At 36.3% G+C, this 143,788-nt stretch overlaps 1 long non-coding RNA gene and 1 pseudogene across 1 annotated transcript; one reads left to right on the forward strand and one right to left on the reverse strand.

Moving 5' to 3' along the window:
* Positions 1 to 22,924: 22,924 nt before the first annotated feature.
* Positions 22,925 to 23,906, reverse strand: LOC112304547 (BRISC and BRCA1-A complex member 1 pseudogene; annotated as a pseudogene).
* Positions 23,907 to 32,600: 8,694 nt separating this feature from the next.
* LOC128780213 (uncharacterized) lies at positions 32,601 to 90,863 on the forward strand. The gene is made up of 3 exons (XR_008426136.1): positions 32,601 to 32,677; positions 89,378 to 89,439; positions 90,728 to 90,863. It is a non-coding gene; the product is annotated as an uncharacterized lncRNA (long non-coding RNA).
* The last annotated feature ends 52,925 nt before the right edge of the window (positions 90,864 to 143,788 follow it).

A 143,788-nucleotide genomic window follows, 5' to 3' on the forward strand; every position in this document is an offset into this window, starting at 1 on the left:
CCCCAGTCTACTCCCCTCTCCCACAGTCAATCCCCATACTATTGTCCATTCCATGGGTCATGCATGTATGTTCTTTGACTAATCCCTTCACCTTCTTTCAAATAGTCCCTTCCTCCCTTCTCCCCTTTGATTCTGTTTTGCTCGTTAGTTTATTTTGTTCATTAGATTCCACTTATAAATGAGATCATACAGCATTTGTCTTTCACCAACAGGTTTATTTACTTAGCGTGATAGTCTCCAGTTCCATCATACTGTCACAAAAGGTAAGAATTTCTTATTTTTTATTGCTATTTAGCATTCCATTGTATGAACATACCACAGTTTTTACCCACTCATGTACTGATGGGCACTTAGCCTGTCTCCAAATCTTGGCTACTGTAAATAATGCTGCTACAAACATAGGATGCATATATTCTTTTGAATTGGTGTTTCGGGATTCTTAAGGTATATTCCCAGAAGTGGAATCATGGGGTCAAAAGGCAGATCCACTTTTAAAATTCTGAGGAAAGTCCTTGTTGTTTTCCACAGTGGCTGCACCAGTTTGCATTCCTACTAATAGTACACTAGGGTTCCCTGTTCTCCACATCCTCACCTGCACTTGTTGTTTGTTGATTCATTAATGATAGTTATTCTGGCTGATGTGAGATGATATCTCATTGTGGTTTTAATTTGCATCTGTCTAATGGCTTGTGATGTTGAGCATTTTTTCATATGTCTATGGACCATCTTTATGTCCTCCTTGGAGAAGTGTGCCTATTTTTAAATTGGATTGTTTATCTTCCTGGTCTGGAGTCATATAAGTTTTTTATATGTTTTGGAGGTTAAACCCTTGTCCAATGTATCTTTGGTAGAGTAGTTGTTTTATAAGGACGTTAGGAAGAATTGGCATTCTCCTGATTTAAATAACACTCTTGTCTCATATTTAAAGATTTCTATGTTTTTAAAATTCTATGGAATTAAAATGGCAAACAACTGCTTTGACATTTAACAATTGTTCCTCCATTATATGCATTTTTGTAATAGTGTCCAGATCATGAGGATTAATGTAAACATTCTTCAAATAAGTTCCTTTTAATTCCTGAGGGTTAACAGAAAAAGCTAAGAAATACTTCATCTATATTATTAAATGTAAGGTAACAGACATTTTATAATTCCAGCAATATTATAAGATGTAATAGTGATTCTTTGACTACAAATAAGTTGTTTCATCAAATTTTTGCTATCAACTAACAAGAATTAATGTTTAAATGGAAAAGGTAAGAGAATCCCAGGTAAAAAATAGTTCTTTCCTTAAAACTTTGTCTATGTGTTTTAATATAAGTTCTCTCATTTTTATGTTAAATTTTTCTTACCATTCATTTCATACTGAGAAGAGAAAACTATTTCTTCGAAATTGGTTTGAAAATAGATGCTCAGGATGAAGACAGTCAGTTGTGTTCAGCATGACCCCAATCCATCAGCAGCCTCCAGTTACCAAAGCAGATACAAAGCGCAAGCAACTAAAACAGTGCAAACTAGTTCTTGCAGTGACTCATTTGGTTAGTTTGATTATTTGATGTTACCAAATAAAATCTTGTGGTTATATTTTTGCCCCTTTATTTATTTGCTTATTAAAAACCTGAGTGGATTATGTTACCTTCTAACAAATAAATAGCATTTTATAATAAAGTTCTCAATACCAAATTTACCTGATAAGTAGACAGTTTATAGTCAACAGTTTTATTAAAACTTTGATAGCTATAGTTCAACAATGGAAAGCTTTAGTGATGTATCTATTGGATCACAATTCTCAAGTCACTGTGTATCATTTGTTTTTATTTTCAAAGCTGAACTTACATTATATGTTAAGAAGTGTGTGTGTGTGTGTAAAGTTAAATAATTGGAAACTGGAAATAAATTATACTGAGAATTCTCTCTAAAATGTTATGAGAAAATTCCTTAGTGAGGTATTGTAATATGCAGTTTTCCAGGAGGTATTTTTGCTGAAAATATGATCTCCGTCTTAGGCTTAAATACATTATTAATGAATACAATGAAGAACTTTCGTGCAACAGTCAAGTTTATTTCCAAATGTTCTTCTAAATTATTTGAAGGTAAACTTTTAAATAATTTATTACCTTATTATTTATCACTGTTATATTCATCTTATATGGGTCAAATTTATTATATTAGTGTTATGATTTATACTCTGTATATGTTTATAGTACTTTGGAGATTTTTCAGTAATCAATATGGCTAGTACATTTTATGTGGCATCAAACAATGTTTAAATTGCAAATGTTTAGAGCTTTAGAGATTTATAAAATATATTCTTGCTGTATGAAATAATGTTTAATACGAATCAATAATGCAATCTATCTCTAAAAGCCATCGTTATTTAGAAATAAAAGAAGGAAAATGAAAAGCATTTAACTCATGAATTTAGAGAATTAATACTTAGGAGGAAGTGGCTAATAAAGATGACACTAGAGTCAGGTAACATCAAGGAGTGTAATTTTAAATCTAAGTAAACCGTTAACAGTAAGCAAGTAAGTTCAAGAGCCATTTCTAAAGAAAAGTAAGTTAAATATACAGCTGCAATCAGGTATAAAAGAACAAAAGCAATTTATCACCTCTCCCTCACCCCCAACATTTGAAAGTGGGAGGGCAGTTGTGAAAACTGAAGAGGAGCCCTGGATGGTGTGGCTCAATGGATAGAGCTCAGGCCTGTGAACTAAAGGGTTGCTGGTTCAATTCCAGGTCAGGGCAAAAGCCTGGGTTGTGGGCCAGGTCCCCAGTAGTGGGTATGTGAGAGGCAACCACACACTTATGTTTCACTCACTTTCTCCCTCCCTTCCCCTCTCTCTAAAAATAAATGAATAAAATCTTTTAAAAATTTTAAAAAACTGAAGAGGAGATTAAAATATGTATTTGATAATTTCCTTGAATTGGATAGGTTTGGATAAATATGTATTATTAAGATGAAGCTAAGAAGGAATAGATAACAAAACATAACAGTAACGTTGGAAGAAGTTAAAAATCTGTCAAAAATTTACCAGTGTAAAAGTTTCTGGGCCCAGTATTGGAGAAAATTATATTTAAATTTTCACTGCAGTGCCCTCAATTCTTTTGCATACACACATACATTAGAGAGGCTTCCAAATGACTATTACAAGTCTATTATTAAAACCTGCCAAATAATGCCCCAAATAAGAAAATTTAATAATCACACTAATAGAAAATAGAATAATCCTAAATACTCTGACCTTAACATAAATTTCATTCCTTCTGAAAGCATTTCCTGAGATAACTGGTTGTACCTAGTTGTAAAAATCTTCTTTAAAAGCATTATCCCAGATATATAAAAATAAAGAAATATTTATAAAAATAATATATATTCATGTCAAAATTTAAAAAAGCATGCAGAACATGTAAAATATGTAATGTATGCATTTATACACATAAAAATGAAAATAGTAGTGTTGATTTATGTGTACAGTGGGATTACAGGTGATTTAGTTTTTCACTCATATTTAAACTTCTTTGAAATTCTTATTTATTTCTGTTATAAAAATATGTAAGTGAATAACTCATATCCTAAATATGATGTTTGTTTTATGGAAAAATGTAATCCAAATGTTATATGATTTCTAGGATCTTGCAGACATAAACATTTTGGTCTATGAGTTAGATTTCTCTCCATGATTTGCCTCCCTGAGGAAGACTCACTGCTAACTGGGCCTTCCAGAAACTCTTTGTGCTACTTCAGCGCCTCAGGGTTCCTGCGAGGGAGAGGAGAAGCCTTCCAGGGATAATGAAATTACCAGGCACCCCAGGGGTGGATCCCAGCACAGCAGGTCCTGGTCCTGTCGCCCTCTGGCTGTTCATTGACAGCTACAACCAACAACTGTGCCTCCACTGTCTGTCTGGGGAAGGGTTCACTGACAGCTCTTGTGATTTCACCCTCCTGTGCTATTTCCATTTATTATGGTTTTTTTTTTCCAGTTTTCAGATATTTCTATTCTTTATTTAACTTGCTAACACATGCATGTGGTAAAAGCCGAAAATAATCAAAGTTATCCAGTGACACAGTATGTAAAAGAAAGTTGCCATGTCCCTGTGTCTAAGTGCAGCGTACATCTCAGATGGCAAGGCTGCTTTCTGGTTTCCTGTCTGATTACTGCACACACAAGCATAGATGTGTACGTATTTCTGAGAAAGTTACTGTGAGCGTGTTGTACACATTATTTGACATCTTTTCAAATTTACTGTTACTTTTATCCTTACCCAAGGACACTTTTTAATTTCTTTCTAGATAGAAAAGAAGGGAGAGAGGAAGAGAAATAGAGAACCATCAACGTGAGAGAGAAGCATCGACTGGTTGCCTCCTATATGTGCCCGGACCAGAGATCAAACCCGCAACCTTTCAGGTAAGGATAATGCTCCAATCAACTGAGCCATACCAAGCAGGAAGACATCTTATTGTTAAAAAATAATTGAGTTTATATTGGAGGATTTTCCATATTTGGTCATGTTGAATTGCATGACTTCTAGTAATGTTCGTCTATGACTTTATTGAATATATTTACTTAGTCCTTTAAATGGACATTTAGAAAAATAGGCAAAATATGAGTTTTGAAATAAAAGAAAATAGTTCAAACACCCATGAAGAGAAAAAACTGCGTTAATGTGGACATGGAAATGTGAGGTGGGTTAACAAGTACCCTCACGTATCATTTGTAGAAATATAAATAGCTGGAATTTTCATAGATGTTTTGACTATGATTAAAATAATCTTAACTTTTGACTCAACACTTCCATTTGTAACATGTAGCTTAGAGAGAAACTTACAGAAGGAAGTTTATAAATGGTTATTCAGTGTAGCATGACTCGGTAAGACATAGATTGAAACCATTTTCAATGGTTTTTAAATTAGATTTTTAGATCAAATGTTAGAACAAGGGAAAGAAAACCTAAAGAACACGATATTTTGGACACTATTGCTGGTCCAAAGCATTTTTAATAAGAAGATGTGGCAAAACGGAAAGTCAATAATGCAAAGGAAACAATTTGGATTAAATTACAGAGGAAAGTCATCTATGCTTTTCTATTTCGTTAAAGTCTATCAGCTGTCCAACGAACACCAACCTAGCTAGTCTGGGGGTATGTGCACCTGACTTTATTCCCATCCAGAGAGATGGAAAGTCTCTCCATTAGGTAACTTGTCATACTGACACTGTTTAGGGGGAAATTGAAGGTCATTAAAAGAGAACAGAAAGAGAAGCTACTCTTGAAAATGAACTCACTTTTGTCAGTGGGTTGGTCTTGGCATACCGCCTAACTCCACATGACTCCCACCGAGAGGTCTTATTCCAAACCTGGTGACTCCTATTTTAGGTAGGAAAAAACCACTCTCTTGGGATTTCCGAGGAAACTTACTCCTGCCTTGCCTCTCAGGACTTGTATGACATAAGGTAACCCTCTAAACTTCTTAGGGACACAATCGTCTCATCCTTAAAATGAGGTCAAGAGGAACATTAACCTTTCTGCCAGGGATGACATTCCTTGATTCTAGCTCCTCATTTACTTTCAGGAAGATACTTGTTCTACGGGTATACTGACAGTAGTCAGCATTCTAAAAGCAGGATCTGATAACTATATCTAATACACAAGCCGAGGCTCGCTGCACTGAACCAGAGACTCTAGTGGTATTTAAAGCTATATGCCTCAAGGGGCTACTTTTCAAAATTTGAGATTGCTTTTTGCCATGTCCATGGAGTCTAGATAGGAGAGAAATCCCAAAATATAACCTCAACACACATTTTAACTTCTGTTTAAAGTCATTTACTAAATATTTCCTACTTCCATTTATAAATCAACCAATGTCCAAAATAAATGACACTTGTTCAGGTATCATAGTTTGATCTAAAAAGCTGTTTTGAGGGAAAGCTGTAGAATTTGGGCAAATTGCAAAGTGAATACCCACCTATGTGGGGACCCACAACCAGGTCCGGAGTTGTTTTGGATAGTGCAGTCTGATACTAGTTTATGTACATCCCTGTATTTCATTCCCTTGTTGTTTGTTTGCTGGCCAAACTTCAAATAGATATCTAGGTTCAAACCAGGTCTCATTTAATTTTGCTATGTCCCCAGGCAGTCTAATTGCACTTTTGCACATTCAGGCATTGGGTACTGAAATTTTTGACAATTATTTATATCTTAATAGACTGCTATTATGAAACCTTCTATGTTATAGGAAGGACACCATGTACAGAACACTCTATTAGAAAGATGTTTTCCTCACTGCTCATAGATCACAAAAGAGTTCAAAATGGGAATTAAATTGGCAGCAGATATCTAGAAAGAAGATAAGAAAGGACAAACAATTTTTTCTTTTTCTTTTTCCATTGTCTCGAAATGAGTTCAACTTGAAGAATAAGTGAAAAATAACAGATGCTCTGTAAATTAACCAAAAGACTTAGAGTTTTTGGTAACATAACATCTATTTCACATAAACATCTTATGCATTAACAACACTGGTATTTATTTTGTTCTAATCTGGAGAATTTACAGTTTTAATTCTGAGAGGGAGGTTGGCTGGATCTTTATATTAAATGTACCCTGGGATTTGAATAAATTTGGCTATAAAACCAGACACAGCATGTCATTCCAGCGTGTTCTGCCGCCTGTGTATGTGGCCCTTTGGGTGACTGTGATTCTCAAATGCAGACAGACAACTGAGAAGCAGCAGGCGAGGCGTGCGCTATGACTCACGCAGGCTGGAGTCACTTCTGGGCACTCCTCATGCACATGGCAGTGAGTGTACTCTAATGTGAAAAGTAATGATAGATCTAATCATTAATGATCACTCTTCATTAGTGCAAATCCTCTGCTTCAGCCAATCTATTCCTATTCTGGAATTATGGCCATTCCACCTGCTAATTTTTGTTTATATAATTATTTTCTTACCTCCAGAAACTCTGCTTCTTCTTTTTGGCTTCAAATTCTTTCTTGAATCTTACTCTTAAATCTTCTTGAATATTTTTCTTGGCTTCAAATTCTGTCTTGAATCTTACTCTTAAATCTACAGACCCAGGAATCTTGCTCTCTGAATAAGATATTACATGTCATTCATTTGTTATAAGTTGTCATGATGAAATGTTCCATTAATTTTTAAAATCTATTTTACTCACACATTGTTATGAAACTGAACACATATGCTTTTGTGTGCATGTATGTGTATAGGGGTCTCGGTGCCTAGAAAGGCTGTGAGCTTGCAGAGGGAAGCAACTACAATTTCTACCTGTGTGTGCAGTTTCCTAACATGGTACCTACTATCGAGGAGGAATAGGGCAGGGATTTGTAGCTGTACCCCTTTGGCCCCCAAAGATTCAATTATTCATGGCATGATTTTTAATTCAAGCCTCAAACTTTACAAAACCCCACGTATTACCACTTATTTGACAGATATTTACGTAGTCCTTACTCTGGACCTAGCACTGCCTTGGACACTAGGCATATTGCTGTGAACAAAATAGAAGCATGTATGGAACAAATATTTTGGTGTAATATTATTAATTATTTTCTTTGTCCTTATCTAAACATCCTTCTGATATTCCAAACAGCTACAATATTCCTAAACATTCTAATATTTCAAAAAAAATTAGGATTAAACATGTATAGTCAGGAAGAGAAATTCTTAACTAGGAAACCAAAAGCACTACAAGAAAAGGAGTGACGACACAGCTGTTTCCATTAAAATGTAAAATTTTGATAACAATTTATTGAGAAAAAATAATTAAAGAAACCATGAAATCAGAAGATATTTGTAAACAGATGACAAAGGATTCACATCAATAATAGCGATTTTCAACCCTTTCAGCTCATGGCACACATGAACTAATTACTAAAATTCGGCAGTACGCTAAAAATACATTTTCCTGATCTGACAAAAATGCAGGTATAATTTTGATTCATTCACACTGGATGGTTATTGATGTGTGGGCTGTTGTCATTTTTAAATTTGACACTCCAAGGGAAAAGAGGTAAGTGCCCCTGACTAAATAGTCAGGTATTGCAGGTTTTAAAAACTTTTGCAGCATGCCGGTGTGCCCCTTGTAGCATACTGGTTGAAAATCAGTGATGTATAATATCCAAATGACTTAAAAATTGACAAGAAAAACATAGTAATAAAATTCTGGTCAAAGCACATGAGTAGTTAATTCACTTAAAGCAAATGTAAATAGCAATTACATGAAAATTCATTATGACATAACTAACCAGTAGTCAAAGTTACATTAAACTGGTAAAAATGGAAAAGACACACAATACCCACTGCTGGAGAAGATGTATAGAAAAAGGTGGTCACTTACAATCCTGATAGAAATGTGAAATAATACAGCTACTTTGAAAACATTTTTTTTTGGAAATAAGTATTTAAACTTAAAATAGTACGTAATTTTACTCAACAATCATTCTCTTTCAAATCTATCTGCCAGAAACAAAAGCATCATTTTGAACATATGTTCAAGGCTGTTTATCTGAATAATGCTCATGGGGCAAATTGAAAATGAAATTAGTAACTATGACTAGGGAAATGACTGAACAAGGTATGGTATACTGAAATCAGGAAACATACTGAAGCTCCCATAAAGAGTAAAGTACAACTATGTCAAGGGTATTAAGGGATTTCCACACCATACTTTGGAATGAGAAAAACATTATGTAGTTTGCTTCAAGGCACAATTAAGTCTCAGGATCAAGAGGTCCAGATGCCTTTTTTAATCCTGCTTCCTTTTTTCATCCATATCCATAGCCTAATGGGGAGTTACCCATGACCAAGAGACTCGATTTTTCAGTCCTTGTTTACCAATTGTCTGAGTCCTTGAGCTTCTATAACAAAGTACCATAGGCTGGGTAAATAAAAACAACAAATATGTATTTATCATAGTTCTGGTGGCTAGAAAGTACAAGATGGAGTCACCGGGAGATCCAGTGTATGCCAAAGGCCAGCTCCCTGGTTCAGACAGGGCTGTCTTTTCACTGTGTTCTCACACGGTAGTAGGGCTGAGGGATCTCTGTGGGGCCTCTTTTTTAAAGGCACAATTCCAGTCTTCTGCCCTCATGACCTTCGAAAGACCCCACCTCCTTATAGCATTACCTTGAGAATTAGGATTTCAACATATGAATTTTGGGGGAACATAAATATTGGGTCTATAGCACCAATGGCTTTGCTTGATATGCTGGTACTACCTAAAGTTGTTTGACTAATCACTACAGCTGGCTCGGGGGGTGGCCTTGAGGAACAGTGGTGTTAGGAAACCTCCAAAGGCAGAACTCTAAGTAGAACAACTACTGTCATTTTAGCCTAGAAGGAGAAATGCTTATAGACTTAGAAGAAATACAAGTGGAAAACTGGTGAGAAGATGTTTAAGGAAAAGTAAAGGGAATAGAAACAAGTTATGAAGATATTTGTGTTCCTCATTCATACTCACTGAGGAGACTCATTGGATAAGATGACCCATTCTGTGGAGGTCACTCAGTCCCTTTCCCTACGTGGTTTCCCAGTGGCTGTGAAGAGAATAGACTTCACGCAAGGACACTGATTACGCGTGGGCTCAGCAGCATGGACTTTCACTTACCAAGATCAATACAGCAGCAGTCATTCTGAGCGTCTTGTCTTCCTGCAGCAGAGAACAAAACTTAGTCTCCAATATGGCATCAATCCCAGAAGGCCAGCTGGCCATCCGAGATTCAGTTGGTCACATAGATGCTTTCTATAAAGGAAGGTGCCGGCTTTGTTTACAGTGAAACCAATTTTCACTTTACAGCAAATAAAGTGTAACAAGAAGCTGATGCTCATAAAAGTAATTAACTTTACCATGTTACCTGATATAATACTGAAATGGACTTTTGGAGAATCAGTTATGGCACCAGCTGTGTGGCGACACCTAGTAAGGCTGGGGTAATATCTTCCAGGATGGATTATATGGTTTTCCTATGATACCTCCGGCTCCCCCACCAAAGGCAGGATTGATGGCTCCAGGACTGAATGGGTAGAAATGGGAGGAGTTATTATACCTAGTGACCCACCAGACATTCTGGTATGGTTCCAGGTTAGGGTGGGGCACATGAGAAATTTGCACGAGAGACAATCAACAGCCTTTTCTTTCTGGAAGTCAGTGTAGAGCACAAAGACACTGCTACAGCTTTGTCCTGTTGCTGAGACTCTGTCTGCTCATCTTGTTGATAAGTAGCAGCAGCCAGGCCAACAAGCCCTCCAGATCCTACTGGATCTTCCACTTCAGTATTTCCAAGCTCTGGAGCAAGTTCAGGAACAGCTCTGTGGCAGAGGGCACCGGCTTCTTCTGCCAGTCACTTACGCCACGTTAGAGGCTGTGAGAATGACATATGAATTCTGGTTTGTCTTCACAGGTCCCAGTTCATCTGAATGGGCTCCAGTTTAGCCCTACTCTACCACGCTCTATCCAGAGAAGCTTTCCTTGCCAGCTGTTGCTGTAGACAACCAGCACGGACTTTGGGTTGCCAGCTGACACAGTGGCAAGCCTTTCCATGGACTTCCTCACCAACTCCCATAATTGTGTGAAATCTAATGCTTATAATGTTTTATTACTTGTGGTTCTTCTCTGATCAGACCCTAAGTGATTTAGCTCCCAAAATCACTTTAAGCTGATCGTCAACTACTATTTTTAATATATTATTCCTTTGCAACATTAATGTAGTTCTCTATAATATGTGTAGATTTTTATCTTAAATAGTTACAACCATATTATCATCCTTATAACTTATAATGGAAGACTTTAACCATGTTCTGAAATAATTTCATATTTTTTCTATTGCTTCAAACATAAGAGGAATAAATAAATATTATTTCTTACAAGTAAACTAGGCCCTACTCAGTAATAACTAGCACAAAAATGAATTTATTACTGCTTACTGGAGACCTGGCTGCACTGACAAACTAGACAGGCTTTGAGTGTGTTAGTCTGTAGGGCGATAAGGGAGAGAAGACCAAGAAAGAGAAAAGAACACAAAACGAAGCAGCAAGGTAAGGAAGGAGAAAATAATGTTTTCCCCAATGTAGAATTGGCTGCCTTTTATTCTCTGGGCAAAATCTATATGGAATATATATACATTCATTTTCTTTATTAGTAGTTAACTTTAATAAGTGAATGTATATATATTTTTGATAAAATTTAGAGACCTATATGGTTGATCTTCAGTCACCACCAGTTCATCACCTCTCACCATCGCTTCATCATCCTGCTTTCTAGAATTTTCTGTGATTCCACTACAAGCCATTGTCTTCTTCCCATTATTTTCCTGGCAGCAGTCACCTTATGCCATCATCAGCATTCTTTATCCCTATCAGCCAGCGACCCTTTGTATTTTTCTCCAGCAACTTATCCTTCCTCAGTTACACACACATGCAATTACATTCAGGGAAATTTTAAACTTTAGAGAAAATAAAAAGCCATTAATAAGGTAGTAATTCTCCTTTCCCTCCACTTTTATATTTTTGCCCCTAGAGTGGTATTCCAGTTTATGGAGACTGGCTCTTCAAATGAAATTGCATAGTTTTCAAGCTTTGTATACTCCACTGACTCAGCCCCCAATAGTGCCAACTTATGCCAGTTAAGATAAAGAACTTTGCAAAAATTATTAAGTCACAACGATTTTGGTCATAGTAATTCTAGATTAAGTGGGTCAATAAAATGCACAAGCAGGGCAACTTTTTTCTCACACTGACATAGAATCAATATGTTAAGGAAAAACAACACCCACTCGAGTTTCAAAGAGAAGGAATAACAAGAAGGAGATGGATGAGGAGAGTTAGAGTTGAAGGAATAGGGAAAACACAGCCATGAGCAGTAAGACTACTAAATCATCTTCATTTATTCATATATGTAAAATGCTTCATTCATCCTAAGTACCATCATGGGTTGAGGCTACTAATCAAAATAAAATTCATGCAAATATATGTACATGATTTGCATACGAGCCATGGCCTCCAGGTTTCTGGAAGGTTGCCAGTATTGTCCTTAGTAAAGCAAAGTTTAGGCCCTTCCAAAGCTCCAAAATCATCTTTCTTTTGTTAAAGATGCAGAGCTCATGAAGAGTGGTGAAGGGAGAGAGTAGAATAGGAGTGATGGGTGTTAACCCAGACGCCATCTTTCTAACAAGTACGAACACAGGTCCTCCTTATAACTCCTGAGAGTTCCGAGCTCTCGATGAGTTAATATTTCCAGATATAAAAAACATCACATTCAGTGCAAAATTAATGTGAAAGACTATATTATTCTTGTATAAACAGATTTTTAATTTATAGCTCTTTAGAGAATGTGATTTTTAAAATTTCTAAGTATAAAATTTTATAATTTAAAATTTATGTCATCAAATTTTTCATGGGATGATGTTACTTAAAACTGGGCTACCTTTCTTTTGTTTAAATGAAGGCCAGATGCTGCACAGAAATAATAGGTTCCAATTTGGTTCCAATTCTGGATTATTTGGAGAACTTGGAGGTGAGTCTGCTGTCCTACAGAAACTGAGTAGTGCATTTGGAAGAGAAGGTGTAAGGTAAGTAAGTAGGAGAGGGAGGGAGTTAATAAAGTTTATAAAACCTCAGTAAAAAATTTACATATATTGTGTAGATTTTTCATTCAGCCATTTATTCATCCAACATTATTAAATACTAAACTGAATCAAGGTGCTAGGAACATATGGATAAATGAGACTCAGTTCCTACTTTTAATGTAATAAAATTCCAGTGATAAAGATACAGAAGTAATCAAATTGAAAGGGCAAGAAATGAAAGGCAGAATGGAGGAGGAGCCCAGGGTGCTCTGGCTCTTCAAAAAGAGAAACCTTTTTATGTAGATGATGTTTATTTAACTAATCTCCAAAGATGGCTGTATTGTTTTCTCTTTCCTTATTCACACTTGGTGTGCTATCCTTCAGTAGGTAGAATATATTTCTGCTCTTGCATTGTCAAAGTTCTTTAGAGAAGTAGATTTTGACCTCCAGGCAATTTGAAGAATGAGAAAGACCCAGTCTGACAAAGATTAGGGAAATGAGCAATGGAGAGAAAGGATTGGCACATGCAAAAGCCCTGAGGTAAAACTGGGTATGTTCAAGTCAGTGAGAGAATGTCAGTGTTGCTGGAGCAGAGTAATCAAAGAGAAGAGTAGTTTGATGTGGTGTGAAAGGAAAAAGAGTTCTCTTTATATAATGCCCTTTAGGATAGGGGACGGAGTTCAGCTTTACTTCTAATGGCTATTAGAAATATGGGAGTATAGTTATCTGTAGCTACGTTAACAAATGACCACATATACAAATCTTAAAACAATACACATTTATTTTCTTACAGTTTTTTTGATGTCAGAAGTCTGAAATGGATTAAAACCAAGATATCAGGACTGTGATCCTTTCTGGAGTCTCTTGGGGGGAATCTGTTCTCTTGCCTTTTCCAGCTTCTAGAGGCCACCAGCACTCCTTGGCTTATGGCTGCTAATTCCACCTTCAAAGTCAGCAGCATAGCAACTTCAAATACCTATCTGACTCGGCCTGTTATTCCTTCCACTTGTGATTACATTGAGCCCAGTGTACATTGTGGTTACATTGTGATCATTGTGATTTACGTAGTGATTACGTTGTGATAATTCGGGGGAATCTCCTCATCTCAGGGTCAATTGATTAGCAACCTTAACCTAGCTAAAACCTGAATTCCCTTTTGTCATGCATCCTAACATATTCACAGGTTCTGGGGCTTAGGCCATAGACACCTTTGGAGGCATTATCCTCCCTAGAACAAAGGGTAAAACTGGCAAAGTTAGATTCATCATGCAAGAAATGTTGGACTGTATTGGTTTTCATATAGTCAGAAATTATACCCCTACCTCTATTTATGTATATAAACACATACAACTACAATTGTACTAAAATAAATCATTTTTGCATACTGAAAATAAGAAATCCTCTTAGATAATTCTGATTGCTGAGTGAAGGCTTTTATAATGAGGTCATGAAGGGAGATCTCTAGTTTTCAACTGGGCTTACACAGTAATCAGAGAAGCTTTATCTATAGTTCAAATTCTTATTTGATTATCAAAAGTTCTGATTGGATGACTTTGGGTCAATTTTGTTTAAAAAAAACCCACAGAAGTTGTTGGTTTTTAGCATAACACTGCCCACTCTCTAGTTGGGAGTCTGTTTAAAAAAAAATGGATTTTAGAACAACTCTGTTACTCTTAGTTACCTCTGCAGTGGAGGCTGATGACAAAAAGTTCCTGCTTTTCAAGGCGTAAATCATAAGTCATAAACCATGTCTTGGAAATCATTGACATTTAAAAAGATTTCTTGTAGAATATCTTTTATGAATTCTGAGTGGTGAATTTGAACAACTTACCATGAGAAAAGTGTTTCATTCCAGTTTGTACAAATTTATTTCACTAAAGAAGGGTTATCTATGGATGAAAAAGGAAAACAAAAACATTTGTTACATAGGATTGCCAGAAGTTAGAACATTATAAGTAGTACTATTATTATTTCGATAAAAGATACCAGTTAGACTCCTTTGCCAGTTTTATTTAGTCGTGCATAATTAATTCTCATCCCAGCATAGCTTGAGTCAGCAGTTCGCTTGCAGGAAGTCATCAGCTCCTGGACCAAAGGTGTTTTGGAAATCCTGATGTACTTCTCTGGTACAGTGTGACAGGTATCTGCTTATGGTGGCATTGTCAACTTATGCTGGAACTGGAAACATCAATCCACCCATTCCCTTTAATACTAAGGATCAACAATGGCTAATATAGCTCTCTCCTGAAATGACCGTCCATTTGATGCTTTCTCCAAAAAACCTAATTTCTTTCTTCTCCCTTAAAGAGCATGGCTTTTTGCCAACGTGGGCAGAAGGGAAAGCAGTGACTGAATAGTCCAAACTAATTTTACTACAGTCACAAAAAATATGAGGACTGAAAAAATTTGAATTGCTTTCTTGAGAATAACTCAAAATTCCTTTTAGAGAATTGTTCATGATTACCTTGACAACGCAAACAAACTATGAACGCTGATGGCAGTAGAAAACCTTCACAGCCTCAGAGCCATCTAGTCAACTATGTGTAATATGTGCCACCAGCTGAGAAGGGTGTTGGAGGTGTAGAAACAGAATACTTTAAAGAATCTATTCCAGCAACCTCGTGCCAGTCTTTGCACATGAACATAAGAATGCTGCTATTTGTCTAGAGAGCATGCATGATTGTGGAAACATGTTCATATTAAGAACATTGTACTAGAACATAACTGACCCAGAGGAAGCTCAGCTTCTTTACTGATTCGACAGCCCTTCCTGTACTGTAGTTGTTAGTTTGACGAATAGAGTGGCTTTCTCTCACACAGGGTTGATCTAATTAACATATAGCGAGTAACAAACCTGCCTAATTATTTCTAGCCACCCCTCTTCCAGAAAGTAAATGGGAAAATGTTATTCCACAAGACAGCAAGAGTGTAAAAGATATCTGAACAGTTTTATAATTCTGAATTTGGTACCTGAACTTGGGAAAGGCAATATCAAAAAGATTGATGACAGGACATTTACCATTATATCAATATATAAGCATAATTGTAGGTAAATTACAATCTTGATTATTAGGAGAGTGAAAATATATTAAAATGACATTGCAGAAGGTAACATGATAATATAACTTTAGTTCTTTCAGAAGCAGGGAACTTTTATTGTTTATTACCAAATAATTCATAAGCATAATGAAAACAGTAGGATCTCAGGTGAAAGAACTCTGGTGGGTTAAGGAAACTGCTCCCTGGGCAGAATACAGAGAATAATTTGCTCTCTCATTTTAAGAAAAGATTAAATACTTCAAGACTACTTTTGAAACACCACTCCTTTTTTCATTATCATACCAAAGCTTTATTTATGTAATGATTTGGATACCAGTCTACATAAACTTACATAAACATATGGTTAATGACAAATTAAAGCTTTCAACTTTAGCTTTCAGATACTAACTCATCACCATATTATAAGATGATGCATATAATTTGTTGAGCTTTCCACTTTAATGAGAGGGATTACTCATTTATTAACTTAATTTAATACTAGCCCAAGGTCTTAAAGTCAATTAAAGGTCTTGGAAATCACATTTAAATTGGTCCTACAGAGCAACACAATCAAAATTGATATCGAATGTTTGTCTGGGAATTAACCTTTTACAATTTTATCAAGATAGGGTAGGCGGAGTAACTAAGCACACATGATTTGCAACACCACCTCCAGTTCACAAAAGGATATCTTTTAAAAGATATTAATAATTCAATTTAGTTTAACATGTATGTTTATAGTCCCATAACCTTAAAAATTTATGGAAATAATAATATTCAACCTTTCCCATAAAGCTGGCATAGGAAACTTAGCTAACTGTAAATGATTAGACTAGCCATAAGAAAATTATTTTTGCTGTGATAAATTGCAAAAATGACCAGAAATTTTTCTACCCTTTTACACATTTACCTTTTGTAATGTGACTTTGAAACTTTATCCATCAAGATGTGGAATCCATTTTTTGACTTCTTGAATCTGGGCTTGGTCATGAGATTTCTTTGGGTAAAAGGATATTTTCAAAGATGACATAAGATGAGCCAGGGAAAGGATTGCACATTGGAAATTTCTCTTGCTGCTCTTGGGAACCCTGTCACAACGGAATGAATCCATGTTCATATGCTGACTGATGAGAGACATGTGGCATGTAAACAAGCCCAGGTTGGCCTATTGGGTGATGATAGTCAATTCATCTCCATCACCCCCAGTGATATCGCGCCAACTGCCTGAGGCCATCCTAGACCATCTGAGACAGCCCAGATAAGAAAAACTGTTCAGCTAATCCATTACTTTAAGTGAAATAATAAAATTATTGTTGCTTGAAACCACTATTTTTTAAGAACTTATTATTTTTTAAATTTTATTTCAATTACAGTTTATATTCAATATTGTTTTGTGTTAGGTTCGGGTGTCCAGCATAGTGGTTAGACAACCGTATACTTACAAAGTGTTTTCCCATCCTAGATATTTCCAGTACCCGCCTGGCACCACACATAGTTATTACAATAGTATTGGCTTATTTCCTATGCTGTTCTTTATATCCCTGTGAGTACTTTGTAACTACCGATTTGTACTTCTGAATCCCTTCACCTTTTTCATCCAGCCTCTGACAGCTGTTAGTCTGGTCTCTGTATCTGTGAGTTTGTTGGTATTTTGTTTGTTTATTTATTTTGTTCTTTAGATTCCACATATAAGTGAAATCATGTGGTCTTTGTCTTTCTCTGACCAACTTATTTCACTTAGCATAATCCCCTCTATGTCTATTAATGTTCTAAATAGTAAGATTTTATTCTTTTTTATGGCCTTGTAATACCACCATTTTTTTATCCGCTCATCTATTGATGGGCACTTGGGCTGCTTCCATAGCTCGGCTATTGTAAATAATGCTGCAGTGAACATAGGGGTGGAAATATTCATTTGAATTAGTGTTTGTGGTGTCTTTGACTACATACCCAGGAGTGGAATTGCTGGATCATAAGGCAGTTTTATTTTAAATTGCTCGAAGAACCTCCATACCATTTCCCACAGTGGCTGCATCAATCTGCATTCCCACCAACAGTGCCCACAGGTACCCTTTCCCCACACTCTTTCCAAAACCCGTTGTTTGTTGATGATGGCCATTCTGGCAGGTGTGAGATGATATCTCATTGAGGTTTTAATTTGCATCTCTCCGATGATGAGTGATGTTGAGCCTCTTTTCATGTGTCTATTGGCCATCTGCATGTCTCTTTGGAGAAGTGTCTACTCAGGTCCTCTGCTGCTTTTTAAAAACTTTTATTTTATTTTATTATTTTATTTTATTTACTTTATTTTTTCCACTACCTTTTATCCACCCCCATACTCTCTTCTACCTCCACCCATCCTCTTCCCCCACACCCAATCATTTTTGTTCTTTTTTTTCTCTTTATTTATCAATTCCTCTCCAACCCCCAAGCTCTCTCTGAGTCTGTCTCTACCTCTGCCCATTTTTTAATTGGATTGTTTGTTTTCAGGGTTTTAAATTATATAAATTCTTGATAAATTTTGGATATTAACCCTTTATTAGATGTATCATTGAGAACATGTTCTCCTATTCAGTAGGTCATCCTTCATTTTGTAGATGTTTTCCTTTGCTGCACAAAAACTTTTTAGTTTGATGTAGTCCCATTTGTTTACTTCTTGTTTGTTTTCCTCTCTTGAGAAGGTACATCCAAAAAATTATCACTAAGAGAAGTGTCAGAAGTTTTACTGACTATGGTTTCTTCCAGGAATTTTGTGATTTTGAGTCTTAAATTTGAGTCTTTAAAACATTTTGAGCTTATTCTTGTATATGATATAAGAAGGTATTCTAGTTTCATTTTTTATTTTTCCTGTATCTGTTCAATTTTCTCAACATCATTTATTGAATTGGCTGTTTTTACCTTGCTGCATGTTTTTTGCCTCATTTGTCATCAATTAATTGACCCTACAGGCTTGGGTTTATTTCTGGGCTCTCTATCAGTTCCATTCATCTATGTGTCTGTTTCTATGTCAGTACCATGCTCTTTTGACTACGATGGCCTTGTAAGTGTAGTTTGATATTATGTAGCATGATTGCTCTAGCTTTGTTTTTATTTCTCAAGATTCCTGTGGCTATTCAGTGTCTTTTGTTGAAACTGTTAACTTTTGATGGGGTTTGTGATACATTAAAATCTATATACTGTATTTCTTATTGTAAAAAGTTGGAAGAGAAGATGTATAGTTGCTTGAAGCCAAAATTAACAAGCTGATCTAATTCATTGAGAGATTTACCTTAATTAAAAGAATTTTTACACAAATGAGGATATATCATTATAAATTTTCCATGTGGATATGTGAAATATTAAATATTTTAATGAAGCTTTCATTATTCCATTTAATGACTATTCTAGTGGTCATTTTAAAGTGTTATTTTATGTCTTAAAATCAATGTTTAGCATCATAGCTTGATTTTTTCTGAATACACAGAAAGTATTTTTGCTTTAAGTGATAACACATTTAAAATATAAAATTTAATATTTTTACATTAAATTTAAGAAATCATATAAAATAGTTTATTAACCCCTTTTTGAGGAAGGTAAAGGTATACTAATTTATTTTCTCAGTCAGGAAAATTTTAATAGTTCTACAACAAAAGATTAAAGTTTTTGTTAAGATAGGGATTTCTTGTGTTACCTCCTCCCTCCAGAATATGTAATTTTTCCTATCATGAAACATTGGATATTTAGACTGAATTAGAGTGAAATCTAGCGAAATAGGAGTATGGAGTCAATGGAAAAGAATATTTCTATCTACTTTTACACATAAAAGAGAGAAACTTGTCGACTTTTATAGATTTCTTTCATAGTAATTAATACATGATCATGAAGCTTCATACAGGCCAACAGAATGCTCATCCCACGTGCCTTCTTATCTCAATATACTCTTCAGTCTCCTTCAAATAAACGTCGACATCAAAGCAAGACCCTTTGCTCTCTAAGCCACACTAAACTTGCTTTCATTTCTTTAATTATTTGCAAATCTTTCCATTCTTTTGACAATAGAACTGCCTATTTTAATTAGATACCACTGTAGTGCATGAAGATGAGATTTTTGTGATCTCTAAACTTTTAAGAATATTTCTAAAAGCTTATGACATTCGGTGAAAGGAAGTACAATTACAAAATTGTACTATATGGATTATATGAAACCACATCACCTCTTTCTGACAGGGTAGCGGTTCTTAGTAACATGCAACAATGTACAAAAAAGAGATAGCACCAGAAAACTTAAGGTAGATTGATTATAGGAAGGGAGAGAAAGGTTGGAACTAAAAATGATTTCCATGTTCTTGACTTTACAACCTAGAAGAAATTTTTGCTTTTATTTATGGGAAGGAAAAATAAATAAGAAAAAAAATTTAAGGGAAGAAGAATATGGTCAATTTTGTATTTGTTACATTTTAAATGGTTATGATACATCCAAATAGAGACATCAAGTAAGGAGATGGATATATGAGTCTGGATTGAAGAACAAGTTTCAGGATTAGACCTATAAATTTGGAAGATTTAATAAAGCAAATGGAATGAATGAGATCACTCATGGAAAGAGTTTAGGGAGAAACCATAATGAGGCTTTAAGCTGAGCCCTAAGAAATAATTTAACATAAACTCACAGAAGACCAAGTATTTGTAGTTAAGAGGCTGACATACTTACAGGAGTTCTATAAGAGATGAGAAAGATGTACTAGGGTCAGCCAAGAATGTTCTGTTGTCACAACAGTAAAACACCAGGAACAATTGACCTGTCCAAGCTAGAAAACAATTGAGTGAATTATGACCATCTTTATAACATATTTTGATAGAGTGTAAAAATCTTATTTTAGTAAAATTTCTTGGCATGGGAAATTGTTGATAACAGTAATAAGAGGGATAAACAGACAATAAAATCTTTATGTATAATAAGAGATTATATAAAAATAAATAAAAAACAAAATAAAAGAGTAGAAATACATATCAAAGTAGAAAAAAATGGTTGTTCTTTGGAAGTTTGAATATAGATATTTCTGTGCTATTTTTTCCTAGCTCAAGCTAAAGATTTACTATGTTGAGAATAATCATGCTTGGAAAAATTATATAAAGATTTAAACAGAACATAATAATGATGATAACAATACATTAAACAATTACAACACAGAAGATATAAGAAGAAATTTCTGTGAAAACAGCAATTTAATTGTTGAATGCTTAATATTTTTCTAAGTACTATGCTATGCTAAGTGATTTATGTGGATTATCTTATGAAATTCTTGTAATAACTACATAAGATGGAACTGTTACTACTTTTTCTTTTGAATTTAAAAAGTTTTAAGATTTTATTTTTTTAGAGCAGTTTTAGGTTCATAGGAAAATTGAAGGAAAGGTAAAGATTTCTTACATACCTCCTGCCCCCACACCTGCAGCGCCTCCCCCATTATCAACATCCCCAAGCAGAGTGACACATTTGTTACAATGGAGGAGCCTGCTTTACATATTGTAACCACCCACAGTCTATAGTTTACATTATAATTCACTCTTCCTGTTGTATATTCCATGGGCTGGATAAATGTCTAATGATGCTTGTCCACCATTATGGTATCATACAGAATATCTTCACTGTCCTCCGAATCCTCTGCGCTTCACCTATTCAGCCCTTGTTGCTCCCAACCCCCAGCTACCTCTGGTCTCTTTACTGCCTCAATAGATTTGCCTTTTCCAGAGTGTCATATAGGTGGAATCATACACTATGTAACCTTTTCTCCCTTTCACTTATATGCACTTGTAGATCCTCTGTGTCTTTTTGTGGCTTCATAGCTTATTTATTTTTAGTACTGAGTACTATTCCATTGTTTGAATGTAGCAGATTATTTATCCATTCATCTACTGTAGGACATCTTGCTGCTTTCAAGTTTTGGCAATTGTGAATAAAACTGCTAAACAGTTGAGTGCAGATTTTTCTGTGGGCCTCAATTTTTAGCTACCAAGGAGTGTGGTTGCTACATCATACGGTAAAGGTACATTCAGGTTTGTGAGGTACTGATTGCAAAACTGTCTGCCAAAGTGGCTGCACCCTTTTACATTCCCACCAGCTATAATTAATCCTTCAACAGCTGAAAAACACCTGGCCTAAAGAGGTTGTGTTCCCTGACCAATATCACACAACTACTAAACAGGAGAACTGGAATTAGCGTGCAAGCATTTGTGATTCCGGTGAGAGCTCTCCTCGTATCCAGGACACAGGCATAGGGGAATGAGAGTCGTCCACTTCCAGGGGGCTTGAAGGACGCAGAGGTCAGCCATTTGTCCGCACTGCTCCAACAAAAAATCTGTACCCACGTTAGACTCCAAAGAAGCACCCACATAGTAATAATGAGTGGTACCGTATCGATATTTATTTATAAACTGCATTTTTAAACCTAATCATAATTATAATCTCATATACCAAAATATATTAGTAGGTGTGAATTAACATGATGATGAAAACAGCTTTTGAGGACACTGAGAGCATAGAAGGGACCTGAGAGAGAATCTGACCTAATACCTCCATTTCACATAGAAGGATGTTCGGACCCAAGCGAAAAATGTTGCTGACGACAGCACCGGAAAGAAAGGAGGTTTGCAACATCCCAGGCTGGGTTCTGTTCTTCAGATGGGTGTTCTCAAAGTATGATTCGGAGGTCCATGAGACCTTTGCAGGGATCCACAAGGTCAAAACTCTTTCTTGATATTTGCCTATTTCACTCTCGTTCTCTCACAAGTTTACAGTAGTTTTCCAGAGTTTACCTTGTATATAACTTCACAACAGATTGATGACGGCAAAAGCAGGTTTGCAAACACAGCTAGACAATTAGGCAAGTCATTAGGCTATTTATAAAAATGTAAAACAATGTTACTCTTCTCAATAATATATTTACTTAGAAAATAGCCCACTTTTCATAAAAATGTATTATTTATGTTAACATGTTATTTTTATTTAATTAATTAATAAACATTTCAAAATTTTCTCAGTTTTTTGGTTTTTTTAGAGATTTCTCAGATTTTTATCAATGACAAAAATCACACAGGGAAGAACGAATTACAACTGACAAACCAGGGAGCCAGATGCAGGCTGGGAAACATGGGGAATCAGTCCCCACAGTCCCTGGGCTGCTTCCTGGAATCCTGGGTTTCCTTCCAGGGCTCCCAGGTACCCTGCGTGCCTCCTCGAAGTCCTCCATGGGTCCCACGAAGTGGGGTTTAAGATCTAGCACCCTAGGCCAAGGGCTTCCTTGCACAAGGTTGAATACACAGGGATATTTCAGACAGTGGCTATACCCTCAGCGGCTCCATCCTCCTGCTGTGGTGGGCTCCAGGACGCTCAGCTCTGGCAGGGCCGCTGCAGTGGGTCAGTCCGCAGCTGGGCCATACAGTTGTGCAGCTCGAGGGCTGGCGGGGCCAGGGCCACCTCATACTTCTGGCTGGTGTTTCAGGTATCCAGGCTGCCCATGAAAACAAACATGTCTTTTCAGCTCATCTCCTTCTCCTTCTCGTTGTCGCTGTTGTGGACGTAAACATTGAAGAAGAAACACAGGCCTTGGAACATCTTCTTCGTGGGCTCGGTCAGGAGAACTGGGGCTGGCCTTGTGTGTGGCTGTAGACAAGGATGGTGAGGACCGCAGATGGGGGTGGGATCATCTGCACGTCCTTGGTGACTGGCAGCTCGGCCTGCTGTGGCATGAGGCTGAAGAGACCTTCCAAACAGAAGGTGGCACAGGTGAACATCTCCAGGTCGTAGAAGCGGCCGCAGAGCTCACGGGGTTAGGAGGTCAGGCCAGACAACCAGGCGGTGTCATCGTTCCCCACCACCAGAGCAAACTCGTGGTTTTTGTCACTCTTGTGTTTTGTTCACAGGAACCGACATCTGAGTCATCTTCTGGGAGATGCTGAGAGCGTTAGTTTTGGAGTCGATGAACGACTCCAATTTTGGCAGTGACATTTCCTCCCACAGGACCAGGCAGATGATCACCTTCTGTGGACAGCTGACCCTGGATATCCACACCTGGCCTTCAAGGGCTGGTGGGGACACCTGCCAAGGATTGGGGTCAGCCCCCGAGGGTTGAGGGTCCCATCGTCAGCACTGGCGCCTCACCCCAGCCCTCACTGCGTTTGCCTACACTGGCCTGGACCCCCAGTGCCTGGCGCTCAGCCCACTTAGGGTTGGAGCACGTGCGAGGCCTCATTTGCGCTGAGTGCTGCTTCTCCTCTTCTTCAGTGGGGCTGCTGGGTTCTGCCACCTCCATGGCTCCTGAGTGGCTGGATGAAACTGGGACGGAGGAAGCCAAAATCTTGCCCTTAGCCTAAGCCTCCCTCCAACGCTGCTGTGGACTCGCTACAAAGCTACCCTCTGGATGTGGGGCAGAGCGTAAGTTTTAATTTCTAATATAGTAATTATCGTTAGGTAGAATCCATATAATGTTACTTTGCAGTCTTTAATAATTTTTAATAATTTAAAGAGCTCTTAAGGTCAAAAGTGTGTATTAAGAATATTTACTTAACATATTTTTAAGCTCTGTGCCTATTAGGAAAACAGTATTAAATTAATAAATATTACTCCCAGTCTTTAAAATCTTTATATATTTTAAGATTTCTTTCCTTAATGTTTTTATACCTGTGACCAAGGAAAGATCCCATATTGTAGTGAAATTTATCTCATCTCCAAATCTCATTTTTCAATGTTTAATTATGCTTTCCAATAGTATAATTAAATTTTACATAAATGTATTCTTTTCTTATTTTCCACAGGATATTTCAGCACAGAAAGCAGTTTCAAAAGTTAGATTGTTTCTCATCTTTATTACTAATTTAAATCATATTTTTCAAAGTTAAAGAAGCATATTGTTTCAGGAAAATTAGACGCTTTCCCATTGGTATAATGGCACGCTTAAAATATATGCTAATATTGCAGTGACAATCATTATTGGGTTTCTCTGTATAGCGGTGAAAGGAAAAACAATTAAAACTGCTTTAGAGTATCAATAATTCATGAGGGAAAAGTCTACCCCTACTAAACTATGTCTTAAAAAAAAAATCCTAGTGAGACAAGAGGGAGCCTCCTGAATCTTTCCCAGGAGAGAAGCCCTTCCCTCCACTTAATGAGGGAGTTCATTTCAAGCTGCCCTTGGGCTTCTAAAATAGCTATCTATATATCTTTCTATTATTAATCTGTCTTCTCCAGCAACTTAAAAGTAGAAATGAAGCTTTCTCCAGAAGCCACTTGTAAAAGTAAGTAAGTAAATAAATAAATAAATGCCCAGGGAATACCTTCTGCGTCCTTTTGATTACCAGCACAGCACCTCTCGGGATGCCCTTCACGTCGAAATCGCCAGCAGACAGTGGTTCAGACATTCCATCCCCACCTACGTTGTAGATATTCCATCCCTCCAGCTCTGCTTCTTAAATCTCCCACTTGCTTGAAGCCTGGGGTCTCCTAAATGATTTCCAGGCCTGCTGCCATATCCGATTTTAATAGGAATCTCTAAAGTGAACTCTAATTCGAAACTACGTAATCAAGGACACTGTGGGATTCTCAGCTTTAGGCAATATGTTCTGTCGGGTAAAAGAAAGCTCTGGCAAACAGCAGACCTGGATCCTTTCACCAGCTGTGCGCCCGACGCGTTCCCTAATTCCCATCAAGTCCCTCTAGCAGCCATTGTCTGTCTGTTTCGCCAGTGGAGTCCACAGAAGTCCTAGCCTGCCTGACTCCCTAACAATGATCATGTGAGGATTAGGGAGATAAAGGCAGTAGAAATATTTTGTCCCCCTGGGAAAAGATACTCTGAAAATAAAGGTATTAGAGAAAATCTCTAGGTATGGCTTTTAAGAACTCCCCAAGCCTCATGCTGTATGCGTGTTTTCTGGGAATTAGATCATTATTGCTTTTCCTACAATGAAAGCAATACTAAAAAAAAAAAACCAAAAAAAACCCCAAAACCAAAACCAAAACAAAAGCTCCTTTGAAATAGAACAAAGAGAGCACACTTTTCTTTAATTTCTTTAATACGCAATGCATTTACTCAGTATAAGCATATTGTATTATAGCACAAGTTGGCAACTTTACCCTGAAATACACTCACATTTGTTGACTGGACCTCAGTTTTACATAACCAATTGTACGTTGTTTAATTGCCCGTCTCTGCCAGTAACATAAATATATTATATCTCTATATTATTAAGCTCCTGTATATGTCTGTAGATACATATAAACAGGTATCGACTCTGCTTTTATTGAGTTCTTGTGTGAAAATTGAAAAAAAACCCCAAAACACCCATGATCCTGTCTATGCATTTTAATAGAAATAAACCCTCTCAGGTTTCTGTTTAAAATCATGCCCACAGGCATAGACTGAGGGGCATGCCTGCTATGATTTCACCTTCACATACTTCAAAAGGATGTGTGCACGTTTCTGTTGGGGGAATGGATAATGTAGGGGAAGGAAGGTTAGAAGGAAAATCCTTTGTGAATGTAAAATATTCCCTGTGTATGCTTCAGCATCTAAATGTCAGAATCCAATGCTCTCATATGGTTCTTCCATTTAAATTGCTGGGCTTCGACTGTGCTTTATCATGGACTGATTTGATATCATCCAAACACCAAAGCCCAGGAACACTTTCTCTCATGCACAAATCTCTCAAAAAATGCATAAATTGATCTTAACTCCACATTAAGGCTAATGAAAGCTTTTGGAAAAGTTGCAAAGTACTGAAAAATGGGATTTAGCATGAAAATGACTTCCAAATAAACCACAGAAATGCCTTCTGTGATGGTCTGCGATGGAAGATGTTGCTGGTTGTGTCGTACTGATGTGCGGAATTTCAAGAGCCTTTTGGAATTGAGGAGATAATTGCTTCAATAGAGTTCATAAACTTGCAAGCTCAATCCATCCAGTAAAAAAATCCTAAATGAACATCACTGGAAAATAAAACCTCTATACATGGATGTCTGTTGCTTTGTAACATGGAGAACTTCTAGTCTGAAAGCTGTCAGTTTTGAAATCTAAAGTAATATGTTACCCTGCAGGCCCATCTATGCCAACTAAAACAGATGTAGCATATTTGTTTCTGGAGTGTGTTCTGCTGGGGAAAAAATACCTCTCTTTTTGCCCCTTTCTCATTTGAAAATGGAAAGTTAAGACAAATAAAACTTGCTTTTGGATTGAGGTATATGTTACATTTGAATAGTGAATAAATGTGCCTGGAACAAACTAGAGTATTAATACAGGAACATTGTCACGATTCATACCATACTATTAGCACGTTCTACTCTTACAAAGTGGCATTATTTTAACGTGAGAGGATGTTATGAAAATGTAATAGGAAAGAATTAACTATATGGGGCAAACATTCAATTTAGCGCTAATGTCTCACTCAGAAAGCAAACCTTAATCATTACAGTAACTATGAAATGCAATGCATTGCTAATATTGTAAAGCTTTGTTTTAAATACACTTCAAAACTGAGTACTTGTAACATCCTTTATGTAAATTCATATCCCCTCCCCAAAAGAAAAACCTATACAAGTCTAGGAATACATCAATTAAATAAACTATCTATCCCACAAACAAATCAGGACTAACTCATGTGTATTTTGATAGAATTTAAATTCTCTAGAAATTTCCTATTTCATTAATAGGAAATATTTGATCTAAAATATGATATAAGTTTGAAACTAATTTCCTTGTTAGAGATACTTTCTTTCAATAAGTCATTTTACATGTAAAACTTAACTTTTGTGATCTATCCTTTCTTGCCACAATGATGGAAATAAAAATCAGCACCGAGAGGGAGGCGTTCTGGTGGAAACAATGTAAGAGTATCCAAAAATAATGTGATTTAACTCAAAGGAAATGAAAACCAGGGAAATTCTATTCTAGAAACTTAAAAGGAAAATGATTCATATTCTCCCAGGGTTTACACGGGGCCACGGCGGTTAGACAGGCAACCTTGGAAGCGAGTAGCCACTGTAACACCACATAATCTCTTACTAGATAATGTGTTACAGTGAAATGAATGGTAATCTTAGAATCAAAAAGACTTTTTTTTCTTCCAAAGATGGATATCTATTTCTCCACTTTTGTTACTTTAAAAGAAAAACTTGAAGTTGTTTCTGGGTTTCCCATTTTCTTCTGAAAGGTACTTTCTTAGCATAATATATACATCTGCTGAAACTGACTATTGCTACGGAAAAAGAAAAGTGTTTCAGAATTTAAATATAATTGCACTTCAGGAAGAAAAGAGGGAAGCACTCAACAGTTAAGTTACTTAAGGCTCTTTACACCTTATTTTTGTTTAATGTATATATGTATATACACCAGCACAATAGGACAACAGCACATCCTAAAACCATCCCCCAGATTGCCTTGTGATCAGCAGGAGGCGTAGGGCTCCTGACCCTCAGAAAATAGAGGGGAAGGTGAACTTTGTAATCATAAGTAAGCAAAGATCAAGCAGAGAATTTTCAAAGGTTCCTAGCATTTGTCCATTAAAACATGAAGTGACATAACAGAGTTGTGTATAGTAGTATCCCATTATAGAGAGACCGATTTATGGAAAGCTAGTTCTTAAGTTCAAGTGCTTTAAATATTCAGTGCATCAAAACATAATGTACTGTTGGGACTCTTCTGAATCTCCAGGAATTTCTTCTACTGGTTGTTGCAGGTGCTGCTGCTGCTTTGGTTTTGGGTTATCAGAGCCAACTGGCCTCCAATCTTGGACATCTAGGTGTTGCAGTGACACAAAAACCTCCCACCCTCACCCCAAAGGTGGGATGAACCTGTGGTGCAGGCTATGTTCCTGAGCCCCCACAAGACCCGGCGGGGGCAGGATCTCACCTCATCCACTTCAGTATTAGTTTCTCCCCGTTCATTATCCTGCTTTCCTTACTCTTTTCCATGTGTCTCCTTGAAACATTTAAAAAAAATATTTTATTTATTTATTTTAGAGAGAGGGGAGGTAGGGAGACAGAGAGGGGAAGAAACATTGATGTGAGAGAAATATTGACTGGTTGCCTCTCCCGGAGACCAGGCCTGCAACCCAGGCATGTACCGTGACTGGAAATCGAACTGGTGACCTTTGGCTTTGCAGGACGATGCTCAACTCACCGAGCCACCAGAGCCAGGGCTCTCCTAGAAACATTCCGATAAGAAATCACTTGCACAAGAATTCTCATCATAGGAACTGCTTCCAGGGTGCCCTCTCTAAGCCACATAACACAGCAACATGGGCAAAGCTCTCCATGTACCAAACGAAAGGCAGAGTTTTCTAGCTTCACAGTCCTGCCATGCACACCGTGTTAGAGCTGGCCATGCCCATGTAAACTGTCTACTGATCAGGACACACGGGAAGCTGAAGCTCCAAAATGACTCATGCAAGGTTACTGCCTTAGCTGTTCAGTGAAAGGGTCAGGACTAGTGCCTCGAAGCCCCAGTTCCCACTCTGGTGCTCACCTGCTACCATGTGCATTTTTCAAATGTATGCTCTTTTTTGACTTCTAATTCACAAAATTATTGGCAGAATCACTCTTTTCTCATCTAGCTATGAAATTTTTTCTCTAATAAAAGACTGAAATATGTAGGCTCAACAAATCACAAAATATTCCATGGTAGAGACTACCTGACCTGGGCCACTTTTGTAATAATAAAAATACTAAAAACAAAATAAAATGCAATATTTATTGAGGTCTTACTATGAACTTAGCCCTCTGGTAATTGGGTTACATGTGTTACATGTTATGTTTAGACCAGGCTAATGTGGCAGGTGCTGTTTATAATCCCCACTTCAGCGGTGAGGAAATCAAGGCTCAGAGATGAAAACAGATATGCAGCTATTTTGCATTAAAGCTGGAGTCAAGGCCAGATCTGACATACTCCTTCTTGCCTTCATAACTTCCAGATTGCTCTACATCTCTGCAGGCTCCAGGAAGCCCGTCCTGGAAACAGAGGAGCCTTGGTGACCTGCAGACCACTTCCTTTGCCTTCTGCTATCATGGTGGTAACTCTGTGATGAGATTAACCAAGGAAAGCGAGGCAAATATGAGAGGAAAGGGTGTTTATTTGGACGTAAAGATTCAAGAGCACAATTGGAACCATTTTAATGATAAAACTAATGCCTAATTCTTTCTTCACTGATCTAGAAGTAACTTATTCTTACTCAGTTATTATTTTCTTTATCAGGGAAAGAATCAATTGATGAATATTTCAGAACTGTATTGTATTCCACTGAGATGGGCTAAAATGCCAGCTCTCATTTTACGATGTCCAAGGATTTTTGTCACTTTTCATTTGGAGCTGTGGATGGCCGTAGAGTCCCTCCTGACTGACAATGCAAATGTCATTCCTTACTGTGCAACAGGACATATCTGAGCGGTGGGGAAGGGGCACTGCAGGTGTGAAGGCGGCCATTTCCCAGGGTTCCACCAGGAGGGACTCATCTCAGAGCAACACTATCCTTGACAATGAAATAGTTTGGTTGGTGGATTGAATTTGCTTCAATTGGAATATTAATACATGTTTTGTGACCCTCTCATAAGAGGGATTCATTTCATGGACAGAATGGCAAAGTATAAATTGATTCTTTCATTTTAAATGGACAATTGATAATCGCCACGAAATTGGCATTTATAGATTATGCAAAAGCAAGCATGGATTTTAAAGCTCTGATGGCAAATTCAAAATTAAAGGTTTATACTCCCATGATTACATTTTTTGTCCCAGTTTTGCCTCGGGAGTTTATGATCTACTTTCATCTACTAATATTTGCATTTATTTTTCCCTGATTCTTCATAGATTATATTTTATGACCATCCAATCATTCTTACATTTTTTCCCCAAGGAGAAGAACCAAAACCATCTCCTGCTATTGTTTTTAGAAATTAGTCACAGAATCTCCACGCTGCTATCTATGAGTTGTAGCAGCTGACTGACATTTCGGGCTGTTTCCGAGGAGTGGCCTGCTCTCAGCCTGTCGGTGACCTCTGTGCTGACCCCGGCAGCCCCGCACAACTGCAGGCGCCTCTGTGCAGCTGGCCTCCTACCGGGGCAGGGGAGGCCTGGAAGCCCAGTGGAGAGCCCCTGGGATGATAGTCTAGCAAAAGTAAATATATCAAAGACTTTTGCTAGTGTCTTGAGCATTAGAAGAATGACAAAATAAACAACAGTAACATTATCATTCCCTAAGGTGACTAATAGTTAATTCCTGGCAGGTAGTGTACAGAGAAAAATTGGGAGAGTGAATTCCGAGGGAAAAGAGATCTGACATATAACCCATGTGGCATCTTTACTGACCCCTGTTTGAGAATCAGTTGTCTCTAGGGAAACTATTTTGAGATGGCTCAAGACCAGTTAAAGCAAATTTGATCTACCAACCAAACTATTTTTTTATGACAATTATGTTCCATGGTAAATTCACCTATGCTGAATGCTGGTGCTAACCAGCCACCCAGGAAACGCTGACTACTGGAATGTCAGCATCCTCTCATATGCAGCAGCAAATGTACTATCCAACTTTGTCTTAGTTGGGCCTCAAATGTATCCACCTCCTTTGTTATAGAACTGGTTTAAATGTTGCCAAACCTCCTACTTCAATCTATCGCATGGTAGATCTTTTAAGAAATCTTCATTCAGGAGGGTTTAATTGGAGTTCTAATAGGAGCCCTGGATTGCACTCCTCACTTTCGACACAGTTAGCAATCACTTCGGGGCAAATTGCTTAAACTCTTCATGTTCCTCATCTGTTAAATGGGTGAACTGAATGATTACGCTTTAAAATCTACAGTTTTGTGATGATGGGTATCTAGTTGAGAGCTTTCATTTACTTAATTTTATTTTTAATTTATGTTTTATTGATTATGCTGTTACAGTTGTCCTGATTTTTCACCTTTTGCTCACCGTCCATTCAGCACCCCCCATCCCTCAGGCAACCCCCCCACCATTGGGTCATGCATATAAGTTGTTTGGCTGCTCCATGTGCTACACTGTACTGTACATCCCCATGGCTGTTTTGTAACTGCCTATTCGTGCTTTTTATGAGCTTTCCTTTCTAAAGCAACTGGACTATGGGAGCCTTGGCCCTGTAAAGTCAAGAAGGGAAGAAAGGAGCCCTAGTAAAAATTAGTGAGCTGAAACGTCAAGGGCTTTCTACCCTAAGCAAACGTTAGCTTCCTTGGCGGCCTGGGAATGTTCTTATGAGTTTTTATCAGTTTATGAGCATTTAATTATCAGTTTCTGAGCATTTTTCTAACTTTCTGACACTTGAACTCCTTAGCCTTCTTTAAACATTATCCCCTCCACCTTAATATTGCAATGCTAAAGAAGATGTCCTTGAAAGAAAATTAAGAAAAGCTAATTCATTCAATACTGTTATTCATTGAATGTCTTTGAAATTAGGTCACCATTCCTAATTTCAAATTAAATGAGCATCAAGAGAAAAAAAATTACTCCTGAAATACTGTGCTCTTCTTTGACTTACATTCGATCGTTTTATCTTGTGAAGCAATATTGCTTACGTTTGTGTCAAGGTTGCTCTCATTATGCCCAATCACTTTTCAACTACACTTGGTGGAGGATTCCACTAGAATAATGTAGTTCTAGTATTATGTTTGCACATGGTTCCTTCAGGGGGATTCAAGGATACATTTATTGTGTTTATATAAAAGACAATCCTCTTCCCCCGCCAGGCCTAAGTATGTGTTTTTTCGAAATGTGCCCTCAGCATCCATGCTTGCTTCTGCACAAATCAACTGCAGGTCCTTCTCAACCTAATATTATGTTGGAAGAGAAGACATTGTTTAGACACATGCTACTACTGACTGTTGCTGTAAAAATGAAGTTTAATCTCTGCACAATTTCCATTGCTTTGCCTTTGAAATCTGGTGTTTATTGCAACAGAATTTCAGATTTTGCAACATGAGAGTCTGAAAGACAGGCCAACACAGGCGGCTCTTTGGAAACAAGGGACCTGGAACTTGCAGCAGCCAAAAATCTGTCCGAACACCAAAAGGAGAGGAAAGACACCTCAGGTAGGTCGTGTTGATTCCTCAGGCCTCTTCTGATTCTTTTCTAGAGGACTTCTTTGGACAAGGCATGGACAGTTTTTTTTTTTGGAGGTCTGTGTTTCTGTTAACCATACTCTCCTGGAAGAGATCTTGACCATCTGGATGTGGTTTTTGTTTTTGTGAGAAAGAACTTGTGTGTCCTTGACATGCCACTAGTATAAATAAATACTCGATGAGAAGAACATGGGTCAAGATGTTATATATTTCCAGGTCAGATTAGGACAACTCCTACAAGTTATTTGGTGTGTAACAATTAAGCATGTGAGTGCAATGTGCATATGTGCATGAAAAATGCATTTATTACAAATAGGGCTATGGAACATTCCAGAAAACATGTCAGCTAGTTTGGAATAGTTACAGTAAACATGGCCTTCTGCATACAACATTGGTCCTCGGTAGGATAAAATGTGCTGAACAAGAAGAATCTATGTACTGTTTGAACTGGTGAGAATTTTGTAACTTCATTGCAAGAGATCTTGATATACTTGTTTCATTATAAAAATAATTATGGATTTAAGATATGGATTTAAAATCTACAGCAAACTGCAGCAAAACCACAAGTTAAAAGGATAAGTCAAATCAAAGAATAATGTTTGAGGAGCATATAATTTCTATTCCTCACCCTTGACTCTACTGCCAATCCCTTGGCCATAACTCATCCTCAAATACTGCTGAGTGCCTTAACTAAGTAGTGAGAGTTTTTGTCGTTGTTTTTGCATTTGAAAATTGAACAACCAGTGAAGTAGATTTCTCAATTAAATCAAATTATGTATATTGATGTTGACACCAAAAGAGTATAATGTTGCTTATTGTATACTTGACATTAAGCCTAAGATCTTATTTCAAAATTGGATGTTATTTTAGTTATCTTTTCACCTTTATTCTAAGGAGCTAAAGCCCAACAGGGTAGGATGGAGCTCTGCCTTCTAAGTCTGTGCATAAAACCACTGAGCTTCCCGAAGCTATGATTTTGGAGAAAACGACCACCAGTCATCTCTGTCATTAACGTTTGCATTTCCCCACCTGGGGTGGTAAGATATTACTGTGGCCCTTAACCCTGTTCTGGAGCTAGACCTTCCTTTTCTTCACTATTGGGGCTTAGGAAGCATGGAGAAGGCATTAAAGCTGTGTCTTTGTCATATTCTGTGAATTAGATTATTTTTTTCAAGGGTACCAGCTAAAGCTATAAGAACCTTTTCTAAATTTCACCAATTTAACTGGAAATTACTGTTTAACTGGTGTAGTCCATATTGAATATTATATAAGTGATTTTTATTACAAGGTGGAAATATTCTGGATCAAATAACATTATATAAAAATTGATAAGTATGTACTAACAAATTCCTACAAAGGGGTTATTATATTTTCAGGATTCTGCTTATTTAGAGAGTTTGTTTATAATTCTGCAGTTCTTAATCACAGACGCCATAGTAAGTTTTGTCCTTAAATACTAGATCTTTGTAAACATAGCAACAGACCTTTGAAATCAGTGTGTAAACAGAGTACTCTGCACCTGAAGCAAATTCTGGTCTAGTCAGCGTGTTTGATCACCTGGTTTGGATAAACATTCAGGGTATAGCTCGTGCTAAAAAGGCTTTGGAAATGAGAACAGAAGCTATAATTAGGTTTTATTTAAATGCCATACACTGTGCAATTATAAAACAATGAGTTAGATAAATGGGATTATATGCCTAGTTTTATTATAAATATCACTATTAGGCATTCATCATCAGACACTGTAAAAGCTGCTACTTTTAAAATAGACATGGTGATGGATGACTTAAACCCAGACCATAGCAGACCCTAAATGCAAGATAAACCACAAGGAATTACTACTTCCTTTCAGTTTAAAAAAGCTTGGACCTCTTAACAAATCAGTAGATGATGTATTATAATGATCTCTATATACTTCTTCTACCATTTGAACTGGTTGCATTATCTATAAGCTAAATAAATAAATAGATCTATCTAAAGGCAGATTGTTCAATAGCATCTTGCTAATGGAGAGTGAGTGGACCCTATGGTTGTTTGGAACATCAATGTGTAGCCTTGATCAGCTATGTTGCACATAAACAGTATCATTTACGGAAAGACAACAAAATTAGGCTTAGTCTAAATTTAGGTCTTTATTACTCATAACCTGTCACTGTGAATGTTTTTCCTCTTCTTTAGTAAGCTCTGCTACAAACCAACAGAATGATTATTATATAAAAGAAAGTTCTCTGATATTCTCATACTTTCCCTTCCACATGAGAACTGAGGAATTATACACAGTAAAAACTAACAAAGAAACAAACAAACACCCCAGAACCAATAAATAAAGAAAATAAAACTGAGTATAGGGCTGCTAAACCTTAAAGAACAGTAAAACAGATTATTACAGTTACCATGGATATATTATAGTATATGGGTGCATCAGTACTGATGTATGCAGAGAAGCTGCACCCTACTTACCAGGTACTTTTTATTCAGATATTTCTACGTCAAAAGAGTTTTGCTACCTGGACTTTGGGCTGTATCAGAACGGGCATGATTGTGGTGGCAGCCAGTTGTGCTAAGGGCGCAGTTACATGAACATAACTGTGGGGGTAGGGGCTGGCAAGCAGTGGAAGTCCAGAAAGACAAAGGAAGTCTCCAGGGAGGTGAGCCAAGAAGAGAAAGATATTTCCTATTTTACAGGTCTGAGCAAGCAGGAAATCATCTCTATAAAGTTTGAACCTTGAATCAGTAGATAATGTATTATAAAGATTATATGCTAATATATTGTTTCTATCATATTCATCAGGAACCTAGTCTAAGGAGCTTGTAAACAAAAAGGATGAAATTCAAGGCAAAGTGTCTGAGTATCAAAAAAGGAATAATTTCATTTAGAAGCTCTAAGTAGTAGGTGCGTCATATCAACTGTGAAAAACAAATCTTTGAGATAATGGTATCCTTTACATGTCTTGTTTGGTATCAGACCTGTGCATAGGGATAGACCATGCATTGTCTTCACCTTTTAAAACTGGCTTCCTACTTTATTATTTTACTTACCCACTAGTAGAACTTTTCTTCAGAGCAGTGCTTTAAATCTATTTTGTAGACATCGATATATCATATCTTCATTACTGCAATGGCGATGGAGTACTGAATGGCAGATAATCAACAGCTGTGTTGACAAAATGATAAGTTTAATTCCAATTTTAGATAGAAATGTTTAATAAAGGCTAATAGATGAATACTGTAAAGTGGCAAAATTAATTTGTCTCAATCTGGAATTATTCCCAAATAAATCAGGGAAAAGAAAAATTCAATATTATGGTTATTACTAAACCTTCACTAGCAATATGTTAAAATATTTGTTTTTCTACATCCTTATTAAAACTTTTGATCTTTGCCAAACTTCTTGGTTAAGGTAGTTTGAATTTGTAATTATGTGAAAGTGATATTAAGTATCTTTTCATGTTTAGAATCATTTTATTTTATCTTTCGTTAACTAAAGCTTTATAACTTTTGCCCTTTTTTCTACCCGGTTGTTGGGATTCTTGGTTTGTAGGAGAAGCACGTTAACGTGTTGAAATACACACACACACACACACACATACATGTATACATATATATCGAATTCTTAACTTGTGATTTTTTATATAGCTCTTTTTTTATCTTGAACTGTTTTAGAAATTGAAATTTATCAATTGTATTTTTATGATTTCTGAGGTCTTTTGTTTACTTGTTTAATTCCTATATATTTTTTCTCCTTTAATGGCCATCAACACCTCAAAAATACTAGTCAATGCAAGCAGAGAACATGAACATATTACAAATATAACATTTTTGAATGGAATGTAAAATTATCTTGTTTGTTAATTTTAATATTTTATACATGGAGAATCTTGAAGAATTAACTGGAAAATCATAATTGAGAGAATTCAGAAAAGTATCTGGATACACAATTAATGCACAGAAATCAATAACCATAATGTATATAAACAATAAATTAGAAGCTATAGCAGAAGAAAATTCCATATTAAAATTGACTACTAAATAAAGTGAACCACTTGGGCATAATGAAAAATATGCAACACATATACGAAGAAAAATTGAGAATGGTGTTCTGAGAATGCAAAATGTGTCTTGAACAAATCGAATGGTACTGCATGTCCTTGTAGAGAAAACCTCAACATTATTAAAAAAATGAGTGCTCCTAAATTAGTCTATAAACACAAATCAATCTCAGTAAAATATTACACATTTAAAAATTTGCTTATAAAATTCATATGCCAAACACAAAAGAGAAAGGTACATTGGAAAATTGAGAGGAAGAAGGCCAATAAAATATGAACATTTCTGTCATACATTTGTAACTTAAAATAAAGCTATGATCATTGAAATTGGAGTTGACATAGATATTTACCCATGTAAAGGACTATTAATAATAAGCCTAAATACATTTGGGAATTTATATATGACAAGTTGCCATTTCTAGTCAGTGGAGAAAAGTTTGGATTATCAAAAATTGTGCTGGGATAACAAAGTAACAATCTTGAAAAAAAGGAAGTTGGTGCTAAGCCATATTATCATGTACCAAATAAACTACAAAAGGGCAAAATATTTAAATTTACTAAAGAAAACCATAAAATACTAGGAAAAAATAGAAAAAAATCTTTAAAATGTTAGAGTGTATATGGTACCCAAAGGAAATAAATAAATAAATGAACACATAAATAAATAAATAAATAAATAAATAAATAAATAAATATATAAAATCACTTTCTATAAAAATTCTGCTTGGCAACAACTACTCTAAAGAAAGTCAGAGACATTAAAAGCTGAGAAAGGATATTTTGAACTCACTGATGTTCTTTTGCAAATGAAGAAAAATGCCAAAAACCAAGAAAAAAATGGGCAAAGGATGTGAGCAAAGAAGAAATTACAAATGATTTGTGAGCATGAAAAAAATGCTCATTAACATTTCTCATATAATAATTACAAATTAGAACTAGTCTGTCTTGCATCTAAAAGTCTGGCCAAGACCCAAACCTTAATTATCCACTATGTTGGCAATGATGTGGGAAAACAAGCACTTTTATATAATATGTGTAGAGGTTTGAATTGGTATAATTCTTTAGAAAGGTAACTTGTTAACATCTACCAAAGGTAACAATGTGTACACCTGTTGACCTAGCAATTCTACTCCTGGGAGTTTATGCTGTATCTAAGTGTGTTTCTAGTCAACATTAATCTATATACCCAGCAATTCAATGAGTAACTTTCTTTTGCAAGGGTTAAAAGACTTCGAACAATGCATAGTTCACCCATAGAAGACAGAGTGAACACACATCTTTGAAAAGCCATTTAAATGCATAGAGGAAATGTTGTCACACTGATATATATATGAAGAACTCCAACGTTTGCTATTAAATACTAATCGTTCAGTGTAAATACACATAGCAATGGATCATTTACGTTAAAAGGCAAAAACAAGCCAGTTATCTTTTTTGAATTTTGAAACATGTGAATGTATTACCTAGTCAAACAAATAATAAAATACAATTTTAAGAAAAGCGTGAATATTAGACCTTACTATATTTTGAAAGACTTCAGCTTTTCTTTTGAGACCTGAAATCCTGTTCTGTTTTCCCTTCCTCTTCCAAACCCAGTTTTTACTGGCTGAGGGGAGTGAGGTTAAAGATGTGGCGTGGTGCGACATTTCTTTCATTTTCTTTTGATAAGGAGTTCTACTCTACATCACCATTACAGACTAGCCTGCGTCTCCTACCTTGTACGTAAAAAAATGTATTAAGTCTGTGTATTAAATTATATGTAAACATGACTCCTTTTATCTCCCTTACTAATATTTTTATAAAGGAAAGTTTTAAAAATCATAATTCTTAAGTTGGGGAAAATAAATGTTTTTTAAGCATTTTTTATCCCATTTCACAGAAAGTCATTTTAAAAAATGTCCTTGTTATGTTACTTTTATTCCTGGAAACTACAACATTTATTGGTAATCATATAATACCTTTAGGCTAATTTTAGAAAATATTTTCTCCAACTGTACCCAGTCTGTTTATTTTTGCCTTCATCGAATCCCTGCTCATAGGAAAGCCCACCATCAGTGCTGCATTTAGATGACCACTGTTGAGACCCAGGGAACTGTGTTGACTTTCTTATCTTTTCCATCGACTCTTCTGCTTACTGTGTGAAGCCCAGGAGAAGTAAAAGAGAGGGAGTTGAGGGTGTACAGCATAACTCCAGTTCAGGCTTTAAACACTGAGATTTTTAATTATAGTCACCCAAGGATGGAAGAAAAGACCGACTCAAATTAGGAAACAGACTGAGAGTAGATAGTATACATATTAGGTGTATTTTAAGGGGAAAACAATGGGATTGCTGAGCAACCTCCCAAATGATAATTATCAGTTTGAAATGTTATGACTTCTCAGAGTATCTTGAAACAAATGTAAAAAGAAACCCACACTTTAAAGCTAAATACAAGTCATTGTTATTATACACTTTAATTATCAATAGATAAACTACAGCAAACTATATATTATAAAATAATAAGCATATAAGCTGGTGTTTCTGAAAGCTTTCATTAAGCTCTAATGCGATCTACAAGTGCTAATTACATTTTTATCCTAACAATTAAAATATTGTTACATCAGTCAGTGGTTCAGCAACATTTATCGAGCTTTTCATTGTATTGGAGCCCTGTTAGAGGGGGTGTGGGTGATGGTGTAGGAATAACCTTCTAAGTGCTTTGGGTAATGCTGATGTGAAGACACGCATGTGCGTGCACACACACATTGAAAAACTTATTGAAAATCATCTGTGAAAAGAATGAATTGCAGAGTGAGATGTAAAATAAAAGGGAGTTTAATGTCAGAAGACAGTAAGGATATTGTTCTCTGAGGTGCTAAGTTCTGAGCCATGTTTTCAGGAAGGAATATATGAGTCTGGTTCTGACGCTTGCTTATTTTAAATTCTTAGTATGTCTTGTAATTTTTTGTTGAAAGTTGGACATAATGTATTGGTAAAAGGAGCTCTGGTAAAAAAGCATTTCTTGACATGGTGATGAGGTATGGGGGAGGGGAAGCATTTTATAGTCCTTTGAGTAGGTCTCGATCTTCTCCTAAGCGTGTGTCTCTGGAGTGTGAACTTAAGTGTTTCTCAGTTTTCCTCCACCCTGCCTCCCTCATCTCTTGATGAGGACAGGATGGGACAGGATGGCTAGGAAGAGGTGGAGCTGGGTATTTCCCTTTTCCCAGGGCAGTTTTGCTCTGATGAACCCCCAATAGGTGTGGCTCCCCTCTTGAGAGGGGTCCTTGTTGAAAAGAACAGAAAGATTTTGCTTATTTCAAAATGTTTCCTTTCCCCTGCCCCTGCCTGAAATATGAGGGATTTTTTTTCTCTGATATTTGATGTGAGAACCTGATAGCCCTTCTGGAGGTAAAAATCACAAAAACGTGCTGGCTGCCCGAGGCTGAACTCCACTGGAGTTTTGAACTCTCAGAGTTGTCCACACTGAATCTCCAGCAATTAATTCAGTCACAGTTCAGGTTTTCCTGCCCCAGGACTAGTCCATGTAAGGGTTTCTGGTGGTGAGTCTGTTCTGGTAAGTTTTGATTCTCTGTATCTGCCTGCCTACCTTTTCAGTTTTGGGGACAGAAGGTTTCCCTGTGACCTCGTGTGTCTGATGGGCCTAACGAGAGTTGATGTTTCAGTTGGTTCAGCTTACTTTTTATTAGGGTGGGATGCTGACTTCCAAGCTACTTACATGATAGACTGGAAACCAAAATTTATTTTATACTTAGATTTAATCACGGCTCAATTTCCATATTAGACCCACATTTTAAATGATCTAAACAGATTTATTGCATTGTTAAATGAATGAGTTTCCACTCAGTTCTGTTGTTTGCTCCACAGGAGAAAAACTAGGCCTAATTTTAACTGGGCAATGTACTTGTTTTTCAGCAAGAAGCGTAAACATCACATTTGATCTTTGCCTTGACTTCTTACTTTAAAATGTTTAGGAAGATAGCAGAAAAGGAAAGTGGGACTCTAAGTGTTTTGTTAAAAGAAGTTTTATTTATTTATTTATTTACTTACTTACATTTTTGCAAAAATAATTATTATTGTACCTGCTTGGAAGACAAATATTTTGAGACTAAAGCTATGAACTCTCTCTAGAACCAAAGGTAGGTAAATACAAATGTTTGTATAAAATTTTAGTGTCATTCGATGGAAACCTGGTTAAATGCCTTCATTTAAAATTTCTTTCTTTCTGGATCTTACAGATAATCCCAATTTCTAGTATTTACAGCAGGTATTTTCTTCATAACATTTTATTCAATTAAATATTGATAAATGGTTATTAGAACCTTTTCATATATGATTTTAAAAGTCACTATATTATGTATAATATTTATAAAAATGTAAGTATTTATAATATTTAAACATTTTCAGTTGGATTATTAGTAAATTCTTATTTTTAATAGTAAATATGCAATTCAGTTTATAGCTATCTATATATTTCAATCTAGATAAATTTTATTAAGAGACATTTGTGCTTAGGTTCAAATCTTCCCTTTTGTGTTTACCATCTTTGCAAACTTTGGGCAAATTATTTTAGCCTTGGACTCATATTTATAATACAGAGATTAGGATACCTACATCATAAAGTGGTTGTAAGAAGTAAGTACTTAGCTTAAGGACCTCTTTTAGGGATTACTTCAAAGAATGTTCTCAGCAGTTTCAAGCTTTTTATTCCATGTTCTCTACTCAGGGTTAGCTTGTAAGTCCAGGTTATGTTATCTGGTATAAATGGTGCCAGCATGCAGCAGAGGGTAGAGTTATAGTCTTGTAGGATCCAATTGCAACTGATCCCATGGTGCCAAATAATGTCAAATTTTCCTCGTAGCTGATCTGTCTAAAATGTTCCTCAAATTTACATTGACATCTGTGAACAGTCCCAGGCTTAGAGCCATAAAAAGGTTGAGCTCTGCAACTTCCCTAAAGACCTTTAGAATATCTAAAACTAAGTGTTTCATCAAGTAGCAGAAAAATTCCACAGAATGGGTGAATAGGGAGCAATAACTACCCTATAAATGAAGGGTTTTGGCAAATCAAGTATGAGGAAGATGGTAGACAGGGAAAAGACCAGAAAATTTCAGAGTTCTACTTTGCATTTAACAGAGGGAGAAGTGAAGGTACAGAAAAAAAATTGAAAATAATGTCATAGTTTATCAAGTACTTTCACATATTATTTCCTTTGAACCTCATAGTCACATAGCAAAACAGCAGGTATCTGTATCTCCCTCTACAGATGAAGAAAGAATTTCAAAGTGGTTAGTGACTCACTGAGTGTATATGACTCACTGATGGAACATTCCGTTATTCCATTCTTCCTTGTACAATGTATATATTTCTATTATAACAACACAATTCCTTAATCATATTTGTTTTTTGCCTTTACCCAGTCATTCCTTAACTCTCAATTGTTTCTTATTGGTGCTTTCCTCAGAGATTAAAAAAAAATGTTCTAGGTAACTTTTCTTTTTCCTTATTGAAGAAGAATTTTCATTCTCCAAAAGAAAATGGCAATTGAAGAGGTCACACAGCTAGTAGTGGCCAGATATAATCTAGAGTCCAAATTTTTCTGGCAGTTTCTGATTTTAATCAAATAATTATCTTACCTAGAACTCCCAGTGTAGAGTTTTTACATTTCAATGGTAATAGCTAAAATGTCTTTCTTTTTCTTCCCTTCCCGTCTCTTCCCTTCCCTTCCCTTCCATCCCTTCCCTTCCCTTCCCTTCCCTTCCCTCCTTCCCTGACTCCTTCCCTTCTTTCTTTTCTTCCTTCTTTCCATCCCCAAGGGCTGAGCTGAATGAACATTTCTCATTGCCTAATTTGTAGTTGTACTTTACAGTCCATAGTTTTCACTACAAATTTATTCTTCACCAACCTCAGCCTGCCATTCTACCTCTGATAAATGTCTACACCTTTAGATAGGGTTGCCTTACTCCGTCACTTGGCTCCACAGTGGGGACAATGATCTCATGAGAAGATGAGTACCATTTGGAAAGAAACAAACCCACTTTTGTCCTCTTGATTAGGCTTATTAGTCATGTAACACAAAGGGCAAAATAGGAGAATTAAAACTTGGAATAGGGTTTGAGAACTGATGTCAGGGTCACTCTAGCAATTTGTGTAGCTATGTACAGAGAGAAGGGAAATGTGCAAGCCAACAGAGTAGAAGGTATCTCCCTGCATTATGGAACTTAAAAAATTCTCTGCTTTGATCAGACATTTGGTTTGCTATTTTATATGAGTTGGAGGGATGTGTGGCTAGCCATATGCCAAAAGGCACCTTTATGATTTTTAAGGTTCAACCTACTTCCTCATATTTTACAAAATTGATTGCATTTTGCTCATATGCTTTTTGTTTGACTTTAAATTCCAGTGTAAATGAGTCTATGTATTTATATGTTCATTTGTATGTTTGTTTATTTCAGGGCACGTTCCACCTGGTTACTCCAAAATAATCAGCAGTACTTTAAGATATTATTATTTTTATTTCAAGGGTCCTCTAAACTTATGCCAGCTACTAATCCTGATATTGTTCTTGCAAGAGTCAATGAAACTGAACCCTGGCCATTATTGAGAGATTTGAGTGTTCACTAAGAACCCAGTGAAACTGAATCAATTCTAAGACTCATACATTTTCCTTATATTTTACTTCTGCTGTTATTCCCACTTGCTTTGAAAAATGATCTTATTTTTATGACATGTTTTTAAGAGTTTTTATGAGAAAGGTAATGTATATTCAATGTAAAATAAATCAAGCTATGCAAACACATCCATTCCACACACAGAAATGTAAATCCTCCAACTTATATCCCAATTTAAATTTGGGTATCATTTTATGCATTTTAAGTCCATCCACCATGGATCTACCTTTTTTTTTTTTTTTCATTTACCATTTATTCTGTGCTGTAGGCTAGCCTACAAATCTCATAATATTAAACCTTTGGTCTGTATTCTCTACCAGAAATATACAGTGAGACTAAATTACTTGTTGAGCTAATATATTCACAGTATTCTATGTATTGCTCTTTAAATGTCTTTGTGGAGGCTAAAGAGCTCACTTTCAATCTTTACAAATGATCTCCAGCTTCTCAATTTTAAGACATTATCCCTTGGGAAAAATTGTTTCTCCCAATATGGATCTGTATTTTCTAGCCATTCATGGGTTTGCCATGAGTCATATCTCCTAAGCAAATCAACAGGGCCTATGAAATTAATCCTTCCCAAGACAGATTCTTCAAGCTCACCTCACCTATTCCAAGCTCAATTCATTTGATCCATTGCAATTGATCCCCTCTTAAGAATAGTGCACAATGGCCTCAATTCTTCATTTTATAACTTGGTGGAGCTACAAGAGAACAGAGAAGAAAATAAATGACACTATGACTCCTACAGTGAGTTCTTACCTTGGGCCTGATCTTCCTTGATTCTCGCAGGAGTAAGCATGTAACAATGGGAAACACCAACCCAGAGTATTCAGTAGTTAAGTCCCTTTACAGCATAAATACTTTATAAACCCTTAAGTACATATTTATAAATATATCATATATAGCATGTCAACATACAATATATTTTATAAATATTTATAGATATCGTATAGGGCCTTGAAAATGGGTATAGGAAACTCATAGTCATAAGCTCCTCACCTTCACTCTTATGCTCCCTGATCTAGGCTTGCACTGGCAGGTACGTATAGGTAGAGCAAATATATTCAAGACTTTTATTCTTACATTTTCCCCTACAGATGGATGTTGGGGGTGCCATCAGGCAAATTTAGGCTAAGGCTTCAGTCATTTTTACGAGGGATCCAATCATAATATTGGTGTTGGGTGTTGGAATAAGATCTTCTCTATCATTTTCCCCATCTGCTTGCTATTATTGGGCACTGTTTTAACAAATTTAATACTTACAATGGCACACTGAGGCAGTTATTACCATTATATCTATTTTATCAACAATAAAACATATGCATGCCCAGAAAGGTTCAATAATTTGCTCAAGGTCACAAACCTAATAAGGAGTAGAGCCAGGATTCAAACACATGCAGCATGATTCCAGAAGCTGGGCTCTTAAACATTACATTTACCTTCTTCAAATACAGATATCAATATACTTTGTTTTCAGTATATAACCTTTTTATACTTTGGAAGGCCTAATTAGCCTTAGGAAAATCTATGGAGTGAAAGTTGTGCTATTGTATTTTTAAAGTTGATAGATTCATGTTACAGAGGCTATAAAGAAAACACAACAAATTGTGATTGATGAAGCAAATATCAGTTAGTGGAGAAATAATGAAGAGTTTGGGGGTCTCTGCGTGTTGCACAGGAAAGGAACAAGAAAGAGGAGGGTGTTACATTCTGATAATATGTAGAATAATTTTATTTTATACAAAAGTCCTATTAGAAATATGCTTTTCCCCTTTTTCTCATAGTATGCTCTGCACTGAGTAATATCTTGATTTACCAGTCTGCGGGTTCCAAGTGTGTTCGGCTTGGGTCTTATCTTTGTTACCTGTGTGGGAGCTCTGAGCTCAGCTGTAGACAAACAGTATCCACTCACCATCATGGGTTTAACGCTCTATGTGGCTCGTCAACAATGGACTCAAAACCACAACAGTAAGCTCTGGAGGCTTCCTTGACCTCACTGCGTTTCGTGCGAGACATAAAAAGGAGACCAGAAATATTTGTAGGACTCCACTCTTCCATTTTTTTTCAGACACATTTCTACGAAAAAGATAAAACACAATTGAAAACAAGTAGCAGAGACTAACTTAGAATGCAATCACTGTACCTACCACATTCTACCCCTCCTCCTTCTAACACATGGTTTTCCCATATGGTTTCATCAATGTATTTTCTTTTCAAATGAAGATTGTTTATCTACATACATCTCACATACAGCTTAATTGAAAATATGGGTGGGGGCAAAGAGAAAGAGACAGAAAAGGAGGCAGGAGATACACTCTATCTACTTGGAAATTCTACTCTGGACACTACTTTCTGACAGTGAAAGTTTTATGGTTTGATCATGGTGTTGCCCTGTTTGTTTTGGCAGCTGTTGCATATTGTGCTGTCTATATAAAACAATTCATCCTTCTAAATCCTTAACCACAGCAATAAATCAAAGCAATAAGAACTAGGGAATCTGATAGGTGAGGGGATATGTGATAACATGAAGAGGAAATTTAAGAACATCAGTAGGTCCATTTTGGCAAAAAATAATCTACTTCTTGCTGCTGTTAGGGTAGTTGACTATCCACCATATTTCCACTGTACCTGGAAATACTTCTAGCCAGAAAAAAACCCACATTAATTGCATTGCAGTACACTGGGAACAGTGGCCAGGGACTATGAGCATATTGATACCTGGAAAAAATAAAGGTAAGTGGTTGAAAGAGGGTGCATTACTGAAACTGTAAAGCCCCTAGAATAAAACTAGGGGGAAAGCTACTGTCATTCGTCTTGGATGTGTCACTAAAAGCACAAGCCACGAAAGCAAAAACAGGCAAGTGGGGCTACATCAAACTAAAAAGCTTCTGTACAGAAAAAAAAACCCAACAAAATAAAAAGGCAACCTATGAATGGGATAAAATATATGTACACTATATATCTGATAATGAGGTTAATATCCAAAATATATAAGGAATTCCTACAAATCAATAACAAGAGGGAAATCCTGCCGTAAGTGACAACGTGGATAAATGTAGGCAATATCTGGCTTAGTAAAATAAGTCAGTCACAGAAGGACAAATACTTCATGATTGTACGAAGTATATAAAATAGTCCAACTCATAGAAACAGAGTAAAATGGTATTTCCCAGGAAGAGGGGATAGGGAAAAATGGGAAGTTGCTGTTCCATGTGTACTAAGTTGTAGTTAAGCAAAATGAATGAATTCTAGAAGTCTGCTGTGCCACATTGCACTTATAGTTAATAATACTGTATTGTGTATGTAGAAATCTGTCAAGAGGGCAATCTCATGTTGTATTCTTATCATAATTTTAAAAAAAGAAAGAAAAGAAAAGGGAGGTATCAGCATCCAGAGTTAGAAGTTGAAGTCAGCGTCTGGAATTGAAACAGCCTTGCTCTGTTAAAATTCTGGAGGCTTCTCATAGAGCAGTGTTAAAGGAACCCATGAGAAATGTTGAAATACCCAGGGACTAACATAGTGGGAGGCCATCGCTGCCTTTAAGTGTGAAAAGGCAACCAGAGGGAAGAGTAGCGTTGAAGTGGCGTGCGAGTTAAAGAAAGGGAGGGGCACTGCCCAGCAAGATTGCAAAGACATGACCAATGGCCAAACCCTAGAAACAAAATGCGAAGGGTGTGGGGAAGAAGTACTATGGCCCCTCTCTGCTGGTGTTCCCCACTTCTTTTTTCACCTTATGGCCCATTCAGAAACCAGAGAGCAATGAGGTCCGACTTACACAGTGTATGGTATCTGTCTCTAGGGCAAAGCATAGTGAAGAGAGGGGCAGACAATGAATCGGGAGGGGAATGGAGAAAAGTCAGTATAGGCAGTGAAGATGGAAATGACGGTGTATTAAAGAACGTTTCTTACATTTACATGTTATAGTGGGCAGATTTCCAAACTTCATAAAGAACACAGGCCTCAGAAAGATTTTCTTTCCTAGTTTATAGTAGCGTCTTTGTGGTAACTACACTTTATTTTTAGTTAATGCAACTATTTTAAAGAAGTCCATGTTGCCGTGACACATTTCCAGGGCTCATCATTATTCTTGGATGGAAGGAAAAATGTAGATGAACCCGTGAAAAATATTTAATCTGTGGTACCATCAGTATTGAGTCTGAGAATGTTTTCAAGGGCTGCGAGTTCTTGAAAGCACGTTCATCAAGATATGTATTCAAATAACTATGTAGGGTATTTAATGACAAGAATTCTACCTTTTTTTTCTTTTAATAACTGAAGCATGTAGAGAATTCTTTGGAAACTCAATTCTATTAAGGCATTCTCCCTTTAAACTTTGAGAGCAATTTTGGAGAGTCATTAATATGACATCAGTGATAAAGGGGATGAGTCGTTCATCTCTCTTGAGAAAGAATATTTTGTGTTTGATTCTTATGAACAAACAAGTGGAATGCAGATGAGATATTTTTGAGAAAGCAAAATTTTGTTATCAAATATTATTCTATGCTTAGTTTTAAAGTTACTAATAAATGTTTCAGCAACTCTATAGCAATTATGAAATGCTTTATTGCTTTCACATACTTTATGTATGTGGGGGGATTTTAAATAGCTTCTGTGGAAAGAAAGTGTAACACTTGATTATTTAAATGATTATGAAATATAGCTATGAAAATTTCAGCTTAGATTTTCAAGCAGTAAAAACTATTCCACTTTTTTTGGGCAGGACTGCTCTATACTAGTTTATTAGACTGAAATAAGACAGTACAACACCGAGAGATTCTTAGTAGAGACTCAGAAGGAGTAAATGATAGTTAGGGGTTTGTGGCTTAGATTGGGTAATTTTTAAAAAATTATAGTTATTCTTACTATTTTAAAATATTTTGTTCTTTGTGGTTACTAATTAACTTCATAAATTTTCAACTATTGAATTATGCTTGTCAGATAAAAATGGGTATGTTAATAAAAAGAAACAAGTATTGGTTAGTGTTCTAGAAGGAAGCAGATAACATTGAAAATGGGATAATAGAAACAAACAGATTTTTTTTACGGCAGCGTAGAGAAAGAACATCAAGGGTAACTGACGAGTTATGGTGATGTACCTAAGGACTAGCAAATGGAAAGACTTTATCATCACTCCTGGGGCTAAAGGGGTGAGGAGAGGGAGTAGTGACTGAAAGCCTAAGAAAGCAGTAACTATAGGAAAGGCAAAACTGCCAAGAAATGTCTTTTTCACTTTTCAATTACAGTTGACATACAATATTATATTAGTTTCAGGTGTACAACATAGTGGTTAAATACTTATATAACTTCCCTTCCTGTTTTCCACCCATTTTCCCAATGTCCCTCCTATCTGGCAACCATCAAAATGGTCGCTGTATCTATGTGTCCATCAGCAGACAAATGGATAAAGAAGATGTGGTACATACATACAATGGAATCTTAAGTCAACCATAAAAAAGAACAAAATCTTGTTATTTGCAACAACATGGATAGACCTGGAGGGTATTGTGCTAAGTGAAATAAGTCAGAAAAAGAAAGACAAAATACCATATGATTTCATTTACATGTAGATTTCAAAATATGTCTTTTGATTAGAGGAACACAGTCTCTGCTAACCCTCAGCCAAGAAAGGGGTTAGTCTGGAGTTGAATACTTCCTACTTCTCTCCTCTTACCTCCTTTGTCTCTTGTAGTTGAGTCAACTGGAAGCACAGAGTAAAGGAGCCAGAATGATGGGAGATAATTTAAGAGATCATCCTGGATGTAGAACAAAGTAGAAAAAGCTGGAAAAGCACAGGGAATTGCCCAGGGGGGCAAATCTAAATATACAGCACAGGATGCATGTTTGGAAGAGAAAGGACTCGATGGTTCTGATAACTTTGGCTAAAGTTAAAGTTTCTGCATGAGAATATATCTTAGCATGGAGCTTACTACTGATATCTGTGGTAAGACAAGGCATTAAGAACCAAATTAAGTTTTGAATTCAGTTCAGCCTGAGTTTTGAGCGCTACATTACAGAGAGCTATCATTTGTCATAGGTACTTGTTATTTTACAAAAAAGAAAAAGAAGTAGAAATAAAGAATAGTGGTCACCATGGCTTGATGCTATGTTAAGTAACAACTGGGCAGTGGCCACAGGTCAGTCTCAAACATAACAGTTTCAAGGTAACTGCCAGCAGATTTAGGCCAAGTAGCATTTGGAGCAAGCTGCACTAGAAATAAATGATAGCAAAGGAACATCAAAAAAAGGATCTCAAGGAAAGAAATTAGGAAATCACTTTAAGAATTAAAGACAAAGGAGAAAGATACCGAAAACAAATATAGCAGTACTTGATTAAAATTAAGTACAAATAAGGTACTGATATAAAGAATCAACCATTTCTGTTAATTGCTATTATTGCTATCTCCGTTTAAAAAGATCCGTGCTATTTTCGGTTGTTTGTGTGTGCACACACACTTGTGTGTAACTATCATTTAAACATGGGATGGCTTCTGCCACCAGATGAAAACTAGCCATGAGTTTGTGTCACTGAAGTAAAATTTTTCATTTTCATACAAACCAATGTAACGTGAAAATATCAAGTTCAGTTCAAGTACATGTGAAAATTCCACACCCTGGTTTTGTAATTCAAACACTCTGTATCTTACTGACAAGAAATAACAAGTGTGATAAACCAAATAATTTTCAGTTTTCCTTGCTAGCAATGTTAAAAAGAAGTCCATCTCTACCTTGAAGCTACAGAGGTCAATATGAAATAAAGAGCCCAAGTGGATGGTACAGAAAATATAATGACTGCTTTTGGAGTTCGGAAAAAGGAAGGAAGATGAGAGTGAACAGGGGAACCTGGGGAAGGAGTTGGGGAGTTAGAAATCATGACCCAGATATTAAGTCGTGTGAAGGTTTGGAGTGCAACAGTGTGGGTATCCGGGAGTTCAAGGCCTTCTGGGATAATGCTCTAAATATAGCATTGTTAAGGGAACTGAAGTCACAGAGGATTTTCAATAGTGGAAGACTATGCTAAAAGCACTTGTTTAGGAAGGGTAGTTTGTAGTAAGAAGGTGGAGGGTTATAGGTTGTTGCTAGGCCTATCCTTGAACGCAAGCATTTACAGGTTATTGCAACTCTCTCTTAGCTGGGTATAAGAAGGCCAATTCTAGGATGCTGTGGAAAGGAGTAAGTCCATTAACACATAGGAAACAATTAGGACAGTGTTTAGCATCTCCACAAGCAAACAGTAGTTACCAACTTCCTTTCTTTGAGACTTAGATTAGGTGAATAGAGCAGATGATTAGAAAGGAGGGTAAAAGAGAAGTTCCAGATTCAGGTAAGGGATATGGGCAGTACAATTTTTGTGAAGATACCAATGGGCAAATATTTGCTTCTTCTAGGAGTCCCTAAACTCCATGGACAGGAAAATGATGATTGATTTCATTATTCGAAAAGGCTCAAAATTTAATGAAGAAACTCAGTCTCTGAGTTGAACTTTGCCTAATTGCTGCTGACTTTCCTATACAAGGTGGGGCAAAAGTAGGTTTACAGTTTTTTTTAATATGGAAAATAATACAGTAAGAAATAATACAGTAATAAATTCTGTGTTTTGTGTACTCACAATTGTAACCCTATTTTGCCCACCCTATATGTCCCCCAGAAGTCCAGCTTTTGTAGCTTATTCTCTGGGAAGCTCCCATAGCTGAGAACTGGAATTTTACTTAGCATCTGGCACATCATTGTCACAACCCAGGACTTCTTTCATCTCTGGTAGCATTCACTGGTGATAATTTGATTTATGTGTAAACCAAAAGGAACAGTCTACCGTGACTATTTCATCCCAACTGTTGGCTGTACCAGCTAAACGAAAAAAGGGTGAAACACAGAGGCATTGTGTTTCAATGGCAGGGGAGCAGATAAGATGGGAAAAGACCCAGATCAGGGCATGGGTCTTCTGCTACTTACCACATAGGAACAGCCATCAGGAATGGACTAAAGTAAGCAAGTGGAATCATTGAACTGAGTACCTATTCTCAGAAATACAACGTTGGTGGTGGTGTTGTATTTCCCACTAAGGGCTGCAACTGTGTAAGTGAACAGCTTGTATAGTGCTTGCTGGTAAATTCTGCCAGATTATCAACTTCCGTTTTTCCTTTTCTGCTCTCACAAGCTTTTCATTGCTCTTTCATTTTCCTTCCTTTGCCTACAGTGCAAGGTAGAAGGTAGAAGGTAGAAGACCCTTTTTTCACCCTGTCCAGCCACTTTACAGCCTGTTCTTTTCTGCTCTCCTTTACTCTCCTGTCCATTCTTCCTTATTCTGTAACCACTCTGACTTCTGACTGTGAACAGATCATCTGTCCCTCTGGAATATACGTACATTCCACTGGTCATCAAGTAGTCCTTAGTTAGCTCTCAGGACTGTGTCTAAATGAACTTTCTCCTTCATTTTTTTCCTAAAAATCATTCTGATCTTTCTGTTTTCATTCACGTGTCTGCCAGTCACTAAGACGATTTCTGAATTTTATTATCTAAGTGTTCTCTGAAGGAAGAGATTGTTTGTTTCCAGTCATGTTAAATCAAGTTAATTGTTCTTTCCTGAAGATATTGATCTTAGATTACTTCTAACATCCATGTTTGTTGGCTTATTCTCATGCTGATACTAAATTCTTACTACAACCCTCACATGTGAAATGAAAAAAATATATCCAATAATGGTTAAAACATGAGATTTCCCTATATTAAAGTCATAGTTGATTTAAATGCCTTATCTTTTTTAAAACAGTTTTTGCTTAAAAATTATAATTTATTTTATGTAAAAAGTAATCAGAGAAAATAGCCAAAGACACATGCTCTTGGAAGGAATGGTGAATCCCAGGGAGGTCAATGTGGTATCTTATTCTGGATCAGACATTGTCCAAATAATTTAACATGCATTTATTTCTGTAAAATGGGTGTGATAATGCTGACTCTTGGTGTGTTGCAATATTTAATTAATGATTATGAGCTTTTGCATAATGTGTGTCTATATATTAATAGGTTAATAATGTGCATTCTGAATGCACTTTATTAAAGTACATTGGGAGCTAATTAAAAGGAATGTAATTTGTGCTTTTGGGAGGAAAAGTGTTATCTAAGTGTAAATTAGGGAGGGAAGTGGCAGTTAAATCTATACAACGTATCTATTACCACACATTTGAGGCTTAACTCTAATTACAGATTGGACATGTGAGCAAACAGCATCTGGGAGACTTCCACTCATTTCAGAAGGCCCTTCTTCACATGCCTACAAGAAGGCTATTCATCTAGTAACGAGGATTATTAATAAGCCACTTTCTGCTCAGAACAAAAGGTTAGAGGGAAAAGACCTCTGTCGAAGTCAGCATATTGACAGTATTTACTGTTCTTTTTTGAAGACAAAGTCCCCCCAACAAGTGTCCTGAGAAAGGAGTGTATTGTTCAGTCCTTTAGACACAGGAAAGCATTTTTGTGCATTGATAACTCTGCCCAGAAAGGGCATTTACACCTGATGGAAGAGGAAAATTCTGCATACAGATTTGTGCCTGTCTTCAAACCTTTTACCATCTGAATAACCCCCGAGGTTAAATAGCTGGTAGACATCTGTAGGCAGAAGTAAGAGAAATGAGATCATCAAGGAGCGGTATCGTGCTTACAACATGTGGTGAAATGAGTGGCTCTTCACCATCTGTTATTTGTGTGTGTATTTTATTATGTAAATGTTCGTACACACTGCATTCTAAACAAAGGAACATTACTTCCACTTTGTTGGTGCTGCCAAGCTTGCGTATGTGTCCTGGAAAAAGAAAGTGGCAGACAGAAAATTCAGGGTTCATCTAGCCACTTGTGTCCCCACTCCTTTCACCAAGAGGGTGAGAGACTTTAAGTAGGTTTGATTCCTTTTCTACATCCTGTTAACAAATACAAAGCTTGACTGTGAATGGAAAACAATGTCTTAAATACTACAGTTATGGTCTAAAGCTTCTTTTGCTGGCATCCACGGGAAAAAGATACTGCAAGCTAGGATGCCCTGGGATGGTTCCAACATACACCAGTGATAAATCCAAGCTGGGAAATAAATTTGGACAGAGAAAACAGGCTCTGTTCAATTTTCTCTCATCTGCTTAATTCCTGGCACATATCTCTGGGTCATGGGAAGGTTCTGGTGGACTGCTGTCATTGTCTCCCCCAAACAAGAGGGGTGTGTGTGTATGCATGTTTGGTTGGAATGAAAGTGAGGAGATTTGGGTGACACATATTCTGGTTTAAATTTTCATAAAATTACCAATTTAAATTGAAATGTAATTATCCTAACTGGCATCTTTTTGGCAGCCACTTAAAAAAAAATCCCTCGGCTTTACTGTACCAAGCAAAAGCCCAGAGGAGTCCTGACACTGGCCTTTAATCAAAAGCTGAAAAGACACAAAAGCTTTCAGATAATCTATGCCAAGCTATCTTGGACAGCACGGAATTGCCTGGAGCACCCTTCTGGTGGCATTTAAAACACCTGGTGCCCTTAAAAAAAAGTACATCTGTGTCTGCAGTTTCTCCTTCTGTAATTCCCTTAAATCTCTCTATCTCAACCCATTCTCCTATCTTTAAAAGTAGGGACACATCAGTGCCAGTAAAATAAAGCAGTTTTATTTACCAGGACAATGATGCTTGTCATTCGCTGAGCCTGGAGGTGGCAGGCTCAGGTGCCCATCTGCACCAACACTTCCTCACTGTTTATTTCATGTGGTTTAATATAATTAAACTATCATTGTGCTCATTGATTCAGCTCAAATTTTAATTTGATAATTGGGGAAAAGGTGTGCATTTGAAATGGAGGCAATTAATTGACACTTTAAATGCACTTGAACAGACATAATATAAGTTACACCATACTTAGTGGTGACTTACACTGTTGTGTTTATGCAGATTCTTTAATTTAGCTCCTATCATTAATGGAGAGAGGTAAATAATGTTACTTGGCCTAAATCCTTTCTATACTGGTAGTCTAATTCTGCAATTTGGAAATATTTTCATGGCCACAAACAGTCCCATTCATTTCATAGTCATAAGCTTTTCTAAAATAAAGACATTTTAACTTTGAACTACAATCTAATCATTCATAACTAGTCTCACATATATGCAGCATAATTATGCAGATTATCACATAATTTTCTCACTAGACAGCCTGATTCTCATTCTAACAAACATCTTGCACAAAGAAATAATGAGAATAACAAAGACACAATTTCTCAACTTATAGGACCCATCTTTCCCATGATTTGAAAAAAAGGAAGAAAAGTAACTAGTTCTTATTTATTTAATTTTTCTCCAAAACCACTTTTACTTTAATTTATTGTAAGAAAATTTATATATTTTGGTGAACTTACTGAAACTTAAGTAGGAATCGTATTTATGGGTAAAGCAATTTTTTGGTGCTAATTATCTTCCATCTGGAAACAAATATGCTTTCATATTTGTTAAGAATTTAAGAACAAAGCTAGCTTGTTTCAGCAACCTACAAAATCTTTGTCATTTTTACTGGAGCTCTTCTCCTCACAGAGCCTGAAATAAATATTTTTCATCAAAACTGAAACAAATTCAATTTTGAAAAATGTTAATGACCACAAATTGTACCTGTAATGAATATTGTCACTTACTAGGAATTATTAGTCATTTCTATATACGACCTGAGAAGACTTGTTCTTAAAACAATGGACTAGAGCAACGGCTCTGCTTTTCATATGAAGGCTTCTGCTCTTGCTTCTATCTATTATTCAATTTTTTAATATTCAGCGTAACCATGGACGAACCTAAGAAAGTTTTGGCAGGTCATTTCAGTTAAGCAACCACACTCTTTTTATTAAAGCTGGAAACCTCATTAAAAGAGGCTCTGTGAAGATTTCCTAAACTTCAGCTTCAAATTAAGGTTGGCAATAATGCTCCAAAAATCTTTTTCTATAAATGTGGTTCTTTTGGCACTTTCAACTTTTTGAAAGTAAGAAAGGTTATAAAGCAGAAAAAGGCAAGAAACAAAGAAAACAAACAAATGAAGGAACACAAAACGCACGCACCTCACACCCATGCTCCTATGCGTCAGCGTGGGTGAACCAAAAGCCAATTGATTTCCCTTATCTTTTGTTTCCATTATCTATTTTCAGACCAAATTCCCCCAAAACATCTTTGCTAAGTCAGCTTATATAATAGTTATAAAGAAAGAAAAACATAATCACAAACAGAATCTTTAAGCATAGTTAAAAAGAGCCTTTGGTTACCGAGTAGAATTGAAGTGTCCCGAGAGCTCAGAAGAATTTTGAAGCTGGAAGGGAACTGAGAGATCAACTGAACTGATAGCTCGGTACCTGCAGAAGAGATGGTGGGCCAGAGATGAAAGACTGTGGACACTCAGCAGCTAGTGAGTGATGGGACCAAGGTTATTAAACAGATCTTTAGACTCTCACCTAAATGCTAATTCTCTATGGAATTGCTTGCAATTTCATATTTCTGGTGGAAATAGCAATTTGACACAATTGGACATCTAAATTAATAAACCCATTTAAGTTAGGACTTTTTTAATTGATTTATCTCTCTCTTTTTTTTTGGCAGGAAAGCCAAATTTTACAAATCTAAGTCTCTGTTGTCTAAAATATTGTCATTTTTATCAACTTCTTAAACATAACATTGATACACTGCTGTTAATAGTCTTTAAAATTTGAATTCATCAGTAATCCTTTTTCTTAATCTATGTTGTGCATTAATTCACAGAAAGATCTTTCTGTTTTTCTCCCAGAATTTTCTCCCCAGTGTTGAGAACATTTTTTGAAAGCTTATTAATTGCATAGAGGTATTATTTAGGTAGGTATTAAAAATGAGTATCATGCCAAGTGATTGACATATTCTCTTGATGCTTATTTAAATGGCAAAGACCATCCCTCATGAAGGAAACCTAAAGTTCCTCAATTTGATTTCAGTTAAGCGCAACAGAATTAGTATATAGGTCTGGTCTGAGTTTTTAGGGGGAAAAAGAAAGTAAACATATATGATGGACTTATTTCATTTCAAATTGGCTGAGCAATTCATATACTTACATAAAACCAGGCACAACATTCAAGAAAAATACAAGATAGAAATAAAAGTCCTTAAATGTGTTGTACTAGTACCAACAGGCTTGAAAAAAATTATATTTTCTTATTTGTAGAATAATCAAATATTTTTAATTTTTAAAGTTTTTCAGACTAATTAAAATAAGTTGTATGAGAAATGCAGTTTTGGGTTCTGCTAAATAAACACTTTTTCTGTGACCAGAAAACAGTGACTTTATGCGAGGACCTACAACCTACAGTTGCATCTGTGACAGGAATGAAAAACTAAGATTTGGGTCCCTTAAGTTGCATGGGGACAACTAAGGAAGATACACTGGAACTGTGAAGGAGTACATTTGTAAATAAGCCAGGAGTAGATGAAAATGATTGGATGTAAATTCAGTGCCTAGAACAAGACACAGGGATACTGAACAACACACAAATCCCTCGATAGCGGTGATAGTTGCATGCTGTCTACCCCTTTACAGGCATGTACAGTGTTTCTCAGTTTGGGGGAATCTTTGGAATGGAACTTTTACAAATGGAACACATGTCAATTTGTCAGAGAAATTTAACCTTACTTACCAAATTATTTCCTCAACTTAGGGGAAAAAAGAGAGAAAATTGATACATTCAGGACATTGCCATCTTAATGTTCAATGTTAAAAATAACACAAAGGTAAGGTGAGACAACTCATTGTGACCACTGAACTTAACTGGCATTTCCCTAACTTTCAAAACGTTGACATTTAAACAGCAGCTTCGACTTAGTTACACTCCCTACTCCTCTCTCTGCGTATTAACGTTGGCCTGCTGTTTTACAGGCTTTCCAAGTGTGTAGGAAATTTGGCCGAGTTGACAGTTTCATGTTAATATATTCTTGGAAATTTTATCTTCAACAGTTCTCTGTGCTTTCAGCAAGTGGCTCAAATGGATGCAGGTTTTCTGGGTATGATGAGGTCATGCCTACTAACACCACGAGCTGCAACAAAAATCATGTAGCAGCATGTCATATGAGGAATGGCCTGGGTGTCACCTTGCCATCTTCCCCCTACCCTTATATATTAGTTTCATTGTAATGAAACCAGGGAAAAGATCTCTGGGCACTGAAGCTACTCATGGAACTTTCGAAAGCCTTAATAATTGCATTGGCAGCTCAGAGGCCTTAGTAAACCAAGAAATGCCAAGTGTACATCGGATCGCCAGTGGCACAGTCAGAGACTCTGGAGAGCATCACCCAAAGAGTGGTGAAGCTCCCCTAATCAAGTGTCTGTCCATTTCCCAGCACTTCTGTTGCTATCAGAGTATGTCCACATGTAGCCTCAAGGACGGCTTATCAGCACCAATGCCAGGGTAGCAGGACTCTGCAGGCTTCACTCTGTTATCAGCGTTCAGTATCCAGTTCAGAGCTGATGCGACTTTCCACAACACCGCAAGCAATGCGAGTCATCTACACCTCCTAGTCCTCCTAAGATCCAGCTAGGACAGTTTCCAGATGGGCAAGGTCAGCCCTCGCTGACTAATCAGCCTTCCTTTAAGCTTATTTCCCAGCCCAAGCCCACCTACTGAAGAGCATCGGGCTGCTTGGATACTCTCTTTTGTTTTCCAGTGGGGGGAAATACTGCTTTGGCCATTTCATTAGAGGAAAGGCACCCAAAGTTCCCACTTGAGCAGAGGTATGAAAAGTTGAAACTGACCTGCTGTTTAAATTTTATCCCCAGAAAGTTGAGATTTAGTATGTTGTGGACTGAGAGGCAGAGTACTTAGAGTATTTTGAGGTAAAACCTATTGTTTTATGTGTTAGTAAGTGTAAGAATGGGGTTTCTGTGGCTATTAGCACTCTTCTGAATCACTGCCTTATTTACTGTGGAGGATTGTCATAGATATCATATTTCATCAGCAATGACGGTTTGAATATGTTCTGTGAATAATTACGGTATCTTTTCATCTCCCTTTTGTTATAGGAAACCTTTATAGTAAAGGCTTTTAAACATGCAGCAAGAGTGTGTAATTCAAGTATCAAGTCTAATGAGAAATTGTTTTGGCAAGTTCAGAACCCTCTCAAAATTCGTGGGTTTGGAGTTACATATCTAATTGGAACCTTTTAATGTTGGAATACGTTGCTCTTAGGAAAACAGTGTAAAACTTTTAAAGAAAGGGGGGATGAGACTTTTAAGAAATACCCAGCAGGATTCCGTGACATTAAAATTATGTTTATTTAAAAACAGAAACTCCTGTGTTCTGGAATCTTAACATAAAGAGAGTGAAATGGGAATTATATGCACATCTACAAAAATTACAAGGCTTTGAAAAATTGCTTGTGCAAAAGTTTTGTGAGCTATTGTTGAGCCATAACAATAGCTCAACAATAATGGAAATAATTGGAAAATAAAATAATGGAAAAACACCTTGAGGGTGTCAGAGAGGTAATGAGGGATTCAGTTAAACATGTTGCCATTTGCTAGAAATTTTCTCTCAAGAATATGGGCCAGCTGTGTTAAGACATAATTTAGATTTACCCTCTCCTATTATTAACTTAGATCATCCTGAGGTTATTTACTGCTACGTTGGGAGAACAGCCATTTCCTCTTTTCTGAAAATGCTTTCTAGTTCTCACTTTTGAACTTTCATCTGTACCACAAGGTAGGCACACCGGCATGCTAGCTGGTCAAATAGAAGGAAGTAGAAAATCTATTCTGCCTGGTCTCCTCCTGGTCTCTGTGCATTTAGTGCAAATAACCGCCATGTGGTTTAACCTTAGTGAGACTGTTATGTGTGTTGAGTAGGAAGAATTCTTCCTAACACTAAGCTTAGAAAAAAGTTGTCAATGTAAACCATTGTAACGCACAGGTGAACCTAGCTCCAAAAACACTGCTTCTCGTCAGTGGTGAGAAAAAATTGCTCTGGCGGCATCCGCCAAGTTGGGTGTTTGTAAAACAAGGTCTGAATGATGGAGAGAATTATGAAGAAAGTCTGGGGTGAGTGGTTCCCTGGTGATATAAACATATACTTGATGCCCATTGTGGAGCTTCGTGTTTTAATTTTAATAAAGGTTAATTTGTTATGTATAAGAAATGATTCAGGTATTTTCATTCTTTCGAATGTGTTCACCTGTCTCAAGGATACAAAGACTTTAGTCCCTTTTATGAGGAGTTTTTTTAGTTTTTGATTCTTCGGTCTAGAGATACTTTTTTCATTAAGTATTGTGTATAGTAAGTTAGGTAAGAACCAATGTTCACTTTTTTCCCCATATAAATATCCAGTTGTAACATTGTTTTGGGAAAACATTTCTTTCCATCACTGAAAGGCGTTTGTGTATTTCTGGAAAATCATTTGGCCAATTATGTTCCAATCTACTTCTGAACTCTATTTTTTCTATTTATTTTTAGATATTTTTTTCTGTAATACTACACTCTCTCAATTACTGTATATTTATAGCAAGTCATTAATCAGGACATTTAAATTCTCTATTTTTTTTCTTTTAAAAAAATGCTTAGGTGTACTCTTATTTATTTGCATTTCCACAAAAATTTTAGATTTATCATGTCGACTTCTGCAAAAACATGCTGAAATTTTGACTGGGATTGCATTGAAATTATAAATTTGGAGTAAATATTTCTTATACACACCTAACTGCATACTATTAGTAAAATCATAATGTTAACATTAGTACAATACTATTAACATTGGTATAATACTGACTTTATTCAAGTTTCATCAGTTGCTCAACTAGTGCCCTCTTTCTGGACCAACTGCCATTCAGGAGGTCATACATTGCAGTTAGTTCTAATGTCCCCTTAGTCTCTCCTACTCTGGAAGAAGTCTTTCTTTGTCATTCATGTCCTTGACACATCTGAAGAGTATTGGTCAGATGCGTTGCTGTCTCCCAATTTTGGTTTGTCTGATGTTTCATTATGTTTAAGTTCAGGTTTTTCATTTTTAGAAGGAAAACCGTAGAAGAGATGCTATACCCTTCTCAGTGTATGAGTTGTCACTGTGTCTCATTACAGGTGATATTAATTCTATCTCTTGCTTAAGGTGGTATCTTCCATGTTGTTCAATATAAAGTGGCTCTTCCTTTTTTTTTTTTTTAGAAATTAATAAGTCTGTTGTGGGTGATAAATTTCTTCAGATTGGATGCTTTCTATTAATATGCTTTCAAATTTACTGACCCTTTAATCTCTAGTTCTCTTAAGCCTATCCAGTGGATTTGTTTTTACTTCAGGTATTAAAATTTTTAGTTCTAAAATTTTCAGTTTTCAATATTTGCAGAGATACCTTATGTTTTCATTCATCACAAGTGTAATTTTCTTTATGTCACTGAGCATAATTATACGTGCTTTATAAAAGTATTGTCTAAAAAGCCCAGCATCTGGTAACCTTGGGGTCAGTATTTATTTATAGCCTTTTCCCTTGAGACTGGGTCACACTTCCCTGGCTATTTGTATGTGCATAATGTTGGACCATATCCTGGATGATCTGATTATTAGGTTGTGGGGAATCTGGATTTTGTTATATTGCTCCAAAAAGTGTGGATGCTTTAGTTTTAGCAGGCAATTAACTCAGACTCCGAGCGCAAAGAAGCATGTCTGCAGTGGACAGCAGCTTAGATCTCAGCTCAGTTCTTCAAACGCCTGTGGTAACTGCTTTGCATTTTTCCCATTTAATATGCGGTTTAGTGGTCAGCCAGAGACTCGGCCTGAGTGTAACCACAGAATTTGGAATCTTCCGCTGGGTTTCTCCTTTCTGTTCTCTCATTCTCTGGTAACGCCAGTTGCCCTGTGCTTTTGGCCTTATTTCCTTTAGCTGGTGAGTCAGTGGGCTTCTAATCAGCTTTTGAATCACCCCTATGCCACTGCCACTGTGACTGAGGCTGCCCTCAGGGAAAACTGCCAAAAATAATGAGGAATTCAGTCTGTTTGATTATTTTTCCCAAGTTTGACACTGCTCCAAAATCTGCCTATTATACATCAGTCTTTAGAAGTGAAGCTTTGGGTAGTTATTTATAATTTTATCAATTTACAGGTATTATTTCTAGGAGGATTGCTTTGTATGATGGTCATTTTCTAATTAAGATGAAGACTTAAGAGATGGGTTATAAACTGGTTTTTGAATGGTGAGAAGGTGTTGTTCTAAGAATTCTAGTGAATATGAAGAGTAAAGTACTTGAGAAAGAAGCTTTTAGACAAAACTTTACTTATATAATATAGTGCATTCCTTTGGGGATCTCAAAGTGGTTCATAACGAACCACTTAAGTACTCACACTTCAGACTATGTCATACCCATAACATAAGCACACAGCAGCCATATTTATACAATGGCTCATTGAGTCCCTGGCCAGGGGCAACTGAGAAATGACTGGACACCCTACCTGATCTGGGCCCAAGTTATGAATGAGGATCAGAGGAGTTCATCTCTCCAATATGACTGGAATTCTGCTATGTACCGCATAGTTGTGTTATGTTTTTATGCTATCATGTGAATTGAATGAGAAGAAGAATAAAAAACAATATACTGAAAAACAGAGAGGTAAAGTTATTGCACAGATATAAGCAGAATCAAAAAAGTGGTGGGAGGGTGGTCCTAGTGTCCAAGAATCATCTAATGCTCCTTCCGGGCCTAGTTGACACCTGACTGCATTATTTTCCTTAACTATCATTAGCGCTCCTGTATCCTAAAGAGAAATGTTTTTTCTCTTAAGGTGGCTTTTGTAATTTGCCACTTTAAGAATTCTCACTAATTCAAACACTTTTCATATTACAAGAGTCGCAAGAAGGCTTTCGTTACTCTAGTGATGGGTATAACAAATGTGCCAGGGGATGTTAAAGGCACAGGATATGGGCTAAAACGTTTTGGTATTTAAAATGAGATAAGATTTATATTATTATGTTAAAACTACCACATAGGTTTTAGGTATAGATCCTAACTGTTAATTTGAATGTAATCAGAAGAAAGTAGATGCAATTTTTTAATAAGTTGTGGATTTTTCCCTTTATTTAAGTAAATGCTAAAAAAGATGATATTCTTAGCATTATAAACACTGTAAATGCAACATTTGTGTCTTGTCCTGGTGTTCATTCCCCACCTCTGTGTCAAATCATTACCGTAATTAAGTTTTGGCTTAATCAATTTTATTTCTGTACAAAATAAAAAGAGGCAATTTTTCTGGATGTTCTGTTTTTCCAATTATATAACCACTGAGAAGTCGATTGCTTAACAAAAGTTAAAGTAATATGATTTGGACATAAATTACTCTGTAACAGAAGGACATAATGAGCTAGATGAAAAATCAGATCCTGTCTCCCAGCCCCCCCCAAATAAATAAATAAGTCTCAGCAAAAGCAAACCTTGGGATTCTTTGGATTTGTCAAACATTTCACGGATCTTCCAAAACATTTTGGCAGGATAATTCCCTAAAGTGATTCATTATCCATCAATTCATATTTCAATGTCACTTAATATTTGTTGAATATTCACAGCGTGCTAGCATTGCACAGCTGCTGAGAACATGCTTCTCTGTCTCTCAGCCTCACACTGCATGTTTTTTTAAAAGATAAAAAAAATTACATATCTTTTAAAATTTGTTGAGAGGATAGGAGAAAACCAGTCTAAAGCAAATCAGTACACACAATCTTGAATAATTAATCATTGTTTTTGAAAGCACAAAAAATGTACCCTTAGTACTATTTCTACAAATTAAATATTCCTATATTTTATTTATATATAAACATATATATTTACATATTAGAGATATAATTTTTATTTAATTTTGATATTACTTTTATGTTTCTAGTATACTTTAATTCTACTATTCTATGAAAATTTATTTTACTACAATATAATTTTTATTCACAATCTAATTTTTAAATCTCTATTTAGAAACATGGGTATTTCCATTTGTTAACAAATACTGAAATTTCCTCTTACCTGGTCCTTATTTGTACTTGTTTTCTAACTTGAAAACTCTTACATAGAGACTTCTATATACATTTTTGGTTTTCATAGGAAGAATCTCTGAACCTCCATTTGTTCCATAAATCAATAAGCTTCACTCCTTCACTTTATTCAAGTACCTGCTCAGAGAAGACTTCTCATATCACACTATCAATTCTTACCACACTCGCTTCTTGGATTTTGCTTTACTTTTCTTCCTTGATATATGGGTTATTTTGAACTTTATTGTCTCTTTCTGCTCACTATAATATCAATCCCATAAAACAAGGTTTTGTTTCTATTCTTTCCTGTATCTCTATGCTTCCACCCATTAGAACAGTGTGGAGCACCTGTAGGTGCTTCATGAATGTTGTTGAATTAATGAATGAATTCTGTAAGAAAAAGTATCATTTTCCTGTTTATTCAAATCTCAATTTCAAGACAGAATTCAATTTGCAAGTCAGCCTAGTCTTCCACCCTCTCATTTTTTCTTCCCATTTGAATTTTAGATTTATTCCTTTTGCCCAATCTTCCCTTTATCTTGAATTTACAAGGGCTAGCAGAGTCCATTTTTTGTGAAAACATTTCTTGGCTATTTTCTTTTTTTTTTTTGTGGAAACCCTCTTTAATAAATTTTTTCTTTGTACTTATTTCTTTCACCAAGGTGTTTTATAAGAAATACACATGTTAAGTTTTGAGAGTATAAGAAATACAATGAATGTTCTTGCAAAAATATTTGGATATGTGCTGATTTTATTGTAGTTTCTCTAATATTTTGATAGATTCTAAGATGCTTCAATTATGATAAAATATAAAAAACCAAAGGATTTTAAAATGCTCACAAAAATTATCTTTTGATATAAATGAATGTTAATATTTTGTTATATTCACTGACCTAAAAGATAATAAGGGATATAATAATATTATGTTATTAAATGTTGTCATTAACTATCATTTTTATCCATAATAAAAGTAGAGACTCACAAAGAGCATGAAATGCTACAAGAAGGCTAAGATGCTGGCTTAGGAAAAAACAATTAATTTTGTTTATTTTATTATTTACAGTGATTTTATGAGATATAACTGATTCAGTATGGCTCCAGAACATCCCATTCACTCTTTTTTCCTGCTCTGGGATAATGGGCTGCTACATCGACCCAAAACAAGAGGAAACTGTGCTGTGGCATCTGGTTGCTTTCCTTTTGTTTCTTTCTAATAAAATATTATGTATTTCAGCACAAAGTTTCCTTAAAATGCTGTGTTTGCCAGTGTGCTTTACATTACCTAGTGTATTTTTAAATTAACAGAAAAAGAAACACTAATGGTGAGTATTATCATTAGTCGGTAATAGTCCAAGCAGTTGCCTGACTTTCTCTTTTGTTTTTGCTTAGAATTTCTTTTCATATTCTGAAAAAGAGAAAGTGTGGAAAATAACCTCTTGATTAAAATTGGTTGTGTTTTTTGTAGGTAATAATATAAATTATATTAGTTGAATATTTCGAAAATAGATTCTCACTCTTTTTTCAAAGGAATAGTGAAAGATTATGGTAATGATATCAACAAATTTTTGTTTTTATGAGAACAGCCTACATCCTAACAGCATTCCCCTCCCCAATAGAAACAAGTTACAGATGGTAGTTTTACTGTTACCTGCATAAACATATGGCTACTTTTTCTATTAATTTCTTTACCTGAAAGTCTATGTAATAAGCTATCATTTGACCACTGATAAATATTGATGCTTTATATTCTCATACATCTTACGAGTACCCATGTCTCAGCACCTTCTTTGTTGAATGGCATTTATTTATTTATGGGTTTCTTTCTCTTTAGACCACATAATCTTAGAGAGCAAGGTTCATGGTCACATAAGTTTTCTTACCAACTGCCGAAACAGAACCTGTGTTACAGAGACGCTCTGTTCACTGACGCCACGTGTTGGATGAGGCTTCTCTGATTCCTCCCAGGTACCTAAGTGGGTGCAGTTAAGTGAAGGTTTTTCCCCAGAAATTTAACTCACGTTTAAGTTTCTCCAAGATGTTTGCAAGCATAGCCAACTGTGTATATCTCTGAGGTGATGTTTCCAAAGTAATCTAGATATTTTCTTTCTAAAGTACTATGAATGCAAAATAAGAAAATAACTTAGGAATTAATTTTCTCTTCATTTGCATGATGCAGTAATAGAAAGAGCATTGGGCTGGCAGTTTAAAATCTCTTTTCTACTTTCGCTTCTGCTAGTCTGCTCTGTGTGAAGTCAGTAAATTCTTGAGGCTCAGTCCTCAGAGCCTGGAAAGTAAGAAGGGTGGTTTATGTTGTCTCTACGGTTCTGTTCAATTTCAATATCTCGGATTCAAATTTCATTAATATGCCATAAACTGTTGCATTTGAACTTTCACTACTTCATTGCAATAGATTAGAATTCATGTCCTACTCTCTCTGATAAAATAACCTATAATAACCTTAGAAACCACTGTCTTCTATAGATAATAATAATAACAATATAATTACCTCAGCTTGTATCTCATTTTGTTCCTTTAAATCATAGCTAGTTGGCTTTGCAAAATTCGACAAGGTAATTTTACTGTGATTGTAATCAAAGTCTAAAACACAAATGCTTAGTATTAATGACATTAAGAGTTACTATTCACTGAGTAACTAAATAACAAGGACTGCAAAGTGACTTTTATATTTTTACCCTCACAATAACCAATTCGGAGTAGGTATTAGCATTCTTATTATTCCAACTATACTTATATAGTTGAAAGCCAAGGCTCAAAGAAGTATAATACATTATCTAGATTTCCAAGTTTGTACACCCAAAAAATGCTGAAGCAGGGATTAAATCTAGCTTTTTTTTTCTTTTGTTAAACTAAAAAGAAAAAAATCTTAGTCTTAAATCTCAAAACATGTGTATCATCCGGGCAGCTGGAAAGCCTGGAATAAGTAATAAATTTACCAAAGCATCACATAAATCACAACTGAAAAAGTCATTCAAATGTTATTTATTTATTTATTTAGATTTGCTTTCTTTTATTTTTTTATGGACTCATTCAAATTTTAAACTGAGAAAACAGAAAGCCTCTAAAAAAGTGTATTTTGACAGTCAAAATATTTTTTCCAGACTTTATTGTCTTTATTATTACAAACACCAAAACGTCACCACATAATGCCATTCATATTTGCACCTTTGGTTCTTTAGAGATGATTGTGTCTGCGGTTTCACAACCACCTTTGACCAAATTCCTCTCATGAGGTGTTCCTTTTATAGCCTATTATGCTGGAAATATATTTGAGATAGTGTCAATCACCTTGATAAAAATAGTTACATATTTATATAAATATATATAGGAACATAAAATTTTTTAAAGATAAAAAGATCAAAGGTCAGTCTTCATTTTTTAAAAAAAATTTTCTCTAATTATCTTTTAAGTCATAATTCAAATAAACAATTTCAAATAGTAATTACATGTTGTATTTCAAATAATTACTTTGTTTTTATCATATGGCTTGTTTTCACCCCATAAAGAATGATTGTCCAAAATTGTTCTTCAAAATATTTCCTAAGAAGCTTGAAAAGTGCTTGTGCTTAATTTCATTATATAACAATTCATTCATACTACAGCAGTGAGTATCAGCACACTAGTATTTTGATGACTTCGCATAAATGGCAGTGTGGGGGAGAGATGGCAGGTGGTCTGGAGAGACGAGAATGTATAAAGACTTTTGAAGGATTAGATATAGAAGGTGAGAAAAAGAGAAAATTCAAAGATGTATATTGGTTTTCTCATCTGTGTAGGACAGTGCATGGTGTTGTCAGTCCAGAGATCAAAGGTATGGAAGAGGACCAGATTGAGGGCAGGGAAGAGAGAAATTATGAATATAAAATATTGTTATATTTTTTCTTATGTTTGATTTTTTACAATTTGATTATTCTGATAAAATACAACATAAAATTTCCTATCTTAATCATTTTTAGGTGCCTGCTTCAGTGATATTAAATATATTCATAACATTGTACAATTATCACCACTATCCATATCTATAACTCTTTTCATCTTGCAAAAATGAAACTTTATACCCACTAAACAATAACTTCACATTTCTCCCTCCCCTAATCCACTCGCAACCACCATCTATTTTCTGTCGGCATGATTTTGACTACTTTAAGTACCTCATGTAAATGGACTCATACAATATTTGTCTTTTTCTGACTGGCTTATTTCACTCAGCGTAATATCCTCAAGGTTCATTGATGATGTAGTATTTGTCAAAATTTGTTTCCATTATAATGCTGACTAACATTCCATTGTATATATGTACTACATTTTGTTACCCATCCCTCCAGCGATGGACACTTGGGTTGTTTCCACTTTAGCTATTATGAATAATGCTGCTGAGCCTGGCTATATGAATATTTTATTGAGACCTTGAGTTTAGTTCCTTTGGGTATGTACCGAGATTTGGGATTGCTGAACTATGTGGTAATTCTTTAACTTTTTGACAAATCACCATATTGTTTTTTCCATACTGGCTGTACCATTATACATTCTCATCAACAGTGCACAAGGGTTCCAATTTCTCTATATCCTCACCAACAATTATTTTCTATTTTTTTTAGATTTTAGAAACTTTATTTTTAAATTTTTAAAAATATATTTATTGATTATGCTATTAGTTTTCTCATTCCACTCCCTTCACTCCACTCCATCCTGCATACCCCCTCCCTCCCATATTCCCCTGCTATAGTTCATGTCCATGGGTCATACATACAAGTTCTTTGGCTTCTACATTTCCTATACTATTCTTACCCTCCCCCTGTCTATTTTCTACCAACAATTTATGCTACTTATTCTCTGTATCTTTTCCTCCACTCTCCCCCTCCCACTCTCCTGTTGATAACCCTCTGTGTGGTCTCCATTTCTGTGGTTCTGTTCCTGTTCTAGTTGTTTGCTTAGTTTGCTTTTGTTTTTATTTTAGGTGTGGTTGTTAATAACTGAGTTTGCTGTCATTTTTACTGTTCATATTTTTTACCTTCTTAGATAAACCCCTTTAACATTTCATATAATAAGGGCTTGATGATGATGAACTCCTTTAACTTGACCTTATCTGAGAAGCACTTTATCTGCTCTTCCATTCTAAATGATAGCTTTGCTGTATACAGAAATCTTAGATGTAGGTCCTTGCCTTTCATGACTTCAAATACTTCTTTCCAGCCCCTTCTTGCCTGTAAGGTCTCTTTGGAGAAATCATCTGACAGTCTTATGGGAACTCTTTTGTAGGTAACTGTGTCCTTTTCTCTTGCTGCTTCTAAGATTCTCTCCTTCTGTTTAATCTTGGGTAATGGAATTATGATGCGCTTTGTTGTGTTCCTCCTTGGGTCCAGCTTATTTGGGACTCTCTGAGCTTCCTGGACTTCCTGGAAGTCTATTGCCTTTGCCAGATTGGGGAAGTTCTCCTTCATTATTTGTTCAAATAAGTTTTCAATTTTTTGTTCTTCCTCTTCTCCTTCTGGTACCCCTATAATTCAGATATTGGGAACATTTAAAGTTGTCCTGGAGGTTACTAAGCCTCTCCTGATTTTTTTTTTTTTTGAATTCTTGTTTCTTCATTCTTTTCTGGTTGGACATTTCTTTCTTCCTTCTAGTCCACACTGTTGACTTGAGTTCCAGTTTCCTTCCCATCACTATTGGTTCCCTGTACATTTTCCTTTGTTTCTCTTAGCATAGCCTTCATTTCTTCCTCTATTTGAGACCAAATTCAACCAATTCTGTGAGCTTCCTGATTACCAGTGCTTTGAACTGTGCATCTGATAGGCTGGCTATCTCTTCGTTGCTCAGTTATATTTTTTCAGGAGCTTTGATCTATTCTTTCATTTGGGCCATTTTTTTTTTTTGTCTTGGCGTGCTTGTTATGTAAAGGGGCAGAGCCTTAGGTGTTCACTGGGTGGAGGTAATGCTGGTGGCTGTGCTGTGAAGCTGTACGTGGGGGAGGGGCTGAGAGGGAGCAATGACACTTGCTCCACTCTCTGCCGGATTTCAGTCACTCCCTCCACCACCCACAATCAAACTGGGCCCCTCTGGTGCTGATTCCCGAGTGGGTGGGCTTGTGCACGCTCTAGGCCCCTGTGGGTCTCTCCAGCGACCTCTCCTGTGAGGCTGGGAGTCTCTCCCACTGAGCCTCAACCCCCACGGGTATTTTCAATCAGAGGTCTGAGGCTTTATTTCCCTGTGCTGGAGCCATGGGTTGCAAAGCTGCTTTGCTTCCCCGCTGTTCCTCCCAGTTTATCTATGTGCGAATGTGGGGCCACAGGGTCTGCCAGCCACCACCCTGTGGGGTTTGCTAGCTGTAGCCTGGCCTGCCCCGCTGCACAATCCGCCACCTTGCTGGGTTCGCTAGCCATCGCCTTGACGCGAATCCTCGCTGCTCCCGCTGCCTGTCTCTGCCCCTCCTACAGGTCTGGATGAATGTTTCTTCTTTATCTCCTTGGTTGTCGGGCTTCCATACAGTTCGATTTTCTGTCAGTTCTGTTTGTTTTTTTGTTTTTAAATTGTTGTTGTCCTTCTTTTGGTTGTGCGAGGAGGCACAGCGTGTCTACCTACGCCTCCATCTTGGCCAGAAGTCCTTTTCTATTTTTTAATAGTAGCCAATAAATGAGTGTGATGTGATATCTCATTGTAGTTTTGATCTATAGTTCTCTAATGATTAATGATGTTGAACAATTTTTTGTGTGTGTGCTTATTGACCATTTGTATGTCTTCTTATCTTCTTTGGAGAGGAGTCTATTCAAGTTCTTCACTTATTTTTGAATATTTTTTTATTGTCACTGTTGACTTTTAGAAGTTCTTGATATTTTCTGGGTATTAATACCTGATCAAATATATAATTTGTAAAAATCTTGCTATATTGAGCTACCTAAATAGAGATGTTGAAGAGACGATTGTGTATGTCATTCTTGAACTAGAGATAAAACTTACATCTTCAGTATATAGATAGTAATAAAAACTGAGTATGGATAAAAGGGCACAGGAAAGTTTTGAGCAGCAAGTAAAGGCCTCCACAGATGTATTGTGTTGCTCTAATATTGTACTTTTAATTAAAACAGACATCACTGAACTTTCAGGAGTGGGAAAATAACTAAAGTGAGGATTTTACATGAAAGTAACAAATAAAAAGCTGCTTACAAACTGCATTTTAAAATACCTAACTCAGTGTTTTGAAGTGACCTTACCATCTTATATTTTCTTCTCAAGAACACGAGTTCTGCGGCATTCTTACTCCTCTATTCACTCACAAACACGTACTGTCAGCTGTCCATCAATGCGATAAAGTTACATCAAAGAAATACATTACCACACAGGATCAGCGATTTTCCCAAGTAATTCTGTCAACAAAATATAAAGCACACTTTATTTTTTAGATTCAGTTGCTAAATAAACCATAAGCATTGTGAATGACTGTAAGTCATCGTAAATGATTAACAGAGAAGCTACACTTTTGGCTCACTAGTTGCTGTTATGATGTCATCAGGAGGTCTAGTCTAGTTTGCCCTAAGAATTACCTAACTCACTGGTTAAGTAAATTATGCTATTATTAATTATAAATATAATAGAAGAACATGCAGACATCTTACTGAAACAGTTATCTCCTGGCATAGAACGATACTCATGGACGACATCTTAGATTAGGTTCCAAGGAAACATTCTGAGAAGAGGCAGCACAGAATGTTTACGGGGGTGTGAGGAAGTAGGAAAGGCAAGATTAGGAGAGGAAAAATATGACCTTCAGTGTTGTTATAACTGAGGCCTCAACAGGTATTATAGGAAAATTTGACTTGGGATGGTTCTTCAAAGTTATACCATAATGTGGCAGAGTGGGGAGGAGGGATTGTATCTCTATATTATTCAGTCACTGGCCAGGGTTTTTCTTGAGAGGGAACACAACTTCTGATAAGGGAATTTCTTGTGGCCGAGGGCAATTCCCAGCTAAAAGTAGAGCTGACACTGTCAGCAGCTGAAATTCCCAGCCTCTAAGTGCCAGTTCTTTGGCCCTGAGCAGGGATCTAGGCAGTGTACTATTCGCTACAGTCCTCCCTTTGCATTCATTGCTCAGATCTGCTTACTTTTTGTGGTAGGTTCACCCCATTTGGGACTTCTTTGAGATTTTAGTTGGTCAAGCTTCCTAGGAAAAGTTAAAAAAACAAGGGTTAATATGATGGATTATAACCCTCAACGAAGCAGGTGATGTACAGTCCATAACAAAATCACCATATGCACTTCCAGAATCTAGTCTGCATTGCCTGCACTATATACAATGCCCGCACATGTCTGCTGGTCAAGGTGTCTTACCGGTAAGAGAAGCCTGCACCTGTAATCATGAGACATCTAGTGGTTCTATGTTTGTGCCTTCACCATTAGAACTGGACCTGGGAGGTCAGGAGACCTACTGCCTCCTGATTATTAGCATCAATTATTCTGCTTGGATCATGGCTCCACTTCTTGTCTGTGGGCCTCTTAGAGCAAGGAGCCCAGAGTAACTGGGTGACAGTCTTAGCATGTGGTTTGGTGAGGCTCCTTTTGTGTCCCATACACGACAACCTCTGGATGTGCAAAGTATACATTTGCAAAGATGGCAAGAAAATTTCCCAAGTTACTGGTAGTGATGTTAAACAGTGCCACTCCTGCTTCTAGTTGGCCTTTTTATAGACTTAAATATTTTAATTACCAAGACACAGCACACTGTGTGGTTGCTGATTTACAGGGCGTACCACAATCTGAAAGACGGAGTTGTATCTTCTCAGGGTATCATCTCTCTACGCTGGAGCCTTAGCTGTATGTGTGTGTCTGTGTAGTTTCCAGTTTTACTGAGATATAACTCACACATAACATTGTGTAAATTTATCACATAATATTGTGATAAATTTAAGGTGATAACATGACAATTTGATACACGTATATTTAGTAAAATCCTTACAACAATAAGATTAGTTAACCCATCCTTCAGCCCACATAATTGCCATTTTTTTTTGTTATAGTGAGTACATTAAAGCTTTACACTTACAGAAACTTTATCAAGTACACAACAGTATCGTTAACTGCAATCACCATACTATACATTAGACCCCTGGAACTCAATTATCTTCATTTGTATCCTTTGACTGACACCTCCTCATTTTCCCTACCCCTTAACCTGGGGCATTCTCTTTCTGTTTCTATGAGTCTGATGTTTTTAGATTTCATATATAAATATCTTGCATATGTATTTGTCTTTGTCTGCCTGTTTTAGTTTGGGAGTTCTCTGGAAGCAAACTGAGATAGGAAATTGTATGCATCATATTGGTTGGTGAGTGGTCTCAGGACTTACATCTGCAGGTGTAAAATGAGTGGGGAAAATAGGAGAGAGCAAAGGGAGAAACTGGCTAATAGCCTACAGAGCGCTACGGATATGGTGTGACCTTTCAGAATTGTTCAAAGTGAGGCTAAAGAGGCTGAACAATTACGTCCCCACATCAGCCAGTCTTTGGCTGTGGACGACACCCTGGAATGTGAGCATAACTTTGTGCCTGGCAGTCCCTAGTAACCAAGGGCAACTACCAGTAAGAGGCATGGTTATGAATCATCAGAAGTGCCTTGAATAGGGGATCATCAGAGTACTACACCATCCACTACATCTGAGGATGAAGATGTTGTGATGACGTTGGTGATGATTATCGCAGTAAGAGCTAACGCACAGCAATTTGCTGTGCCAACACTTTTTTAGGATTTGATAATATAGTTTTTCATTTAATCCTATTAACAACTTTATGAGGAAGGTACCACTGTTATTTGTACTTCTTGATGGAGAGACTGAGGCACAGAGAACGCGAGTAACAATTAAAGTCACACAGATATTAAGCAGTGGAGCTGGCGTCTAACCCCAGGAAGTGGGACGACACTGAATGAAAAAAAATAACTTTACATAAAGGTGTAAAATATGAACCTATTCATGTCAAAAGCATGTGTGTATGTATAAATAAAAATACATTTATGTTAGTAACTATAATATATGTGAAATATAAACATTGTAAATATATATATGTATGTATGTATTGAAATGCCACTTCATAAGAGTGGTTGCTATTAGAGATTAGGACTCGGGAGGGAGCTAACATAAGGGTTTATTTTTTGCATATTCATCTTTGAACTTTTAAAATAATTACTCTATTTTATCTTTGTAAAGAGTCAGTCTAAACAAAATTATTCAATTCCCCCAAACTGAGAGTCTGTCACTTGGCTACTGGTACAACCTCCCTCACTTAGCCCACAGCAAAGAAAGACTTTAGACATTGAAAAACTTTTTCACACCAGTTTTCCCAAAGTTTTATATTTTGATTATAACCTTTCTTTTTTCATTTTATCAGATGTTCTTCTTTCAACTCTGAGTTTTCTACCCGCAGGGATTGTATTTATTTATGAGCTCCTGTATTTACCGGATGATTAGCAGTCACTGGGTTTCATTTTTCCATCTGAGCTGATCTGTACATGAATATAGGTCATGTGGATTTAACTTCTTTAGCAGTGAGGAGACCAGTTGCAATGTTGTCATGAGATCTTCTTCTCTGTGGAATTTGCCTGTGTTTTGAATGACTGCACCTGCCCACAGTGGGGGGTGAGGGGCATCTCTGCAGGGGCTTTGGAGTTATTACTCATGACTCTGCAGGAGGAGAAAAGCTAAGGGGTATAGTCAAAGGAATGGAAGCACATATGGCATCCTTTGGTGGTGGAGGGTTGGCAGAGTGTGTGCAATCCATTTACAAACTCAAATGCCCATGTAACCAGAAAACTTTAAGTTTACTACTTGCCTATTTGACCTTGCTGACACCTTATTATTACAGATTTCCATTTTTTAAAGTTATGGGTGTTTGTTTTCTATGACCTCACTTCCTCCTCTCTCTTTTGTTAAGTTGTTGTTCCCTATTCTCTGTATTTTACACTAAGCTCATTAATTTCCTGAGAAAAGTGACAATCTATTGTTCTAACTATATCAGAAAAGGAAGTGGCAACACAAAACAGAGCTGGAAAGAGAGAAGAAGGAATATGAGGGGCTGGGCTGTGATTGACTTTGAAGGCAGAAAAACATCTAAAACCTTTTAATTTAATTTAATACATGTCCTTGGGTCTTCAAGGCTTGTAACAATAATTAATCACTTCTTGCAAAAAGAAAAGACAGTAAATTATTGGTGCAGGAATCTATTTGAGTAATTATCTAGTGTACTTATTTTATAGATGAAAAAGGATGTAGAAATATTAACCAAATATCTTACGGCCATACAATCCTCCAAGGAAGGATTGCATGCAGACCTTACGACCATGCAATCCTTATGACCGTGAAATATCTTATGACTGTGCCATCCTACGAGGAGGGAACCTAATACATATCCATACATGAAATAGGATTGAAGGCTGGTCTAGCAGATGGTGAGGTCTGGCTCTCAATGCGACCTTTGGTGTCTAGGATACTAAGGCCACTAAGACAGAATGGGTCCGGTGTCCTGGGTGATCTATGGCCCAGAAAATTCAAAATTTATCATCAGAACCATTGACTTGTCTGTTTATCCACAATCTTTTTGAAAATTTCTGTTGATGATGACACTAGGTATCATTTTTCCAGATATAGTCCTAGCATAAAAGAAAGCAAACTATTCTACACAAAATCTTTCCAACTCTCTAATGGAAAATACCTTTTTACGTTGGGGGATCCACCTTTGGGAGTAGGAGAGATAGGATGAGAGAGAGAGAGACAAAGAGAGAGAGAGCGCCTTTGACCCTTTGTTTATGGACAGTTCATCCTCAGAATGTCCCCTTTGAAAAAGCCACATGAAAATCATGCAAGGGGCTTTTCAAACTACAAAAAGTTTGCCCATAGGTGAGCTCTAGTCTCTTCAGGCAATGTCTCAATGCCGGCTGTATATTAGATTCATTCAGAGAGTTCTAAAATAACACCTATGGCCAGGCCCCACCCCAGACAAATTAAATCAAATTCTTTAGGGATGAGACCTAGACACCAGTACTGAATAACAAAGAAATTCTTATGTACAACCAGAGGTGAGAATTTGAGAACCTCTTCCTGGAGGAACATGTGTCTAATCCTCCCTTTGTCTCCCCCATGGAAAATCCCAGCCATTTAGAGCCATCATTAGTAATTGAAGACAATTAGGTACAATCACTTTCACTGTTTCTTTAAGGATAGGGCAAGAGCTTTACTTAGAGTTAACAGTGATAACAGTGATAACCAGGACATGGAATTAAAAACATAATTTATCTCATTATCACTGTTATTGCAAAAGCAAACTTAATGAATCATTATTTCTCCCACAATTTTCTGTAATATAGTATTTCTCAATTGAATTTTAATATCTAGATTAATTTTTTGTGATAACGTAGTATCTTTACAATTAAGTGATAATTTTAGTTTCTTGAGGTTATGATATTACCACTGAAAATTTAAAATTGCAATGAACTTAAAGTATAAATAGAAACATAGAAACTATGATATTTTTAAATTTATAGAAAATGGGATATCCACACAGTTCCAATTTATAAAATGTTATATGAAAATAAGATTATTTACAAATTACCTCTTCATATTATGCTGAAAGATCTCATTTTAGAGAAACTAACTTGAACAAATAGCTGGTAATAACTGTTAAAGTAGTCTGCTTAAATGAGTTTTATCCTTATTTTAAATGTTAAAAATTGGAAAATATATTTCTAAAATGTAAAGATAGCAAATATCATGAAGTAAAAATTATATTTTATGGACACTATTTTTAAAACTTTTTTTAAAGTAGGATTTGGACTTCTCCTTCTTATGTGATCCCATCTATACCAGTGATTCAAAATTGGGGGCATTTTGTGGTGCCCCAGGGCTTATATTGGGAGTGTCTAGAAATGTTTTTTGATTGTCATAGCATAGGAAAGGGGGTGCTACTGGCATTTAGTAGGTAGAAGCCAGATGTGGTAAATATCCTACAAAATGGGCAGCCTCCCTCAAGAAAAAATTATGTGGCCCAAAGTGTCAATAGGTCTGAAACTTAATTGTTTTAAACTAACTTGTTAGAAGTTTCAAATTCTTTTTAAAGCCAACAAATTATTGATAGTTTGATCAATAACATAATTCAGTAACTATAAAAAAATCTCAGAGAGGATCAGATTAAATCCCTAAAATAGTAGCTACATGAGGTCTGTCTGGAAAATGTAGAGCCATTGTAAATATAACAAGAATGGTTTTCATGACATCGATGTAACCTGGCAGCCAAGGAGAGTGGACTGGAATGTGCATGCATGAACAGTGATGACTTCACTGTGCTGGTCAGTGGGGGTGGTAGATGGCATTGAGTGAGCATGTGTACTGTGTGGCCGTCACATTCAAAATGACTGAGTGAGTAGAACAGTAAATCTGCATCAAATTTTGCATTAATCTTGACTATTTCATGATTCAGAAGGCTGCAGATATGGGCAATTGGTGATTGGCAGCTTCATCGCGACAACTCCCCCGTTCGTGCATCATGTTTCCTGCAGAGTTTCTTGGTGAAACATCAAATAACTTTGGTGACTCAGGCCCCATACAGCCCAGATTTGGTGCCCTGTGACTTCTGACTTTTCCTAAAATTAAAATCACCTTTGAAAGGAAAGAGTTCTCAGACCATTGATGAGATTCAGGAAAATACAGTGGGGCAGCTGATGGTGATTGGAAGAACTGTGTGAGGTTCCAAGGCTCTCACTTTGAAGGGGACTGAGATGTCATTGTCCTATATACGATATTTCTTGTATTTTGTATCTTCTTCAACAATGTCTTTATTTTTCATATTACATGACAGGATACCTTCTGGGCAGATCTTGTGCTTTGTTTTATATATAGAAATATCCTAAATATCTTCTAGAATTTCCCACCTTGTTTGTTATTGTCGTGTCACTTGTATGTAATCTCTGTTCACTGGTATAACCGAGCAGGTGCATATACTATGTGATAGCTACAATGGATGACTTGTTCAATAGGCATTCCAACCCTCCTTTAGCATATGAAACAACAAAAATAATAAACAAACTACATATCCTAGATTTGATGTATAGTTCAATCCGTTGTTTTGTACATTGTGATTCTAGATGTGATTATACATAGTTTTAGATATATATATATATATATGTATGGTTATAATGCTATTTCTAGTCCTTTCGTAAGACGAACTTACACAAAATTTGATTTCAAACTAAGTCATGGTGCTAGGTAGTCAGAGTATCAGAAATCTATTTTACTCATGCAGGTATTGGTAGATGGAGGTGATCCTGGAGCTGGCAGATGTAGAAACACCTTACTGATTTCACATATAATCTTCTGCTTTTACAGCTTCTGTATTATATTAGGAACTGTAGCTCCATTGATGGCCCAGTTCTACAATCTTGCTTCATGAGTGATTCCAGAAAACTCAGTTAAGAGTTGGATCTTCATCCCTCCTAATGATCCTGTGTAAAATTTAGTGACCTTAAGTAAATACCTTCTTACACTGAGTGAAGTAGAGTCTTTGCAACTGAACACTGATTGATACAGATAGAACAAAATGACAGGGTGGGGAAGAAACCATCACTTTATGTGCCTGCTGAGTACCAATATTTGACTCTTCAACATTATAATCCCACTCACAGGCCTGCAGTGTTGCCTGGTGAACAACACAGCACATTACTGTTGCGTATCTCATCCCATAAATAATTACAAACACAGATGACCACTTCCTTCTCTCTTCTTACTCTCCTCCATTTATTCATTTTTAAACATCCCCTCAGAAACCAGCTGGCTTCACCTCATGCCCAAGAGAAATGAAATTCCTTCACTGGCTCAAGGAATGTTCATGGAGAATATAGAATCCCAATTATTATACTGTGAAGGAATACAATACAAATAAACCCATTATTTTGTATTTGAATGTTAAGTTGTATTGATATCTGCTATAGTAGTGATAGTTATGTTTTGGTACAAGGATTCTAGATTGATATCCTGTCTTCATAATTCTGAAAAAGGGGTAATTATGGAATGATGACCTAACATGTTTAACTACAAAATCTTTCTTTTGCTTTTTATTAAAATAACCATTATAAACTTTCCAAATTAACTTTATTTTTATTTTTCAAATTTAATACAATTTCTCCTTCCTTCCTTTTTATCATTTTTTCCTTCTTTCATACTCATTTTAGCTTTGGGATCCTTTCTTAACCTCTATCCCTCTTTTGCTCAATTGTTTAATTAATCAATACATTTTATTTATTTATTTATTTATTCATTCATTCATTCTTATTTATTCTATTACGGCTGTCCCAATTTTTCTCCCTTTGCCATCCTCCACCTAGCCCACTCCTATAGTCAATCCCCATGCTGTTGTCCATGCCCATGGGCCCTTCATACATGTTCTTTGACTATTCTTTTTCCCTTTTTTCCACCATACCACTCCTTTTTCTCCGGCAGCTGTCAGTCTGTTCCCTGTTTCCATGTCTCTGGTTCTGTTTTGCTCATTAGTTTATTTTGTTCATTAGATTCCTCTTATAAGTGAGATCAGAACTGGAAACTATTATGCTAAGTGAAATAAGCTAGTCAGTGAAAGACAAATACATATTTGTTGAGCACCCGTCACCTGCTAAGCACTGTACTAGGTTCTGGGAACCTAGTAACTAGGTATCTAGTAATTAGTAACTAGGTATCTAAAGCAGTAATTCTATACTTGTCTGTAGCTCTCAGGGTAGTGTGTATGGGAGATAAGAGAATAATAAGTACTAAAACAAATGTGAAATTATATATTGTATTTATTTGTAATGAGAACTCTGAGAGAAAAAGACTATGTTTTATAAGAAAGAATAGAAAGCTGAAAAGATATTTCTGTTTTAGATAGATTGAGTTAGCAGAGCACAATCTAAGGAAGTGACATTTACATGTAGGACTCAAACATGAGAAAGAATTAGCCAGGTTAAAATGTGAGAAACAAGATTTCAGAAAAATACTGAAAAGTCAATGTAACTGAACAATAGTGGACGAAGCAAAGAATGGCTTAAAGATCATGTTAAAGAGGCAGGCAAAGGCAGGAACATGCAAGGAGTTGTAGATCCAGTAAAAAAAATTGGATTTTAGTGTAAGTGTAAAAGGAAATCAATGTGGGTTTTTGGAGATCTGTGAGACATCATATTGACATGTTGAAAGATGACTCTGGCTAATGTGTAGGAAATGTATTAGATGATGGAAAAGTGGAAAGAAGCAGACCTGTTAGGTCCAGCTGCTCAGGTAGACAAGACTGGAATGGAGTTGAAGATGGAGAGAGGAAATTTTTCAGTGTCAGAATCCACAGGACTAGGAGATAGACTAAGTGTAATGCCGTGAGTGTTACTGGTTGAATTGTATCCCTAGCCCCCATGAAAGATATGTTGAAATCCTAACTCCCAGTACCTCAGAATGTAACCTTATTTGGGAATAGGCGCTTGCAATGCAATCTAGTTAACATGAGATGCAATATGGCTGGTATCTCAATAAGAAGAGGAATATTTGGTCAGAGACACAAACATATGAGAGAGAAGATCATGTGAAGATGAAGGCGGAATCGAAATTATGCTGGCGCAGGCCAGGGAACCCCCAGGAATGCCAGCAAACACCAGGAGCTAGCGGAACCAAAGATGCTCTCCCAGAGGTCTTTGACGGAACTAAGCCTGCTGATGCTGAGATTTCAGACTTCCCATTATGTGTCTGTCAGGGTGGTGGCCATACCTGAATGAATTTCTACAAGTATTTCAGTGAGTTTGTCTCATTCCAAAATTATTTCTTTAGGCATTTCTTACTTCTTTCTTCTAGTATTTATTATATTTCTTATATTTATTATTTACTATACTATTATTTAAATTACTTGCAAATTGGTTACCAATTTAATATTATACTTATCCTGTACTTTGTTCTTATCTATGCTTTTTGTTTATGACATTATCAGAATTACTTTTCTCTTGTTAATATATATTTTTATTTTTCCCATTGAAAACAAAATCAAATCATCCCTGCAGCCTACTTATGCATTGACTTATTTCTTTGTTCTGTGAAATATCAAAGTATTCCCTCAATAAATTTATCTCAGCTAATTTGTTTTGTTATTTTTCTACACCTATCATTTTATTTTTTAGTTCCATAACACTTTGTCAATACATTTTAACTGGTAAAATAACATGCATCGTGACAATCAGTTAATGCCGCCTAAAATCTGCTATGGGATACTTACAGAGAAACCCCCTAAAGAACTCATGTGGTTAAAATATCTGACCAGAAATGGTGAATATGTGAATTAACTTGAATGTGGTAGTCAGTTCAAAATGTGTACAAAGTGATTTCAAAATATCACTTTGTACACTGTAGATATATACAACCTTTATTTGTCAATTATACCTCACATAAAGCTAGAAAGAAAAGAACTACTGGTTTAGTTGCTCTGAAATTTTACTAACTTGGCAGTTGCAATCACTCTGAAATTTAGCTATGTTCTTCCTTTTAAACAGTAATAAATTGCTTGTTTTAAAAAACCTATCTCTTTTACCTATGAAATCTTCCCACAACTATGATACATGAAATGGGTACTCAGTCCACCAAAATGCATGAAACAGACTTGGTGCATTTTTCAGTACACCCATTCCAAATATTTAGCGGAATTATTTGCATGTCAATTTATCATTTAATTAGAAATGCATGTCCATGATGTTTTATATGACCAGGTGCTCATATACATTCCATTAAAGACAGACAAGCCATTAGTGAGTGTCAGCATAAGGTCAACAGATGAAAATCCTGGTTTGCTACCTCTCTGAAGAACAGCTCTTGGGTCAAGGAGGAGCAGTGAACGGGACCAACAAAATAATTAAACCATTTATTATTCTTCCTTTTTAACCAATGGCTTTCATGGGCTGAGTATTTGAGGGTTTTTGTGCCTTCCATGTTAATACAATTGATTCCTTTCTGTGTTTGGTCTTCTGCCCTGTCCTACACTGTAGGACATTTTAAAATCTGTTCAGTTTAAAATGTGATCTCTGAGCCTGTGATGCTCTCCTGGTGGTTTGTTTCTGGTCCACAAACAAGTACATAGAGAACCTGAATGTGAGTGGAGTGAATAATTTTAGGGCTATTCTATCTTACTGAAGAAAAATATATTTTATATGTCCTTTCAATTTTATTTTCCTGGTAATTTATTTTTATTGTACTGTATTCTAAATTTTGGCTTTTTTCAGTTGTAAGATTATTGCATTTATTCTTAATTTGCTTTAATAGTGAATATAACTTTATGCATGAAAAAATAATTTTGTTAATTTTTGCCTTTTGAACCTTCCTTTGTGACTTTGTATGTGGTCATTTTTGGTAAATATTTTATGTGTGTTTCAACTGAATGAGTATTATCTTTCGAATACAATGTTGTTTACTTTTTATGTTATTCATTGTCTTATGATTATAAAAGTGTTATTTACCCTTTTATTAGGTTCAAAAAGTTTCACAATTGTTAAATCTTTTTTGTGGGTGGATTATTTATTTTTTGACATTAAATATCCCACTTTGTGTTTTCTAGTGATCCTAACCTTAAATTTTGATTTCCTAGTATAAATGATGCTATAGCATTACTATGTAGGCTTCCAAAGCAAACGTCAACTCAATAAATCAATGTTATGAGAAGCATTACCAGGGTAGTTCTCAGACCTCAGAAAATGTAAGTTTTGGTGACTGACTGTCCATGAAAAGATGTAAGAAAGAGATAAAAATATGACAGTATTGGGTTACCAGAACATAAAACAGACTTTTTCAAGGGCAATTGAAGAGGGGCAAATGAGCTTAGCTTAGTTGATATTAAGAAATGGCAAAGATATTTCTAATAGGCCTTTGCAAATGGAGTGTTAGAAATCAAGTTCATGGGGGGGCTGGGGGAAAAAGCTCACATTACAATTTTTTGAATTCTTTTTAAGAATGAATCAATCATCCCCAAACTAAATAACCCCTCTTTTTTCTGCCACCCCTATTTCTCCAACATTTATAAAAGTGTCTGGGATATGGTAGGACTATGTGACCTTGAACCAGGAGGGAGGCAGCTTTTCAATTTGTACCTAGCCTTCCTTACTAATAGTAATTTTTTTCTTAATATACCACTGCTCTACTTGTTTTAAGCAACACAAGCAGGAAGGAGGTTTATTGAAAGTTTTCATGGTCTTTGGTGAAGCGGCCTTCATAGTTTTTAATGGAGATAAAGCAGGAACAGAAACCAGATGGCAGTATGCAAGAAACTGGAAAAAGAAAACATACGTTTTGGATATAAAGTCTTTCAAATAAATTTGTCAGCAAATAATTCTATCAGCAAGAAGAAGGTAGGCTATTGGATGCTACAAGTCAAGTGATGTTTGTTTGCAGGAAAAAAAGTGGGAGGAATAGTGCTGAACAGACACGGCAGAGTTAGATGTGCAAAGCATAGAGGCTGAATTGGAAAACGTGTGAATGAAAGAATGATTTAAATAGACCATAGAGGGAGATGAGCAGAAAGCCCTTCTGTGAGTAGGAAAGAACTTCATTCAGGGGGAGAAGGGAAAAGCACAGAGGAGTGTGGGGAACCAAAATAACTTAAATACCCCTGAGATCAGAAAGCTCTGGCATTCACATCGTCAGAGGAAACAAATGGTTTGATATGTGAGTTGGGCAGATGTACTTCCCAGGGTCTGAGAAAATTCTAAGTCTCCAATTCCCTTTCTTTCTTCCTTTTCAGCTGAGCATCCCCAGACACAGTTCTTACTCACATACTCAGTGCCCCCTGATAGTGTTTCTGCCCATCCAGATCTGTATTTCCTCTCCTCATGCATCTGAGTCACCTTCCAGACAAGGACGAACCCCTTAGCACTGACTGAGCTGTAGTGCAGCGTTTGGGGAGTCTAGGCCAAGGTTAGGGAAAAGGCCAACTGCTGAGCTTGAAGCCAATCAAATAATAGGAACCTTACAGGGGAGTCATTTACAATCAACTCGCAGACTGGCCAACTCAGTCACTGTTCAGAAGAAGCCATGCAAAGAGAACTAAAAAACAAACAAACAAACAGGAGAAGAGGGAAGGAATCTTTAAATGTAGGGGACTAAAGAAAGACTCTGAGTGAAAAAAAGGACTAGTTGTTTTGTAAGGGGCACGTGGGGCCTGCAGCCTGAGCATGTAAGGGGTTGCTAAAAGCTTAGATTCTGACCCGTTTTGCTACTGTGTTTCTTGCTCCAAATTGTTCAATCCTTCCCCTCCCCAATTATCTTGTTTTTGTATTAGGGAAAAAGCAAAAAAGAAAAACAGGGTTATCTGACAAAAATTTATGATAGACTTAACCTCCCTATAGAGTAACTTGTAAATTTAAAAGGGGTGTTACTTTTTTCAAACCTAAACGAATCTCTAATCAGTAGAATGTGTTGCAGGAAGTGAGCAAAACCCTGGCCCGAATCTTGGTAAATTAAACCAGTTAACTTGTGGCTTCAATTTAACTATGTTTGGATCAGAAATCTGTATTTTATTAGGCAAATCCTTTCTAACTTTGCATTTTCTTTATTTTCCTTTACTTTCCCCTTAGTTTTTAGTAAAGTTATTTTCAAATCTTAGCTTTTCTTTGTTAAGCACAAAACTAGATGGGAAAGGAATTTTTGTCTATTTTGGGGTCTTTCATCAATTAGACAATTTAGTGTCCCTGGAGGCAGACGTGAAGACAAAGAGAACCAAAAGGGAGGTGGAAACCCTGGGAAGAGAGAAATAATTTATACAGCCATGCTTTTATTGCCTATGAGGATCTCTGCCTTAATCCGTTTGGGCTGCTATAACAGGATATCATCGACTGGATGTGTTATGAACAACAAGAATTTATTTCCCACAGTTCTGAAGGCTGAGAAGCCCGAGATCAAGGTGCCAGTACATTCACTGCCTAGTGAGGGCCCACTTAGTGCTTCAGAGATTGCTGTCTTTCCACCCTGACCTCACATGATGAAAAGGGGACAGGGATCTCTCTGGGGTCTCTGTTCTAGGGACCCAAATCTTTATAACAGGGGGCTCTACCTTCATGACCTAATCACTTCCCAAAGGCCCCGCCTCCAAATGCCATCGATGTGGGGATTCAATGTCAACATACGAAGTCTGTGGTGGACACACGCAGTCTATAGCTGTCTTCCATAGAGAGTTTTCCGTTTCCTTCACTGAGTGTTTCTTTATGCTTATTTCTGAAACCTAGCTCTCTGTAATGCTAGCTAAGAACCTGGCTGCGTAGTCTTGCTAAAAGAGAATCTTCACGACTAGGATTTTGCATATTTATTAAGGTCCTCCCACGAAGGTTAAACTGCCAGCAAGGCAGGCTCTCCACCATACAGTGAAGTAAAACTCTACTCTCAATGAGTCTTGTTTCTTATTTTTGATTTTTATTCTTTTGCTTTTCCATCAAGCTCTTTTGGAGTTGGTAAGAATTCTACATAACGATTTAAGAGTTCAGTTATTTCATGAGGGTTAGAAATTTCTCAAAAACAAAAAATATTTTTCCAACTGTTTTATCACTGACAGAAAAATTTCCCAACAGTTGATTTTTTTCCTTTGGCATTAACTTCTCTAGTGTTATTATATATGATAAAGGAAAGTAAATATACTAAGTTCAAAGAACTTGTTATTTAATTAACTAGCTGGCTATCTGCTACAACATATTAGACATAGGAAACCTGAGATTACAGTGCCTAGTGTATAGTGGATGCTCATCAAATATTTATCTGCTGCCTGACAGGAAGAAAGAGAGCATTTTATAGGAAAGAAGAGTGGACGAAATTGAGTTCTGTGGTCACTAAAAACAATGAACTTATTTTTATTCTGACCTTCCCAGAAATGTTGCAATGTGCCGCCCCTTAGTAGTTTCCTAAAATAACTCTACCTCTTATTTTTAATTTTTTTTGAGGTATAGCCATTATACAGGAGATTACAGTGACCTTAAGTGCAGACCGTGTGACAGATCTGAACAGCTGTGTTGCCCACACCTCTTCTGAGACAGAATATTTTTGTCACCCAGGAACTTTCTTCCTTTCCCTTCTCAGTCCCTCAGGCCCTCAGAGGCTACTAGTGTCTGATTTCTGTCAGGAGTCTGTGTTAGTTGTACCTGTTGTAAAAATTCATGTAAATTGATTTTTTGGAATCATCCAAATTTTTGACTGTACCAGTTCTTTCTTTTTATTACTGAGTAGTATTCCATTGTTTGAGTACACTACTATTTGTTTATCATTTTATTGTTGATGGATAGCTGGACTGTTTCCAGCTTTGAGCTAGTATGAATAAAGCTTCTATGAACATTCTTCTAGAAATCTTTTACTTGTCATGTTTCATTTACTTGGACAAATAAAGGAGTGGAATTGCTCAATCAAAGGGTAGATATGTGTTTAACTTTATAAGAAATAATCAAATGGTTTCCCACCAGTAATATATGAGATTTTTGATTGCTCCAAAATGCCGATATTTTGTCAAATGTTTTCATTATAACCGTTCTAGTTTGTGAAGTGATATGTCTTTGTGGCTTGCTTTCCATGTCCTTGATGACTAATGATGCAGAGCAGGTTTTTGTTAACGTACTTATCTGCTTTTTGTATATCATACATGTCTTCCTTTGTGACATGTTTATTCAAGACTTAGGCCCATTTTTAAAAGTTTGGTTCTTTTACTGTTGTTACTGAATTGTAATAGGTCTTTGTAGATCCTATATATAATTCTTGTGGCAGATAGAAATATTTTGAATATTTCCCCCAGTTTGTGGCTTGCTTGTTTCACTTTTTAAACAGGTGTTTTGAGATGACCAATTGTTTTAATTTTGATGGAATCCAGTTTATCTTTAGTACAAAAGCATATTTTATGTTTAACCTTGTATTAATCATTCCTACACTCATTCCTTCAAATAAATTTGTGTTTCTATATGGTACTTGTTCCTTCAAAATGATTTTCTTTAACATTGATTGAATTTTAAGTCTGTAGGTGATAAATTCTCTCAACATTTGTTTAATACAAGTGTTTTTATTTCTTTTTTACTTTTGAAGGATTTTTGTGCAATATTTTGAATTCTAGATGGACTTTCATTTCAGCATTTAAAAAATGTTGTTCCATTATGTTTTAGAATGGATAGTTAGTGATTTAAAAAGTGGTTTCTATTATATTTTTCCTGTATATAGTGTGTCCTTTTTATTTGGCTGCTTTTAGAATTTTCTATTTTTCTTTGAGTTTTAGCCATTTGATAATGAAGTACCTAAGTGTGCTTTTCTTTGTATTTATCTCAATGGTGGTTCTTGGATGTCATTGGATATGTGGGCTAGTATTTTTTAAAACATTTTTACATATATTCATCTGTGCCTGATATTGACCTATAAATATATCACTGAGGTCATTTTTTTACAATTTGTGCTTTAATTTGCATAGTTTAAAAAACTTATCTTCAATTCACTGATACTTTTTCAGCAAAGCTGCCCAATTAATAATTTCTTTCACTTGAGATACTGAATTTTTAGAACATCTGTATTTGATAATTGTTATTTATTTACTAAGATATTTTTACATCTTTTTATTTTTTATATCCACTTTCTCTTTTCATGTATGCATAACCCATAGTCACAGGCAACAGTGTGGTGGTGGCCAGAGTGAAGGAGGGCGGGGGCTGGGTGGAGGTGGGCAAAGAGGTGGTCGAGTTGGGGACATCTGTAATAGAGACAATAATAAAAATAAAGTTAAAAATTTCTCAACTGTATTTATTACAGCTGTGTCTATTCCTTGTCTCATAATTCCACTATCTGGGACATCTCTATCGTTGTGTCTATTAACTGTCTACTTTATTCGCATGTCTAGAATTTTTGTTTGTATATTGAAAGTAAATTTACATCACTGAAATCCAATGTAACTCTTTTGTCATCTAATGTCGTGTCGTCTCTTTGAAACAATATTAAGTTTTATTCTGCCAAGGGATAAATTTACTTACAGATCAGCTTGATCCTGTCAAGGCTTGGGAGTATCTAGAATAACCTTCTTCCTAAAACTTGGTCTTTCTTTTTTTATTATTGTTCAATTACAGTTGTCCTCATTTTTTCCCCATTACTCTTCCCTGCCCTACCCACCTCCACCTTCCACTTACACAATGGAATATTATGCAGCAGAAAGAAAGAAGGAACTCCTACCCTCTATTACAGCATGGATAGAAGAGGAAAACTCGGTCTTTCTGAAGTCTGAAATGAAAGTCCATTGTTTTTCAGTGAGGTTCATCTCCTCTGACTGATTAGAACTCTAGTACTGTCAGCACTGAGAAACCTCTAGAATTTTCATTCAGCTTCCATTCAGATCTCTTTCAGACCCATGATGTCACACCTAGTGCAAACGCACATTAGTATTTCGTAAGAGTCAAGAGAGACACCATGCATATTTCTAGATTTCCTTTTCAATATGCTGGCTCATACATTTCAACCTCTCAGCAGCCCCAGACCCTCCCGATCTCTGTTTGTTTGTGCAGCAGCACTACTGCTCTGCATTTGTCTGCACTTCCCTACGGCTCGGTTTGGAAAGTGTCCCCAGTTGAAAGCTGATGTAAATATAGAGTTCACCGAGCATGCGTTTCATTTTTTAAGGACCATAGTTCTGCACTCTGGGTTCGTGACAACACTATTTTATAGCTGTTTAAAGTGGGAAAGTCAATCAACACCTATCATTCAGTTTTGGCTATAATTACAATTTCTCTTTTCTCTGTAGATACAAATAGTTACATGTGCACTGTGGCTTACTCTTTTTAAAACATTGTCATTCATGATCTCATATCATTCTCAAAACAGTATCAGATGAATTACCACTCATGAAGGTAATCAGGGAAGAAAGGACTTTTAAATTCCATATTTCTGATAAGGATTAAACCTCAAGGAGGGCAGGTGATTTCAGCCTAAACCATCTAAATTGGCATTGAGTTTTCTAATTCTTGTTTTAGTAGTTTGTCCACTGTGCAGTACTGGAAAGGGAAAACAAAATTATTGGCTCTTTGAGTATACATTTTTAAATTTTTGTTGTTTTTATTTGTTTGAACATATGCTTTCTTTTTACCAGTTACAAGTTATCAGAAATCTAGAGCTGTCTTGTAATTTTTTTCTTCAGAATTTTCCAATTCTGGTTTTGCTTCTTTCACGCATTCTGAGAAATTCAATATCAGATGTGTCTATATTTATAACTGACCTTTTCAGCAAATTATGACCACTAGTTTTATTTTAATTAAAATTTTGGCAGGGTGTTACAAATACCAACATAATTTTAGATTTTTGTAGCATAATTATAGTGTCCAGAGAAAGACATCGCATCCACCCTGTCCTTACTGTAAACTTACCACAGTTGTAATTTAGTGTTGATATGGCTATCTCTACCACAGTGCCAGCAGCACTTTTGATTTCAAGCGTTCTAAGACAGGTGAAGACTATCTTGTTTAACCACTAGTCCTTACTGTAATAGCTGGTTTAGCAAAGATGCTTATTAAATATTTATTGAAAGAGTAAACCATGAATACTGAATAGTGATTAGTTCATATCACGAAATCAATTCTAAGCGTCACAATTTAACCACGTCATGACACACTGGATGAAACAGAGGGAAGAATGGAAGTGGTGGTGAAAGGCGTAGAAAAATAACTGAAATTAGAGACGTTAAACTGAAGAGATCCCTAATAGGGCATCCTGTTATCTGATGTAGATTGAGTGGTAGACTTTCTCTGTGATGTTTCATAGAAAAGCACGAGGCCTAATGGATGATGTTTCAGAGATGCAAATGTTCAACTCACAATAAGTAGGAATTCTTCAGATAAATGTATATAATTGGGCTTAAGAGACTTATGGATATAGAGGGATTCATGCCTTTTTGTTGTTGTTGTTCTAGAGACTGAATTTGTCTGTTGAAGCATGAAATCTATCTTTGCATATTCCTGGAAAACAGATCAAGTAAGCTTTATATTTAATCTCTAATTAAATTAATAAAACTGTGATTTCATTACTTAACAAATATTTATTGCACTCCTAGTAAATGTAACCTCCCCCCACCTTAGGAAATTATTTTATACTGTAGAGAGAGCTTGTTTTCAAACTCTCACTTCAGAAGGGATTCAGAAATTCTTTTCCCACCCCCTTATTTGGAATCATGTCTTCCTTAGAGAGATGTTACTACTAGAAGTGTTTGATGTATTCAAACACACACACACACACACACACAGAGAAAGTTCAAGAATAACTGTTGATCAGGCATGTTTTTAGCAGAAAATAAGTAATTATATTTTCAAAGGATTGTCAGGATTCCAAAAACTAAATTATAAGGGCAAAAGATAATTAAAAAAAATCATGAAAAACACTAAACACTTAGTATGGAAGTGTTGATCCTTGTCACTTAAGCTAAGAACAATCTATGTAACATATTTAGGATCAGATTTCAAAATATAATCTTCCTAAAAGTTTTCCATCCTCTAGGTTTGTATACAAATAATTTATAAGGGAGCCAAATTACCCCTTCAACTACAATTAACAAGTATGCAGCATAATTTAATCCTAACTACTTAGAAGTTTAAAAATGGTGACATTAAGAAGTTTGAACTTTCTCAGCCTCACCAACTTGTGAGTATACACGAGGTTGTACATTTCTCTAGGTGATTACTTTCATCTACTAATAATGCATGTGCAATTCTTGCAAAGGTTCTGGGCTTCCTTTGTTAGTCTTCAAGGGTCTGTCAAATGTTCAAAAGCACACATGTAGAGACAGCTGGACATGGTCAAAAACTGTCCTGTGTCACATAGCTGTTCTTTGCTGCTGTGGTCACTGCCCAAAGCTAGTGTGCAGATCTGAAATGCTCCGCCACTTTACTAAGGTTTTATAGGTAGGTCAAGCTCATGGTTTCATGTTACCTAAAGAACAGGCTTTTCTTAGGAGGATGATTTTCAGTTTTGTCCCATGTATAATTCCATAAATGCTCAGTTGTTTCTGAAGGTCCAGGGGTAAACACAATATGGACATACATTCTTAGGTAGGATACAAGCTATGTACCACTTTTGGAGGAATCTCTTATGCTTAGAAATCATTACCAGAGTACTTGAGTTTCCTGGGATACATTTTAGAAATGATCTACAGAGCACACAAGAAGCTCAGAAAGAGAGAAAAATTTCATCGTATGGAAAAATCAAGTAATTGTTACTGCCATGTAAAAGTAGCCATAGGCTGAACTTACATTTTTCTTCCTTCCAGAATACCTGCCTTGTTTTCTCTTTACTTTCTAAAGCTGTTACCGATTGAGTGAAGGAGTCATCACCCACACGTTGTGATTCCTGGGTTGTGTTCATTCTTGGGAAGGTAATGTTAAACCACTGATTCTCAGTAATGTGTGCAAATCATGGCATTAAGTAGGAATCTGATCTTTGATTCAATGATTTTCCAACTGTAAAATCTAAACACACTGTACCTGGATAATACCTTTGTAAAAATAAATAAAATTTGTGTTCATAACTGTGAGAGTTTATGAGTGGAATTATAGTATGGATTTATTCAATGTGTTCTCTCTTTCTCTTGCTTTTTCCTTCATCCTGGTACTCTGATATATATATATATTCAGAGTATATACATATTCAGTACCCAGCTTATATATCTATGATACAGAGATAAGATATATAAATTATATATAAACATAAATAAATAAATATAGATATATATAAACCGCTTGGTACAGGTCATGTTATGCAGGTCAATTATATTATATATGATGAAGAAATAAGTTTAAGAATTATCAAGAGGTAAAGCATTTGCTTATGTATGTGCATGTGGTATGTGTTGGGCATGTAGGAGGTGTTTTTCCAGAAACAAACTTTTTAAGTACAAAATATAGACAATAGAAGTTGAAATGGTCCAATATCCAAGGCATTTAAACCAAAGAAACAAGGTGGGGATTGGTCAGAAATATTAGCAAGGGTTAGATATTTTACCTAAGTGAGATAATGCCAATAGAGAACACACAGGGGAAGAGAAAGATTGAGGATACCTACGTGAGCCTCTCACTTGCTTCAACCTGCCATATTGGGGCTCAGTGCCAATGTAAGCATAAAAAAGATGTGGGCTGGGAACCAGAGGTCAGAAAGGAGGATCATCAGAAACATTGGCCATAAAAATGTGGGTGTTAGGGAAACTGCGGCCCATCCTCATAGAAATACTCTAGATGAAAAGAAACCACAGGCCCACCCACATCCCTACGGTACATGGCACTACCATGCAAGGACCAGAGGTTCTATCGGGTACTGCCATTTCCTTGTTATGCATAGTGGAGCCTGTTACCCAGCTTTTATGTGCTTTAATTCCTTAATCTATGCAATAAAAATAATTTAATTCTATGTATTCCTCATAATTGTATTATGAGCATTAAATGAGTTGATGCTTCCTTATAAAGTTGATATCATAGCATCTGGCAGGTAATACATGCTTAGCAAAAGTAAACTATCATTTTTATTATGGTAAGCAGTATGTAATTATTCTTTCCCTGAAGTTTAAAGCAGTGAGTGTATTGTTTCCCAAAATTTTGGTGATTCCATTAAAAATAAACATATAAAATAATAGTGAAGCCTGTCTGATTTGGTCGAACTAACATGCAGTGTTATGTCTACTAATTAAAAAAATAATCATTTTTACTTTATTTGTTTTGGTATCTAGTTTCATTATTTGAGTCGTAGGGAAGTATATATTTGGCGTTCATAAGAGGACTTTAGCAATTCTCTCTAACGGGAAAATAAAAGCTTTGGATGAAGCCTGAACAGTTGCTTTTAAACAAATTTTATTCCTTCCTAATTCATTATGCTTTTAAAAAATCATTCAGTGCAATTTGGTTAAAACTCTTTCTTCTTCTTCCCACTTGCTTCCAAAAATGCATTTGCTATTAAGCTCATTTTGCAAATGTGATACATTGATGTGAGTTTTCTTCACATTTTTATGATGCTGACACCAGCAAATGCTAAGAGGAGGTTGAAACAGTTGGGGTTTTATGTGATGTTTATGATGGATATTTTTAAGATTTCTTTTCTGATTTATGATTTGAGCAGTAGTACTTTTCCCTGCATAATATAAAAAATAACTTTCCTTTAATGTTCAGAAGAAGAAACAGTGGTTAGAAAAATTAAGCAGACACCCTGAAGACATAAGAGAAAAGAAATGTACAAGCCAAGGGTATTTCAGGGCTCATGGTTGTTTCTGTCAATGATTATTCGGGTAATAAATACTTTATCTTCTCTTAAAACAATGCCAGTCCTGCTTCGGAGTCAGACATTCTGGTAGACAATGGACGTGTGTTTGTAAATATTCTTTGTTTTCATAAGGATCATGAAAAGGAAAATGATACCTAAATCTCTGCATATATTCAGTTTTAAGTCATACTACAGAAGACCAATATTTGGAGGAAGAAGGGATTCTTATAAAAGGAGGCAGATGGCTAGACAGTTATTGGGAATGAATAGAGTCTAACTAATGTGTACAAAAAGAGAAACACTAATATTTAGCTGTGACACTCATTTTCAAAACTGCGTTCTTCTTATGCCTATTCTTTTTTCTCTTTCTATTAGACATACATTTTTGTTTATGTGCTATTGAAAACATTCTCATTTATTTACATGAACCCTCATCGCCTCCTCCAATTTTTATTTCCAATCCACTCAGATGTGTTGCATGCCTGTGAATTATACCACAAGTGTGACAGACGATGACTATTTGGAGGATGCCAAGTAGCAGTTGCCCTAGCAACAATAACCAGGGGATGCTTCTTAGAACTTCTACCTCATCTCTTCTCATTTTCCCTGTTTTGAGAGTTAGATAACATAGTTACCAGAATTACCTGAAGTAGTTCCCCCTCCCTGACCATAATGAAAGAGAAAACTTAGAAATGTCTGCCTTTCCCTTACTCCCAGGAAAAACTCAGCATACTATGCAGTTAGGATGGAAAGGAGGGGCACTCTTAGAGGGAGAAGAGCTGTGTGCTCTCACTCTAATGAATGCTCGATGGTGGGAGAGTTAATTGTCAGAGCTGTTACTGAAAATCACTTGCAGTGAATGAAGAAAAATCATTGTTGAATTTCCACACGTGGGCTGGAAGAACAGTATGTAAATTGAATTTTAAGATGCTGTGCTCTGTGAGTGGAAATTCCTGGTCTGTTCTGAATCTGATATGGCAGATTTAAGTTTATTCTCTGAAGTGAAGAAACCCTAAGACGACGGGAGTGCAATCTAGACAGCAAGAGGGAAACATTTAATTACCTGTATCTTTATTGAGATGTACATCCCTGCCCCCAAATAAATATTCGGGTTAAACCACAGAGTGACATTTAAGGAAAGTTCTATTTGATAAGAAAAGCAGAGTAGATTTCTGTGAAGCAAAAAAAGCTTAAGCTTCAAGGCCTCTTACTTGCAGGTGCCCCTGTTTAGGCCCCATATAGAAATATGCATTTGGAGATATATTACTTTTATTCTCAAAAACACACTCTCTGATTCAATACATTTTAAGATCCAGAAATTCTGGATTTATCTCTGAAAAGAAGGGAAAATATAGATGATTTATTTGATTATATGTTATTGCTATTGTATCATTTTTAAATGACGTTCTGATTTCTTACCTTATAGTTCTGTTTTGAATACTCCTGTCTGTTTTTACTTTTTCTCTTTCTTGTTTTGGGGGTATTATAAAATTTCCATTAATCACATGCATGCATGTGTTTAAACAACAATGATCAAAAACATGTAGCTTGCACTCATCATTGTACTTCCAAAACCATTTAGGAAAATTATGATTCTAAAATAAAGTGGTAGGTAATAGAAAATAAATGAGACCAATCGAAAGTTATATTAAAATAGTTAATCTAGCTGCTAACCATGTTATTTGTAGCCTATGTAATTTCTGTGGGAAACATCAGGTTTCTGACTGGGAAAAGTTTTGGTGTAATCTTAATAGTAAATATAATGAAGTAGGTGCATAATGCAGGTTTCTTTAGAATTCCTTTTCCATATCCTTTGAATGAATACAGATTTTATTACACAAATGCTAATAATATTGGAAAGATACAGCCTATGATATTTTAAGTATTTACATCTAATAAAATGTATGTTATAAGTAATATACTGGGAAATTTAGTAATTATTTAAACCAAATATTTCAAGGTAACTGGAAGAATTTTGAAAGGTATAAAAATATTGAAAAGTCTTAGTACTCCTACTAATTACTTTTATTACAATTTATCTTTTATAGAAATATCCAGTTAATTCATCCAAATATATTCTCTTGAAGATGAGAAATATTTTAATTTCATATCTCAAGAACATAGTAACTTGAAATAAATAAGTTCTAACAAGTATTTTTTTAGTTGAATCTGACATAATCAATGAATTTTCCAAGAACTTTGCTCTAAAACCTTGTAGCTTATATAGCTAGCTATGTGAATGCTATAGTAGATGATATAACTTAGAATTTTTATATGTACAAATTATTTACATATTTTAAAACAAGTAATATATTCACTTAATTCAAAATTAAAAGGTATAAAAGGAAATATGAATATGTACATTGAAAAACACTCCTCAGTCCTCTGTAAGATATTGTAGGCATATACAAATAAAATATATACATTCTTTTTAGCATAGTACATGAACTGTACAGTCTTAATTGCTTTCACTTAACACTCCTATAGATTGACCTATATCTACAAGCAAACAAATAAAAGACTGCATTCTCATTAAATGCTATGGTTGCACTGCATTCTATTTCATAAGAATGTAGTATAATTTACTAAACTGGTATTTTATTAATGGACATGTAGCTATTTTACAATTATTCTTACTAAGAATGCATTACAATAAATAACCTTGTATGTGGCACCATTTGTACAAATGAGAACAAATTTATAAGCCATATTCCTATTTATGAAATAAGGGTCAAAAATTATGTTTTTATATCTTGATAGATATTGCCAGATTATTTTCCCTATGGGAAAATTAATTTACATTCACAATCAAAATACTTTTTTCATTCAGTCTTACTGGTAGAATGTGCTATCGAACTTTTTAATATTTGTCAATAATGTAGGTTAAAACAGTCATAGTTTCAATTAATATCTATTTTTTGAATTTAGACTTAAATTTAAGGACATTCGAATATCTTTTTACTTTATGATAACACTGTTTATCTCCTTTGTATTCAATACAATGTGTACAATATGTAATTATTTAATTATTTGTGTCCTTCGTTATCATTTGTCTCTGCTATTATTGTACAAGGTCCATGAAGGTCAACACTTGGCTTTCTTGTCCATCATTGACTCACCAGCTCCCAGTATAGTGAGTACCTTCCTAGTACCCTCCCAGTACCTTCCCTAGTAAGCATTCGGTGACCACTTATTGTGCAAGTGACTTAGTAGAGTAATGTGAGTCCTTCTGGAGATCTCTAATATGTTGCCCAGAACTCTGTCTTTGATTCTGTGCCTTATTACCTCTGGATCTCCTAAAACAACTGGTTATCCATTAGGATTTTTTGAAAGCTTGCTCAGCTATTCAAAATGAAATTGAGAAGCCCAGTGCTCAAATTAATATTGGAATAAGACTCGCGTATGGCTTCCCCAAAATATCTAAATTTCAATCACAGGTTAGTTTTCCATAAGGGAGGGATTCTCTAATGAGAATTCCTGATTCGCTTATTTTTTTTTCAGGACTATCATGAAAAGGAAAATGAAGATAAACCTAGGAAATAAGGAAAGAATAAATGTGTTTGTTTACAGACCTCGATACCATATATTGTTAATGTACACAAAATTTGCTACACTAAACTTTGTTGTTGTATGAGATTGTGGAGTTTTCATAAATGCAATTATTTTAAAAATTAACTATCAATTAAAAATTGGACTTCAATCATAAAATGGACAATGATTTAAAACTTCTTTCCACAGGAAGTATCATACTTTCTTTCAGCAATTACAAGTCACAGCAATTGTTGAAATTTAAGGTAAATTTGTAGTGTAGTTGAATGATGTATAAAAATGGATAAGCATTACTATATTTTTAATCAGAATTCAACAAAGCATATGGGTATTTTTCTTCTTTGAATATTAATGACTCTAGTGTAAAGACCAAGTGACTTTGTGATCTTCTGTCTTGCTAATCATATTAGATTAATAGAAGCCCAGAAAGAAGTTATTGTTTTCCTCTGCAGTGCATCAGATTTGTGAATCTTAATGAGACCCCAAACTTGCTCTGTAAGAAGTGATTGAGATGAGAGGCTTTAAAGGGCTCTGTCATTTATTTATTTATTTATTTTTAATTTTAATTTTTTATTGTTATTCAATTACAGTTGTGTGCTTTTTATCCCCATTCCTCCACCCCACCCCAGCTGAACCCCCCTCCCTCCCCCTCCTCCACCCTCCCCCTTGATTTTGTCCATGTGTCCTTTATAGTAGTTCCTGTAATCCCCTCTCCTCACTGTCCCCTCCCCACTCCCCCCTGACCATTGTTAGATTGTTCTTAACTTCAATGTCTCAAACGAGTGGATCCAAACACTTTGGTATATTTACACAATGGAATTGTACACAGCAGAGAGAAAGAAGGAGCTTATACCCTTTGCAACAGCATGGATGGAACTGGAGAGCATTATGCTAAGTGAAATAAGCCAGATGGTGAGGGACAAATACCATATGATCTCACCTTTAACTGGAACATGATAAATAGAAGAAAAAAGGAAACAAAATATAACCAGAGACATTGAAGTTATGGGCTCTGTCATTTATATCTTAAGTCTGGCTCTATTCCAAGCAGGGCTTCACCTCTGAGGGGTGGCCATGTAACTGATTTCGAGATTTGCAATGAGGAAACCAGAGCAAGGAGGTTGGAGATGTAGGTCGTTGGGAGAGAAACATCTGATTGTGGGGGAAGATGGAAGAGCGTTGCGTCATGGCTTGAACAAAAAGAGCAGGCACAGGTGATACACTCCAAGGCCCATGCTACTCTATCACCAATTCTTTGTTTCTTTTTTCTGCATTGCAATGTTTGATGCAATCCTTAAAGCTTCAGTTCAATTTGTTTAAGCCATAAATCTCAGGTATACTGCTGGAGGGAAGCCAGAGTGTGGGTGTATAGCCATGTCTTAGAGTGAAATTGACCAGACAGAACAGGATCAGCAAAGACGGTCAGTGATACATGGATTCAAGAATCCCAGCTCTATGGTCAAAGTTGAGAGGTGACAAGTGAAAGCCTAAATTATTGGTGCAGCCTAAATTATGAGGGCCTCATAAACAGCAGAGATGGGGTTTGGACTTCCTTTATTCATGAGGAGGAGACTTGGATTGTAGTTAAATGGTACTATCTCAGGAGACTGAGGAGACTGGGGGACATTCCAATATGGGTTAAAGAAATCGCTTATGGATATCTGTTACAAATCCTCAGTGTAGTTCAAAAGTGCTTCTTGTCTCCTATTTTGTTGCTTATATTATGCACTTTGAAGAAGTTATGGCTGTGCTTTCATGTGCATTAGAATGTTTTTAAAATTTATTTTTATTGTTTTTTCATTATAATTTATCCCCCTTATACCTGTGTCCTCCCATCTCCCTCTCCACAATCACCATACCATTGTCCATGTCCATAAGTCCTTTTTCCTTTTTGCTCAGTCCCTCCACCTTCTACCCCCTCTGCCTTTGCTGTCAGCCTGCTCTCTATCTATGAGTCTGACTCTATTTTGCCTGTTAGTTCGGTTTGTTCATTAGATGCCATAGATAAGTGAAATCATATGCTATTTGTCTTTCTCTGACTGGCTTATTTCACTTAGCATAATGTTTTCCAGGTCCATCAACACTGTTACAAAGGGTAAAATTTTCTTTTTTTTACAACTGAGTGGTATTCCATTGTGTAAATGTCCCATAGTTGTTTCATTCTCTCACTTACTTATGGACACTTGGGCTGCTCCCATATCTTGGCAATTGTAAATAACACTGCAGTGAACATAGGAGTATTTATATCCTTTTGAATTAGTGTTTCAGGTTTTTCTGGAAAAATTCCCAGAAGTGGAATTCCTTGGTCATGAGGTAGTTCCATTTTTAACTTTTGGAGGTATCCCTATACTGCTGTCCACAGTGCCTGCACCAATCTGCATTCCCACCAACAGTGCAAAAGGCTTCTCCTTTCTCCACATCCTTGCTCTTGTTGTTTGTTGACTTATTGATGATAGTCATTCTGACCAGTGTGATGTGATATCTAATTGTGCTTTTCGTTTTCATTTCTCTGATGATTAGTGATGTTGAGCATCTTTTCCTACGTCTATTAGCCAACTGTATGTCCTCTTTGGAGAACTCTATTTAGGTCCTTTGCTCATTTTTTTAAACAAGATTGCTTGTGTATTTTTGGTGTTGGATTTCATAAGTTCCTTAAAATTTTAGGTTTTAACCCCTTATCATACATATTGGTGAACATGGCCTCTTATTCAGTGAGTTGTCTTTTTATTTTGTTGATGGTTTTCTTTGCTGCGCAAAACTTTTAGTTTGATATAGTCCCATTTATTGATTTTTTCTTTTTCTCCTTAACCAGTTTATAAACTCCTGGAAAACATAAGGCTCAATTCTTATACATTATGCTGACATGTCATAATCTCTACCATGTACTGAGCCAATATGATGGTATTCAGCATATATTTATTAAATGGATAGTTTATTGTACAATGCTTTTTAGGACTATGTGGCCCATAGTCTCAAGTGACTGTAACAAGATGAATTGGACTTTTCACTTAAAATGCATTTGCTTTATTCTTTCCATTACCACCTTCATGTAACTTTGAATGTCTCTTAGTAGAACCTGATTTTCAGGGTTTCTTGTAAAGAAAAACAAAATAACTGAACTAAATCCATCTGGTATGTCAAAATAAGATCAACAATTAATTTACATCTGAAATCCATGCTTATGCTTAGGCACAAATTATGAAGACTTAAAACCATATGTCACATGGTTGCCCCACTATTTGTACAAACATGAAGTCCAAACATGCTTTGAAGCTCTGAACAGACCTGTGACCAGTTGCCACCTCTGAAAGAACTTTTCCCCTCCTAAGAACCTTGTTGTCAAAGTTTTAGAAGCCTAACTTCTATGACCATTCTCAAAGTTAGATGCATATAACTTATTCTTATGCCTGTGAAAGCCTGCAGAGTATCAAGTGTCAGGAAGAGCAGTGAATAAATAACAAACATCTCACCTCCTCTAGGGGTTAGGAAAGGTTGAGGAGGAAGGAAAGGAAAAGAATGCAATTGGTGGTTCAAGTCCTGTACCCAATCCTCTCACTGATTGGAGTGCTGAGTTTCATCAGAAATCCTGCTGTTCCAGCCCGTGTATTAAGAGACTGAATCACCCCAAGGATGGATGTGTTGTTTGTTTTTCCAATCATTTCCCAGAACAATATGGGTCCTTCGGATCAGGCTGGGCATTTTAGGTGGCTACATCACATTTTTGAATAGTGAGCTCCAGGATTGCTAGCTGAGAAAAGGTCTTCTCTACAAAAAATGAACAATGGAGGGGTTGGGGTGGAGATTAGGGCTTGGTTTTCCCTCTGCTGCTGCTTATGCACAGCACGTTCCTAGAGACTGTGCAGCTGACGTGAAGCAGACTCTCCGTTTTTGTTCAGGTCTGGTTTTGATCTGCAGTGTTCAGGGATGAGCAATTCCTTTCACGTTATTTGCAAACCTTGTCAAAGCCTGATTGCAGCATGACATTGATGACAGACTGATTATTACTTGTCTCAAAAAGCAGTGTAAGAACATATTGGCTTCCATGCAAACATCCAGCTTGTCATTAGCGTACAGTGCAAATGGCAGCGGTTTTATACCGGCATCCTGGAAGCTTAGGCAACAGGAGGCATCTCTCTTTCAATTCATCATGGAAACATTTCAGTAAAATTTTAGGGATAAATTTTGTTAAGTGAGATTCCTACAGTACTGAGACAAATAGTCTAACTTTGAAATTTCATTGGTTATCTTGAGAGACATTTATTCCAGTAGGCTAGATAGAAAAAATAAAGAAGGCATATAAAATAATATTAAAATATATACAATTTTTTTCCCTGTGAAAGCAAATCTTTCTAAAGCTTAGAAGTGAGTTCAGTTGCAAAGTTCTGCTTACTTGGAAGCTCTAAGTACTAAGTTTTGATAATTTCTCAATAACTGGAGGCAGACCCACCCAAATGAATAAATTAATGACTTGTGATATGGATGAGACAGTGCAGTAGGTATATTTATTCTTTTCAAATCACAGGAACTCAATTGAGTTAAGAACCATATACATTCTGAGGCCCTTTCTAGGAATAACAAACTCTATGATTTTGACTTTATTTAAGAGTCATCAAGCATGCCTAAACATCTATTTGATACTTAGAAAAAGTTACTTGCTGGAAATTCGTGGTTTCTACAATTAGGATATTACATTGTTTCCCCACATGTGTGCCTTTGGCTATTTCTTTCTTTTTGCTTTGGTGGAAAAGTAGGGGATAATCTCTTTAGGCCTAAGCTACTCATTCATACAAGGAACAACCACCTCAGTTTCTTAAAAAATAAATACTAACTATACAAGGATATAAACTTGTTTTAAGTTAATTTTAACTTTTAAATGAACAAATAATATATATACATGGACACACTTAAATCAAATGTGTAAATGTACACATATTTACTATTATAAATATACACATATTAATATATACATATTAAATCAAATTTGTAAATGGGTATTTAATGAAGATCTTTCTTTTTAATAGCTGTCCTAAGAGACAATCACTTACATGCATACATAGGTTTATTGTCCCCCAATTTTTACGTACACAGAAGCCCACTGTTTTTACGTAAACAGAAGTCAACACAGTAAGGTTTTAACTTCTTTTTTTGTCTTAACAATATTGGGAAACTGTGGAGACAGGACCTCAGCCATTACTGAATTTATGCCACACTTGTGGTGGTGAGATCTCAGACATGACTAGAATTGACACTTGGTTTATATAACTCTGATATATTTTCTCCTGAATGTGCTTGAACTGATCTATATTAGCTTGCAACTTACTAAGATAGGTAAAAGTAGTTATTTCAAGAGTAAGAAACACTAGAATTCTGACATGTTTATATATTAAAAATTTAGTAACAATGAATAATAATAATTGCTTACTGTAAACAGATAATGTAGAAGAGAAGTTGCTTGAAAAAAGTAGGAAAATTAGCAGGAAGACTTAGAAATTTTAAAATTCAAATTTTTCATTTACATAGTAGATAGCACATAAATATTTTGTAATCTAGATAAATCAATAAAAAGATATAAATACTAAAAAAGATTAAAACCAACTGATTAAGTAGAATTTTTAAAGTAATGTGTATATATTTTTCATAAAGGATATTTTAAATTATAAAACTTATTTCACATTTGAGATTACTAAATATGAATTAAAAGCTATAGGACTCCCATTCTGCTAATGGCAATGCATATACAACAGAACAGCTATTAGAAATACAGCAGAAGCTGACACCTGTCCTGGTATCTGACTTCACACGGGCCTCTGCTGAAATGCTTCTCACCTACCAGCCTTAATAAAGACCGCTCCCTGGAATCTTACACAAACAAGCATATGCATTAGTCAGTGCGTGAGATTCAGTGGAGAGAACTTGGCAGAAAGACAAAAAGGAGTCTCCAAACTTCTTTGGAAAGTGTTTTGCCACTTATCTTAAAGCTATAACTCTGCCAACTGGAGTCAGTGGGCTATTATAAATTTATATATGCATTTAATCTGCCTGGAGAATTTTTTTACTTATATGGTACATCAACATTTCAAAACAAACTTTTAAGATACAGAATCTTCCAAGAGGAAGGCTCTTTATATGTGAGAGGCAGCTTTCCTTCTGAGGGACAGCAATGACTCGTTTGTTTGAGTACAAAACTGACAGTTGGGAATGTCTGAAATATAATTCTGGCTTTTCCACTTCCTTAGGTTGGCCATACAGAATAAACACGAACCTGTTAGGCAAGCAGAATGTTGGAGGAAGTGCATACACTTTAAAGAAGAGTTAGAAACTGAACTGTAAGATGGGTTAGCAGAATACCTTGACCACCGTTTGAGTGACCTCGGCTGATTAGATCTAGATGGAAACCACTGGCAAAATTAGCCCACAGACTTCCCGAGGCTTTGCAAAATGAAATGAGAATGAGATAAGAGGATTTTGTAGAAAAATTTCACAACTCTGTGAAGTTATTTTGCCTTTATAATCTGAACAGAAGTTTAAAATAGTGTAAATGAGTATTTTTTAAATTAACAAATTAATAAAAATAATGAAATGATGTTACAGTCTGAAGGAAAAGTTCTCATAGAAGTGTATTTTGTTGCATTCTGGGAGAGGAATCTTAACCTTTGATAAATTTTTTATGTAGATACGGTCCCCTATCAAGATATAGTTTTCACTCAGGTATCTCAAAGGGATGCTGATCCCTAATTGCTGGTTGAGATACACCCTGCAAATAGTATGATTAGTTATTCATAAGAAATATTTGTGGTCTTTGTTGTTTAAAAAACTTGCTATGAGGGAACCAAATTCACCATAGAGTTTGGGTAAAGTTACCTCAAATTTTATCTGATAGAAATGAAAATAGAACAAAGGAACCCAGACTCTCAACAGGAAGCAACTGGAAGATTGTGGGATGAAATGGAGGAGACATAAGTGGGTAGAGGTGTTAGTGGAAGGATTCCAGTACTAAGGAGAACTTCTCTGTCAAATGGGTCACATAAATACTGATGTAGGAATTGGTAGGACTATGAAATGAATTAATCCGTTTATTAGATTATTTGTCAGAGACTTAAGGGTCTTCAAAATGGAAGCCTAGCCTCTTAAAGGATGAATATTGAAATCAGTCTTTAGCCAAATCCTTGAAGTAGGCTAAGATATTGGACCAGGAAATGAAAATAATTGACATAATCACATATGATTTCAGTAGCTCCAGGTCCATAATTTTCAAAAGGTTCGGCTGTGACCATTTCATAAATCCTGCAGTGAAACATCGTAGCTTGATTGAGGAGATCTGGAATCTTCCTAATTTGTAGGAAAAGGAAGGGTAATTATGAAGATTAAGCGCATTATAGGTCCACTCATACAAGAATTACAACAAGCTCTTTGTTACGGCCCTTCACTGCATTTGTTGCCACTGGATTCGGTACAACAACAATTTCAGGTTTGTTATGTCTATCTGTGCTGTGTTGTGTGACCTAAGACTCGTTGGTCTATGTTAGGCTATGTTTATGATTCATTTTTAAAACTAATCTCTATAGTAGGATTACCCCTAGGCCAAGATTTTCAATTTCTATCTATTTGATGACTTCTAATCTCTGGAATCTAATTATTGACCCTCAGACCATACATCCAAGTATTTGCATCTGAACTTAAATATCTTGGAAGAGTGATTTCAGACTCATGATGTCCAAAATGAACTCACATTTAGTCAAACTTTATCTTACTCCCTGTCTTAGGGACTGGGACGGCCATCTACCCAACTACATGAAGAATCTCCTGCTCTCCTGTACCATGCACTGCACCTAAACCTAGATTTGCTTCTGGAACTTAGGTGGGAAAATTCATACTTTGTTACAACGATTTAATGGAAAATTGGGGTTAAACACTTCATTCTCTTTAAAGCATTGTGACAAACTCTTATTATAGGTGCACACACATACACATACAACACACACACAGTATATTTCGTGGAAGAAAAGAACCAGAATACCATTAGAATTGAATAAGATGTTGATGTTGAATAGTAATAAAGAAATCATGAGCAAGTTAAAAATGTAGGCAGATTAAACATCCGATAGAATAAATGGGGTATTGGAATATGTGTGACAGGTTGACGGATTGAGGGAAGAAAAACAGGAGAAAGAAAATGTTTACTAGATTTGCCAGAGACTCTAAATGAAATAAAATATGGTATCTAAGCAGGAGATCTGGAGATCTGGACTATTATATATAAAGCAAGAAAAAAGATTTAAGAGTAGAAGAGCAAGTCTCTGCCAACCCACTCTGCCTTCCATTTCCGGTCGCTTTTTTCACTCTCGTGTTTCAAGTCCCCTCACCCAGTTGGTCTTCTCACAGTATTAAGTTTTATGGGTGTGCCCTCAGGTGCAGTTATTTTGAATGCCAAAAGTCTTTGAAGATTCCTTTCTAACTGCCTCATCTTATAACATTTCAACAGGGATGTATTTTCCAACACATTAGATTGAAAAATTTGTCAGGTGAGTAACATGAAAGCGAGAATGATTTCTTTGTATCAAGATCCTGGAACTAATAGTGTAATTATTTGTTCAGCTTCAGCAAGAATATCACAAAAAAGAAGTTGTGTTCTTCTTAGCATATTATATCAATCAGGAGGCACGTGGTAGCATTTTGTCCTATAATGAAGCCGTTAAGTTTGATTCTTTGAGTAAGGTAGCATTTGCTAGCTTTCTCCATAATGAAGTTACTGTTTTTCCCTTAGTGATTAAGAAGTAATTTGTGGTGAGATTCTGTGAGACTGAATGTCCTCCTTTTCATCAAATTTTCACTCACTATTTTAGCATCCATTTGTTATTAAAGATTGGGTACTAATTTCACCATTATGTATTTATTATTTGGTATCATTTCTGTAACAAAGAGCAGACTGCCATCTCTCCTTTTTTTCTTTCCATTCTCCCTCTCTTCCTTCTTTCCTTCTTCCCTTCCTGCCTTCTCTCTCTCTCTCTCTCTCTCTCTCTCTCTCTCTCTGTATGAACCCAGTGATTCTCATTTAATTAAATAAGTTAATTGTCCTTATGTATTTTAAAATTTTAAACTCGAAGTGGCCAGACTTGGTCAATGAGAGCCCCTTTAAGTCCTGTTTCCTCCTAATATGTTAGATGATTTTTGAGTACTGTCTTATTTCCGGAGCATAAAGGTGTCCTAGAAAACTTTCTCTTTTGCTAATGTGTCCTAGAATCCAGCCTGAACTTGCCATTTAAAATGAAAGGGAGTTGAGTTCTGTTAGGTCTTCTCCATCAGCTTCCTTCTGACTTGATGCTGTGTCCCAGCCAAGAGAATTGGTCAGGCCCGATGTTTTCTTTGATATGAAATAATTTCCTCTCAATGTAGCAGATTCATTAAAGAATCCAGAAGCTTTTGTCAGCTCCTTTAACTTCCTTAGAAGATGCAGACTGTAGTTGCCTCATGTTTTCTCAGTCTTTGTCATGGATGTCAATGGTGAAGGCAGTTAGAAACCTTTCTCACAATGGCCTTCGTCACTGGAAGCCAATTGATCAATCAAGTTACCATTTATTTAAAAGGAAAAAAATTGCTTTCTCTATTGTTTAGGATCCTAGCAAGGCCTGGATCCATCTCAGATGTTTCAACTGAAAAATTAAAAAAAAAAGAATATCACATAGGTTTGTGAGCAGGCATAAGTGAACAGATAAGAGTTAGTGAGGGACCCAAATACTATCAATGTTGGGGAACCATGGCCACTGCAAGGGCCTAATGGACTAAGAAAGGCCTCAGAGTTATGTGGACCACTGTAGTGAGGACCACAGAGGGAAGGCTCTCAGAATAAAACAGTTGTAGAGGGACATAGCCACTGCCATACATGTGGCACCAAAGCAGGATATGTGTATTGAAAACATCAATGAGAGAGAGAAACATAGGTAGGTTGCCTCCTGTACACACCCTGACTTGGGATCGACCCTGCAACCTAGGCATGTGCCTTGACTGGCAACTGGACCCTCAACCTTTTGTTGTGGGGGACAACACTCCAACCAACCCAGCAACTGGCCAGGGCTCAATGCATATTTTTAACTCCTTAAACCTGCTGAGCCTGGTGATGATGTCAATGGTCAAACTTAACTGAAGGTCAGCCTTCAGGAGAGCCAAGAATATGCAATAATCTATATAAACACTGTATTTATTACTCAGGGTTCTCCAAACAATAGGATCTCTCTCTCTCTCTCTCTCTCTCTCTCTTTCCAGAAAATCTGTGTTATAATTCAGTCTGAGTCCAAAGACGTGAGGTTGGAATGGAGTGAGAGGCCTGATGATATAACTCCATGTCTGAGTCCAAAAGAAGCAGGAGCTCAGATGTCCAGGGCAGGAGGTGACGGATGTCTCAGCTCAGGCAGAGAGAGCAAATTTACCCTTCCTCCAATATTTTGTCTATTTGAGCCCTCGACATATTAAATGGTGTCCACCTGCATTGGAGAGAGCCACCTGTCTGCTTTACTCGGTCTAATGATTCAGGTGCAAATCTCTTCCAGAAACACCCTAATAAACACTCCAGGAAATAATGTTGCACTATTTCTCTGAGCACCCCTTAGTCCAGTCCAGTTGACACATGAAATTAACCATTAAGCACAGACAAGCCAGAGAAGGGAGAGAAATAGGTTCTGTGGGCAAAGGAGGAAGATTCAGTGCATATTCTCAGACATAGTCTTCCTCACCCTCACTGGGGAGCTTGGTGCAATTTATTCTTTACCAAGATTGTAGATGCTGAGTTCCCTAACTTAATGTCTCAAAAATGCACTTTTAATTTGGTTCAAACGATTCTGCCATACACAAGTGGTATCATATTTACTTTATTAGAAGGAGCTTGTGCTTCTCTCCTGCTCTCGAAAAATCCAATTTGTTGTTCCACTGAGAGAAAGTATGTCAGGTGCGTGCTGGATAAGGCAGTCATGAATAAGCCTCCATTCCGCTCACACAATCTAACCCTGTTAGAAGCTATCACTTAGGGTATTTTCAGGGGGGACTGAAGTTGATTATGAGAGAACAAAGAAGCAAAAGTCATGCTATATAATAAAAATGGAAATCAGTTGAAACCCTCAGCTCCATTTGCTGAGCCAATGAACATAAAGTTCATGTTCTGCACATCTGTTTGCTGAGACGAATCTATAGTCATATTCGGGTAAACTAAAATAAACCCCAGACAGGTTTGTAGGGTCATCCTCAACACTGAAAACACACATCGTGGTCTCTCTGCGGGCAGATTTAGGGCATCCTACTTGGGGGTTTTGTGAGGGTTGTGATTTCCTCATTTTTACAAGGACTATAAAATTACAGTATTTTCCCATTATATTTTCCCTTTTAAGCTTGGCAAGCAAGCTGTACTGATCTGGTGCCAATATGATACTTAAGGCCAAATGTCTGCATTTTAGAAAATTTAATTATAAAGAAATGAAGAAATTATAAAAAGCCTGCTACCAATAGAAATATTTTCATTAAACATATTTTCATCCAATTATGAACCCAAGCAGCTCTCTCTTTTTTTTTCCTTTTCTATTCCAATACCATTTTGCTGCTGTGTTTACAGCCTGGTACTGCATCACCGTGCTAGCGAGGGAGACAAGGAAGCAGACGTGACCAGACACAAAGGTGATAAAGGCTTGTCTCATTTCAATGTTCAACCAGAGTGAAATGCAAACAGCAAGCAGTGCATGACAAAAAGTAAATTAGATCTTTAAAATCCTTCCTTTAATAATCTTAGATGGTATTGGCAGGTCAGGTAAAGCTTTTCCCTGAATACAGGATTTTTAGCTCTGCAAAATCCCCTTAAAAGCCAGATAAGAGGTAATATACTTTTGTCCCTTCCATATAAATGATGTTTCTTTTTTTTTTTCCACACTAGCTTTTAAACACACAGACATATACACACCTATATCTTTTCTGTTGGCTTCTCATTCTTACATCATTTAATTATATACTCTCATAGTAAATGTTTTTGAATACCTATTATCAGGGGACACTGACCTGGATATTGGAAGCTCAAAGGTCAACAAGATACAAAATGAGTCCTTTGGGAGATCACAGGTTGCCTGGAGGAGCCATGCACAGAAAAATAACGATCCAGTGCAACATGGCGAAATGCTCTCATGCCGGTGTGAATACAGTGCTTGTTGGAGCAGCAGCAAGGGAGCAAGTAGTTCTGACCTTGGAATTAGAGAGTGTGTCCACAAAAACACATGTAGAACTGGATCATGGAAGATCAAAGGGAAGGGATTGGTCAGATGTAGTAAACGGAAACAGATTCCTTGGCAGAGGGAACAAAATATTCAAACGTATGGATACCTACGATGATGAGGTCTATTGAAATTTGTATCCACTTTGTCAATTTCAAAATGACATAATACCTTCAAGAAGAGTAGAGCTAACTCTTTATACTCTCATGAGTTCAGGTCAGTAGAGCTTCCAGATGAGCATTGAGATATATATTAAGGTTGACCCATGTTTGAATTTTGATCCGGCCTTGGGCCACCTGGTTGCTAAGGGCTTTTGTGTTCTAGTATCTGAAATAGTGGGAATAATACTCCATAGAGGACATATTTTATGTTGATTAAAAAGCCCATCTTGTAGAAGTTCCTGGGCACCTGAGAAACCCTTGCAAAGTGACTTATTTATGAATGAAGTTGATTAGCACAGCTTTTGGAATCAAATATCCTTGGGTCTAATTATCTGAGTGAGCCTGAGCAATTTAACTAACTCCTCTGAATGTCTGTGTTTTTATCTGTAAAATGACCACAATGGGGCTTAGTAGCACTTCTGGGAAGATTATAAAACTAAACTGAACGTATGCCCACTGGCTGGTCCATAGCAACTGCTCAGTAATTGAGTGACTGGGAAAATGATGCAGAGAAAACATTCTACTTATCCTGAAACATGATGTAGGAAAGACGATATTTATATGAGAAATTTTGCATTGCACTTTTTCAGGAACCCATGCCATCCTTATCTTCTTTCTAAAATAATATTTGGTAGCCCCTATACTTCTGAGATGGCATTTGTACTTGCCCACTCTTCTCTGATGTTTTTGGGGAAGATGGTGGCAAGCAATATGATAAGTACCAAGTGGAAGGTAGAGATAAACAGGAAAAAAATGGCCAGGGCATTCTTGTTTTTGCCATTCTAGAACCTTCTTCCCCCATCCTTAGCTTCAACAGAACAGGTTTCTGACATAAGAACATACTGATTATGGTGTAATAGATTCCGAAAACACACATCTGAGACAGATTAAAGTCAGTGTGAGGCTCTCCTCTCCTGTTTTCTTCCCGGAGCAGGTTTCTTTGTCTCCTGCAGCCACACTCAAGCTGAGCGTGTCAGCAGCCGCACAGGAAGATTTGTGATCTGAATCTTGGGCTTGAAGCTGTTTACTGTTGAGTGTTCAGGCATCATTGCGTTTTCTTCTCTTTTTAACATATTACTGGCAGTCGGGTGGCTTAAAGGATCTCTGTCCAAATGGAAGCTTTTTCTGCTTTGTTCTCCCCTCCCTCTGCCTCAGACACATGGCCACCTGGCATATGCTGTGTGCTCTCTGTTCAGAGACTGCCGGCACGCAAACAAAGCCTGGGTGGACACGCACCACCAGGGCAGCCGCGGTGGCTGTGAATTCAGTCAAACCGCTGGCTGGTCGGTCAAACACTCAGATCAAACGTTTTCTTTGACTGAATTAACCACACGAGCAGTAGATCCTGTCATGGATGGACACAAAAAAGAACAGTAGCGATTCACAAGTTCCTTTTCAATGACCCACTTTCACTGAAAGACAATTCCCTGAGAACTTTGATATTTAAAAAATTCAAAATCAATCCTTATTCACAAATGCATTTTAATTACTGTAGAATTTGCCAAGAAAGAGAGGAAGAAAAGCCAAAATGTTTGGTTTGAAAGATAATCCCCATATCTTCCTAAAATTACAAGGATTTTTGAAAGCTTTGTAATAGCTGTTCTAGATATAACAGGCATATTCCAGGAGGTAATTATAATAAAAAACAATTTGGAAAGAAAAGAGAATAAACTTGCAAAAAGTGGCTAATAGGATTTTTTAAAGTGGTAGCCACATGTCTTTGTGCCATTTCATTTTTTTTCCCAGGTGATACTTTGTATAGCACAGCTTGCTTTTCATAAAGAGAAACAAAGAGAGCATAAAAGATTCAGTGTCTTAATTCCCTTGGTTTTCTAAATTTACATTATTGAAAGATAAATACAGTATTATTTTGAACTTTAGATGGAGGCACAATTGTTATTTTTGCTAAGAATAGTTTGCGGCAAACACGGTAGGTCTCACTAAGTTTAGCACCAAACAGTGTGTTTACTGTTACTACAAGGCAGTGCTTCCCCACGCTGGCGAATTTTCTTCTTCTGCATATGCGGTAAGATTAAATAGCAGAGGCCATTGCACTGTATAAGAATATTGAAGCTAAGTGCTATAGTCCCAGTCTTTGAAAGGCACTGTGTATAGATTTGATTCATGTCCAGCATTCATAAGATAAACCACAGACAGGCAACTCAATGTAGCCATGCCCTTGTCATGGCCGGAGGATCCAGATTTCAAAAAGCCAAATGCCATAGATGGCAGCAGCTGTAGACAGGAATCCCATTAACTATCCAGCTGTGGTCAGATCAATTCAGTTTTGCTGATTATCCTCTGCTGAGTGGTAGAGTTCCAAAAGAGACAATGAAGCGCCCTACCTTCAGTAACCTTGTCTGGCTTATGCAAAGAAAGCAAAATACTAGTACAAGATAATAGATAAAAGAAGCTAAATCAATGGGTTCTTTGACTCATCTCTCTCTACCCTGTCTTTTCCCTTTCCCCTACTTCCATTTCCACTAACCAGAAACCAAATTATGTGGATTGTCTCTTCCAGAATTTTATATATTCTGAATTGCAATTATCCAAGTTTAGGTTGTCAAAACCCCTTTTTCCACACTGTATCAACATCCTATTACTTCATTTCTTGGACTTCAGTGTGCCAGCATATCTATGTCCATGTCCAGATCTTATCTGATCAGTACCTACAGCATGACTGGAAGCTGTATCATTTATTTATACTTTAACACATCCATTTTTTCTAGAGAAAACATTGTGTATGCACTTTCATAATACCTTTCTCAAGCCAACTTTCCTACTTAGTAGGACTCCCTTTTCTAAGAGAATATATGTGTTTATATGTATATAAAGACAACAACCCTTCAATGTATCCATATTTTATATCCTCAGAAAAAAATAAACTTATCTCTGTAGCCAGATATTCACGACTAAGAGATTCTAACAATCTTTTTCTGCAAGCTGACTTTTCTACCTTATTCATTATTGTTCTTTATCTTGCACTCACTCTCTGTTCAGATGAGTTCCTCATATAGAGGAAATAGTTTTTCGTTTTCCTGTTAATGATCATGCAATTTCACAAGGTGTTTTCCCCCTTTTATTTCATGTTTGTAATTTATGCATTTTTTATGTTTGTCTCAAGTGTAACTTACACATGGAATATTTTCCTGACTTTCTCATCTCAACTCAACTCTCAACTATTTTAGTTACAGCATTTTCCCTAAGGTGGTTTGGGTTTATTTTATAATTGTATTTTATTCAATATTTATTGAGAATTTATTATGTGTCCAGTGTTGCAGTAGGAGGGAGGTCAAAAAATCATCTTGTCTCTACCTCAGACATGTTCACCATCTAGCGGTAAGACAGACATGAGAACAGATATGATATGTTGAAAAAGCTCTGGAAATATAGAGCAACAGATGCAATTATCTGAATAAATGGCTACATTATTATATAGGGCATTATGAATTAGATCGAAGAAGGAGAAATGCTTGGACTGTGAATGAAGGATAAACAAGAATTCACATGAACCGGATAGCGTATACAGTGGGGTGCAACAGAGCATTCCAGACAAAGGACACATGCAAAGGCATGTGTTTAATGACATATCTGAGGACAGCTAAGTAATTCAGAATGCCCGGAAGTTGCATTGCACAGAGGGAAGTGGCGAGATGTAAGATGAGGGAAGCAGTGAGATGGCATAAACCTGAGTTTGGGGCTCAGCTTGTAGGTAAACAAGGAATACAATAAGATGCACATATTAGAAATGTCATTTTCAAAAAGTTATGGGGTGAGGGGAAGCAACCATGCATTTTTAGGGGCAATAATTTAGATTAGTTTTTGACCTAAACAAGCTAGAAGGTTTAAAAAGGTTTCCATGTATCTGTCTTGGGAGGTACCATTACTAAAACAAGAGATACATAAGAAGGCCAGGTTTAGTCCAAGTAGAATTAATATAGCTACAAGTTGGGTAAGTTTAGTGTTTACAATTTATCCAGAAGTTTCTTTAGAATTATTACCTCTACTATTAGGCTATTAGATCCTTCACGGTAGGATCACAGCTTTTCCTTCAATATATTTCTACTGCCCATAATCCAGAGTTTTGCATGTAGCAGCTGAATTAGGAGTGAGTAGACCTGAAAGAAGTTTATGCAGGTCTCAGAAACTGTTCCAGGCTGGCTGCTCAAGTCTACAGTAGACTACCTCCACAAATTCAGAGGCAAAGAAAGTTCAAGAATTGATTCCCACTGTCTAGGGGTTTTAAAGGAGCTCAGTGATTAGCATGAAGACATTCTAGATAAGCTGTGTTCTCTTTCAAACAATGTGGAATCCCCTTTTGTTGATTCATGTTTCCTGGGAAGTAAAAATGGTTGGTGATCAGTTTATGATTTTGCTAAGCCAGCTCATCAGTTTCTGGATTCAAGATCCCAGGAAGTACTGAATGGTTTTAAATTGATAAAAAATATTAACATACCAATGTCTTAAAGGCTATATCGCTTCTGGAAACACCAACAGGCCTATGTTTAAATCCAAAAATCTGTGAAGTATACATAAAGATTTCCCAAATAAACTTTGTTTGAGCAACAAACCAGGACCATTTTCTATTGAGGTGGAAAATAAGGAAGCATTAAGGGTACATCCAGGGCCATATGTTTTTCAATTTGTATCCATTTGGGATACATGACATGATTTATTTATGGATCTAACATAATATTTACTATTTTTTTTAGCTCAGTTCAACTTTTCTGTAATTGCTTCTGGTCTGCTTTGGAAAATGACTAATTTTGTTTTTTATATCAACCCCTGTACAGTTTTAATAGCACTGTAAAATGCCATTTTAATTTCAGCTATTTCTCAGGAATATAAACAACCTTGTTTTAATTGGTGGGATTTCAATTTTCGAAGAACAATGAACCAATTTATAATTTTTAAAGCATTGTTTTCTACAAGGCTACTTATCCCAATAAAGATATTTTCTAGTTCAATTTTCTGATATGTCTCAAGGCTGGAAGCAAGAAAAAGAATGTAATTGAAAAGTTGGGGCACAATTTTTTTTTTTAGTTTTGTAATAATACTAAGAGAAGGACAAATAATTTGCCAAATCATTATTGCAGTATTACATTTTTCCGGAATTGTTTGTAATAATATTGTACAACATTATTCTGCTTTGCATATACTACAATTTTACACATTGTAATTTAACACAATAAAAATAATAGAGAAGACAATATAAAAAGGATATTTAGGTACATTTTATATATCATTAACATGCCATATGCAAACACAAATGAATTCTATAATGGAAAGTTAGTCAACAAGTAAGAGTAAGAAATTCAAAACAGGTGATATCCAGGAGATTTGAGGATAATTGGAACAGAATTCCTCTGAGCGGCCCAAACTTCTGTTGGCTTACATGCTAATGCAGCTGTTTCAGACCTACAAAGAAGTGAGACCATGTTTATTGACTTGACTGAAATGTGTTTTAGTAACATGATTCATTTCTGGCTAAAAAATGTTCTATCTTGCCATTCTAACTGGGGAATTACACAGTTTTATGATGAAAAGCAAATCACAAAATGTATACTTTCATGTGTGGGAAATAAGGATAGTGAGAATATGTGGACTGTTTATTTTAAGGATGCTGATTGCGATTGCAGTGCAAGAGTTGGAATAGTTTTATCATTTTCTAGATAAGAAGGCCACGGTTGCAGGAAAGTCTCAATGGGAAACAAAGAGTAAATTTAGATTAAGGAAAAAAAAGGAAATGTTGTAAGATTACCAAAATGGCACACCGGCCATAGTTCATGTTTCCAGAGAATATATGGCTACTGTGTTGAATGTTTCAGTCTTGCTCTCAAGGAACTTCATTCAATCCACATTTTGAGACAAAGGCTATGTATTAAAGTCATGATCACCCTTCACTTGCTACCAAGGGAAATATTTGGGTATCACTTTCCCCTTGGAAAGGAGAGCAAGAATACCATTATTTAATTTCGTGACGACGCAAATATTTTCTCTGAATGAATGGAAGGATCTCACACTTGGGGCCCTTATTCTCTTCGGGAAGAGCTGTTGGCCTAGAGGACAGGAGGGACTTTCCATACCTTGTCTGTTTTTCTTATTTGCTCATTTGCATCGAGGCAGGAGCATTGCGCAGTCATCCTCCTCTAGGACGGCTGCCCAAGACTTTCTGTCTCACATCTTTCCTCGTGTCACAGGGTCAGTGGGTAGAACCATGTTTGAGCATACGGTTGTACGGAGCTCTGCAGTATGTGTTGTGGGAATCACCGGGGAAGTAAGTGAAGATCTTATTCTAAGGAGATAATTCCAAAAAATGCAGACAGGAGTCAGAATTTAGGTACATAACTATAAGACTAACATAAATCATACTACATCAGAGATCACCAAATGACATAGGGAAAAAACATTTTACTCATTGTTTTCATTGAGGTTAATTTTATGATGAACAGAACTTTTTCTGGAGCTTGCCCAAAGGCCATGTTACAATCTGCAAAAGAATAAAAAGGTAATTTTTGTAGATTTACATTAAATATATATTAAAATATATTCATGATTTCACTGTAATAATGAGGCCTGGAAAGATAGTTTGGTGTTATTTTTATAGGGAATTTCCTTATTGTCTTGCTTTGAATCTCTTTGAAAGAGTGCTATTTTGTGAGTTTTCTAATATTTATTCTTTACATGATGTGAATTATATAATTTTTAGAACTGGAAAAAAACAGTTATTTACCACTTATGTATTGCAGGAATGCAGAAGACAGAAAGGCTGACAAAAAATATTGAATAATGGCTAGACTCCAAAACTATCTTTCTAGGCCACAGTTTGGTAAACATTGAATTAAATCATGCATCCATGGAATATTAAAGAAAGAAAGGACTTGAAGATCGCCTAGTCCAGCCTTATCATTTGTACAGATCCAGAAACTAAAACCATGGAACTAAGTGGCTCATCCAATTACAGTCACAAGCAAGTTAGTAACTGGACCTGAAGCAAAACCCAAATATTCTCTCTCGTGGTTCCATTTGTTTCTCCAAATTCTCCTAGTTCTCTAAATAGTATAGTTTAAATTTTAAACTATTTTTTGTAAAGGTACTAAAACCACATGGCTCAACATTTATAAAAGGTATGCAGTAAAAAAGTAGTTTTCATCTCTTGCCTCTTTTATTTACTTCTCATCAGTTCCCCTGCCCCTGAATACATCCTTAAGGAGATAACCCCCTTCAAGACATTACTCAGAATCACCATTTCATTGAATCTCCCTTGCACATTCTGCTTAAATTGAAACCCATACCCTCGGTGCTCTGGACCCTGTTTCCCTACTTTAATTCCTCCATAGAACCAATCACCCGTTACCATATTGTGAATTTTACTTTTTTCACTTATTGTCGCTCCACACAAGAAGTGAACTACACAGAGGAAGGAGCTGTCTATTTCTTTACCTACTACAGGGTCCACCACAAATAATGCCCCTTTTTATTACAAAATCATAGGCATGTAATTCTGTAATGTAACGGTATCACTCTCAAGCACACCCTATGACATTTTAAGTGAAATGTTCAAGTTAAATATAAATTTTTACAGCTGTATTATTTCCCACCAGCCACACTCAAGCAAGCCTTACTTCTGTGAATCCTGCATGTCCCCACTGCTTAGCGGGGGCTCAAAAAATATTTGCTGGATGAAGTTAAGTTGAACAATTGGGTGTCTAAGTACTGGTGTTTTTAGAATACTTCTCCTTGAGTATTCTATAATTTCTGCCATCTCAATAGTGGTGCCATGTTGTTTAGTCCATGGATATTCATTACTGTACCTCGTAGACTTGTACCACTTGATGTTGTCACCAGGAGTTCCACCTTAGTTGATAACAAAATTATGCCTCTGCATTTTTTGATTTGCATTTGCATGGTTTTCTTTTGCCCATCTTTTAACTTTTGCATTATATTAGTATATTTTCTGTTTTTATTCCCAATGTTTTTTGGGCATTTTCACTATGTAGTCTCTTTGATTTTGGTGTACATATGTATGGTGTGCATGGCTGTGTATGTGCGCACATGCATTTAATGTTTAGGCATATTTTTTCTATTCTTATAATTTTAACACCGTTGTTTTTTGACTGATTTTTATAGTGTCTATGGGGTCCCAATAATGGTAAAATTGGGACATTTTTCTCTTCTTTTCTCTCTCTGTCTTCCAACATTCGATTATCTCTTTTACTTTTTACCTTTGTACTATTAAATATGCACAAACTTATATTACTTACCTTGCTAAGTTTAAGTGATATACTTAGTATTTAATGGAAGTGCTGTTTTAGCTGAGACAATCAATAAGACTTCCTATAAGCCAATTCTTTTTTCTATCCCTCAGTGAATTTTTGCATCATATTTATTATAAGATATTGGAACATTGGTGAGAAAATAAATTATGATACCAATTTGGGAAATGGATAACCCATGTGTATTGATTTCCTATTGTTGCTGTAACAAATACCACAAAATTAGTGACTTAAATCAGCCCAGATTTATTATCTTATGGTTCTGGAGGCCAAAAGTCCAAAATCGCTCTCACTCAAGGTTTGGTAGGGATGCTTCCTAAGACTGGCAGCTATGGGAGAATACCTTTCCTTGCCTTTTCCATCTTTTAGTCGGCCTGCATTCCTGAGCCCATGGCTCCTTCCTCCATTTTCAAAGCCAGCAGATTATATCACCAAATCTTTTTCTGCTTCAGTTGTTACACCACCTCCTCTGACCCCGATCTCCTGCCTCTGTTTATAAAGGCCCTTATGATTTCTTTGGGTATTCCTAAGTGAACCAAGATAATCTTCCTTTCTCAAGAGTCCTAATTTGATTACATTTGCAGACTCTTTTGCTATATAAGGTCAAATATTTACAGGTCTCAGGATTAGGATGTGGACATCGTGGAGGTGGCATTATTGGGGCATTATTCAACCTGACTTTTGGTGCTATACTATACAGTGACAAAATACTTGATAAAACATTCACTTATCATAAATTGAAACATTTAAAATATGCCCAATGATCTTATGATCCCAGGCAGAATGGAAGGTTGGGCAAGATGGTTCCAGGAAGAATATCAGAAGCAAAATTTTGTTGCTTTTTGCTACCTATGATAAGGTACTACAAGAAAAAGATGAGCTCAGAAAAGTTAGGGCATTTAAAAAAGTTAGCCTTTCTTTAATTGATGTAAATTGACATACAACATTATGTCATTGGCTTCTCTAAAAAGTTTGTTTAGTTGTTTTCTGTATGATGGCTCTAGCAGCGCTTAGCTGCCTTTAACTTCCTTGGAAACAATTTTGTTAGATTGTATTGTGACAGCTGTCATATCAGCATGCATTTGAAAAAAACATCAAAATTGGTGACTTTTTGTGCAGCCATTTTAATATTGAAGATGGAAGAAGATATGCAACCTTTTCAGGGTATTATTCTTCATTATTTCACAAAAGGTAAAAAACACAACTGAAACACAAAAAAAGATTTTTGCAATGTATGGAGAAGATGCTGTGACCAATCAAACATGTCAAAAGTGGTTTGCGAAGTTTCTTGGAGCTCTTGACATTTGGCCAAATAATTCTTTGCTGTGGGGCTGTCTTATGCATTGGAAGGTATTTAGTGGCACCTCTGTCCTCTACCCACTAGAAGACAATAGTGGGAGATACCTGACATATTCAAAATATCCAAACCAATAAAGTTATTGGTGAAAATAAAAGTGTCTCTTTTGTTTTATGGAAAAAAAATAACTATTGGCTAACCCAATAGGTTCAGGGGCACAGGATAATGATTTGATATTTGTAGATATTACAAAACAATCAGCACAATAAATCTAGTTAACATGCATCACCATATAGTTACGAAGTTTTTCTTGTGATGAGAACTTTTAAAATTTGCTCTCTTATTAATTTCCAAATAACACCACAGTGTCACTACGTGTAGTCACCATGCTGCGCATTACACCCCCATGACGTATTTATTTTGTAACTGGAGTTTGTGCTTTTTGACCCTCTTTATCCATTGTGGGCGGGCTCTTTTCAATGCTGAAACTCGAGGACTTGCATGTTTTTCAGTCAGAAGATCACCCTGGTCTAGACAGTACACTGTCCCCGAAAGGATGACAAGCATGTGGAGAAGACTTGCACCCACAGGCTTGCTTTCCGAAACTGAGCTTTCCCAGTCAGACTGCAGATTCTTGAGAATTAAAGATTATTGTCTTAACCACTAATTTCTTGCATGATTGTCATAATGGGTGAATTTCAAATAATATATTTTATATATTTGTATTTCCTTTGTCATTGTAAATGATAGTCTTTGGCTTCTAGATATTTCAAAAGAGACAATTAAGAAATTCTTCTTTCTTTCCCAACACGCTCTTTCCTAACTTGTTTTTCATTATTTCTTTATCATTAGGGATTATACCTTTGCTTAATTTGATGTAACCCTAATCATTTTGTTTGTTTTGCAGTTAAAAAATATTCTATGCTTTCTTCCAGTTTCCTTGTCATGTTTTTTTTTTTTTTTTTTACCACTCTTTCCTTAATTAGCTGGTTTCTTCCTGCAGTGTTTTTTTTTAAAGGCCTCTTGGGAATAAAATTCATGTTTCTTGCATGTGCAAAACAATTATCGGTGACTTTTATACTTGAGTATGGCTTGTCTTAATATAAAATCCGTGGTTCATGCTTTCTCTTCTTAAGTACCATTTACTGACGGCCTGTATTGGAAGTTTCAGTGGAGAAAATGGAGACCAGCATGATTTGTTTTCCTCTCATAAGTAACATGATACTTTTGCTTGTTTCTGTATCTTTCAATATCCAATGTTTTTAATGGACTATATCTTGGCCTGTTTTAGGTCATTTTTTTATGACACAAAATATTCTTTTTTGTTATAAAAAGATAAGTCCGCTTTGACAGTTTTTTCCTGTGGTATAGTTGACATAAAGTTTACTATTTTAACCATTTTTAAGCACTACTCAGTAACATTAAGTACAACCACATCATTGTGTGACCATTACCACCACCTGCCTCCAGATTTGTTTCTGTTTTCCCAGACTGAAACTGTACCCATTAAACCCATTAAACCCGTTCAAGCCCCTCCTTTCTCTCCCAACACCTGACAAACACTCTTCGCCATTCATATTTCTGTCTCTATGAATTTGACTTCTTTAGATACATCACACATAAATTGAATCATACAGCATTTTTTCTTTTGTGATGTTTTATAATTTTTTTTAAATTGTGTCTTTAAGAATACTTTTCTGTTTTTGTTTTGTTTTGCTTTTCTCATCAGGGACTCAAATTATGCACACACTGAGGATATTTCCACCTAAGTTGAATAGCTCATACTTTATGTTTAAGTCTTTGTCTTCCATTTTTCACGCTTCTAGATCCTATCTTACTTCTTTTTTTAAAAAGTGACCATTCTTCTTTGTGGCCTTCATGTTTATTTCTGCAATTATTTTTTCCTACTTTTCTTCTGAGGTAAGGACAGTTCATGTTTCAGCTCAGAAACTTTCTTGACACCTTTTACCTGAGTTCTTCACTTGTGTTTGCAGTCTAATGTTACAGAGGCTCTTATTTCATGAGGTTGTTTTTTTCCATTCATGCTGAAATACTTGTCTGTGATTTTCATGGGCACCACAGCAAATGTGTTTACTCTGTAGTGTTCTTTATGATTCATTTTGTATATTATCTTTGTATAGATGCTGTCCCAGTTCCTTTTGTATTACTCATCACTGAATAAATTGGAGTTTTCCTGGACAAGTTATTTGCAGGAAGTTTCTGTGGAGTTAGATACTCCATATTATCTTTCCTCTGCTGACAAATAACTCCCTAGACTGATTTGTGCTAAAATTTCTGGGAAATTTTATTTAGCTCTCCCTCCTCTGCCTCTTTCATTCAAACCACTTCCGGTGGGGGGGCAGGGGGGCCATCAATGCTGCTCAGGCCTGTTCCTACTCCCACTGATGCAAAAAAGGAGCTATAGTCCCAACTCACAACAAGCCACTCACCTTCAGGAAATATGTTTTTGCTGGTGCTTACTGAAATATGCAGCTGCTGAGCAATTCGATAACTCCTGTATTATTCTCTGTTATTTCTTCTATGTAGCTTCTCTCCAATACATACATTTCAATTCTGCTTCCTAGTTCCCCTGAAAATGCAGTTAGAGAGGTTTCTATTATCACTGTGGCTTTTGCATGATTTCTAGGAGGAGAAATGGAAGTTTCGTGCAGGGAAATTCCCTTAATCATTTCTTATCTGAGCTCCAGAAAGTATTGTAAGTTTCAAATTGGGAAATAAGTGACTTTCATATTGTATCACACAGTACTTGAGGTTAGGTTGCATGACATGACATTACCTGTAGTGTGGTTCAGGGATCACTTCTAACGTTTCCTTTGTATTTATCTTCTTGTTCATCCCTGTATCCCAGGGAGTGCTTTTTATAATATCTGTCATCTAGTCAGTGCTTAACCAATGTTTGTTGAATCTAATTGATGAATGAGTTGTGGATGTTCTATATCAAAATAATGGTGAAATTTTATGTGTGTCTTACACAAAATATGAGAAATTCTCTACCTGTTCAAGAGTCTTTTGCATACTCAATTAACTCTACCTAACCAGTCAGCATTTTATATATCCATTTCTTAATTGATTTTTGTTTAAATTATAAAGCAATAATTTAAAATATGGCCACTGATAGACTACAAATTTAGACAACAGTAGTGCTGACATGTAAAAATAACTCCTATATACTATGAGAAGTGCATTTTACCAACTATATGGACTTAATTTGATGTGCAAAATGAAACAATGGTATAACAAATGTTTTGTATTTGTCTTTGGATCTGAGATCATTTACTTACAACATTTGAACTTATCTGTTTCTTTTTACCTAGTTCAATAGTTTACAAGGTTCACACTATGGAAATGAACTAATCAATGACAAATTGAAACTCTGCTGTTTTCCTAGTAGAGGACACAACGTATCATTCATATGGACTTTTCCCCAGCAGTTATTTATTTTAACTTCTTAGTTTTCTTGCTGTCTTTATGTAACATTTAAATTGACATGATATTAAAGTGGCAATTTATGTAATTACAAAGAGTTTTCTAATTTCTGGATTTATACTGATATGTAATCTCAAGATGAAATAAAAGCTATTGGTTAGTATGCTGAGTAAGAAGATGTCATTTTTCAATTATCATCCAGTGTAAAGTAAGCCTACTGAGCATGAATACTATATTTTCTATTAATTATATTAATGTAACTGCTTTTTATTAATTTTAATACTTAACAAATGAGATCATATCTGGGATGGAATTTTCAAGGTTTGTAGACATTTATCATAACTTCCCTTGAATTTTATTATGTATGACAAATATAAAATGTAAAAGCATTTTACATTCTTCATGTTTGCATATTTAAAAAATCCAATTTCTATTTCTTAAGAATAAAATGTTTTGTTGAGTTGGTGAAACATTAATTCTAAAACACTTTATTAATACTTATTGCTCCTAGAATAGTTACAATGTTAAATAAAAAGGCATTATTTGATTTATATCCATGTAAGAAAATATATATTATTTCTTCATATTCCATTTTTCCATATGGGGAATATATGTATATGTATATATTTAGGTGAACTCCAAAATTAATATATTTCCACTTGAGGAGTAAATAGCCCGTATGAACAAATTCTGGAGATCTAGTGTATAACAGTGTGACTTATTCTTCAATACTGCATGACATTCTTGAAATTTGCTAAAAAGATTGATCTTAGCGTTCTCACCACACATACATGCACAAAAGGTAATTATGAAATGATGGGTATGTAAATTGGCTTCATTGTGGTGATCATTTCACAATGTGTATGTATATCAAAACACTCAGTTATATACCGTAAATATATACAATTTTTATTTGTCGATTGCACTTCAATAAACATGGGGAAAAGATAGGAATTTTTAAAAAGTGAGTCAGTTAACCCAGCCTACCTGAAGGAAGAGGATTAAACCAGACTGTGAATATGCAAAGGCAGGATTGGGGCTATTTAGAGACCGTTTACCATGGTAATCAAGAGCGATCCTAAAGACATTAATGTAGACTTTAGGAGGGTACTTAAATTCCCCCAGTTCTAAATTTAACTTATATTACATTTAAATATTTAATAATATGCATACATAATTATTGCAAGCACTATGTAAAAGAGCAATACATATCAGAAACTATAAGAGTGCACATTCCATAATTATTTTCTTCTCCAGAATTTATTCATCTTGCAGAAGTGAAACTTTTACCCCTTGATAACAAATGTCTCTCTATTTCCCCCTACCCTGAGTCCCTTCATAACCATCCCTCTACTCTCTATTTCTAAGACTTTGGCTACTTTAGAAGTGATGAAATGGCTGTTCCAAGGTTAAGATTTGAAAAGTCTATGCCTTCCATCTGGAATGTTGTCTCTCTGCCACTTTCTATTTCTATCTGCCTCTCTCATTGCTGGTGCTGAGGGTAACAGGCTGCTAGGTGGTCAGCAGCACTGCAGAGAGGCCCCTAGGGCCCAGCAAAGAAATGAGGCCCTCAATGCCATAGCCTGCAAGGTACTGACACTTTCTGATAAGCACTCGAGCCAGCAGAAGTGGTTGTTTGAGCCCCGGTTGAGCTCTGAGACGTGGCCCTGACTTACAAGTTGACAGCAACTTCATAGAGGCCTTGTGCCAGGGTACTTAACAAGTTGTATCCAGATTCCTGACCCGCAGAAACTATGACATAATAAATGTTTGCTGTTTTAAGCTGCTAGGTTTTAGGGTAATTTGTTATGCAGCAGTTAAGTGTGGACATATGGAAAGTGTGCACAATCTCATCTACTTCACAGAATAACATTTATAAAGTATTTAGAAGTATTTCTGGTACACTTAACTGTTTTTTTGTTTTAGTCAAAATGACTGTTATTAAATAGGAAATAATGGATATTGGTAGAAAGCACTCACATTTCAGTTGTTTTTATTCATTCTTCACATTTAATTTATCACCAGATTTTGTTGATTTTTCTTAAATTGTCTCCATGTCCCCTGTAACCTCCTGCTTGAATCTGCTTTTCCTTCTTTCCACCCTAAAATCTGCTTTCCACACTGTAAGAAGGTTCTTTTCAAACTGAAACATGGTCATTTCAGTCTCCATCCATCATTCTCCATGGTTTTTCAAAGCTTCTTATGGTTTTTGGAAGGAAGGAAGGAAGGAATGAAGGAAGGAGAGAGGGAAGGGAGGAAGGAAGGAATGCCTTACAAGGCTCTTTTTCCTGCCCCCTGTCCATGCTTTTGGCATTTTCTTTCTAACTCTCTCAACACTCTACCTGAACATGTCTCATTTCAGTTTACTTTGTAGTTGTACCACGACTTCTCTCCTCACAATTTTCTTGCACATAACTCTTTCTCCTGCAGGGAACACATGCATTCCTTCAGTTGACTCCTTTCTTTCAGCTTCAAATTAATTACCACTTCCTCTTTCATCTTAGGAACTACCTATTTTGAGACCCGTTACTCTCAAAAGTAGTGTAATTATTCTGACAAAGTACATTATAGTTTGTGATAAGGTAAATAACATATTTTTAAAATAAATATTTGCTTCTCTCACTATATTGTAAACTTTTTAAAGATAGTGATGAGGTCTGTTTTATTGTTGTTCAAAATTCAATTTCTAGCTTCCAGCTTATGCCTGACACATAGTAGGTATTCAAGAAATACTTGTGATAGAAAAATGAATACCTATGAAGAGAATTATATTAATGCTAAACACTAATAGAAATAAGCTGCTGAAGAACAAACCCAGAGTGCATGTTAGTAGGCAATATTCAGAATTGTATGCTGCGACAAACTGTGAACAATAAATTAAAAATGACTCAATCAGAATTTTATCTTCAAAAATGTACTATGACTTTGAAAATATTTTCCCACAAGCAATGAATCAGTGGTAGTTATAAAATATACTTATTAAAACAAAGTGTTTTTCACTCTTTATTATTGGAACATGTATAAACATACACACAGTATGGAGAACTCTCATATTCTCTTGGGCAGCAACACTGATATTTTCCATATTTATTTCCTCTACCTTTCTCTTTGTTTCCAAGTTCAATATAGTTGTATTTTAAAGACACATCTTGTAAAGATGTCCATCTAGATGAGGGTCAGAGGCAGATGAAGGAAAAGAAATTAAAGCTAAAGGGACACTAAATGTCTAGTAGTTAACTTCTAGACTGCATTAAGCCCTTATATGGGTTCCTTCCTAATTGCCCCTCATAAGTTGTTTATTATTATTATTATTTTATTTATTATTTTTTGCATAGGCACCAAATTTATCCCCTAAACAACTGTGGCCAATTTTTTTCCTCAGTGGTGTAAGAGAATGTAACATTTAATATTCTAGAACATACTATTTTTTTTTTTAGTCTCAAGTATATTGTGAGTTCTTGTCTTATGGTTACCATCCATAAAATACTCTTTTTAAAAATCTCTTTTCAGGTACTATTTCTGGAATTTTCAACAGCTTCTTTGTTTCCCATAATTTCTATGCATCTTAAACAACTCCATTAATAAATTTGGTGACTAAGCATAAAACCTGTAACCAGCCCTGGTCAGTGCAGCTCAGTTGGTTGGAGTGTTATCTGGTAACTGAAAGGCTGCCGATTCAATTCTTGGGCAGGGCACATACCTAGGTTATGGGTTAGGTCTCTTTCTGGGCATATAGAAAGGCAAACCAATCAATGCTTTTCTCTTCTTGCATAGATGTTTCTCTTTATCCCTTCTTCTCTTGTTTCCTCTCTCTTTAAAAACCAATGAAAAAAATGTTTTTGGGTGAGGGGAAAAGAAAAAAAACCTGTAACCAAAGTACAAAGTACACGGTATTTGATTCTCTTTCAAACAGACAAGAACTTGTTTCTGTTTGGAGTGATCAAAGGGAGGGGGTAGTTGGCAAACACCAAGTCATGATTGTGGGTTAAACATTATCCTGTTCCCTCTAAGGCCAAATGCTGAAAGAATTCACTGGCAAAGAAGCAGTTTCAGTTACTCAGTTGCTCAGTTACTCTTTTTGGATAAAGTTTATGTTTTAATTTTATTTATCTAGACAGTTATACAATGCAGGTCTTTCTTGTGGTTCACAGCTAATAAATTTCCAATATATATATGTCAATGGCAGAACAAAAACATTAAAAATTATAGTACATGTTCCAGGACCCAAAGAGCTGACATCTCGTGCTGAGGTATCCATAGTTAGAAAGCATAGCTAGAGGGTAGGTGGTGATTCCCAACCAAAACCAAGTGCTAGCAGGTTTTCTCTGCAAATGTCCCTTATAAAAGGTAGACACAGGACACCCCACACTTACAGACCCTGACTTCCTTCTAATAAAAGTATCTGGAAAACACTAGAACAGCACCTACAGCAAAAATAGTCACCTGTCTAATTTATGTGATTTAAAATATGTAAATAAGCCTTCTAGCGAGCTTCCCAATGAGTTGGCTACATCCAATACCCATAAGCAATCAGCTGACTTCCTTCTTTTAGTTTTCTGGTAATATTTTACCTCCTTTCACAAATCGGAGACACATGCGTGGGCCAGAGAAAGAAAAAAGTGTCCTTTATTTAATTCTAAGTCAGCTGTTTTTGCTAACATAAAGAAAGGAAGGAAGGAAGGAAGGAAAGAAGAAAGAAAACGCAACAACAACATGGAGAGTAAAAGTAGGTGAGAGGCCTAGCATTGTTCCACTGCAATTCATTTACAATGGCTACATGGTATTTAACCCAGTTTGTGTCTGCGAGGAAAAATTAGTATTGGTTATGTAAGTAAGTATTTTGGTCAAGTAGCAAAACATACCTTGTTCCCATTGTGTGCAAAGCCTAGCCTTTAAAGCTGTGGGAACAACAAAAAATACCCTAAAATAATCTATGCTTTGATATATTTTAGTAGAGAGAAATCTCTACAGGACACAAGAGAGGTTTTGCATGGTTGACCAGTTCTCTCAAAGGCAGAAAAGAGTAGAAGAGAGCAAAAATATCAATAGCCTTTAACCTGGATTTATGCCTTTGGAGTTGGAATAGCCTAAAATGAAATCCTGGGTAAACCCCATAGCAGCTGACATTGCTTTGGGGCCAGGCCCGGTTAGTAACTTCCCTAAGCCTCACTCTCTTTACCTCTATAATGGGGATTAAAGAACACATTTCTCAGGGTGACGGTGAATATTGCATTACAGGAGTAAAACAAATTTTGAGCAACGTGTTCTACATTACTAATGTTGAGTTTATGTTATATAAATTTTTGCTTAAAATGAAGTTATTTTACTGAACTGGAACTGACAAGGCCTTAGTAAAAATTTAATAGCTAACATCGGAATGGGAGTTTCCTCATTGAATGGTAACATTTCCCCAGACAGAACTTCTGCTGAGCTTAAACTGTCAAGTTATTACAAAAGATACAGTTGGCTAACTTATACTAAAATTTAAAACCAAAACTTGAAAAATGGTTCGAGATGATTGATTTTTAGCTGGTTGGTTACCAGGGCAATTTACAGCTACCATGGAGTGCTAAATTGGAGGCCTAGGTGAGCAGAGCCTCGTGTGCCAAACGCAGATGTTCCTGATCAGAGTAGGCCAACTGCAACTTTCTGATCTTCCTGGGTTTACTTTATTTGACCCCAAAAATTCTGAGATCTTGTTAACTATGTGAGGATTATTTGGAATGATATGAGAGGACTAGCAAAATATAATGTAAATATGACATTGTAATTTGAATACATTATACCTCAACTGTACTTGGATTTTTTGTATCCTGGCACTTAAAATTGCAATCAATATCGTAAACTTTTTATAGGACGTATAAAATATTGTTCTACATAGACCTTTGGGGTGGGTCTTTAATCTTCTGATATGTTTCTTCTTGATTATTCTCAGTTCCAGCCATGTTGCACTTCAGCTTTAGTTATGAGATTATTCAAAACAGACTAAATACCTGTGTGCCTTTATTCAATCTTCTCTACAGGCTTAGATACTATACTGGAACTTTCTATGAGGAAAATGTAAATAACAACAACATCAAGTGAAAAAGTGAAATATAAAAGGAACAAGGCACTTAATTTATGGAAATAAGTTTCTTTATATTCATTGTGCTACTTTACAATGGAAAGTGTTTGGAAGTGTTCAGGGAGCTTGTTCCTACTAAAATAATGATAACCAGCAGATCCATCTTGTCCTTTACCTAGGAATGACTTTGTGCCACATTAGCTATAGTCAAAAAGAAATAATACGCAGGCACCAGTCAGTAATAGCATACTCTATCCATGTATCCTTATCTGATTATCATCCTTATTAGCATACTGTTTTTCCCCAAAGCCAGAATGAAGAAACAGGGAAAGGGAAGGAGGGTGACTAATGAATCATAAAAGTTCCTTTATGGTTTATTTAAATAAATACAATCTAATCTTATAACAAAAAAAATGAAGCCTCTAGATCTTTGGGGAACACTGTCATTTAAACATATGGCTTAGAGTGACAGTATGAAGCACAGAGGATAGGGAGAGAGAGAGAGAGAGAGAGAGAGAGAGACAATCACTGAGCTGAAAAAGAAGAGAATGAATTTTTAATCTCATTAGAAAAAAGAAAGCAAATGACATAGAGAAACAGCAGCTCATAGCTTTAAAACTGTTATCAAATAAAACCCTCTGCTTGTAGAATTACTCACCTACCAACGTAGCATCAAGCGTTGGTCTGGTGCACAACAGTCGCCTGAAAAGAATAAAGGTTTTTTTTAAAGCAATATCAGCTGAAAACAGATAAAGAGACCAATCTGAAGTACCAAACATAATAGAGATCTAATGGCAACAAGTTGAACGACTCTCAGAAGTTTATTTTGGCCAAAATGAAATGAATAAGTAGCTGGACTTATATTAGGCCTATAAAATGTATTTGTAATATAAAGGAAAAAACGATTATAATGAGATGTGTTCATATTTTATTAATTTCAAAATATGTGGGAATGTTGGACTATAAAGGTGTTTTCTCATAAAATTATCTCCATATTCATGTGTGTCTATAAAATATACATATATGTAAATTTACCTGCAGCTGTGTAAGTAAATGAGGATGAATAAGCACACCAGTTCCATAAAATGCAGGGAAACAGGTCAGGAAAGAGAGATCTCCCTGGTAGTCACACACACTAATCAGGTGGGGAAGTTTTAACCATGTGCGAACATGGCTATGAGTAGGGAGATGCCAGTAGAGTTCAATAAATAATAAGCTTAAGTGGGCATCATTTGAACAGCTGTTGATAATGGCAGCAACAAAGGGAAACAGTGGGGAAGGCCCAGGGGTGGAGATGGAGAGACAGGTCGTCTGGAAGGGATGTAGGTGGAGTTCTTCACTAGCTCAGTGTCCTCAGAAAAGTTTTACATTCTCTAGTGAGTCACGGAGAGAAGTAAAAGTAGTTGGTGCTTCCACACTTTTGTCTGGTTACTTAGGTGTTAGCTGACTGAGATATGAATAGGAAGCAATCTTTACAGAAGAACTGATTGGGTAACAGGAGTTTTGTGAAGGTTTAGTGCTTGGAAAAAGATACCAAGTGGACAAGGGTCAGTATGTGGTATCATTTATGATACATTTACCTATTTGCATCAATAAGTACTAAGCTTATATTCATTTTTCTTTCATTTTTAGATGGGTAAATAGATAATAGATAGACCTATATCTTTATCTACATATATACATATATATTTGGTTTTAAGCAAGTCATCTAATCCTATGATTACTACATTTCTTCAACTTTAATATGATTATAACAATGCTTGTTTATGTTGCAGTTCTTAAGAATCAAGTATTTGGTGACTTTTGAGGCACCTATCAAGAGTGAAAATGCTTTGTGTTCTTCCCAGGAGAGATTCACTTTAAAGCTATTATTGCCCCTATTGTATTTTTAAAAGGTCTTCTTGCCTCTGCAGAATTTTATATAATCCCAAGTGCAATAAAAAAAAAAAAAGGAAAAATCATTACCTAAACAGCAAAAGAGCATTTAAGCTTAGCTCCATTACTTTACTTTGGGCCTCTCTAAGAATAATAGACACCCAAATAATACAAAACTACTGGACATGAAGGGATCATACAATATTCATCACTCCAGCTAAAGTGTTGTATAATAGAAGCATTCAGCACTTCCATACTAGTCCACTTGCAGTTTGGCTTTGAGGCATTGTCTAAGGATGAGTACCAACTTTGAGGGAGATAATACAAAATTTGAAACTATTAGGTATGCATCCGCATAAGCCCTCCACTTTTGACATCTAGTAGTTACAGGCCTAGGCATTTCATTAAATTAACAATTTTGACTCCTATTCTATACAGTAATTACTTGAAATATCTAAAATTGAAACAAGGTTTTATTTTTAATTACCATCTTACTTTAAAAACAAAGAAACCAATCAAGGCCTTTTCTATGTTATCAATATGCTTTGGACCACTAGTTAAATAGTAACCAGGACCCAGTTCTATTAAAATACAATATCATCTGATACCAACATAAGGTTGGGGGGGAGCTCTAATGATTTGATCCTTATTTTTCCGTCTAAAATACCGAAAGGAAGAAAGCCATGATAAAAGAAACAAGATTAGTTAAGTGCATAACAGGATGCTGCTGCCTTGCACAAACTGCATTATTTCAGAGTAAATAATGACTCTTCCTTAAAACTAGAAAACTGTAGAATGAACTGCCATGGCTTCCATATTTGTCACTTACAGAACAAATTTCTTTAGTGAATGCACACATTATGAAGCTTTAAATTGTATTTTGAATGGATTTTAAATTAAATACACCTGAGCTGAAGTCCTATTTCTCAGCTAGAAAGAATAGAGAGGGCGATGATATGGTTTTTATTTTTGTGAACTTGGTGTAGCCTACAAATTCTCTGGACGTTGCATGTGAAGTGGAATCCAGGAAGGGAGTTAAGACAAGTGAGAATGGTCTTCTTATCCAAACAGGCGGGATAAGTGAGAATGTAATTGGAGATGTTGGTGATATAGACAACAAATGGCACTTAGAAAACAGATCTAGAAGTAGGGTCAAGGTAGTTGAGAGCAGGCATTTCAGGACCCAGGTCTATGACTCAGGGCCTTCTTTCTATGCTTGATCCAGTGCATCTTGCCAAGGTTAGGGTAGTTCCTCTTTTAAGTATAATTAAATCTGACCAGAGCTAAGAAAGTCAAGATGAAACCTTAGATTATTACAAGATGACAATATTACATTATACATATAATGTAATACTCAATAACAACTTATATTAAGACAGTTTTGTGATCAGTTTATAAAAATAGGTAAATTGTAGAAGATATGGCACAATGAAGAAAAAAGATTAAGTAGATATTGACAACATAACACTAGGGTTAGTCAGCATTTCACTGTAAGAATGCACTTGACACTGGGTGTGTCAAGATGTTGCAGCCCATCTGAAATTTATGTACAAATAGAGTCATACGAGTAATTTTTCAAGGACAGGGTAGTGAAAGATGTGGCATGTATGTTTAAGTAAGACACTAAAAGCTCTGGTAAGATTATACTCTTTGATTCTAAACTTTTGCTGCTCTTGTTACAAAATTAATATTAGGTTCTGGACATCCACAAGAGTTGTTTGTATTTGTTCAAGAAACCTCAAATTCATGAGTGCTAATGTGGCATAAAATTGTCCACATAAATGGAATACAGCGTAACTGAGATGCGTAAGTGATTCTTCACACACTTGATGTGAAATACTCCTTAGCTCGTAATGGAAAAGAAGAGAAGTTCAAAGACTCTTGGCTGAATTCAATTGGATCTCAGCAAAAGTGTTTGGCGGACGACCGCACTCATCTGCTTAAGTGACGCCTTTCCGCACGCTGACCTTTACAGTCATGACTTGGCAAAACTGCACATCCCAGAATGGCAGTGGCCTTGGAGTTTACTTTGAAGGTTCCAAACCTCAAACAGTAAACTGATGAATGCTGTGGTTCACAGCAAAGCCCTGAACTTCGGAGACGTTTTATGAAAGTCCCTTTTGCTTTCCACAAATTAGTGAGTTTCCAATCGAATTAAACATTCTTTGGACATTCTTATGTTATATAGGAAAAGAATGTGTTAAATTACTTCCTTAAAGAGAGGTGGGGAGCACTGTATTGGCACAGTGTTTTTTAGCTAATTTAATAAAATTACCTGGCAAACATTGTATGTGTATAAATATGCACACATATATATATACACAGATAACATACCTACATATATCAATACATGCATATGTATATGTATACATATATACACTGATAGATAGAGATTGATATATTTCTACTAAAACAATTTTTGTTGGATGTACCATAAATAATTTTTTAAAATCATAGATAATGCTTCTATGTTTGTATATAATCTTACAAAGATTACCTAGTATATTGTCATCTTTCAGGATTATACCATTTATCCCAAGTAGTTAGCTACAATATGATAGATTATTTGAATTGAAAATAATACTTGACCCCTTTCTACTTATCTAAACATTGAATCATCACTGCAACATTCCAATTAGATTGTAATCCAGTCTCTGTGTGAATTTATCCAGTCTGGTTTTGAAGAAAATGCTCTGTCCTATGAATTTGAATTTCAAGAGTTTGAGGCACAGCTCTTTAAGCTCCCAGCCTTCCAACCTTTTCTTCCTGTGCATAGAGACTGTGCTGGAAAGACTGCTAAGACCTCATCTGACTCTTGGATTTCATGAACATTCACTCTCGGAGAGTCAGAGAATGGGTTCAAATCCAACACTGCTCTTGCTGTTAGAAGGGCACTCCTTGGGGCCCAGTGAAGTGTATCCATCTGTGCTTTCTGGCATTCATTCTCTGAGTGCTCTCTCTCTCAGTCCTCAGAGTCTCTGTTAGAATCCAAGTCCTGACCCTGCTCAGGAACAAGTTCTAAATTCTAACCCTCCGTAAAAGCCAAGGCATTCTTATTTATGGGTAACGATATTCTTTTGATGAAAGTGAAGCCAATCTTTGGCTCTCTCCTTAAAGAAGCTAAAACAAAAGGAGCCATCAAATGCACTCTCTGCTGGATTACACAAACTATTATGCATGATGGAGGAGACCCCCGTCAGTAGGCATGGAGATCACCTGGAATGTCCAGATGGTTCCTCAGAATGGGGGTTTTCAAAAGACCATTGCTAGACATATGTGTCTGGTTAGAATGTTTAACCTTCGTGGTCTTTAATCATGTAGCATTATGTGAAATGCCACCGGCTGACTGGCTTGATGGAGTGTTTTGAGGCTGTAGAGTTTCCAATCTCCTGGCCACCACCAGTGGCCCTGCAGCAACTGGGAATGTGGATCCTACCGTATGAATGCCTCGCTAGTGCTCTGTGAGAAAAGTGGGCAGATGGGAGTCGGCCTTCACACTGAGTAGTGTGGGCATAAGGAGGGCTGTGATTAAACAGATGAATGTGAGAGAGAGGGAGGGAGGGAGAGAGAGAAGAAAGAAAGGAGAGAGGAGAGAGAAGAGAGAGAGGATAGATAGGGATGGGGGTGAGAGAGAGAGAGAGATCCATCACTAGAGTGGCAAGGAAATACCTGAAGTGCTATGATTTTGTTCCAATTCTTTCCTAATTGTTGAAAATCTCAAAGGTATCATCTCCTCAACGTTAAATTTAAGTACTGAAAATCCTATTTGGAGTTTTTAATTCTCTGAGGGCAAAAATCTCATGTGAGGGTAGTTCATTACTCCGCACTCCCTAAGCACTGATGACGCCAATGAGGGTGACAAGCCCAGGATTGTTCATTCGTAGGGTCGCTGCAGCGAACGGAAGCCGTTTCCCAGGGAAAGCCTTCGCATCAGGCTGCCCTCACACGGAGTGCTGATGCTGCCCCTATGAGCCTGAGCAAGCATCTGAACTTCTCTGCTCTCCTCCGCAAAGCTGGGATAACGTCAGGGCTGTGGTGAGAATTAGGTAGGGTAAGCCACATAGAGGGATCCCTGCAATGCCCCGAACTTAGTCAACTCACAAAGAGTGGCTATTACTATTTATTAGGGATATAATGATCCTATTGTGCTTACGAGGAATGTTGATAATGCTTTAGCAGCAAAACTTGACCTAGGACCTTTCTCTGTAAATGCCTTGTCCTGTATGTGGTGATAATTTAGACCATTTCAGGATTCATTTATTTGACATGAAGTTTTTCTGCTTCAGATTTTATTAAAACACACACACACACACACACACACACACATACACACAAAACTGCTGGTTACTGGTAAAAAAACAATCGCTGTGACGCTTCCGAAGAGCTCTGAAGCTGGACGGCAACTCCTCTTGCCTGCTTTTCAGAGTCCTCATTCCGTCCAAATAGAAGCATATGTGCTCTCTCTTTTCATTTATCGGGGGTCAGCATCTTTGTTGTTGTTGCTGGAACTCGGGAAAGAGGGCGATTTGGGGAGCTATGCTAGCCAATTTGGCAGCGTGCTTTTGCAGCCCACTTGGCTGTGTACAATATTCTGTCTGAGTTTGGGGAGATCTGTCTGCTTTTCTCCTTTGTAGAGGGGCTATGAGGAATGAGGGAATGGATTTGTCTTATACAACAGCCTGGAAAAATAGGCCGTGGCCTATCAAATAATGAGTATTACATGGCCTTCCTCCAGAGTGCTCCTGGCTGCAGACAGGAGGACAGGTTGAGACGCCTTCTGATACATTTAGCACTAATTACACTGTTTCCTAAAAGAAGTCCTATTTAAAATAAAAGACGGGGTTGGGATGGTCAGGGGGAGGTGAAGATTCTTGCATAGAATGAGATCCTTTAAGAAGAATCAATATGATGCAGATTTTGAGGTCACAGATTAAATCATGTATCTCGAAGCATAGCAGCAAGCCCTAAAATCCTCATATATGACAGTGAGGTGTGATAAGGGACAGGTTTGACCTTAGCCCCAGATGTTCCTCACTTGAGATTGGCCTAAACCATTTCCTTGTCACAGAACCTCAAATGATCACACTATCCCTTTTTGTTATGTTTATTTATGCAACACCCATTGTTGTGTTAGGGTCTGTCTGATCTGGATGCCTTGCTATATTTTCCTCCTGATGTCTTCTTTTTCAATCAGTGAGGGATCCTCAGACATGAAGTGTTACTCCTGTTTATTGGTCTGTATTCTGCCCCCTCTACACACACCCTGCCATTTTAATCTCCTTTTTCAATAATGGTGGAGCGATATTTTTCCTATTGGGCAACCTTTGTCATTTTGGTTTAGAATTTGAGGAACAGGAGAGGCTGGGGTACCATCAGTCTCCAGAGGCAGCGGATCTGACTCAGCACCAGCTTCAAAAATATTGCCCTGGAAAAGATGCAGTCCCCTCATCTGTGCTAATGCCTAGAGTTCCCGCCTTCCCTGTGTGTCATCCACTTAACTCCATGGCTGCCTGCATCGGTTATGATGGCGGGGACCGAATCTCCATTTCTTCATCTCACAATAATGCTCTCCAGAGCTGCTGTATGGAGCTATTCATAGATAAGAGCAATAAGCAGGCCAACGGCATGGCTCCTTTTCTGTATTCCATGACATGCTCATCTCCGCCGACTGTGTCTGGCAGCCGCACAATGAGGCCCTGCATGTGTCAGGGAGATGGATGATATCTGCAGTGCCTGCATCTCAGCGCTGCCTCCATGAGATCCTGCTGAACCTTACCTCGGGGATGCTGGGTTCGGTGCCATTGAATCAGAAAGGCAGCCCTCCCCCTTCCAAGCAATGTCTTATTTTCTCCCAATACAAAATACTTTAATGGAAATAATGACACGCATTATGTACTTTGATGGATAACACATTGTACTTTCATCCTCAATATTCCTGATTCTAGGACTCTTTGTTTTTGTCTTGTTGCTCTGTTCTTATTTTTTCAAAGTGAAAACGAAGAGGCTACCAGTGTAGGTAATAATTCTTTATATGCTTTTCATACATCTTTGCTTTCTTCAGCTAAATGATATCAGGAAAAATAAATTAGAAAGGGTAGTAATGCACCCCTATTTTCTTACCAGGGAAGCAGCCAGTTAATTTGGGAAAAGTCTGCTCTGAACTAAATTGACTGGTTCTTGTTTCAGCATGCAATCGGTTTTGAGCCTTGCACAAATACACTGCATGGCGTCCTTGGTAATGCATTACAGGTACGATCCCAGAGAACCATCCGGGCACATCTGAGCAAAGTGGGCTTATGTGGAGTACGACCCCAAGGGCTAACAACAAAGACTATTTGTACACCCTTCTGTCTAGGGCTGAGCTAATGGACATGTAACTTGCTCATTCACACAGCACCCTCTGCCTCCCCCCCCACCCACATAAATGGGTGATTTAGTGCTCTGCTATCATTGCCTTGAAATTCTTAATGATTCTGAACAAGGAGATCAGAATATTCATTTTGTTTTGGCCCAGAAAATTATGTAGCCAGTAATGGTACCAGACACTTCTCTGTGCTTTATAATTGATAACAGAATTCCTCCTCAGTTTTCCTTCCTTCTGAGTTTTGACTGAGCTACAACAGGGTAGAAGGTAGGATAGATGTTAGGGTACTGACCTGAATGCCCCATAGCAAGTATTACATTGGGAGAGCCATAAGAACCTATTGTGTATGTCTTGGACCCTTCAAGCAGATCAAGCATCTAAAAAGTGGGCAAGAGAAAAAGGATTTGGAAAGATATTTCTTCAGAGACAGCAATTCCCTTGCTATAAGATCTGTTTCCCTTTTGTGGTTGGGAAGATAAGGACTTAAGAGAGAGAAGAACGGTAGATATTTGACTCAGGCCTGAGAAAATTTCGGGGGACAATGTCTTAGATCTAACTCATTTTTGGAAATCTATAATCTAAGACATAAGCTAAATGGAGGACCAAAGGGAAGTGATGTAGTTTGTTGGCACAAGGGATGACATGTGAGAGTTGGCTGTGGGCCATCTGGAAGAGAACCCAGGTGCAGAATTATCATAGGTTTTCTAAGCAATCTTGGGTCTTTGGGTGGCATGAGAAGACACCAAGGGAAGAATGAGGACTCGCTGAAGCAGGTATCAAGGCCTTAGAGTGAAATGTACCTGATGAGACCAAGAGAAACATGAGAGAAATTGGCCGAAGAAACCATTGAATAAGTCCCCTAATGTGCAACCATGAGGACAAAAGCCAGCTATGGTCATTTGCTTGGCTTCCTGCTCAGATCTGCCAGTTTAAAATTTCTGTAAGACCTGGAAAGCACCCAGTTGTCAGTTCTTTCTCTCTCCCATTTTGATCCCGAAAGGCAGCTGAGGATTGGCAGAGATGGTTAGCAGAAAGGAAGAAGTACCAGAGACTTTGCACCATTGTAAGTCCCAGCATGAAACTGGTGCCAGCTGGTTGAGAAAGTAAGTTGCATGCTAGATCAGACTTGGAGTTTTCGATATTATATCAGACTAAACATTCTGGTAATGGAATTGAGCCTGTGTTTTCAATGTAAAGTAATATATGGATCTCATTTTATTGAATAATGAGAGGAAAAGCAGGGGAAGTTGCCTAGGTGTTCACTCCAGGCACATCAGAAGGTTATATGTCCTCCCACTATCAGATTAAACTTTATTGAGTGATTGGAGTGCGCACACAGCATGCCTGTTGACTTACTGGTCACATCTTTATCACCCATTCAATCTCCCAATGTTTTGCAGAAAGTACTATCCACATGTTGAAACGGAGAAAAATAAGGAACACAGAGGTTAAGAAACCTTAGCAACTTTATAAATGATAGAGCTAGAATTTGAAGTCAGGGTTATATGTCTAAGGTTTATTTTTATAATCAATAGACTTATTCTCTCCCCTAGATTAGGAAAAATGTATTTATTAAGATACTTACTATATCTCAGGACTAGTGCTAATGGCCTCATGTATATTATTTACTCCTTACATAAGCCATGAGTAGGATGCTATTCTTGTTATCTATAGGAGGCAAAAGAGAATTAGAGGGTTTCAGTAACTAGTCAGTAACTAATCTGAAATTACATAGTCATGAATTATATAGCTCTCATCTGCCTGGCCCCAAATTTGTGCAGTTGATTAAGAGAGAGAAACAGAAAGGGTAAAGAAAGAGTCAGAGGCAGATGGGAGTGGGAGAGATATTTCTCCTCTAATTTTCTTCTCAAATAAGTCATACCTTTGCTAAAATAAAATAGATATAGAGATCTTGCTAAGTATATAGCCAGTGGTAGGCACCAAAAACAAAAACATAATTATCAGCTAGGTATGGTTCCATGCAGAAGTTATTATAACTACAGAAAGAGATGACCAACAGTCATGACTACCTCAGCCAATGAGGAAGTCACCAACTATGCCTTCCCCACTATAGGTGGAATTGGAACATTTGAGAGAGCTGATCTCTCCTATTGCCAGGAATATTCAGAGAAGTCTTCATGGAAAAGGTGAGTCAATAATAACAGTTTCGTTTAAATAGTGCAAGAACAACAAGAAAAGCATCTAGGTTGGGAGGTGGCAGCAAAAGCAAAATCGCCGTACTCAGAATAAATGTAGCCAATAAAAGTAAAAGTCAGGGAAAGAGTTTTTCTTTTAGAAAGATTGCTGTTTGTTCTAGGAGAGTGGCACGTATGTTTTGGCTACATTATTGATGCAGAGAGCTGAAGTCAGGCTGATGTATGTGAACACGAGGCGGTAGGAAATGAGAGTCCGTGACAGGTGCTTCATCAGGTGATTAAGCAAGGAAACTTAAGCTTTTGAAATATTTGTCTGAGAGTACTATGCTGGCTAGACTTGAGTCAAAAAAGAAAATTGAGCCAGTGAGAGTGACAAGAAATTTGTTAGTGTTGCTCAATATGGTACATTTACAGAATGGACTCTTGGATTCTCTCAGCTTTCCTTCTTGAGAGTGGAAAGGCCTGAGAGTGGATGGGAGTAGAAAGAGCTATTTAGAGTGTAGATATGTAGATTCCTGATACGTACGTATCTGCGAACACTAAGAGCAGAGCTGTAGCCCTGAAACAATGTAGGGAGAGTTTATCATTGTATATTAAAGAAAGCATACAAAGCTCATAGTTCAGTCAACAAAAATCTCAACACCTATAAAAATGGAGAGAAAAATAATTATTGTGGTACTGGGAAGCACCAGGCTGATGTGGCCCCCAGTGAAAATGAGTTTGACACCCCTGTGGTATAGAATCTAACACCTTAAACATATAGAATTTTATTAACCAATGTAACCCCAATAAAGTCAATAAAAATCAACAGTAATGTGTTTTCTCTAGAAGTCCAATATTACTGTAGAGAGAAAACATGTCTTCCCTTTTTTCGTAACATTTAAAATCAGTATATAATTCTAACATGTTACCCATTGCACTTGAAGGCAGTGGAATATTCAAAGAAAATCCTGAATACACTGAACACTGTTTAAAGTTCCATAACATCCTTTCTGGAGTTGGAATGCCAAATCAACACTTATCATCAAAAGTTTTGTTGCAAAATACCAGAATGCCACTGAATAAAGTGACAATGAGGCAGGAATGGGACTCTTAATTTGTCCCAAACTCCTCTTACAGTATCTGAATAATGAGCTTCCATGATGTACTATTGGGAGGGGGTAGGAGTGGTGGGGGGTTGAAGTAAGTAATTGATGTGGTGCATTTTCCAACTCTCTCACTGGCAATATCCATATTGTGGTTTCTGTTTGAAGTGTTGACAATGGAGAAAACATTACAAGGAATGGCTGTGATGGATCAGCCAATAAAGTTTGACTCGCCCTTCCCTTTCACATTCACTTGTCTGGTGTGTTTCTGACATGAAACAGAATCAACTCAGAAGGGGCGAAGTAAGGTTACCTAGGATCCCAGACAAATTTCTTTTAAGTTTGGCTTATTCCTTTGAATGATTTCTTAAAAAATTGACCTTTCTATTGAGGCATTTTCTAAAACAGTATGATGTCTTATTGAAGCATGCCTGTTGAGTCTTTGAAAGCATTTTTTTTTTCCACAGCTGCACAAGTCTACTTCGGCTTTGGACCAGAAAAAACAATGTGATATTTCTTTTCTTCATTAGAATATTCAATCTATTGTCACGAATCATCATTTATTTGAATTAATATATAAATATGTCTTTGAAATCAAATGGCAATTTTTGTTTTCACTTTCAAAACACTTTTTTTGTTTGTTTCTGTACCAATTATCGGTCAATTGCATCCCTGGGGTATAATGCACACATGACTGATGTCTTTAAGAATTTGTCTCTAGGATCTTGGGTGGGAGGTGGGGATGGCTGGGGTAGGAAGGAAGAGTCGGGGTGAAATGGAGACAACTGTACTTGGACAACAATAAAAAAAGACAAAATAAAAAAATTATAACCCCCTCCCCCAAAAATCTGGGCTCCTTAAAGAAAAAAGAATTTGTCTTTGGATTAAATATATACCACTCTTACAAACCCACTCTCGAATTGGTAATAGATATAATCAATGACTTCATTAAAATCACAAAGTTCTCAGGAACATCAAGCGAAGTCCTAGGTGGGCAGTTTTCCTCAGGTTGAAGTGATGATTCTGTATAAAACCCTCTAATTGGCTCAAACATTTTACTCAAAATGTAGTTTTATAGGTCCTGATTTTTCATATATTTTCTCTTTTAAAAATGGAAACATATTAAGATTATTGAAATATATATTGTCTGAGAAATCTAAAAGTAAATAAACGTGTAAGTGCTCTCTAAGTAGCTAGTGGAAGGGGAGAGAATAGAGTAGCAGTGGAGGAAGTAAGAAAAGCAGAGAGTTGTTCTAATGACAGGTCACGTTAGAAGACATCCAAGGCCTAACTTGACACTCTTTTAACTATAAGCTTTGTGATTGACACTATCTCGATTAATCCTTAGTTCTTTAAATTAGGGATGTCATAGTCAGTAACCTGTTATGCCATAGAAATGTTCCACCTTGCTTCTTGTAACTATTCTTGAGCCAAACAGAAACACGTAAAAACTAAAGAGGATCCATACTAATAGCATTCTACAATGTAACTCTTTTCCTAACGTTCATTACTTACACTTTTTCCTATTCTACTACTATTGTCCTTTCAAGATTATTGCTAATGCAATGTTTGACACTAATAACAGTCATTAGATGTGGATAATTATATGACTCCTTACACAAGAGGAAAAAAACAACTCTTGAGTCACCCAAAATTATAAGGGTGGAAATAAAACTTTAGAAATTATGTTCAAGTTAAGATGAGTCATTCTAATATTGTGATACACTACTTTATACTTGTCAAGTACTTTATAATTATTCAGTTATGTGTATATTATATATGCATATCCCATTTTATTAAAATGTCCAATAAAAACCATTGAATATTCACCATATATCAATTCTGTGCTTGGTGATGGACATAAAAAGATGGGTATTAACAGTCCTAACTATTTAGATTTTGTGATTTCCTTACCACTCTTCATGAAATGGGCAGGAAGTATATTAACTGAAGTACAAAGTTCAGAACTATTGAGTGTCTATGACATTCTTATTCCCAGTTCAGAGTTATATAAAATATACTTACATTTCTCACATTGTGTTCTATCTTGGAGATGCCACAAGAAGAAATTTCTATTGCCAAATATTTTAGAGACGTTTCAGACTTCATCTTCTTTGGGGAGATTCAAAACACACATTAGCACATTCATTATTCTGAGAAGCAGTTCAGTAGAGAAGCGTTTTACAGTTCAGTGAATCCCAAACTATTAATATCTGTCTTACTGTGTATAGTTTTGGGATGCGATGGATCATGCTTTATTTTCAAGGGCTGAGCTTGTGAATACATTTGCTTAGTCCATTAAGTGAGAGACTTGTCAAACGCCGTTGGCCTCCTTGCCAGAGTAGCCCTCATTGCCATCATATGCTAACTCAGTATTGAGTCAATCTTAAAACAGCAAAGTATATAAACTACTTTGCATGTTGTCAGCCTTCTTTGTCTCTTTGGAAGATAGGGTCTTTACAAATTAGACTTAATATTTTTACTATTTTTTTACTGTTTTTTATTATTATCGGCACACATTTTTTGCATTGAATAAACATTTTTTTTTATTGTGCAAGTATAGTTGTCTCCATTTTCCCACCACCCATAGAGGACATGCAGAGGGCCCAGAGACATATGAAAGGATGCTCAGCATCACTAGCCATCAGAGAGATGCAAATTAAAACCACAATGAGATACCACTTCACACTGGTCAGAATGGCCACCATAAACAAATCAACAAACAATAAGTGCTGATGAGGTTGTGGCGAAAAGGATACCCAAGTACACTGTTGGTGGGATTATTTTTTACTATTTAATATTAAGTATGATGTAAAGAATTTAGTCCTTCAAATATTGTATGGTAATACAATACTTTACAACCACATCATAAATACTCAAACTTGTAGAAAGAAATGCCTCAAAATAATTACATTTCGGTTTCTTTTCCATGTGGGTGGATGAGAAGAACCTGTCTTGTGGAATAGTGCTATGCCTTACTGTACATAACCCTATTCCACAAACCCCTCCTGATGTTGCTCTCATGCAATCTCTATAAACACCATGGAGGCCATAAACATATCCAAAAAAATTTCCTTCTGTGTCCTTTAGTAATTGTGTGTGTGCATGTGTGGTTAGAACACTTAACATACGATCTACTCGCAGCAAATTTATAGTATACAGTACAGTACTGTTCGCTACAAGTGCTAGTAGGTCTCCAGACTTATTTATTTTGCACAACTGAAACTTTGTCCCCTTTGGCTATCAGCGCCACATTTTCCCCTCCACCAACCCCTGGCAGTCACCATTCTACTCTCCCCTTCTATGAGTCTGACTATTTTGGATTCCATATGTAAGTGAGACCACACAGAATTTGTTTTTCTGAGTCAGACTTATTTTACTTAGTATGACATTCAGGTCTGTCTATATTGGTGCAAATGGCAAATTTTTTTTAAAGGATGGATAACATTCCATTGTATGTATATACCACATTTCTATATCTAGTCATCTGTTGAACATTTAACTTGCTTCCATCACTTGGCTATTGTGAATAATGCTGCAATGAACATGGAGGTGCAGGTATCTCTTTGAGATCCTAATTCCAATTCTTTTGGGCAAATACCTAGAAATGGTATTGCTGGATCGTATTGTAGTTCTATTTTTAATATTTTGAAGAATCTCCATGTTGTTATCCATAATGGCTGTATCAGTTTATAGTCGTGCCAAAAGTTTGCCAGACTTCCCTTTTATCCACAGCCTTGCTAACACTTATTCACTCAAGCATTTTAGTAAGAGCCATTCTAGAAGTTGTGGGGTGATAGCTCGCTGTGGCTTTGATCTGCATTTCCTTGATGATCAGTGACGTTGAACATTTTTTCTCATTTACCTCTTGGGTGTTTGTATGTTTTCTTTGGAGAAGTGTGTATTCAGGTCATTTGCTAATTTTTAAAATCTAGTTATTTATTTACTTTGGTATTGAGTTGTAAGGGTTCCTTCTATATTTTGAATACTAACTCATTATTAGATATATAATTTGCAAATATTTCATTCCATTCTGTAGAGTGTCTTTTCGCTTTGTTGACTTGATTTTTTCTTTGCTGTAGAGAAGTATTTTAGTTTGACGAAGTCCCATTTGTTTATTTTTGCTTTTGTTGCCTCTGCTGTTGGCGTCATGTCCAAAAATATCATTGCCAAACCCAATGTCAGAGAGCTTTTCCATTATGTTTTATTCTACAAGTTTCACAGTTTCAGGTTTTACAGTTAATTTATTAATCAATTTCGAGTTGTCTTTTGTGCATACTATAAGGTTCCAATTTTATTTTTTCTTATTGTTTTTGCAAGTGTATATCCAGGGTTTTTTTTTAACACCATTTACTGCAGAGGCTATTATTTAACCACTTTGAACTCTTGACACTCTTGTTGATGATTAGCTGACTATAGATGTGTGAGTTTCTTTCTGGGCTCCCTATTCTATTCCATTGGTCTATGTATCTGTTTCTCTGTCAGTATGCTGTGGCTTTGATTGTTGCAGCTTTGTAATACAGTTTGAAATCAGGAAGAGTGGTGTCTCCTGCTTTTTTTTTTCATGAG

Source organism: Desmodus rotundus, chromosome 2 (genome assembly GCF_022682495.2).
Source record: "Desmodus rotundus isolate HL8 chromosome 2, HLdesRot8A.1, whole genome shotgun sequence".
NCBI lineage: Eukaryota > Metazoa > Chordata > Mammalia > Chiroptera > Phyllostomidae > Desmodus > Desmodus rotundus.